Consider the following 144,179-nt stretch of genomic DNA (forward strand, 5'->3'; position numbering starts at 1 on the left):
CATGTCGGGGCTCTCCAGTCCAGGTCATGAATAGAAAAGCTATGCATCTCTTTCAGCTGTTTTGAGCATAGGAGTACTGTGCAGAATATTAACTAAACCTCCAATAGGGTGTGTGTGTGTCTGTTGTAGTCAGCCTGCACTGTAGTTGTGTGTGTGCGTACATGTGCATCACAGGAGTCAGCTCCCCAGGGCACTGCAGCCGGGAGAGTGAAAGGCCCTCTCACCATGACACATGCTGGAATAAAGAGAATTTAGCCTTCTCATTTCCATAGGGGTTATTGGCATGCGAATTTAACTGTCCCCCCCACCCAGAGATCCCAATGCCATTTATGTCCAGTTTTTGATTAGCCTGTCTGGAATAATGAGCCCCAGAGACTGGTGGAGGCTGAAAGCGTCTGACAAGTTGTGACAATTAAAAGGGAATCTCATTGTAGGGTTTATTGCCATCGAGTCATCGCATTGTCTGTCGGTTAGTGCACCGCACCGCTGGGGACTCTAAATAAAGGAGATCACAGGGCTGCCTGCCACAACTTTTTACCTGTAACACACCAACTTGTCTCTGTTAATGCAACTGCACACTTCAGGAGGTGATTAGTGCAACCTTGTTTGAATGTGTCATTCTGTTGTTTTCCAGGACACGCTGGAAATGTGCGCACAGGAGAGCGAGTTCAAGAGTATTTTATTCGCTGTGTGCTACTTCCATGCGGTCGTAGCAGAGAGGAGCAAGTTTGGTCCTCAAGGCTGGAACAGATCCTATCCCTTTAACGTCGGCGACCTCACCATTTCTATCAACGTCCTCTATAACTACCTGGAGGCCAATCCTAAAGTACGTGTGTTTCTTTTTCATTTTTATTCCTGTGCAAAGGATTACGAAGGCCACCGCTTATAATCTTAATTGAAAATCTAAACACATGTGACCCCAGGTAAACACCACAACATCCCCTCTGTCTCTAATTCCCAGGTGCCGTTTGATGACCTGCGCTACCTGTTCGGTGAGATCATGTATGGAGGTCACATCACAGACGACTGGGACCGCCGTCTGTGTCGCACCTACCTGGGAGAGTATATCAAGCCTGAGATGATGGAGGGAGAGCTGTGCCTCGCGCCCGGCTTCCCATTGCCTGGGAACATGGACTATAACAACTACCACCAGGTGAGGCATCAAGGTTAGATCATATGGGGCCATTAGACTACCTGAAACATTAAATTAACTCATTCCATGATATTAGGGCAATGATTACATAGTTACATTACAAGAAAATACTAAGATTCTCCCTCTGGAGGTGTTGTCTCTGGACCAGCAGGGGTCCCCAACCAACTTCTATGTGTCAAAATAAATGTAGATTTAATGCTGCTATAATTTAATCACTATGATTAAAAGATATTTCTTCCTCCATCACTGTTCCCAATATACAGTGTAGAGTTCTACAATTTATTACTAAATCAATCACAATAAAACTCCCATATGAGTCCCTGGGTCGTAACAGATTGTAGTTGAGTTATACAAATAGTTCTCAGAGGTGGAGATGCTCCGTGGGTGGAAAGAGTTTGCCAGTAACTCTCGCTGGCAAACCAGAAAGTTACATAGTTGGGATTATGAAGTCATCTAACAAGGAACACTGAGAGGTGTGGAGTCAAAATAAGTAGATCTAGATGTGTCATAACACAAAATGTTTATTAACGCCCACGAGACAAGAAGAGATCTTCACTGTCACTGTACAAGTATAATGAGCAAGTGTGGAGCAAGACTAGAGGATACCAAGCATGATGTATGCATGCAATTTTTGAATTAACAGTTATAGCTTTTACTAAGAAAATATTGATACAATTATAAATATCTAGAAACAGGAAATTCAAACTAGAGAGACAATAAACAATAATAAAATAATGTGACAATTGCTGAAGGGATTAAAATTTAAGTGAAATAATAAAATTAAAATAATGGACTATTATGCAAAAAAAAAAACGCTAGCATGCTAGCGTGCTCGCAGTCTTCTTTTTTTAAGGCTGTTCTGAAAAAAATGACCATAATACATTGAAATGATATTAAACTAAGATATAAAAATTCGTTATCCTAATTTTTAAATCCGTATAAATGGAGAAAATACTACATGCGTGGGTCTCCCTCACTGCTTGCAGGTGATTCGCAAGGCATTCTGGGTACCCCTAGGTTTGAGTGAGGGTGTGAAAAATCTTCTTTCAGAGGGCCTTCCTTGGCCTTTCCCCTACCCTTGAACGCGCAAAATGAAGCATGCTCGATCTTTTATGCATGACTAGATTGAGCCTGATTTTGCTTTAGAGCAGCTCACACACAATATGTGACAGCTGCCTGGCATTATCAGGTTACTGCCTCACCTCACCACCCCACCTTGCTTGTCGTGTGTTGTTATTTAACATTTAACACCAGCATTGATTGACAGGGTGAAATAAAAAATGAGGCAGGTTCTCGTGTCAACTGCGGCAGCGCTCTGTAAAGTCTCAAATATTATTTATCATCCTTAGAGATAAATAAATACGCTGGGCCGAGCATATTGGGGTTGTTTCATGATAGAAGCTTTAAAGCTTTATTATATTACAGCAGGAAACAACTTCACTGAAGTGCCTTGAGAAAAACTAACAACTGACAACATTTCTTTGAATAAAATTGGGTAAAAAACGTGTTCTCAGAGTCCAGATTTCAACCTTGACGTCCCCAGGGAGCCAGAGGGAGTGGCGAGTACGACTAGTATCTAATTTTCTCTCAGTCTGCTGCTCAGTTAGCACAACCTGACTGTCATAGTGGCTCCGGTGGGAGGGACGGGAGCGTTTTACATTTGGCTGTCACCATTCAACTAGGCTGGGGATGTGGGGGGGTTGAGCGGTTAAAGATTTGGCCAGAGAACAGGAGCTGTAAAGGCCTCTAGGTCCCAGAGCGTGTGTCAGGTCATCGCCTCCCTCAACCATCTGGAGCAAACTTCCAGTACATGGAGCAGAGAGGTGACATAGACATGAAGAAGAACCCGATGACTCAGCAGTTTGACTGCTCTTTAAACAAAATACAGGTATATGCAGTCAGCTAAAGTTAGCCTTCAAGTACAGGGGAGATCAAACATCTGATAACAAAGTCTTTCTGTGTTAAAGGTCAACATATTTTACATCAAAACTTTCATAAGGACATTCTGATTAGAAGGCTTTCTTTTTTTAATTTGGTTTAAGTGCTGCACAAAGAGCAGCCTGTCTGAACCCAGCTTCCACTTTCATCTGCTCTAAGTTAAAAGGATTGATATTCATTATGGACCAGCAGATGGAAAATGCCACATTTCCCTCCCCCCTGGTTCTGGTCATTAGCAGCGTGTCAATTGATCCCGAGTGTTTGAATTTCACCCAGAAATCTCTCATCATCTATATGGTTCCATTATCGGCCTTTGTCAGCGGTATTTTAGAAAAAACTAAACACCTGAGTGGGGAAAATCACTGGTACTTTTTAGTCACAATTGGAGTTTACAATCTTCATTATGTTCATTTAAAATAATATGCTAGTGATTTTGAAATGTTATACTGCTCAGGTCAAAAAAGGTAAAGAAAAAAAAAAGAAATTAAATTGTGCTGCCTTTTTAGACTTTAGTTTGTGCAAAATCTTATGTGAACCCATTGAATAAATGTGGGTTTCTAATGCTACAACATTTCTGTCATGGTTTCTTCTGTTCCAGTACATTGATGACACCCTACCTGCTGAGTCGCCCTACTTGTACGGCCTCCATCCCAACGCTGAGATCGGCTTCCTTACTCAAAGTTCAGAGAAGCTTTTCCGCACTGTGCTGGAGATGCAGCCCAGAGACGGAGGGGCTGGTGAGGGCTGCGGGATGACGCGTGAGGAGAAGGTAAACAGGATGATTTATAGAGTAAATCTGTAGTTGCAGTGTAAAGATTATTCGTGGACGAGCTGGTATTGATATTTTAACTCTTATATAGCATATATATATATATATATATATATATATATCTCATCGAAGCCTTCCCAGCAGCTTCCAGAGACTGGGAAGGCTTCCCAACAGACTGTGGGACCTGGCTGCTGGGATTTGAGGATGGATGTTGGCTAATAACATCTGGTTTACAGTCCAGTTAATCCCAGAGCTGTTGAGGTCAGGGCTCTGTGCAGGCCAATCAAGAACCTCCACCCTGGGAAAATCATTTAATTACAGCTCAGGTTTTGTGCACGCAGACATTATTATAAAGAAAGAGGAAGGATTATGTTTTTCCATATCTAGAAAAAATAATAATAATAATGACATTTGACTGATGCACACTGCACACTGTCCTTGAGACACCTTAAACACTCATTAAATGCATAATAGTTTGTAGCTCTACAAATAACTGGGCATTGTTAACATCACTAAAGCTAAAGTATTACCGAAGAAAATAAGTGAAGAGAGTACTAAAGGTACTTCCTGTCAATACTTTCCATAGTAATACTGACTCATTACTTTGAGCAGGTTTCTCACCTTTCTCACATGTTTACTGTAAGAATATAATTATACAGTATATGTTAACATTTCTGAGTTCAAACTCACATTCTGTTGTATTTAGTAGCTTTAACTGTTCATTTAATGGATCTTATTTTTCTTTACATTCTTGAGCCTGATTGTGAGCATGACTTTCAAGTGATCACTGATTTATCCACTCAAGTCATCATCTTCACTATGTGGACAGTTGAACAGATTTTAACCGTTTACAATTTCTTGGCTTTAAGTGTTAGAAATGGTCTTATTCCACTTTGTGTGGCCTGATCGTGTCAGTTAAATATCTAAGCAATATTCTTAAGTGAATATTAAACCCATTATTTCCTATTTCTCAAAGAGATCTTTCTATTCTTAACTCAATGGTTTCAATGAAGTAAGTCTGAGGCCCCAAAAAAGAAAAACTGCAATATTTCACATGAAGGCAAAGATGAGAAAAAAGTCCAATCCCGGAATCTATGTTTTTATCTTCTTTCCTCTTTCACTGATCATCTCACAACCATTCATCATGTGATGCATCAGTATTAACAATCTAATAATCTAAAAATGATCTCATTTGATAGAAATAATGAAGCAGACTTTTTCAAAGCAGGACTTTAACATCTAATAGAGTATTTGTAGATTATTGTGCTGCTGCTTAAAGATGAATACTACTTACTCCAATATTCAGTAAGAGATCTATTGTGTCTTTGGAGACGTTGGAACCCCACTTGAATATAAAACCTGCTTCTGTGGGTTTAAACAATGCTTTTTGTGCTGCATAAGTTTGTTATGACAAACCCACTTGCAGGCCAGTGTGGCTTTAGGAGGTATAATGATAGCATCTGAACTCAGCTTATGATTCTGACATGATATTCTTACTTTGAAAAGTCAAGCCCTCATACACAGGAGCCATCCTGAGCAGATATGTAAGCCACGGCCTTTCACCACCACGACTGTTTCACTAGCTGTGCGGAAAAAAGGCCAAATCTTCAATGTGTGATGACAACAGGTGACATTTGCTTTAGCTGCTGCACACGGAATTGAGAATAAATTGGGACCAACAGTTTGGGGCGTCTGACCGCACCCAGGGGGATTTTTACAGGGATGGTATTTTCCGGTGCATTTTCTGGTTCAGTGCCGCCCTGACACAAAGTTTAGTTCAGTGTAAAAGCTCAGACAAATATTCTGTCAGAGAGATTGTAGCCCTGCAAAACTCAATAGAGCGAGGATGACTTTTTTAAAACCATAAATAAGGGTCTAGCCTGTCTGACTGCTAGCTCTGTTAAATGTCCATTATGCATATTAGCAAAATGATTTATCATCACGCGGATCTATCTTAATAAGAACACATTTGCCTTTAAACTTTTGGATGATGAGGTGGTTCTGAAGTTTGATTTCTGAAAATATTATTATCCCAATAATTGCAAGTTGATCAGTGCAAAAACTGTGTCAATTACAGGTGATAAAGTTACATTTCCACATTGCATTATGCTCAGCCCTGGTTTGTGGCGTCCCCTTAGCTTAACATTTGAGTCATGGTGGTTATCATCTGTTTCTCTGTAAGATAAACACCCTGTGATGTGTGAAAAACCCAGATGGTCGTTCAACAACACTTGCAGCTGTTCTGAACACGCCACAGGCAAACATTTGTTGTTCAGATCAAAACCTTAGTATGTAGCAAACACACTTAAAACTTAAAATGCCTCTTTATAGGTCTCTTACCACCCTAACTTATTTTTGCCAACTTGGTTTTATTCTTATAATTCAATCCAGAAATTGGGACCCAAAATGACTATAAGATTGTTGATATGTGTTTTCTCACACTATGAATAACAAACCCAGTAACAGTGTTTGTCTTTGGAAACCATTTTCCACACCATCAGTTACCATGTAACTTTGACGTTGTCCTCTTTAAAATCGACATAATTATATTTTCTTTAAATCACAATCTCCAGCAGTTTTCCACATTTCATCTGCACTTTTTTCAAGCATTATCATTCCCTAGAAACTTTCTTTCCCATCAGTTGGATTTTGCTCAGTTTTTATATGTAACATAACAGCCTACATGTGGTGGAAATGCTACAAAGTTTCAAATGGATTTTCAGATCTTGCAGTTGACTTTTAAGACACTTCTCAATACTATGTATTTACGAGTGAGACTCTGAGTCCCATAGCATCCAATAGGTAGCTTAAGCTCCTCAGACAGGGGCTTTTACCTGTGCATGGCTGAAAACTAGAAGTGGCAGAGCCCTGGAGCAACGGAACAATCTGCCTGAGGAAATCAGGTCAACAGAATCAGTGACCTCTTTACATCTCTTCTCAAAATATAGAAACATTCAAACTTATTTTTATCAGAGCTTTTTTATTGTATGTTTTTGTTCAAAATGACTGTGATTATCAGCCAGACACATTTTAACAAAGGCTACAGTTATTGTTTAGCTTAAATCTGAGCTAAGTACAGTTCTCCAGTTAACATGTTTGCATATCAAGCAAAGGAGACACCCTGGAAACAGCATTTCCACCACATGCAGGCTGTTCTATCCGTTGTCCTGATGTCATCTTGTCTGTTAATTGTAAACACTAATGACACAAGGAAGGTTCAGATTATCCATGCAGGAGTTGAACACATGATGTAAAGCTGATGACTACAAACTGTGTGCTGCACAACACAGACAGACAGACAGAATATTTTGAAAATGAGTATATTCACTGAGGCCTGTCTAACTGGTGACTGCAGTTTATCAAAAGGCCTTCTAGTCTAGTATGGAATATTTTTCCCAGTGCATGTTTTGTGTATTCTATATACGTGTGTCCATTCCCTGATGTATTATGATGTGTGACCTTTCTGGCTCAGAAGCCTGGATACTCCTGTCTGAACAGATGACAGCCACGCAGAGCTTACCAATGAGGCCCACTCCCTATTCAGCGCGCTTAGCTGCTGCCAAACCCACATCAGATATTTGAACTGAAAAATCCATAGATATGATGACCTCATATCCTTTGTTCGGCACCTAATCCGTTGATTGATCACTAATGCTGGTTGCTTTCGGAAAATGTTGACATAGACGTTAGCTTTCATCACTTACCCACAAAAATATGATGTGAGCATTGATTTGCTGGAGGGATTAGACTGGTATTGAAAACAAAGAGCTGCCGTTGCAAAATATATCTTCATGAATATTTATGGGGCCGTCTATTTCAAACTGTAACAGTTTCTCAGGCTGTCAGCTTTGGTATCACTAGTTTGTCTGGCTCTGATAACCCCAATGTTTTCAATGGTCTTTTATTTCAAGCAGTATCCTCTTCTATTGCCTCTCCATTTTTATTTATTTTGTTAACAGATTAATCAACCAATACAATTTTACTATCAGTTATCTAATTGACACACTTGTTCATTCCATCACATATTATCAGGTGCGTACGGTGTTGGAGGAGATCATGGAGAGACTCCCGGAGGATTTCAACATGACCGAGCTGCTGGAGAAAGCCGAAGAGAGGACTCCCTACCAGGTGGTGGCGCTGCAGGAGTGTGAGCGCATGAACTTTCTTACGCAGGAGATCAGAGGCTCCCTCCATGAGCTCAACCTAGGACTGAAGGTAAGGTGACAGTGATAATAGCAGAGGAGATATCACTCACTGTTCTTATTGGCTTCATTCTTGGAATGTGTATTTTCAATTGCCCAGGGAATTGCAGTAAATTTCTGCAAGGATTTATATTGAGCTAAATTTCAGAGCTTTTAATTTGAAAAAATTTGAACTAAAGATTGTGTTAATGGCTTATCAGACTTTTGAAAAAAACAATATGCATTGTATGAAAAAATTACACAAGTTCAATATTTTTTTTCTCTTTTTTTATAAAAACGTTAAGTAATAAAATCTTCACTGCAGATAAACCAGGTAGGATTAACGTAGAATTTTCCAACTTTTTCGAACTTCTTACATTGCTTTTTATTCCCGAGGTCTGTTAAACTATTGACACAATCTTCAGACCAAATTTCACTACTTTCAAAATATAAACTCTGCAATTCTGTGTCAGTCCAATATGGGGAGTTTCTTTTTTTTACGGTGGCACTTATTATTATTTATTTATTTTCTCTGATTTCCCAGGGAATTATTCATCGTTCTTGATGAATAACATCTGGCATTTTAGGTGGAGTGATTTATATCTGCAGTTGAGTGCACCTTGCTAGAACTTAAGGGGAATATTGAGAGTGTTTCGCATGTGTTTGTGGACTCCAGGAACCTTGGGTGTCCACAGACCCCATCTTGAGAACCACTTGCTCTGCAGACATGGCGCTAAGAGCCAACTCCCTTTAGTGTAACTTCAAGTGAACTGTCCTTCAGATTGGCTTGGGTGTTGTTCGCCCCAACCCAGGCAGCCTTAGTATTCTTGCAGAAATTAACCTTTCTTCTGTTGTTTTGTCGGAAGCACGGCCTCTCAGAGATGTGACTTACAGGGAAGCACAAAGGAATGAGACATCTATGCTCTGTGTGTCAAGTCAGACTGTCTCCTGTGTTAACAACAAACAAAGAGAGAAAGATTAGGGGAGAAAAAAAGTGTAAAAGCGTTTGTCAGGAGTCGATCTCCTGGCACTACAAGCCTCAATAAATCGGCTGAGTGATTTAAAAGCCATGTAGACTATTGTACCAGCAAATGGAATGATATTCGTCTTTATAGTGGAATAAATAGGAACTATCAGACTGCTAGCTCTGGTGCGATGGTGTGGCTTCATAGTGTCACCGTATGTCGGTTGTGCTGTGCATTGAAAAGGTGAAAAGGCATTTGGTGAACACTAGATCTGTTTCAGTCTTATTCAGATATGGGTATCTAAACATCAGCCATACATCAGCTCCAGTATCAGTGGATGCAGGGTACCACTGTTTCCCAGCTGTACTGTCTCATTACTCTCATTGCATCTTCTATCAGCTATCTAAAAGCATCTTTCCCTATCTGGCATGGCATGCTTGTCTTCATATTTATGTATGCATCAGTAGTTTCTGACGGTATGTGACCATTCAGCATCTTATGCTGCTGGAAGGTGTCACCTCCAATGTTTAGCTTTGGAGGCAAACTGGAAGTGACTTGCTTAACTCCCGTTTTCCTTCCTGTAACGATAATTCACAAGGCGAAGAAGCAGCATATGTTCACCGAGAGCAGTCATCCTAATTAAAATAGATATTATCTAGATGATCAGAATGAGGAGGGAAGCAAAACTGTACAACACGTTTTTCTGAGGTCGAAAAGACAACCTGTACAGCAAACACAGGTCATTTATATTTCTAGGTCTTGTGATGTTCCTCTTCTACAGTGTGCACATCTTTGGTCTCTTGAGAAATATGTACCCATGACAGTGATTTGACATACACAGCAGTGCCACGGTTTGTAATTATTGATTTAGTAATTTCTATTGAAAGTGCGGCCAAATCCTTCCCAGGAGCTTCCCAGGAGCATATGTAGGTTGAGCTATTGTACAGACTTAACTGTCTGACCTTTCCAAGAAGAACCTCAGCCTTAAGATCTGCAAAACCAATTGACAGAAACAAATGTTAGATATTTAACCTAAAACAAGATTTTATCCAAAAATAATTGTATCTGTTCTTGGGCGACTGAAGCTTAAGACTCATAGTTGAGCAGATTATCCTAACGGCAGTTTGACTCTTGGCTCTTTTGTCAATATGTCAAAGTGTCCACGACCATGTTTCTCCCGCTGGTATACCAGCCGTGCAGTGTGTTGGTTTGTGGGAACAGAAGAAGATATCGTAGGTAATTAGCTGTGTTGCATCACTTTGATGTAAGACTCTTCTGTCAGAGTGTAAATCGTCTCACAAGAGGTTTTGCACTTTGTTATGAGACAAGAGTCAATGGCAGAAGGTAGTTCTCTTAAATAAACAATGTGAACTCTTCTTAGTTAGCAGACTATTTCTGCTTGCTTGTTCCACTAGAATTACCCCTGCAGGTTAATCCTGCCATGAGCTGGATTTAAATAGTTTCTTTGTCTGTGACCCCCACCCTTTAGGGAGAGCTAACCATGACCAGTGAAATGGAGAACCTTCAGAACGCCATCTTCCTGGACACGGTGCCTGACAACTGGACCAAGAGGGCGTATCCCTCAATGTCCAGCCTGGCCCTGTGGTTCACTGACCTGTTAGTCAGGATCAAGGAGCTTGAACACTGGTCCAATGACTTTGCCTTACCCGCTGTGGTGTGGCTAGCTGGCTTCTTCAACCCCCAGTCCTTCCTCACAGCCATCATGCAGGTTACGGCTCGCAGGTAGGGTTGGTTTTCACAGTGTCATCATACTTGTAGGTTGTGATGGAAACCACTTGGTGTGACACTGTCAAATCTCCATGACAGGAATGAGTGGCCTCTGGATCGGATGTGTCTGCAGTGTGACGTCACCAAGAAGCATCCTGACGACTTCACCTCCGCGCCTCGTGAAGGGGCATATGTACACGGGCTGTACATGGAGGGCGCACGCTGGGACACACAGGTACTCATCCATTCCTGATTGTAGTGAGTTACCTGTTTGTTTTGACATCCTGCCTCCAGGGAAGAGGTGTGAAAACAAAATCAAAAGCTGCACTCTTTTATTCACAAGCACCTTGTAGGGAAATCTTCCTGTACATATTTCTTTTGATGATGGATGGTCGACCAACATAGGTGAGCTAACCTCAAAATGAGTCTTGAAAACGAGTCAAGTAAAGTAGCTTGAATATTCCTCCCCTTAGGGGCTGCCACATCCCCTTTGTGGTTTAATTTTCTCCTTTGCATCCTGCTTACGGTCAGCTCTCAGAGCGCAGTGCATTACTCAGAATCCCAGGGCTCTATCTATCTACATACATACAGCTACTGTATATGCACCCAGCTTTCAAGGAGCATCCCTGTAGACTTCTTAATTAGCGTATGTGCAGAGTTTGCACTTGAACACTTAGAACACCCTTTAGAGGAGTGGTTCATTTTTTCTTCATTAAAGTTGGAGACATAGGCAAATAGACAAGCGGACAGACGAGCCTGGCAGCTTCTCCTCCTCCTCCTCCTCCTCCTCCTGCTCCTATCTTCCTTCTCTTAGCCCCAAGGCCAGTTCTGTGCCACTGGCGGGGAGTAGCCGAGTGTGAATAGTTAGCAAGAGTAAGCAGCACTCCATCTGGACACGGCTCTGTACAGAAGTAAAAGTCAAAGATTTATGATAAGCCTGCTCATCGGTAGTAATGACCCCATTCAGAATGGTTTAAGCCAACAAAGACAGCTAGATACTGTATAAGATAAACACCTTGTGTGTGTGGAATGGATTCCTACCTACTAGTTCCACAAACATCTGTCTGTATGTGGAACACATGTCTCGTGCACCTTCCATCATTCTTCTAATGGACTTCACTCTTGGCATGTGTTTTGTTAATGGCCCAGGGAAGTGCAGTGCAGAGTTCAGTGTGATTTGACTTGATATACGTTCAATATAACAAACATTTAATAAACTGCAGCAGTCAGTGGCGGGTGGGGGGGGGCAGCGTGTTTACAGTCAGTCTGTGGACAGAGTTCAACATGTCTTCTTCTAAGTCCTGTGATAAACTCCAGCAGCAACTTGTTCAAACAGCGTTTCATCACAACCAGATTATTCTGATAATTTTAGGTTTTTTATTTCACCATATCAGACTGAGACACAGATAAGACTTGGACGGGTACTAATCTCTGTCATGGCAACAACATTCACAGAATCACTTCTTGTTTGGAAATTTCTCTTTAAAGTAAAAGTAGAACATTTGTTTCATGTTTCATTGCTTTATGTTCAGCTGAATTCCAGAATAATGGAAAACTTGGGTATAAGATTTTTGCGATTATTTAACAGACCTCTGAAGTACCCGACATGGAATGTTTAAAAAAAATGAGTTCAGTTAATCAGAACTTATAAGAGCCACACACGTGAACGTTATTAAAGCAAATTCTTTTTCATTTTATGATAAACATTGACCATAAAATCTTTATTGCAGATAAATCGGGCAGGATGAACAAAGTTCCCTAACTTCACTCTGCACCATAGACTGAATAAATAAACAATAAAAAGTGACAGTGTATTTTAGGCCTGTTTGAGGAGGACTCACTAATAACAAGGAATAATTCTGAAGTAGCTCCGGAGCATTACAAGCAAACAGCCCATTTCAACAGACAGAAATGCACAGAGAAAGCTTGTGTGTTTATGGGATGGCCACCACTTAGTGATGACTCAATATGTAGTGAGTTATATAAATAGACATCTGACGCAGTAGCAGCAGTGTACATATCGTGTGATTAAACTAAATGTACAGTGAATCTCAATGAGCCCACATGGCCTGCTTGAATACACCCATTATTTGTATTTGCACACGCAGACATGAAGCTATTGGTGTTTAACGAGTCTTTAAAGTTTATAGTAATTGCAGATGCAATTAGGGCTCTGTCCTCCGAGCTTTTCCAAAGTCATCAGGATTTACATTCATTCCTGAAAGTCACTGTGCCTGCATGGAGGAACCTCTGTTTGTCAGGCACTAAGTGTAGAAGGATTAATTAATGAGACGGACCACTCTTTCTTCACTGTGTTTAGAGAGTGTGTATTAGACTTTCTCCTCTTTTCAAGGGTACCACCATATCGTGTACTGTGAAGTGAAAGTCTAGCTCTGCTTGTGCCAGCTGCGATAAGTCGAACATCAAGTCTTTTCTCCTACAAAGGAGCATTAGTCATTGTAGTTTCATGGCAAGGACAATGTGTGGATGAAGTTTTCAGTGAAGCTCAAACTAATTCATAACTTCCCTGTTCCCTTTCAGACCGGCATGATTGTGGATGCCCGACTGAAAGAGCTCACCCCGGCCATGCCAGTCATGTTCATCAGAGCCATCCTGGTGGACAAACAGGAGAGCAGGAACATCTACCAGTGCCCTGTCTACAAAACCCGTCAGAGGGGACCTACGTACGTGTGGACCTTCAACCTGAAGACCAAAGAGCCCCCCTCCAAGTGGACCTTAGCTGGAGTGGCCTTGCTCCTGCAGATCTAGCAGAGTTTTCTTTTTAAGTTGTTATAGTTATTACTTTTTTATATTGATATTTTTTTAAGTATTTGTTCTTTGTTTTGGTTAATGGTTTAAGTTTTTTCAATGGTGTAATGGTTCTCTGAAAACCAAATAAGAAATAAAAACAATATTTCTGAATACATTGTGTCATGCTTTGGTCTCATTCCACTACTGATGGAGCCAGCAGTCAGTCACAGTTGCTTGTTTGCTTGTACTTAAGGGCTGTAGAACAATGGAACAAAACAGTACAGGACATGGTTAGATCTTTATATTTTGCTTATTGTTTTATTCCTATAGTATATTTACTTTTACAGAGAAATAACTTATTAATAATAATTAGTATTTAGTTTCAGATCAAACATTTTTTAATTGAAATAAAGTAAAACAAAACAATATATTTTGGAAAAGTATTCACACTAACATGATGTAAAACATGTCATTAGATGGGACCGATGACAATGAACTTTTGTAATAAAAAATTACTAATGGAAATTAATAAAGTCAACATTTTAGGCCGATATTTATTTGTAATGGTTTCCAGTCTTATTTGTTACCATACAGGGGCTGAAAAAAGCCTGTACCCCTAATAGAACAACATTCAAATCCACAAGAATCACATTTATGGGGGGACATGCAAGAAATCGCATACAGTCATTGATATTTTTTTTAATCAAATCTCAAACATAATCTCTGAAGAAAACAACTTAAATTTTGAAAACCTTATATATGTCACTGTTAAAGAAAGTGAACATCCCTGATGGATATATAATGTGATTATTAAAGTGCATCTAATCTCCACAAATAGACACGTGGGGGATTGTCTCTCTTTGGCCAAATGTATTTCCCGTCTCATGTGCAAAGGCAGCAATTGTCTCCATCAACAGAAAGTGACACATCTCATGTCCAGAGTGGAACCTTAATAACAGCAGTGAGTGAGCATCACTCAAGTCCCTCAGAAAGTAGCAGCACAAGACCTTTGAGCCTCTGTCATTGTGTAGTTACATTGAATTCTTTTGCCATTTGAGGATTGCACTGTGTAAAAAGGCCTTTTAACAGCAGCTGTCGGAGCCATTTAAACTCGTCCATGACTGGTCTGCACTTTGAACTTTGAAGGGCTGTTCCTCAGTTATTAAAATACAAATGATCTGATGTGTTTGTGGAGAAACTGTAAACGCTCTGTATCTGTGAGTCATTTAGTGAGGAGGTGTTTTAAATCTGTAGCTAGTTGGGAACACTGAATAAATTTAACTAATGCGTGCTTTCACACACTCTCTGTAAAACTACCTACACTGTACATTGTCTAAGAATGAATCCATGTCTTAATTGATCATAAACTATATATATTTTATACGTGTCCTAGTATTTATACACTAATATTTTACCTTCTTCCAAGAAGTCTTCCAGAATAGCAATGTTTTATCTTGTCGAGCCAGATTGTGCATGTGGTTTATTTTCAAATACTCTACAATGTTTTCTGCTGTAGTGCCTATATGCAGTCGTTCCCCTATCTCCTGTTTCCAGTCTCCCAGTCCTGCCTCGTCTCTTCCAGGTCTTTAAACCAACTCTGTCCCCGTCTCTCTCCTCCTCTTCACTCCTTTCTTCTTCCCTCCTCCCCATTTGAGATTAAATGAACCCTCTCCAAAGCAGAAAGTGCAAAGCCTCATCAACAACGTTTACAGTTGAGGCACATGCACACATCACGCACACAACCCAGCTCTAAAATATCTTCCTTTCTTTCTTGTTCCCTTGCCGTCGCAGCCCAGGTTCCCCCACGTCTCCTTCTCCTGGTCATTGGTTCCTAACAATGCACTCAGAGACCGAGAGGCTAGAGGAGGAGGAGGAGGAGGAGGAGCAGATGAGGGAAAAGTAGGCCGGGGGACAGCAGTGACGCAGGATGAGACAATTTTGTAGAATTCCCAAATTACACCTTGGGGTGGCATTATGAAAATCGATTGTGTCTGTGCACACATACATGTAACTATGACTCAGCACAGGGGAATGATTTTGGCCTTGATGATGTGAAGTAATGAAATATTGCTTGTTTGTGTAACTAACCCTTTGCTCCGTCACGATTTATTCATTTCACGTATTTACACAGAGGTAAACAAAAGCAGCTTCTCATTTCCAGGTGACTGTCAAGATTGATGACATCACATCCGTCTGTTCGCTCCGTCAAATGCATCCTTTCCTCCCAGAGAAACTCCAAGTTTTAGATATTCTCTTTGAATTTTTTTTTTTTGGAATGCTGGTTTAATGCTGAGAACTAATCTCCGGGTCTTTTCAGACACTTTGAACTTACTACAACAAACAGACTGTAGCTCTAGCCCAATTCCTTACATTTATGTCCTAGTGTTTTTGGTTGTAAAGTCTGAAAGATGCACTCCACCTTACAGAGTCCTCTAGCAGTGGCTGACATATCATTACTTTCGCTCATCGGTTGGTACACCTCGGACCAAAGGGCGAACCCTGGAATTGATGCCACCGATGTGACGTGAGAAACCAGATGTGTGACGGCTCCTCACAGCAGTTTATGACGGAGCTTTGCAGACAACAGCAGCTTCAGAACCCTGGTCTCAAAAGGCCTGAAAGAGTGCGGTGGTATCTTGGTCATATTTGTAGGTGTGGTGAGTGTTCTTGCCGTGCTGCTGTGGAGAGAAAGCTGTAGTCTGAAAAGGGTGGAGGGTTCTGTGAAAGGGTTCATGCTCCGATTGAAAAAAAAACCTGCTAGTGTTGCCCGTCAGGCGGTTGCTAGGTTACAGGTCAGTGCAGAGAAGCTCCCGATGTGAATGCAATAGAGATGTCTCCGTGTGTATAATATATAAAACATGTCAGACGCCATAAGAGACAGAGTCTGATTACCCAGTAGCCATTTGGTGGAGGACAGACTGACCTGTCAGTTTTGTCTTCTTTTAAGTCGAGATGCTTGGTGCTAAGTGGTCTCTGCTGTCCTCCACCTCCCAGAAAGCAGTTGCCGGCCAAACGACGTGTCCGCCACCCATCCTAAACTTGACGATACATTTATTGTCCCACACCGGGAGAGGCGGTGGACTAGTGGCAGAAAGTTGGACTGTGGGCAGAAAACCCGACGGTGGTCTCTGGTTCGAATCCACAACAAAAACAACATACCTGGACGGACAACACCTGGATCTGTTCCACACTGTCAAAGTCCCTACCCCACCGTCTAAGTGCCCCTGAGCAAGGCACCTTGCTCCCCGGGGCGCCGTGCATGGCTGCCCACTGCTCTGTGTGTCCTCCTGTGTACACCAGATGGGTCATAGCAACAAAACAAATTTCACATCGTGTTCTCTCTGAAATCTGCTGTTGGAGACGACCGAAAGTTCAGTCGAGACACCTCCCAGGCAGACATTTTTAACAACAGGCGTGTGAAGCGCTGATAAATAGTGTAATGTGGTCTCATCCTGTAATTCTATCTCACCCATTGTACTCACTGCTCTGACCCATAAGACTTGGCTGTGGCAGAATGGACGGATAAGCTGCTCTACAATCCTGGTACAATGCGAGGGGCCCCCCGCTCTGTGCTGCCTCCGGCTCCACGTGTCCTCCCGCAGCCACTGCTATGCGGACCAACTGCGAGAGGAGCAGTTTTTGGCGAGGGCTGGAGACCGTGGTAATTAGCTTTGACAGAGCTGATGAGTCGCTAATTAAATGTTTATCTAAATCTGGCATCTGTCGTGAAACAAATGTCGGGTTAGCTGCCGACAATCTGTGGATTATCGCGAATAACTGGGGTTGGGTCCTGCACGCGGGGAGATAAGAGGGGAGAGGACGGTGATTTGGAGCAGCCAGGCAGAAACCAGTCGCAGCCACAGCAGCGACTGTGTGAATGCTCGGAGCTGGCTGTGACTCATAATGGAAACGATTATCTCAATCCACAGTAAAGCTGGCGCCAGTTTTTTTTTTGACGAGTCCTGCAGCAGTTATCTTTCCTGTCTGATTCTGACTTTTTTAATCTATACCATCCGATTGAAATCCTATAATCAAAGCACGTGTTTTATTTGATATTTGATGGGTTTAAGAGATCAGTTCAGGATCAGCAGGATGTGTGTATTTAGCAGATAGTTTAAATTGTTCTGCTTTTCAGACGGACCATAATTTATAGGGGAGAGGTCTTAAGAAAACTGTCATCAAGAGGGTCTGTGAGTTGTAAAAAAAAAAAGTAAAAAACACCATGAAATATACTTTTTGCAGATCTACGACAGTATGTAAGTGTTTGTCCATCTCCACCTGAATGTGAATGCTTTTGTCATCTGCCACAAATTGCTGCTTAAGCGGTATAACCTTTATTTAATCAGTTGATCTCAGGGACTGCAATCGATCAGACACACTACTACGTGCAAACAGCATCACAGACATCTCTTTAAAGGGCAACGTTTCAAGTTTATATCCATTCAAAGGCGTGACACCTGTATTTTAAATACAACTTGCCATTTAATTTGAAATAGTTGGTGCATGTTCACCTTCAGGATTACTATCCCTTGATTTTAACATTAAAAGGTGGGATACACTGCTGGATTGTGAGGAGACATTTACTAAAATAACATGTGTAATTGCTTCGGTGGAACGATTCATTTTACGCTCTTTAACATCAAGAGATCTTTATTTCAACATCTTTCTTCTTTTCTCTGAGAATAATTCGTTCATCTGGATATTGAGTGTCTAGAATTTTTGTGAAGATTCGAGTAAAATCCGGATCTAGTGAGTTAAATTGTGGTTTCATAAGGGGACTGAGGTTTCCAGTTATGTTTTGTAATGAAACACAGTGTCATATCTTAGCAGTCAAGCAGACAGTGGCCAATCGCCTCGTCAAGATCAAGAGAGTCATTTCCACCAGCGAGAGAGGGACATGTACCTGCACACGCCTGAGTTGCCTTCAGTGACCTTCATGCTCTCAGCTTGATCTTCAGGAGCTGCAGCGAGTGGTGCAGCAAGTGATTAGAGGGATGTATCAAAGCTGCCCGGCACTTCTTGTCTTGTTTATGTTGCTGATATTTATTGACCCTATACCCGGTACATGGTCAGTTTTACTGCCAGCCACCCTCGAGTGCAGCAGGTAGAAGAAGCGTAGGAGGAGAAAGTGGAAAGCGAAGGGAGTGACAAGCTTTTCACACCGTGGTTTGAAGAAATGATGCACTTGAACAAAATGCAGCTGTAACAGAACGCTGTAGTCTACCATCCGCTCAGCAGGGTGGATGTGTTCTTATGATCGCCTGCCAGGTATCCACAACCGTTTCAATTTCAAAGATGACAAAAATATGAATCTTTGCACCTAAATTCTTCCCATTTGAATATATTTTTTCCCTCTATGATTTCAGCTGTTTGTCTGTCTGTCTGTTGACAGGATTACGCCAAAACTACAGGATGGATTACCACAGGACCTGGTGGAAGGATGTGATGTGGGTCATTACATCTTGCTGCAGATCAGGATCAAGGGGCGGATCCACAAACTTTTATATTATAATTTTAAGATTATACATGATTTCAAGATTCCGTTGGTTATCAGAGAATAATTCCTGAATCTTGAGGTTCTGTTTAGGGGAGTGATATTTATGAGTGTGTTCCTTCCCACCCGGGTCACAAACTCTTTGAGGTTCTTCCCTCCGGCATCAGGACCAAAACCTCCCACCACAAGACCAGCTTCTTCCCGGCTGCAGCTGGCCTTATCAACAAGGCCCGGGACCCCCATCTGACTTGGACTCTTATCCCACCCCCACGCCTCAATTCTGTGTTACATTAACACACACAACAGTATATTGCATATTGCACATCCACATTCGCTCCTGTTTTGCATTTTACTTTTTATATCTTTTTATATCTTGTATATATTTTGCTTTATATATAGTTATTTCTTTCTTATGTGAAGTACTTATTGTGTTTTTATGTTTTATGTTCAATGTATACACCTTTTTTACCAAAGAAAATTCCAGGTAGGTGTAAACCTACTTGGCAATAAATCCTTTCCGATTGTGATTCTGATTCTGATTGGGTGAAGATCCAAACAAAGATCTGGATCCAATAAATGTAAAATGTGGTTTCATGAGGCAGAGGTATGGGCTCTATTGACAACTTAAAATTAAAAAGTCGAAATCCTGAATGTATATAGCTGCAGTCTCTATCTGTTTGTTTAAACTACATCCACTGACTGTCACTGCAAACCACTCGGAGTCTCAAAACTCCGACTGCAGAAGCAAGGGAGAGAAGGAGGAAGAAAAGAAAGAGCAAAGTGATCTTCTTAAACAATTAAATAACCTTCTGCCGGTGAACCGTGTTTGTATTATAAGTGGAAGCAATGGGTCATAACATAAAAAAAACGTGGCTGAAGAAACGTTCTGAGATGTGGAAAGACAATTTGAAAGCTGCTGATTATTTAATGTCAAAAACGTGTTCTTGGTCAGTTTCCCGTTCTTCACTTGAGTTGCAGGGCTCGTCCCGGGCTTCCACAACCATCTCGCCTCTCACGCTTCAGCTGCTCTCCCATCCATAGATGCTTTTTGATTGCAGTCTCATATTTTCATTTAAATGCTGATGGGCTGGAGGATCAGTGTAAATTGGAAACCTAAACTTATTCGGCTTTTTTTCTTCTTCTTTCTTTCTTTTTTTTTTTTCCTCTTGTGTGTTTGTGGAGGAGTGCAATTGCAGGCACTGTTGTTTGCTCTGTGAATTGTCGTTCACACCCGTGGACTTCCATGAATTTAAAGCAGGTCGGAAATTGCACTGACCAGCATTAAAGTCAGCCATATTAATTCAGATGCCAAATTGAAGTACAGCCCTGGCTAATGCCGGCTCCATACATGGTGATGAAACTGTCAGCTGAAGATTTGGGTCTGGCTGTCAGATAAGGTGTCAAAGCAGCAGAGCCCAAGATATCCCTTTAGTCCCTATGGATAAAGCTCTGTACATACTACGCTTCCCATCATGCAGCTTGATGGTTTAAACCCTCCTCTCTTGTTGAGGAAGCTATCAAAGAGCAGAACAAAGGTATTGCTGGGAGAACTAACACGTACATGAACGCTAGAATGTCCCTCAGTAGAATGCATACCTCTGCCAAGTCCCAAAAGTTCCCTTATGAAACCACATTTAATTTCACTAGATTTTTTAAAACTGCAACAGATTGCACTTACTTAATAAAAATATAAATATAAGTCTCCTGAACAAGACTGATCCATAAATTACTCTCGAAGAAATCAACAAAAATGTTCTCTATTCATGGATCCGCCACCTCATTCGCATCCATGGCAAAATGTAATGGCTCCTTCCCCGACCTACACCTCATCGTTCCACCAAGTTGGATGGTAATGTGTTTTTGCGTAATCCTGCTAACAATGAAAACATCCTTGGCGGAGATGGATCTTAATTAAAGGGCATTTGCATGAGCGTATCAGCAGATTAACAAAATGAAATATGACTGGACGTTACTAACTGACTGCTGAAGCAGCATGGCTGAAGCTCAGGCCAGTCAGCAGACAAATGCAGTGGCCTGTGTGAGCAACTGTGAAGCTGTGGAGCTGGTTACTAGAAAACGTGTTTTCTCTTCCTGGCAGGCCGTGTTGGTTTCTTATCACCATGAACAAAATGTTCCTTAAAATAAAAGACACACTACATGCTTAAATCTTTTGTCCAGTAAACTAGATTATGTTACTGTTGTTTGATGAAACACAATAATGCTGCAATCCAATTTATAAAAATGGAAAAAACTAACATTTATGGGTGACTCATAACCGCCGCCTAGTGTTTCAAACTGGCTTACAGCTATTGCAGTCACCCGTTGACAATGACTCTACGTCTACAATTGACATTTATAGAAAATGTTAATGCAAATCCAAGGTGTGCTGCCCCCCCACCCGCGGCCAGTTGAGAGTGGGAATCTGTAAGTCTGTGCTTATATTCAAATCCAGGCTGAAATGAAACCTCCTAATCATCACAATGTCTACCAGGAAACCTCGGAGATGAGAAGCTCTCTACTTCAAACCTAAACAAAAACTGTGTGTGCTGCTTCTGAGGTGGTTGCTTATGGCTAGCTAGAATAACTCAGCTATAGCTACTTGGTACGTTGTATGCATGTTTATATTATTTTTTCTATTATTTCGGGGAGAGGAATTTCAGCAAACACTAATGGGTGAAGTTACCCACTACCTTTTGTTCTCTGAGCTTTCTGGTTGTGTAAAGAAACACCAGTCTTCAGAGATACCGCTCGTTCGAGCTGTAAACCAAATAAAGCATCACTGCACTGTGACCAAACACATGATTGTTTGAAAAAATCCCATTTCTTGTCAAATCTATAAGAATTTGTCATTTTATGGGTTGTGCATTGTGGTGCATTTCAAACTGTCTTGGACATGGCAGGACCAATGTACATGTAGAGTCAACCAGTCTGGGATGTTTGGGATGTCTCCACGTTTCTATTTCTTAAAAGCAGCAAGAAACACACAACACAGTCATCTCTCAAGCCACGATTCTGAATGTTTAGAAAAATATGGATGGTTTATTTGACCCTACTTTGACAAGAGCTATAATCCATTTCCATGATTTTCAACTCCTCTGATGTCAATGGAACACAGTCTACATCCAAATATGAACAGTGGTATATCTGTTTTCAAGAACACATTCGTTCACTTTTTCGTTCTACAAACAGTTTCGCAAAGACACACACAGTAGAGTATTAATTTATCCTGTCAAATACTTGGTTAAGTGGATTTCTATTCTGATCGCACGAAACAGTGATGATTTATAGTTGTTTTTTAAAGAATCTATTGAAAACAGACAGTCTAATACAAGGTCCATCCAGCACAGACTTGTCCATTATACTGCTTCTAAAATAGCTTATTTACAATCTTCTACTGGAAGCAAAAGAAAACCCCGCCATTGCTTTAAAAACAAAACAAGCTAGCTGTCACTATTCAAACTCAGATAAACAAAATGAAAAACAAAACAGAACTTTTTTTTATTGATTGTGCTTTGTAACCCACAAAACCACTTCATCTCTAGAAATGGAATATCTGCCAGAGGCACCGAACAGAAGTGCTGATAACATCCATTTCAATTTCTCTCATTGAGATTCTCTAGAGCTATGAGTAGGACAGGGCGTACAAATGGTTCTTTTTTTTAAATTCATTTATTTATATATTTATAAAGTTATTACAGGCTCATCCTTGCTCATCACCTGTGGTGGCGTTGTGTTGCACAACAGAAATCCTGGCGGATTCAGTCTTTGTCTTTAACCATGCAAAGCCCTTTAAGATTTGCCAGAAAAGGTCACAAAATAGATTTGTTGGACTAAGGGGGTGTTGTGGGCTGAAACAGACATGATGAGTGTTTTCTCACTAAAACATGGACAGGATGAGGTTCTAACCTGTGGGTGAATAGAGTATTCAAGACAGTGGAATTAATAATAGGCAAGTTAGCTTGATAATACCACTCCTGACTATTCACAACCCTGTCTGGCTTCAGATCTCGCTGGGCCTGTGACTGCAGTGTACAGTGAAGATATTTTTTCCGGTCTCTCACAATAAGCTAGTTGATGTTCTTGGTCCTGGAATCTCTGACTTTGCAGGAACCTCAGTCAAAGAAAGTGAAATCGCCCTAATCCTACTCTAAAAGAACGCCAGTATATCCATGTACCCCAATCAGCCCCACCCCCTGGCACATAACAGTGCTTCTTCCTGTCCAGTTCAGCCAGTCCCTGGCTGCTGTTACACAGTCACCTCAGTCTTGCTGCCTGTGCGATAGTGCTGTGGCTGTTGTTGCTGCTGGTGATGCTGTGGGATGTAGTGGAGTTGTTCCACAGTGTGGGTCCGTCTGGAGGCAAACGCCTGCCTCTTAGTTGATGTCTGGTTCATAGCTAAAGTGTTGGAGTGCCCGGTGCTTCCTGCTCCCTGTGCCCCGCTACTGCCGCCACCACCATTGTTAGAGGCAATGGGATGGGAGTGCATTTTGGTCATCTTGTAACGATCCATTAGAGGAGTGGTGGGTATGAACACGTCTGTGTGTGATATGGCACGCGACATTGACATGTCGCTGCCGTGAAACCCACCGGAGACGCTGCTGACCATGCCGCGCTTCAGAGACATCATCAGCTTGTCCGGCGAGAGCAGAGGATCCTGGGAAAGGAGGCGATCTTGTGAGTACAGGCGATCTTGTGAATAGAGGCGGTCTTGAGAGTAGTGGCGGTCTTTTGAGTAGAGGTGATCCTGCGACAGGAGTCGGTCCTTAGAGTACATGCGGTCCTTGGTGTACAAGCGATCTTGGGAGGTGTGGCGGTCCTGTGGAAGCAGCCGCTCCTGGGATCGAAGGCGCTCAGCGGACAGGAGCTGTTCGTCAGAGAGGATCCTGCCTCCGTATGGGGACATACCATTAGAGGATATGCTGTATTCCTGTTCTGGGGCCCTCTGTGGAGACAGGACACGGTCCTGGGACATGGCCCTCTGGACGCGACGGGGACGCTGCCTTTGCTGAGACTGCTGCTGTGAAGACTGCGACTGGGAGGGGGCCTGGGAGATGGAGGACTGCGGGGGCTGGCTCTGGAGCTGCTGGTCCCGGTGCTGTTGGGCAAAAGATGAATGAGGGGAGTTTATTAACAGGCCGAGGGGTAAGAGGCTCGGCCACCCACCGCTGCAGAATAAAGCTTTCAGCTTCTAACTCATTTAAATCTGGAGGCTCAGAGATAGCACTAATGGTTTGCCTTATAGACGCATACAAACAGAAGAACACAACTTTGTTCAGACGCCTGCACACTTGACTGAGCACCTGTGTACCCACCTGGTCTTGAGTTATTTTGAGAACATGCAACGGAAGAGTGCTTCTTGCTGCGAGGTCGGGCAGGTGTCGCTTTCGAGTGTAGTATTCTTCGACGTCTTTATCTGCTGCAGAGGAGATGAGGATAAAAGAGCAGAGACGAGAGGTGAGGAGGAGCGAGGGCAAGAGAAAACATAGGCAGGTGTTACAATGCAAGGGGAGAAATCGGATTAAGTAGTTGGAACGATTGCAGATAATGCAAAGAACAGTGTTGGTAGACCCATCTGTGTTTCACCTTTTCAAGCTCATGGAGGGGTACAGAAAACAAAGAGGGACAGAGGATCACAGTCGGACCATATTACATGCTAGGCACATAGCATCAACACATCCAGGCCTCATCTGGGATTGAACAGGCAGCACTGGCTGTGGGGGCAAACTTCTTTAAAGGTCATGTGAAAGTCTACTGAAAACACTGCACAGATATGGAGGGAAGCACGCAAGCATGTCATACAGTACATACATGCCAGAGAGCGAATTATATCATTGCACAATTACGTCACATTGAGAATGGCGAGAGTATTAAATGTCCTTGAACGGATTATTTATCTTTATTTATGTGTAACTCCAACATGCACTCACAGCACATCAAAAAGACACGAGTACATTTCCAGAGATATTAGCGTGTAGGAGTGAATGTAGCATCGACTTCATGCCACACGACACAGACCCATGCATAAAGATTTGTGTTTGTGTACATAATCACAAACAGTGACGCACATTTACAAACACTCTCTGACATCTCGTCAAAGAAACACAATGCAGCATAAAACATCCAAATATGGAAAACATTTAGTTACAAGTTAACAAGATGCTTCTTCCTCAACAACTTCATGGGTGTCTAACCATCATACTAAGTCAGAGGTAAACACCAGTGTCTTTTATAAGGGGAACTATCCACCTTATTAAGAATTCGGAGGTGACTCTGAGTCTTTTTCAATAATGGCTACAGCAGTGTTCTCGCCACCCGTCAAGTTTGCACGCAGCCAATATCCTCTTCAGCGCGGGGCTGCGGCTGCTTTCTGCAAATCGATTAATTATAAGAGAGAATAAAAACAAGATGTTCCTTTCTCAAGCATAATAGTCTAAAAGATCTAGGCAGGCCATTGCAAACTCATCAACCATATTACCATAGAGTGAATGAACAACTCGTGAAGTATACTGTCCTGCACTGCGACGGGCTAAACGCTTTTCTTCAGTTTGATACCAATTTGCATTAATAAGCAGCAGCATTCTTCTCTTTTTATTATCCCGACAATGAAAATGCTGCTCTATCTTCCTCCCAGCACAATCCAACATGATCTATCAGTGTGCAGACACTAGTTGAGCAACAAAAAGGAAACTGCAGAGCCTTTTGGCTATTTGCTGCAACAAATAATATGCTTTGGAAGCAGAAAGAAAGTTGGGAGACTGAAGGACACCGCTTGAGGATATTTTTTCATTTGAACACTGTGTCTCTTCTGTACACTGCTATCTGTGACAACCAAATTCATTCGGGCTTTGTTTAACTGCCTATTAAAGATTACTATGCTAATTTCCACAAGCAGGCTTCAAATAAGTGGATGGTTTTTTGGGGGGGGCTTTTTGTTTCTTCCCACACAGAACAACTGAGGACCAGTAAAAGGACACTGCCTCCTGCCACCCTGTTTTGCCATTTAGTTTGAAATGGTGCCTGGAAGCTACGATTGGGAGCCAGTGTGGAGTGAGCCCTGACGGGGTGAGTTGTAGATCGTCATCCCTTACTTTGACTGCAAGCCAGCAGTGAAGTGGGGCAGTCATGATGAAATTACACAAGCCTTAAGGAATGTTTGCGTTCCACTTAGAGAATATCATGAGATGAGACCTCATTACGCAGCAGAAATCCAGCGTAGCACCGCTAAATCAATACCGAGCCGGGCCAGGCACAAGAAACCGCTTAATGTACTTATACGCTCCAAGAGAAATAGGGGCTGCAGCCTTAAAGTGGAGGCAAGGGAAGCATGGAATATCAATGACTCATAGTTTTTTTGAGGTGACTAGGCTGAAATCGTGAAAGATCAGAGTAAATGGTTGTTTTCTGATTCAAGGTCCCCTCCATCTACTGAGATGTTTACTCAAAGGGGAGCCCCACAAATCTCCAGGGAAAGTTGTAGGCATACTTTTTGCGACTATTGTTGATGTCCTTAGGGCTGCAGGCAAATCAGATTCACAGCTGTAACACTCGGGGGGGGGGGGGGGGGGGGCACTGAGCCCCACGTCAGGGGTCGGGAAAGCACACTCAATGCAGTACTTTTTTTTACCATGCAGGGCATCCGGGCACGGGGGCCTACTCTTGCATTAGTGCAGTGAACTTGGACCTACTGAGTTTCTTCAGGGACGAGAACCGGCTGAGGTCGGCTTTGACGGCCGCCTCGTAGGAGGGCGGCAGATGTGAGAGGCTCTGGAAGGAGCGTGAGAAAGACAGGTCGTAGGGCTCCGTCTGTGAGGTCAGGATGCCGCTCATCCGATTGTTCTCTGGAGACACATACATACATATAGACACAGAAAAAGGGGAAGAGGAAAAAAAAATGGGCAGGCTGGCTTCTCCTATGCCAACAACCTCCCCTCACCCCCACCCTCCCCTGTAAGGACGAGACCCTCATCGAAGACCACCTGCTGAGGTAGAAACGGACCGGCAGGCTGGAGTGCTAGGCCCCGCTCCCACCTGCTATCAACATCTGCCCTGAGAGGTCCTTCTCCTCTGACCTCTTGTGATCCGATCACGTACGTCATTTGTGATCAGAAAGACCGAATGATGATGTTTTAACTCAGTGTGAGTATAGAGATGTGTCTGATGCACTCAGACATGCACTAAGAGCTGACCTCTTGTGACCGGATCACTCAGGACAGACGTTAAAACCAGATCGGATCGGGGTCTGAGTTATACAAACATTTCCTGGAGGCGAGGCAGATCTGTCACTGGACTAAAGTGAGAATTCGTTGATGGATTCATAAAGACAGGGTTTATTGTGCGAGTCGATTCTGCCGAGCAGTGAGAAATCTAAATAATTTACTGTTGTTGCCGGGGCTGTAGCCGCTGAGGACACAGAGAACATGCACTCTCTAATGTCTCTGGGAATTTGAGGTCTGCATAGCCCTCAGTACAAAATGTACATAGAATTCATGAGACATGATCAGTTAGATCTTTTCACTCACCCCTCTCTTGGTCTTAATGAAACATAATAAAAACATAGAGTTCCATTACACAGAGTATTAGGGCCTTTTAAATGGAAACAATATCAGAGATGTTTCTAACATTACGAGGAAAAAAATGTAATCTATGTACTTAATAATACACCCCTGGACCGACCCTGCTGGGAAATAGAATTCCATTCATTTCACAGGAAGATTAAATTTACAGAAAATGCTAAGCTAAACATTAATTATAAGAAATGATTTAAGCCTATTTACCAGTCAATACTGTTTTGCTACAGCCCTGGTTGTTGGCTTTGTACAGCGTCTCAGATTAGAATCACAAACACTCGCTATAATTTGCCTTCTCACACATTTGTTTCTTTGCCAGAGCTGCAACTCAACTTCTGGGTTGAGCGTATCTGCCTTTGAGAAATGGTTTTATGTCTCACACTCCAACCTGCCGGTGGCACTGACGGGAGATTGCTGTCGGTCACATCAGGCACATTGGTGCGTGTTTGGTGTGGGACGGACATGACAGGTGACGTGGTGGTTTGACGAGAGGAAACAGCGGTCCACGGGAGAAAAAGGACGAGACACAAAACGAGCGAGACAACACACCAAACAACAGACGTGTGCTGGAGAGTGACCCTGACAGTGCTGTGATGTGATCTGGGACGTGGCGGCAAGCAAAGTGTGGACTGGCTGTCGTTGAGGCGACATGATGTGAAGCCAGGAAGACACATGAGGTGGTGACTGGACCAAAGCCCACTTTTAGTCTCGCTCTACTCTTTCTCTTTATCTGTCCTTCTCACACGCACGTACACAAACATCCGCAGTCGGTACCATTCACCACCGTCTTCCTCGCTCCGTCAATCTTATCTGTCCAACCATGCTGCCACCCACTTCCCCTCGCTCCTTAATTCTTGCTCGTCCATTCAGTATTCCTCTCTCTTTCGTTTTCTTTGTTGCTCCTAGGCTCTATCTTGCTTTCTCCCCATGTGCTGAGTCTGTCACGCAGTGCAGAGCAGCGGGCATGGGTGCGGCTCCAGACCAGACGGACTGATAAAAATAGGGCTTTAGTAACTGCTGGAGGATGGGGAGTGGGAAGGGAACGACGGGAAGAGAAACAGATAAGAGAATCTGAAAGGACGGAAAGAATAGTGAAATACAGGAAGGAGAGGATAAAGAGGGGTGAGAAGAGAAAGGAGCCTGGAGAGAATGGGACGGAGAGGTGTCGGCGGGGGGTCCTGGGAGCGGCAGGGAGGGCGTTCAGAGCCTGTGAACGATCTGTAAGTGGACTGTCTGCCACACTGCATCAATAAGGGGAGAATCGACCCACACTGCGACATGCTGTTAGCTATCTCAATAGCAAACACATTTGACCGCTTCATCACAACGGACAGTACAACCACACAGACCTGGCTCAAATAGTCTTTGCATGTCTTGGTGTTAAAGAGTTTTAAAAGCGTCAAACTGCTGATGTTCTCCAATTGTTTAAAGCTGTGTCAATTTCCTGCATTTGGTCCGAAAGTCTGAACTTAATAAAAAAGAAAATGTATACACTGCAAACAAAGCAGACCATGATTCATTTGGACTGAGACCAGTGGGTTAGGGTTAGGGTTAGGGTATTTAGGTCTGTTTGAGTGACATTCGTTGACCTGCAGTCCCCAGCTGTTTAAGGAGGTTACTGAGCTTTTTTCTAACTTGTTACTCCATTTCTGAAGGTTTGTGTCTATGGTGGAAATCAGTGGTTGGGCCTCAATGCCTCAAACACAATACAATTTTAAGAATTGAGAGATGGATTTTAGTCCTTTTGTTGTTGACAATAACAAAAATTGTGAATAGCACTTTTTATTCCAACTATCAGCATGTGCCCCTATACATTAATAAACACTTAGATTGACTTTCTAAGATTGTGGGACTACTTTCTTTTGTGTGTAAAATGTTCAAACAAATCGAACATTCAGCAAGAATTCTGAGCAAAAGCTACTTAAATCAGGTCTGAAAACACAGCAACTCAAGTCGAAGGAAGGAATACATCAACGCAGGAGTTAGTTTGTGGTGCAAGTGAACACAAACATGTGCTCATGGATGAGGCAATACACAAAATCAAACATATGTATGTATGACTTACCACGTCTCAATGATCGGTGAGCTACCAAACCCAAAGTGAAAAACACAATATTTAAGAAACATGTCGATGGTGAGAAAAACAAGACCTACACAGACCCACTCCATATTTAGCAATCATTTGTACAGGAAATCCCACTCAACAAATAATTCAAATCAAATCAGCTTTTACTTCCAGTTGCATATGATGTACACTTGTTTGTGTGATTGTGCATTTTCTACAAGCTGTATTCTTTCTGGTTGTTTCAAGTGGCTTACAGAAATGTGAAGCCTTTCAGGGGGGCAATGATCAAAGTGTCTTTGTTAGATGTGTTGTTGATATGGATTTTTCATGTTTTCCATAGATCTAGAAGGCTTTTGTGTTTGTGCGTGTTTGTGTGTGAGCGTGTGTGTGTGTGTGCGAAAGGAGCCACATGGTCCAATAAATGTCCATAGAGAAGGAACCATTCTGGCTAAAGATTTCAAGCATTGCCCCATGAATGCCTGAGAGCTCACACAATTTTTTTTTTTTTCCATTTGTGGTTCATACAAACAGAATATAAATCAAATGGTGAGATCAGAGTGATTCAAGAAATACTGTGTAACACAGTGAATATTTCAGCTGGTGCCCTCCTTTCTTTCCTTTCATCTCGGCCTCTCCTTTCTCCAGCATCCACCTCGAATAACTAATCAATTCCAACTACTCCTCACATCTGCCAGTGTGTGAACCCAGGTCGGCCTCTGCCCCCTCGACAGAACTGCTCTTACCAAAGAGCTGAATGACGTCAGAGAAAAAAACAACAACTGTGACTTCTTGGGATAACAGCAGAACGCCGCAGGTTTCAAATGCCCTGTCAACCGTGACCTGAACATAACATTAGATTGACCCTCAGTCTTTTGCATTCTCTTCATAAGAAAAATGACAGTGGGATATTACATCCTATAATTAGATCTTTCACAACGAAAAAAGCCACATTTTTGAGAATGGCATTGGCAGTGTGGCGAATTGAAAAGAGGAGCATGTCGAGGGGGTTTCACACTTAAATGTCAAACTCTGCAAGTGTTTTGGCTCCCTATCAGTTTTAATCCCCGTCCATATTAAGTGACCACTCTCGTACACTGGCCGTGCACGTACTGGGAATTGTCACAGATCGCTCGAATAATAGCTTGTCTCCTACGCGTGTGAACAGTTGCGTCATTGTAAAATGCAGAATTTAACAGCACAACGGGGTCAGTACCGCTTGTGATTGATTATTCATGTTGAATTCTACACTGGTAGTCGAGGCTAATGCATCATCTTCCTAAAAGGGGTCATGTAAAAGAAGCCTGACCAATCAGCTAAGGCCATGTCGTGGCTGAAAGGCCCAATCACAAAGCGCTTTTGAGTGTCGACGTTAGCGTCCAGCAGTGTTTCCCAGTTTCAGCGTCTCTGAAACTCTGGATTTGATTGGACACCAGACGTATCCATTGCAGAGAGTTTTCAACTATCAATGTGTTGATGTCGTGTTGATGCCTGAACTGAGCTGTGGATATATCTGAATGTTCCCCTCTCCCACTGCCTTGTCTTACCATTCTTAGGTGTACGTGTAGGGCTACCTAGAGCCACATGGTTATAGTTGTGCTGATGGGTACCTGCAATGACAAAAGCAATCAAACATATGTTCAGTGTCTATGAGAAATGCTCTGAACCGACTCAGATACAGACTGTTACAGTGTGAGGCTGACAATTAAAGGGATAATTCACTCAAACGCTGTTGAGGTCTTTTGGTGGCATTTTTTGATAGATGCTTTTCATATAATTGACTGTAGAAAAGTTTAAATCGACTTACAACGCCTAAACACATTTACTGGATGCCACATCACCATTCTTCAATTGCTGGTAAACTTGTTTGGTGGGTGAAATATCCCTTTAATTTCCTCAAATGAAGGGAATGGACATTAATATAGATTAGAGAGATGATGAAGTGAATCTACAGCAAATGGAGTCCGTTGTAATTTCTATGATACCCTGCAAAACAGGTTTATATCAAACAGATTCCAGTATGCCACAGTCTAAACATTATGGATAAAAAACAAGTTAAAAGAAACAGGGATAATGCACAATATTTGTCACAACCTCTCCTGGAGCACAGAGACGATCATTATCTGTGGAACATGAAATTATGCATTACATATTACACGTAGTTTGTCCAAAACTAGAAAACCCTAAGCGCAGAGAGTAAAAGAGTAAATGAAGGAAACATCTTCACCATTCTCACGGTATATATATATATGTGGTGTTTAGTGAGAAAATGCTGCAAATGAATCGAACACAAACAAACTGAGAAACTTCTCCCTCTGTTTTTACTTCAAATAGGCAGTATACAGAATTATGCTGCAAAGACAGGGCCTACGAGAAACATCATACCGAACCAAAATGGCACTCAGCTCAGTATATACACCTCCACGAGGCCCAACAGTCTCCTTATGAAATCCAAATTTCAATTTGATTCCAATTAAACACCTTATCTCACAACGTAGCAGAAGGGGGAAAAAGATTCATGGATCTGCAGAAAAATGTCATGAGTGCTCCCTTGGGTCAGGCCCCACCTCCCCCCCCCCCCCCCCCCCCCATGCATGATGTATATGTTGGCAAAGCAGCAAAGTGCTTTTTATCTGCTCCTGCTTTACCCATTTAAAAGTTTTAAAGTGCAGTCTTATGAGTTATGACGCCACAGCAAAATTCCTATAACACACAAACACACATCCACACACACACTAGTCATCTGTCTTTGGTCCTTGCCGTCCTTTCCTTTGCACGAGGCCGCTCTAATCAGCAGAAACAGTCCCGTGTTGCCATCTGGGAGAGCAGAGCCATTTTCATTTTTTCAACTCCGAGAATAAACAACAGTTGCACCCAATCATCTGTCCACCCTGGAGTGCCGGAGTGTCTGACAGTGATGCGGTGGCACGGTGCTCGACTGGGCACCGCGCGCTGCAGGTTGTTTAGTTGAAAGATGGGACCTTTGCTGAGCCCATTGTACTGAGAATGTTGATGAATGACAGCTATTCTCAGCAGTGTGCAGGAGCGTGTGTGTGTGTGTGTGTGTGTGTGCGAGCGTGAGGACTTGTATGTTTGTTTATGATGAGGAGGCAGCGATAGATGGAGACCCCGTTGCAGAGCGTGGCTGTCGCGACACGTTCATTCGCTGTCTGCTGCTGTGCCTGTTTAAAAATGCATTAGAGCCAACTGCTGAAACATCCATTTACATCTGTCACAGAAGTGAGGGAGGAGAGGGCGGCCCGATGCGCTCACATCGTGCTTTTCAATATTTGCTCGAGCTATGGAGATAAATGGGACGTGTTCCTTCACCGAGTTCCTCTCTTTTCATATCAGTGCTTAACAGCGACTCACAGAGGAGTTGAATCGAGGAGGGAAAACCACCGACACCTGAGACCGAATTTCCAGAATATATTTTATTACCAGTAGTGGGATATGAATTCATGTACCGAGTGTTTCTCGGTGGAGAAGCATGAGCAGTTTAAATGAAGTTAACAGATCACTCAGGTTCAGGAGCAGGGCCACACCTCTAATCACCTGTCGACTGTAACCGGTCAATCCACCGCGCTCTCAGAATCTTCTGCCCACCCTTTCCCTTCCCGAGAAACAGAAGAAGATGATAAAGGAAAAGAAAGAAACAAAGGAAAGAAGTCCAACCCTCATCACTTTATCCTCTTTCCCTCATCTCTACTCTCATCCGTTCATCCTCCTTCCCTTATACCCTCATTCCTTCCTTCTCCTCTCCTCATCCCTGCCCTTCATCAATTCATCCTCTTCTCCTCAAACCTACCTTCATCCCTTAATCTTCTTCCCCCCATCCTTCCCCTCATCCCAACCCATTCATCTCTTCATCCTCCTTCTCTCATCCCTACCCCCATCCATTCATTATTGTTTCTTAACCCCAACCCACATCCTCATCCATTGAGCTCGATGCATATCTCTTGAATGTCTCGTTGTAGGTGCTGTCTGGAGACACATCTTCAGCTCAACCCCTTTTCTCAATTTCTATTAATTTATCCTCAACATACAATATATCAATTTGCATTCAACCCTTTAAATAACTATTGTTGATCCTTGCTGGTGAACCCATCGTCAGGAAGAAAAAGCATTACACATTGTTGTTAACACAACGTAACACAAAAGAGGTGTCAAAGGAATAACACATAATAATGCTTTCAGCAAAAGATACTCCTGTGTGCTGTAAACTTATTTGTATTTCCCTTTTCAGATAAAACTAAATTGTCTTCAAGGTAATTCTGTAAATTGTTATTCATTGGGAAGGTCACTTCTTATTTAACCAGCCATGCCTGTATTTCCCAAATAGCACTGCTACCCCAGATTAATAGTCCATGAAAATGTAAAAACTCTCGGTCCACTTTTTGAAAGCGCTGCTCATTTTCGTAACACAATTAAAACCTGTTGCTCCTGTAAAATGAAAAGGGCAGCGTTCCGACTGAAAAGTGGCTTTAAAGTACTTTCTGTAGCAACCTGCAGGTTTGACTATAATTTCTGCTACAGTCCATGAATACTTAATGCTGAACATCGCAGTTCACTCAGCAGTCCTAATGCATCCACTTGGTCCACTCTTACGTCTCGTAAGTTGAAAGACATGAGCACGAAATACCAACAACTTTCCACATCCATCAGCACTTCAGCTGCACAGCGGAGCGACAAAAAAAAGCAACTTCGAAAATATTAAGCTCTTGAAATAACATTCGCCAAACGAAATATTTATGTTTAAGTTCATTCATTTCCTAACCCCTTCCCCTACAAAAAACCATACACTGCACACCACTGAATTACTACACAACACAATATGAGGTCAATCAGTAGGTGATTATATTTACCCGCAACGTCATTTTCCGCAAATGGAAGCCTGACAGTCCTATTAGAGGAAGGTCAGATCAATGCCAAAGTATCAATATGTGTGCGGTTTTAAGTATTTACGACTGACTGCCCCCTGGATCAATACTTAAAAACCATTCTGATCACATACTGGTCAAAAGTAGTTTGTTTCTCCGCTGCTGTCGGGTGCACGAGTAGATGTATGATAACGTTGTAAATTATAAACCATCTGACACAAGCATGTCTTATGTGTGAACATGAATGCGATTATTCATGGAGAATGTTTCAGACATCACTATAAGCCTCTCCCCTGCAACAGAAAATAATCTGTATAGAGATGTACTACTGCTACTCATTCCTGCCCAGAGCTGCTAAAACACGTGAATTGAGTTGCCTACACAACACAAAAACAATTAGGTTGTTTTTCGAAAAGTAAACGTTTTGCAGATTTGTCCCATTTTGCTGATCAAAACATAATGTCATTCAGCATTCATTTTCATTTTTTTCATTTTTTTTATTTTCTACCATCATGGTGCAATTAAAAAAGCATTTTCAGTCCAAATATCCATGTCATCAGTCCAGCGACCAAAAAATCACAATATTTAGATTTTAAAATGTGACATGCTGCTGGAAAGCAAATGATAAAGTCCATGAAGCTTAAATTCTGAAAGATAAACCGAGGTTATTCGAAGCAGATTTCAGCATTGAACACAAATGTTGCCCTTGAAAGTACAGTTAAAAAACACTGGCACGGACCAAGACCAATCCATTTTCTAAGAATTTTCCTCACAGTGTGGTCTGGTAATTTCCAGCTCAGCCTGTTGGGTCCGGGGAGACGGGGGCCGAGCTGAACGGTCCACTGTGAAGACTTTTAGCTCATTAAGAGCCTGGACAGCCATCTTTAGTGATCCCTCCGTAATCTGGGGACCAATTAAACACGTTCAAGGAAGAGCCCCAGCACAACCGGCAGCCCCAGCCCTCTCCCATACGCAAGTGCTGCTTATCGGCTCGGAACACCCTGCTGCACCGTCGCCCTCCTCTTTGAGCTGGCAGTGCAAAATAACCTCCGCTCGCCATGTTCCCCTAGAAAACTATTTGTCAATGATGAAGGGAGCTTACAGTGGTGGATGAGGACCCCCCCCCCCCCCCCCACACACACACACACACTTGCCACCCCCAACCCAGGACACTGCTGTCCTGTAGTTATTGACTTCATCTCATATTAGAATAGATGCAAAGCCAGTGCTGCAGTCTAATCGTATAGATTGTTGATTACTTGTGATTGACATGCTCTCCAGATTGCCGGGTTAAACAGGGTCCCCATCGGAATTGCTAAAAGGGTGTTTTTCCGTCGGTAGGTTGATGACGCAGCTGCGTGTTTGGAAGATGGTGTCAGTCTGATTTAGCGGCGGAATCGACTATATATCCATGATCAGTGGGCTGCGGAGGCAGGTAATAGACACGGCCGCCCTCACCTCCGCGAGAAGATTACTCACATTAAATTTTCCCTTTCGCTTAGAACGGACCTCCGGAGAATAACTCCTTGGTTGCGTTTGCATAATAGCATCCAGATGGAAAACAAGTGACTCAGTAATCTGACATTTGGTGTGGCATTTTGTTTCACTCCACACTTCCAAACATCACATCCACATATAGCACACACAGGGGAGGCAGGGGAGTGCACGCTGAGCCGACCACAGACCACCTTGGACCCCACACCAACGTTAAATGAGCATTTGCAGTCACATGCCGTGCGGTATCGTGTGTCGCATCGATTCCTGAGAATTTGCATTCTGTCCAACAACTGTACGGCCACGCCAGGATATCCACTCAGCTGTGTGTGTGTGTGTGTGTGTGTGTGTGTGTGTGTGTGTGTGTGTGTGTGTGTGCGTCTGTTTGGCCACAATCTCCTGTATTTCCTTGGATCATGCTCAGAGAAATGAGTTGGAGGGAGCTCTGCCAAACACTCATCTGTGCGAGTGAATGAGAGGGCAGGAAAAGAGCTTTCAAACAAACAAGGTCATCAGCGTATTCGCCTCAACATCCGCCCGTCCTCCAGAGGTGAGCCTCCATCTGACCCCAGCCCCACGCCAGCTCAGACGCTCTGGGCCACATATGAGCAGCGTGCACGGGCAGGGGGAAAAAATGTGTTCCCCCCAAACCTGAACTACCATCTTGGTTGTTTAACCCTCCTCTCTGACACAGCTCTAAACTCTTGGAAATAATTCCCCACCGGCTGCAGGCATACTGGACCTTTGTCGCCATAGTTACAATAGACATGAAGTTTATTGTTGGTGGCGAACAGGACCTTTGTGATCATTGTAACAATTATTAATAACAGTAATAACACTAATTATCAACCTTACTTCTATAGTGCCTTTCAAAACCAGGTGCTGCGCAAAAGTAAATATAAGTGCAACGAAGGGCAAATTATGTAAAAGCAAGATGATACTCAGCAATACAATAAAACTTAACAGATATAACAAAAACAAAGTCTTAAACATAAAACATAAAACAACCATCTATACAAATGCCAGTCTATAAGCTTATGGAATGGTCAAGGTTTGGTTGGATGTAGGCATGAAATCTATTTGCTTTTGGTTAGGGTTGAGATTGTTATCTGGATTTAAGTAGTTATTTACTTATTATGTTTACAGTAATAATCATGTCGTTCAGTTGAGGAACAGTCATGGATAAAACAAACAGTTGCTGTTGGAATTTAAAGGGTAATAAACAGTGGCCTGACCTGTCTCAGTCTTGCCTTTTGTCAACCCATCCCATCCCCTTTAACTTCCTCCTTTGGGGTCATAATTACAGTGGCTGCTTGAGGTTATACTTAAATAAAAAGTAACGATGGGTCATAGCTGCTTGCACAGATAACAGATGGGTTCCTTTTTATTCCGGACAGGTTCTCCCTCTCCTAACCTGTATCTCAAGGAATTATATAGTCAGTTATGCAGCGTATGAGTTATGTTCAGTGCCAGTGCATCAAGTAGTCTCTGCTTATGTAGCAAGATGAAAACTAAGACTGAAGAGGTTGTGAAAGCGGGAGTGGAAAGTCAAACGTGTGAAAGACACTGGGCTTCATGTTCTGTCACAGAACCATAACTCAAACAGGATCTTTTCCAAAGCTCAACCAGACTTTAATCAAACCTTATTTACCATAACCACAATGTTTTACTAACCAAAGCCATAATATTATTGCCAAGTGCAGATATTTTGGAACAAGAGAATTTTAAGAACACATGTTATACGTAATAAAATTACTTTACTGTATAATGATGAGTTATGACAAAATTTCCACCATGTTCATAAATGCTATTATTTACATTTATTACTATTAGTTACAGAATAGCTTTGCAAACCGTTCAGCCTCTGAAACCTAAATATGTGCCATAGACTTTCCACCCCTATCTTCCTGAGAGTTGGTCAAAGCGTACAAAGGATATTTGAAATGTTTTATCTTTTGTGAGAATTATGAGTGAAATACGCTATTTCTATTTGCTTTTCAATTTTGTTTGATTTCTGGAAATCATCTTGTGATCCCAGGTTCAGTGTTCTGCGACACCCGGGGGGGGGCCTGACCCCTACTTTGGGAAGCACAGAGCTACAGTGATGAAGATCAGTGTTATTAAACACAGCACACGATGCAGACCACCCCCATCAACAAAACACAAAATGAGGCAATATCTTTTGGAAGAGGCTCTTAAACCTCTCACTTTACCTTCCGTTACCAAAGGCCAGAGCATGATTGACACACACTAGTTTGTATGACATATCATCTGACATCATCTCAAGGCAAAATTGGTCAATTTCCCAACCTCAGCCCAATTTTTTAAATCTAAGAGTAGGTTTTGGGAAAAGGGGTTTTATGCTATAAGACGCCTCTAAGCATACCTACACTTATTTTTCCATTCTCTCAAATTTTAGGCAGGATGCTAAAATGGAGCATCCTATTCAGACTTTTAAAAAGCTGAAATCCTGCAGCAGATTATGCCTCATGCACCAAATGTGAAAAAGCCTCTGAAAGCAAGAAACCTTTTCTGAAAGTGCAAACTGTGAGTATATGGTAGAAATCGTGGGGGACACAGACAGCCTACAAAACACGGAGTATAAAGACAGACGGGCACAAGCTAATGGAAACCCTTAAGGCCTGGTATCTCAGTAACAACACAGAGGAGGGGGAGGAGGGCCGCAGACAGTAATACAGTGGATACAGGATAACCGAGTCTGAAAGCAGATAAGAGAAGTGGAAGTCTGAAAGGGGGGGAGATGGAGGGGCACTGGGGGGAGAAAAAAGGAACAAAACAACACCATGGTCCAGTGATCACATGCTATCCTTTCTCCCCTCCACCCGCCGATCTCCACACTGCCCCCCCCCCCCCGATCTATTAGAGACTCGTCCTCAGCTCTGTGTTCCGCTCTCCTCACGACATCCCTCTCTAAAACCAACAGCCCCGCTCTCCCATTAGCTCTGCCAAGTGGAGCTACTAGAGCTGTGAATGGGCCTGAGGTGGAGGTGGCGGTGGGGGGGCCACAGAGTGCACCGTGCATGTGTTTGTTTGCACGTGTGTGTGTGTGACAGCTATGAATGCGGGTGTCTCTGGTTCTGAGGACAACCCGGTGGTACAAACACGTCCCTGCCCTCCTCTCATGGTAAAAGTAAGCGGAAGGAAAAGGAAGCCACCCCGGGTTTGACATTTAAAAACTGACAAAGAGTGTTCACATTTAATCGCTAAATGTTAACTGCCATAATAGCCCCACTTCACTCGGTTAGCAGGGGACAAAGCTTCAGGGCCCTGGACAGAAGTAGCTCCCACCTCCTCATTGATTTCAATGGTAGAGCAGGAGGATTAAATGTGACCCAATTCAGCACTAGTGATAATGCTTAAGTTGTATTTATAGCACTTCTAGCTCTGCTAATTATAACTTCTATATGCTCACGCTGCGACTTAAAACATAACATGGATTCACCCCCGAAAACGACTTAAAGGACCACATTTTATTTAAGGTTTTCTTTACCCTAGAGTGAGCCTTTTATATATAAATGCTTTATAGTTACATCTGGAGCGGGTCCTGTCTACGGAGGCCGCCATGTTTTTTACTGTAGTCCAAACTGGATAAAATAAGAATCTTCTGAGCTGACAACTGAAGGCTTTCATTCATGTTTGGAAGGGGACGGTGAGGTTAGGGGTATTCAGCTGCAACATGCAACTTCACCACTGGATGTCACTAAATTCTACACACTGAACCTTGAATTACTTTCTGACAATAAGATTAACGAATAAGGAAACGCCCTGTCCCGCATTGTTAAAAAAGTAAAAAGATTCATGGATCCCACCTCTTATCCAAATCCACCCCAAACACAGGACACATTTGAAGGAGCCTTCAAATTGGAACAGTCTAATCGTGTGGCTGTGAGGCAAATTCATCCTGCGAAGGATGCGGTGCCCCAAATTGAGACACAGCTCCGGTGTCTAACTGTGGCAATACTAATAAAGCAAAATCTAATTGAAAAATTTGCTTTGGGAACACATTTGACAAGCAATATGTGTTAGCCTAACGGAGGCAAAACAAATGTTTGAATGCTTGGTATAAATGAATAATAAAACCAAAGCTCCATACTTGCAAACATAAATTAGTTTAAGTTTGAATATGCTGTGAAAATAGAAAAGAAACTACTCAGAGTTAACACCAGGCAACATGCAACTGAAAGACAAAAAAGAATCATGTGCATCAACATCAACATTTTGTCTGGTCCCTCAAAAATCACAGCTTAAAGGCATCATGGGGTTTGTACTGGGCTAACTTTGAATTGATACTCGTTGATACTTTTTTGTTTTTATAGAAAAATGATGAAAACCGAATGTGAGATCTGTGTTTATTTCAGCACGATTCTTCTCAGGGTCCTCAGGTCAAATTTATCCCTGGGAGAGGATGGCGTGTATTTCCATCAGCCACTGTGTCACCATCGATACCACAACATTTTTAAAACCTAAATGCAGTTGCTTTGTGCCTTTTCCACTACTGTGATAGATACATCGACATAAATATTTTACCCTCTGTCCACGCGAACTTAGTTTTACAAAAACAACTACAAACGCTCAAACAAGGAGGACGGGCCAATAGGTGGCGATAAAGTCAACAATCCATCAAATATCAGAGAGAGAAAACAACCCTGTGGTCCAAGTGGAGGCAGGGTCCTGTGAGTGCTGCTAATGTGGTGCAGTGATGCTAGATTCAAACGCAACTTTGTTAGTAGACCGGACCACATTTTCATCTACTGCTATTGTGTGAACATTAAGCCAAAGTTGTAACCAAAAGGCAATACTTCTCCGGGTAGGAGCCATTAATCCATTGCAGGGGAGGAGGACACTTAATTAAATGAGCACCAGTCAAATCAAAGTGGTGGTCTTTAGGTCGATACTGAAATATTGGTGCTTCTGATCCCAAACGTTTCTGTTCTAAGATCGATTCTCATATTCCAAGATCAATATCTAATCTCAGTAATTCGAGGTATATTTCAACAGGGACACAGTGGAAAGTAACCACATTATAAACGTGATGTAGTATAAATAATACCTGTTAATCGGGACTACTTCCTTCCGCCTGTGATTTATGAACTACAGCACTAACAATGTGTAAGCTACTGAACAGTGTTGACATTGATGATGGCCGACCGCGGACGCAGTCATGTGTGGATCTCTTTCAGGTCTTCAAACAGCGACAGCGTTCCATGTGATGTGCGTGGGAGAGCTGCGATGTGCTGTGGCAACAGCACCAACCTCAGTAAGCAGCTGAGATTTAATCACAATTCAGAACGTGACGAGGTTATGCAGCGGCGGGCTGAAGAGACGGAGAAGAAAATGTGTTGCTGGGGCGAGATAGACTTCAGTCGCTGAGTCCCTCCGCAGTGGCAGGCGTTCCACATACACAGAGCTGTGATTTGAAATGGTTATAGCCTATTTCTCTTTTTCTGAGCACATCAAACTGCTGCACAAACTATTGGTTAAAACAATACCCGCCTGGGTTTTCTGAAGGATTGGAAATCAGGAAATCAGGAATCAGTGGTATCTCGCATTACTAAATCAAAGTCAGATTTTCCCTTTCTCCAGTGGATTAGAAACTTCACACGCCATCTGCTTCATAGGCTTCACGAGTAATTAGCAAAGTTTGATTCTGCTGCAGCTATACATACACACACTTTTCCACCAAACAGAGCGTAAAGACACTTTTTTAATTTCCTGTGTTTGAAGGCAGAAAATGTGCATTAACGCAGGTGCTTGGCAACGCACCCACGGCACATGATTACCAGTTCATTTAAAGTTTTGTGTTTCTGAGGAAATCCGCAAGTCCAATTTTCACTCTCTGTTATCTGGCTCTTCCAGCACCACTCCACTATATTCACCAGTGAGCAGCTAATATTCTCTCTTTGCCATGCTGCGGCTGACAGGGAAAGGGTCTGTAGAGCTGAGGGAAACTGCGCGGCTGGTGATAATCCTCTGCAGGTGAAGCACTAGGTGCAGGAAACGTGTCAGCAGTTTGTGGTGGGAAACACTATCAACAAGCCCCGAGAGAAAAACCCCACTAGAGCATTATCTGCTGAGGCCTTAAACTGTATCAGATAATTGTTGTACAAGGTTGTGGGATATGTTGGGGAGGGTATTTCTAATAAGGGTACAAACTTTAATATGTCGGTGAAACCAAGCACAGATTCACATTAAATACATTTGTAAGAGAGCAAGGAGAATCTATAGATAAATAGATAGATAGACTGATGGATAAAGGGATCTCGGTATTTCTACCTGCGGCTAGTGCAAGTGAAACAACATTAGGAGAACAACTGGGAAGTCGGGCTGGGCTGGGCTTGGACTTCAAATCAATATCACGATTATATCAAACTTTTACCTTGATAACGTAGTGTTCTTAGTTACTGTTATGACCGCCTTAAACTATAGTGTAGCGCTCGATTGTTGAGCTTTTCAGTTATCCTATATCTTTATTTTAACAATCCATGCTCTTGCTCTTTGTTGGTTTCACAAGAGAAAAAAGGTTTCTGCACCAGGCGTATAGTTCAAAACTATTGGTGTTTGAGGTGTAAAATGCAATAAAGCCATCAGAGTGCCATCTTCCATTCCCTTTAAATTCCAACCACACTCGCACTTTGACAGATTGCAATTAAAGGCGGGATTTGCCAGGCCGTAAGATATCAATGTTCCTAATACGCCCGACCACAGCTCATTTCAAGATCAACACACCTGTAGCTGCTCTGATGGGCACAACTGCGTACTTCTGAAACTAACCGGCACACTATTGTTGCACTTGGCGCCGCATTGCTCCAAGTGTCTGCAAATAAGTGAGAACAAATTAACATGTTTCGGATGAAACTAGCAACGGCACGAAAAAAAAAAGACTCATTACGCATTTATAGATAACCGCCTTTATGAGAATCAGTGGAGCAGCACATTACAAAAGTTCCTGTGTTCTTTCAAGTGCAATAAAATCCCAGTCCAGACACTTTCTCTCCCCACTGTCAGTAAGTATCACTCTTTATCTCATAACTCACAATCACCCCCATGACACCAAAGGCCAAGTAGTTACTTGACATGTCCCTGCTTCTCCAGCTTTACAAATGTCCCATTATAGTCACAGCAGGGCGGAGGAAGGCCAGGAGGTGGAGATGAACCTCATATCCAGTTCATTTTGAATTGTGATAGACGGTGAACCCACCCTGGACTAGTGTGACCCTGTGTGTTAAAAGGCAATAAGAGATCCATTTTATTGAAGGAGTGCTTCATGAGGTTCCTACGGAGCTCGTCTGATCTCACTCGCTCGAAAGCCGAGGTGACTCATGGGGGTTAGGGGTAATAATCTTTCCTGAAAATCAAACAGTGTAACAGCATGGCATTTTCATCTGATGTCACATAATAGGAACATTACTCAACAGCCATTTCTCCAAAAGCCATTTTTCAACAGTTGATTGACATACCGACCGGCTCCATTTGCGGGCTGTTGAAAAGCAGACTTCCTCTGAGAGGAGGCGGAGGGCGAGGGCGAGGAAGAGGTAGAGGAGGAAGAGGAGGGTCCGTATATCGTAAGCAAGGATAAGCACAGATTTATCTGATGTCTTCTTAAAATAAAAGAAGTAACATCATCAAAACTGCCTTTATCCGTGCCTTTATAGACCAGCCCTCCTCTCCACTGAGACGGACAGAGTCGAAGACCACGCACACCATAGGGGTTAGGACATTCAGTTCAGTAAAGTGGACGACACAAAGCAACAGCTTCAGGGAAACAGTTCAAAACATACATTTCAAAGGGGAAAGGAATTAGAACACAGGAGTGGAATGGGACCATCTGGGTTTTAAGGCACAACACAATGAAAAGAAAACGCAATGTGGGCCAGCTGCAACAAACATCAAGAGGGATAGAATATTCTTGTTTAGCGACTATGCCCTAGTTTGGTTATTTGTTTTTTTTTACCATTAATTAGTCCCAAACTCTTCTCATAGAAATGGCATTTTAGCTGAAAACAAAAAGAGTGCAATATAAATGTCCTCTTTACAATGTTTCCTTGTCGGCAAGCCCACACGAACACACCATTGATTAAAACAGAACCAGGGGTGTAACAGTATGTGTACTCTCCACAATTGTCGGGGTACAGGATGTATTGTTCAGTTAACTGCAGAATTTGCGTCTAACTTTTATATTTATTTCACACTGTTGGCGCTGTAAGGGTCTGAAATTGAGGCAAGGCACTGGAGAGCCAGCGCAAATGTTGCAACCAAGTTCTTTACATAGAAACCAGTCCAAAAAGTTATTCTAGGCAACTAGTAATGAGCGTCTTAAAATTGTTTATGTTAGTGTTAACACAAGCGAGAATTTTTTTTTTCCAAATTGAATAATTGTACTGTTACACCCCTAAAACCAGCACACACACACAAACCAGGCTGTACATTTATCCAGCATACAGACAGGAAGGACAATTGTCAAGGGGGAAATACAGGGGTTAGGTTTACAGATAGACAGAGGTCAACAAGAAGGCACTGCACTACACTTAACACGGCAGGTATAAGCTGCCTCTAAACACGACAAATCTTACTTCAGATCAGCACTGTTATAATCATTCACGGGCTCATAATACAGACATGTACAATTGGTTAGAGGCAGCTTTGACCGGTGAACAAAGACAAACCATCCCTACCATGGTGACTCTGGGAGCGGACCGGCCAATGATTTTCTCCTAGAAAACACAACCAAGTATTTATTTGTTAAAATGTGCCCAATACAATAACAATGAAATACAATCTGTACATCTTTGGTGCTGAAAAGGTTTTTATGCTCTTGTGTTTGACAGCAGCTTTAGACAACAAAGCGGTACAACAGCATCACATCTTATGAAAAACATCATTCAACATGTCTCCAGTTCCCTTGTGTTACAGCGGCAGGTATGTGGACACATGTAGGGTAGGAGGATGCTGGAAATGAGACCAATTCCAGTGCTCGTATATCGATTGTGTTATATTTTATCTTCCCATCTACTGGCTGATGCCTACATGACTCAAAGCATCAAGTAACCTCTCTTTGTCTTTGTCCCCTCGTGCACACGCAGTCACAGACACACACACACGCCCTCGCACATAAAATGCCACCAAGTGTGGCAGAAGACAGAGGAGTTGGAATTTGAAGATGAAGAGAGGAGGACAGGAGGAGAGGATAATGAGAAGAGGGGAGGAGGTGTAAAAAGTCCCTGTTGTTCCCCGCACCCTGACACCACAGGGCTCCAGCCATGCAGCACTTTGATCCATCACTATTGATTTAACATCAGCTCCTCATTGCTGCTGCCTCCCACACAGCAACACACAGCTACAGGGACGCATTCCCCCAGTTGTGGGTCGGAGCGATATATGCACTGGTTTTGACCTGAAACACACTGACCAAATAAACCTATACAGTTTGGAGTGCATTAATAACAAGAGGTGGGCGTGTTGCTGTTGCTGTTGCTGTAGAAACACTGGTGAGCATGAATTGCAGATTCTTTTTCTTCCACACAGGCGATCTGATAAAGCCAGGAGGTTCACATGAAATCCCCTGTGACAGAAATATGCACACAGCCAATCTTAGAAATGAAATGCTAAAGTACACATAACATGAGCACCAACAGAGCGAGGGAACACATTATGGATTAACATAGTGTAGTGTATTCTCTCCCGCTGTTGTGCATACTAATAATCAAAACAAGACTTCAAAGGATTAATAAAAGCACTAAAATAGGGTTGACGATAAGAGAATAGACGATACACAACTTATATATATACAAATATAAATAAGTGCAAAACTCAACTACTTTAATTTAACACTAAATAACACTGTCAGTGCTTGATAGAGTAAAGTATTCCGGCTCCAACAATCGTACACAGAGCGTGTGTAGCCAGGTGCTTCATTGAGTTTGTCGAGTTCCTCTCTTTAACCGTGATTATTTTCAGACATTTGGAGAACGTCCCGGTGTCGGAATCATTTCACGTGAAATAAAGCCACACTTTAGACCATTTTAGGCAATTTGTCGACTTAAGTTTGAGGTAGCTTCTATGTAACGTGCTTCCAAAGCCAAGTAGAGAGTGTGTCCCCACCAGGGCTATGTGTAATGGTAACATGACACGTGTGGTTATGCTTTGTTCCCTGTAAGCAACTATATCCGTTCAAAGCTAAAGGCACCGAAATCTGGGTTGTGATTTGATCGGTGTCTGTACCAAACCCTGGTAGCAGCTGAAAAGTTGAATTCATAAGAAAGAGAATGCACTCTCACTGTATTCAGCTCAATAAGGGTTTTGTTTACAGTTTTCTGGTATCGTTGCTTATGTAAGCTAAAGTCAGATGGATACTATTGTGATATTATTGTGATTTCTTTTCAGACATGACCTGTGGGTAAAAAACTGAGAATTGGCTACGGACTTTAAAGTTTGTCTTTCACACATGCACAACACAGCGAAGTCCTCTTTGTTATTCAGGCGTTTAGTTGTTCTTTTCATTAGTGCATCTGTCGGTTGTTAGAAGCGTCATCAACCCCCCCACTGTGTCGCAGTGAATCCAGTGGGAGATCTCCTGCTGTGTTCACACATCGACTTCTCCTGGATTTCTACGGGCTTTATACTAGGAGGCCATGTGGAACGCAGAAACTGCGAACGTCTCACTCGGACAATCGCGTTGACACATGCACTTCCTCTGGAGAAAATACGGAGGAGCTGCAGAGTTAAGTACATGTCTGAGATCAGATTTAATGAGTCAGTTTGCTGACCTATCAGCGCTTCTGTGACACATGCATCCACAATGAGCCTTTAATTGCCACGTGTGGCCTCAGGGGCCGCTCTTCAGCAAAATATATATAGACACACTATAAAGTAGTTACATAGAGCATATAGCCTAAGTTCCATTCTATTTAAATTGATTTGCTTCCAGCAAGTTTTGTGTGTATTTTTAATCATTATTAATTGTTATTTTTCAAACATTGTGTTGTGTATTTCATGCGCGGCTTTAGTTTCTCATTTTACCTCTTTGTATATCTCTAATGCTCAGCCAGAAAAAAAAGAAAATAACACACACCAGCTTAGAACTGCCTGTAGGTGACATAAATAATGCATATTCATATTAGTGAGGAGCATAATGAGCCTGATTAAAGCAAACATGTATCAGAAGTGTCTTCTGAAGAAGGAAACGCAATGATTAAAAAGAAAAAATAGCAACGGTTGTGTCCTTTGATTTTATCATAAACTCACAGACCTCAAATTAAATTTCAGTTTGACCAATTGAGCTTTCATACACTGGTATTGATCAGGGGCTTTTGATAACAGGCCCTCAGATTTATGATGGTTGTTTTGACCTCATATGAAATACGAACTCAGTGCACCCTGGACGAAACGGGGACAGACAGCTGACATTAACCTCTCCCTGCTATGTTAAGTACTGCAGATTCCTGCTCGATGACCTTGAATGTTATTCCGATAAAATCAATGGCTTGATAAATCCATCGGACATGTAATGGGACGCTGCCGCATTGATGACTGTGGAGTGTTTCCTCCGGCGGATGCACTCCTTCAAATCCTGCATCCTTTGTGTGGTCCTTGCCTCACGCCCGGTGAAGGAGGTGTAATGAGGGAGACATATTCATGTGGTGTACGGTGTGTTGGACCCAGCGAAGCCAAGTGAAAATATGTAGCTGCTTTGATCCGTCTGTATTTTCTTTGGTTTGGTTGATGTAATTCCTCTGTTTGCGACCCTGCTATTTGAGCTGCAAAATGATCCTTTTTTGTGTTATTTCCCCACATCATTTTATCCAGTGTTCCTGCACAGAAGTAAAATGTGACAAGAAAAATTGATCCACGAGCATTAGTTACAGTCCTCATGACTCAGCATTACGCGGCGTGTTCATGATGTGTGTTGTGTTTTCGTCAACAGAAGCCTGCATGCCGCGAGAACATTCAGCGCTTCCCCCCCTCAGCACTGCACAAGTAAACAATCGACTCTTTTCACAGCGTTGTCATGTAGAACAGTCAGTTATTCTGACACCCCAATTTTCTCGTGATGCCGCGAGAGGAGATAAATCAAAATATCTGAAACTGACTTGTCAGTGCAGGAAAGAAATGTATGAAAACAAGACTTTTAAAGCCGGGATACAAATGGCATAAGTGTAGTTGGCAGCTCAGCAGTAAACAGCCTTGGTTATACTCCTAATTGGAACAGAGCCGTGCTTTTACAGTCAACTGCTGCAACTACATGGAGTCAGCTGTGCTCCTGACTTTCCGGGCGCAGCACCACCGAGGGGAAAGACATCTGCAGAGGATTCGGTGCACTGAGGAGACCTCCCTCCCAGAGCAAATCGGCTTCCCAGTCCGTACCCACCCGCAGCATTTTACAATGTTTGCTCAGATTGTCAGCCCAAAGGAAACTCGCTCTGCAAGGGCTCCGGACACCCTCACCCCAGCTGGCCCTGACATATCAGCAGCGCTATCTCCTGAAATCAATGAACGTGTCATGTTTTCACAATATACACGGAGCCAAGGCAAGAGGATGTTCAAGAAACATATTCAGCCAGAAAAACTCAGTAAACCCTTTTGTAAGAAGCCATTTGGTCTTGTTCTATATATATATATATATATATATATATTGAGCAGCACATATTTTACAAAATACTGGGAGATTAACCCACTTTTACTAAAGCTCCATTCATCATTCATAGATGTAACTTTCATTGATAATAATGAGCATTTCAAAGATGTTGAGGCGATGTAATTGTAATACTGACTCTAGAGGCTGCTGACATCCTTTGATCTATGTTTCAATATAGTTAAATGTTTTTTTATGACTGGATCTTTGCATACTCTTGGTCTCCATACAGCCACACTATGTAGCGTTTATACTTTTTTTTTAACAATGTTGAAGCACGCAGTTCATGAGCCTCGGAACAGAAACCACATGCAAAAGGATTTATCATTTATTCATTAGCGAAAATTGTATATTGTGGTGTGCAAGTTCTGAGATTTAAGCGTAGCATGCGAAGCGGGTGTTAGTATGCTTCACTGTTCTACTCGCTCTCAGCTCAAATATCAGAGAAGCAGGAAGCCTGGACTGATGTAATTATGACTTCAAGGACACTTCCACCTTACTGCTTGGGAATTATTTTCTGATTTTTGGATGTCGATTCTTTAAAGCTGGGGTTGGTAATCCTGGAAAAAGCTAGCAAGGACAGGGTAAACTTTGAAATATGCAACCAATATATCCAACCCCCTCCCAACGATTAAAGATATGACCCCAAAACACATGAACCTGCACTGACTGGCAACTAAATTAGCCCATTTTCTGTGACTAACTCAAACGTATGTCTATCGTCACTCGTGCACAGTGAGAGCAAGGGCAGGTCAGTTAGTGTCATGAAATGATTGGTTGTGTTTATTACAGTCCTTCAAGGGTAAGAGTCTTTTTTTCTTTTACTTTATGTATTGATTTCAACAAATGAGATAAAAAGTGTTTCAGACGTGGTAATCATGTTGATTTCTGTGATCTAGGAACATCACTTAGAAGAGGTCAAAGATTATCTCTACTAATTATGTCCAAAATGGATGATTCGGCTCCGTTCAACACAAACTCAAGAGGTGGTGTCCTTGGTGTGGCAAGGTAACAGAAATGCAACACTTTAATTAAATAGAATCCCCTGTTTTTAGTTAAATCCTCTGTTTGAATGTTATCTGGAATCTTGTCTGGTGCTGCTGTGGAACAAGCAGTTAGATAATCAAGATTTAAACAAACCTCGAGGTTAGTCAAACTCATTCAGAGCAGAAACTCATGACAAATGGTTAAATTCCCAATTAATGAACAGTTCACTCTAGACTATATTCACATATATAGTGTACTTAACTTATAATGATGTAGATAATCGTTCTTATTTACAACCTCAGTTTGTTTCTTCTCTCACAACATTAGTCTCAGCAGTCTTAGCTTTCTACACTTCCCTCCATCTGTTAGTCGCTTGTAAGGTTACTGCCAACACCCATCCAGTGTGGAACAGTGAAGAAGTAACCGACTGTCTACGGTAACTTAAAGATGGAACTTCTGACAAAAAAGACAGTTACACAGGCTGCTGAAGCTACATACTATCATGTGCTGTATGACTGTGTATTTGATCCAGCATCTCCCACTGTGTTGTTCATACAGGCCTTCATGGAGAGGACCCTTTCAGTGTGTGTAGGACTTCAGTTTTGTTATAAGATTCACACAAAAAAACATCCAAGCCTATTCTTAAGTATCTAATTTGGCCTTAGAATATAGAATTCAAAGGTTAGATTTTTTTTTTTTATGTGCATTTCTGCCTCATCTGCCACCCTGGATTATGATCTCTATAAATCAACACCTCACTGAGAGAACACGCTCTCACTTTCTTGCTTCGCTAATCATGGTTCATTAGCATATTAGCAAATTGGCACAAAGGAGTGAATCTTTCTGTACCTGTGGCAAAACACTGGGTGCAATATTATGTAGCGTGCTGAATGTGCGATTTGTTTCACAACCCTCACCCGAAGCACACACAAATACAAACACACACGCACACACATCACAGCTCCCCTGCTGCGTGTGTTGGATTGCGATCAGTCCCTGAGAAAGTTGCTTACATAACGACGCTGCCAGCACCAGCCCACGTCGGCCTCCATATTAGATGATAGCATCTTAAATGGCTTTTTGACAATGTTGCATCTCACTCGCAGTTCATGAAGACAAGGCTACGTGTGAGTGTGTGTGTGTGTGTGAGAGCGAGGGTGTGTGTGTGACTGCTGCTTTGCCTGTAAGTGGTGTAAAATAAGATGGTGTGTAATGAAAAGGAACAAAAAGGCACGATGTCGGCGGGATTGTTTCACAGGGAAAGCTGTTCATCCAAATTTAAGAGCAAATCGTAATTCTGATCCATTTGTTTAGCAGCGTATGCGATTGTTTAAGACGTTCTCAGGGGCAAGAAAAAAAATGCCGTTAAATATTTATGCTTAACTGGCTCAGGGGTTGAGATGTAAAAGCATGAAAGCCGATCGTGACGCGATTAACAAAAGCAGAGCACAAAGTTGCGAGAGTTTACCAGTGTTCTTGCAGGGGCCAGAGGAAAAAAAAACACTTTCTTCATTAACTCTCCATCTCATACAGCAATCCCCCAAGCTCAGATAGAGCAGGGTGAGCGAGCAAGGGAAAGATTAAGAGAGGGAGAGTGAGAGCAAAGATTCGATAAAGATGGGGGGAGTCTTATTTCTGCGCTTCACACACTGCTGGATGATCAAAGCAGAAAATGCTGTTTTAATTCCAAGAATCATATCTCATCTCCTGTCCACAAGCTCATTATAGAGAATTATGCTGCAGGACAGAGAAGAAGAGAAGAAGAGGAGAAGAAGAAGACAGGAAAAAGGCCTCTGAAATCCAGCTTGTCTGCTGCACTGTACATGTACAGCTAACTTTTCATGACCTGTTAGGGATGTTGCAAAGGGACAAACCAGACCTTTGCCTCAACCCTGAGGCATCTCAGTGAAGCAGCCCCAGTGGTGGGGGCATGAATAAAATATAATTTGACACGGACATTGTCTGGTCGGTTACTTACAGCAGAAGTAATCTGTTTTCGTCACTACATTACTTTTGAATTATCAGCCGGGGTCCTTCCTCTAAAGCCACCACACCCATATGTGCCTATGTATTTAAGATACACAGGAGCACACAACAACCTATTTAACACACAAATTTAAAATGTATTGAGTCCTTTCATATCGGCAGTTGTGGGATTCTCTTTTCCGTGGATGAGTCATATTCAATGCCACAAATGCGCGTGGAAACTGAGAGGCTCTCTCCCCTTGCTGTCTTGCATCTTGCATGACACCAGGAAGAAATTGCTGTTGCACGTTGTTTCCCAACATGTAAAAATCAATAGGTACACAAACCTTTATGGCCTGCGTACGAGCCAACGCCGAGAGGTTCAATGCCCGTCCAAACCCAGCAGGTGCCATGTCAGCATACAGACTAAATAAAGACGGAATGATCGTGTTCACCTGGATGTCACGTTTCCATCACTGCTGAGTGAATGTCAATGTATCAATTCCCATTGCAGACCAAAGCCAGATGTGGAGGGTGTTAGTGCTTTTTTTTGTCCAGTGGAAAAGGGGCTAGAAACTCTAGATTTACAGAGCCCATGGGTGGATGTATTCACTTTACTGATGACCAACAGATAATGTAACCTGCCACCACTACATGCAGTACTCCAGAGGCTGTTTACAGTAAAGCTGCAGTGTTCACACACCCTTTAGCTCTTCTCCTAACAATGTAATGCAAATGTAGCAATGAGTTATAACACTGCATGTTTTATGTTATAATGTGAAACTGATCATTTTTTTTCTTTTCCCAGGATGACAGCAATACACTTCTGTAATTTAATGAGCAATGTCCAATTGCTTTTAAATTCTTGGTTTGTTAACTGGAAACAGAAACAGAAGAATGAGAGCTAGCAGCCGGCATCTGAATGTGAACAGACTTTACGAAAATGTATGAATAAATGAAAAGGTTATACATGATTAAAAAAACGCTGTCTTTTGGATGTGTCTTTAATATTTATTACTGGCCAACATGATGCAGAAAGGAAAAAAACAAGAATAAATGAATTCATAACTGCAATGATTAAATACCAAGGAAATGTCTTCACATGAGCTAATAGCACTCATTCTGAATTTAATGGATTAGTCTGTGCGGAGCCCCCAGGTGACCGAGGCCACAGCTTCAGCAGGGGACGTCTGCTCGGTACCAAAAATCACAATAAAACCAATCCCCTAAAGTAGATGAATGGCCACAGGAAGACACCTGATGTCGGGTTGCACAGCAGCAACGAGCAATGGGGCGTGAATGTCCTGAAAATGACCCCCCCCCAGTTCTGACAGCGCCAGTATTTTTCCCGGCGAGCGAGCAGCACACACAGATACCTGCACACAGTGCGCACGTCCGTCTGTCCATACGTCACTTCCACAACTCCCCATTCAACAGCACAATCAGGCTCACCAGGGGCTCCAGTCTCCAGTCATTACAGCCGGTTAATTCTCAACTCATTAACAATGGAGCCATAACAATGGCGCGCACAAAAGAAGGTGTGGGTGGACTGCCTTCACGCAGGAGAGAGGGAAAAAAGAAATGCTGGGTGCTTCATAATCAACTGTCAGTCATTTGGGTAGATAAAGGCTTCTTTAAGTCTGTATAGGGGACAGAAGCCCACAGTTGCAATTTAATTACCATTTTGCTGGAGTTTTACAAAAGAAGCATAAGTATGCAGTGTCATGACTACGGAGGATTGGCTTCATGAATAGAAATGTGTTCCTACAAAAGACAGAGAGAGCTGAGTTCCAGCCCTGACATAGTCATTGGAAGCTACGGTTTTTCCCCGTCTTCTCTGACCTCCCGGTTAAATAGGGAAGAGAAGACAAAAGAAGTAGATGTATATTATCCTCCTCTCTACTGGGATAAGACATTGGGGACTTTTCATGCCCTATATGATTTTTTTCTACAATTTCCACTTGGTTTAGCTTTTGGCCTTTTTTTCAATTACAATGAATTAAAAAGGAGATTTATTTTACCAAAGGATTTCCTGCCTCAGCAGCAGCAGTGCCGCAAAGCCTGGAGCACAACAGCCGACAACACTTGACAAGGTGTGCTCAATTCGCTTCAGGCAAGAGGTGTGAGTGAGACAAATCTGAATATTGATTGAGGCCATTTAATCCACCTCGGCGCCTATTGATATGTCAATCATCCTGCCCCATCTAGTAAAGCGCATCAGTCTCACGAGCGGAACAGGGGCCCAAGGACACCTCTCTTTTCTGTCATGTTTTAATTGCTGTTGGCACTGCACGCCGTGACTCATGGTAATGAGTTAATGTAGTCATCGAGATTTACTGAGCAGCCACAGGCTACAGACTTCCTGCCGAGAATAGTGCCCCATAGAGTATGGCTCTATTAACATTTCAGCAAAGTGCCACTAGTCACATCGGCTGCCCTGATCACAGCAATTGTGATTAATTTGGTTGCCTGCCACATCAGACTGGAGGAAGCTAGGTGAGTTGGGGGAACTTGGGAAGAGGTTTATGGCACTATATGTGGGCAGTGGAATATTTCATCATGATTGCATCTCGAGGGGAAATAAATCCTTTTCTCTTTGTGCAATTTCCTCTACTTTCAATTCACACAAGCTACGCTATATGCCTAAGTACTCACTACCCTTGGACGTCGTGTTTTGATTGTTTTATAGCTTAGAATTAAAGGAGATTAGACTACAAGGTTGTCAAGATTTTGAGTGATATGTCTCAAAAACGATTGAATGGATTGATGTGACTCTGTTGTGACAACTTTCAAGACAAGCAACAATTAAAAGCAGGGAGATGCCTGCCCTTCAGATTGTCTCTCTAGACCTATTGTGCCTCTTACCACCATATTTTTGTTGACCAATCATCGAGAGATACCTTCCAAGTAATATTGCCTACTAATTTGGTGAGGATTGTCCGGAGAAGATCCAAAGATTCTGATTCTCGGACTGATAGTTTACTGGTCAAAGCTTCATGTTAATCCCAAGGGCACTCTTAAAAAACACCCCCATGCCATGTTGATGACAATTTGTCAGTAGAGACTTTGAGGTCAGCTGGAAGAAGCTCTTCCTGGTGATGAGGTCAAAACTAATGAACATGAATGTTGTCGAGCTGTTGAATACATTTTTATATTCACTGTACTTTCTGCAAAAACGTGTCTATTTCAAAAGAAGCAGGTAATGAAATTTAGCACTTTGGGTGCCACCGTTTGCATGTTTTCTTGAATTAAAATTTCCTGAAATTGGTCAAGGAGGACAGTTCTAACAGCGCACTGTAAAGAATACAATCTGCACACACTCACTGGGGAACACTTCTTCATAGAAGCCTTAAAGGGGACATATTATGAAAATTCCACTTTTGTAGTGCTTCTTCGTGTTAATTTGAGTATCTGGCATGTCTACCATCCCAAAAACTCTGGAAAAAACCACTCCCGTGATTTGTTGTGGTTCCTCTATTTCAGAAACGATACGCTAGAGTGCATCGAATGGGATTACGACCGAAATAAACGTCATAGTCACACCATGCCCATGTAGGGAGTCTCGCTACATGGCCTTGGACGAGCGAGCTAGCACTAGCCGGGGAGCTGGGCTAGGGGAGCTTGCTGCTGCTACCCGTCAGACATTTAAGTGGCCGCATAAACAAGGGACCCACGGATCACCTCTAAACGTTGACTCAACAGTGTGGAAGGATGCTGCTGCTGCGCCAGCTCAAGCTCCCACTGCTCCCACTGCGGGGCTGCGCTGGGGGGCTGGGGCTCTCGCAGCCAGGCTCACCGGGGGTGAGGGGGGCGGGGCACTCAAAACAGGTCAATCTGCGGAGGGCTGTTTTAGACAGGGTAAAAAGGTGCTGTTTTAAATGATCCTTATGATATTTTGACCAAAATCTGTAGAGACATTTCATTAAGACCCCAAGGAACCCTATCAACTGTGGTAAAATGGGCATAATATGTCCCCTTTAACACATCAGTATTATTTTTAGGCCTTTGATTTAGTAATTTTTCACTTATAATCCAAATTTGATTTTGAAAGGGTAACTGTCCCTTAAACTATGAAGAGAGGACAGAAGGCCTGGAGGCTCCATAGCTGTATGTGCTTGATTAGAAAGTGTCATGTGAATTAAGTAATCTCATTTTGATTTATACTGTGTGGGACCAGAAATGATTGCCCTAGGCCTTCCTGAAGGGAAATCTCACTGGGTTTAGCGTTTTGTCGAGGGTTTAATCTACCTGAGCAGATCAGAGACTTCAGTGAGTCAAACAGCACAGATGGCAAAGTGATGGGATGGCTGATGAAAAGGTAGAGAGAAAAATTCTGAAATGAAACTGACAGGTGTAATAGCGGAATGTAAATTGCTCTGATATTCATATTCACGTCAATATTTCGATTTTACAAAGTGATTTTAGACTTTCAAGGATGATTTGCAGTTACGGTAACGCTGCCTCCGATCTGGCAGTTAAACTAGCAGGCGAACAACTGTTCAGAGATTGGATTTCTCCCAGATTAATGTTGAAAGACAGACCTGTGTACACGCATCATTTCAGATAAGATATCAGGTAACTGGATAAAGCGTCTGTTGAGTTAAAGAGCAACCCTCTGAGTACCCCTATTCTGACCTTTCCCTTCCAAGTAGTGCATTCAAGGAACATAAAAAGCACAACGGGCCCCATTCTAGAGCCAGTATTTGGTGTGTCTATTCTGGGCTACCATAGAAACATGGTGGTGCAAAATGGCAGACTCCATGGAAAAGGACCTGGACTTGAAGATAGATATAATGGGCTCATTCTTAACTGACAAAAACATAATTATTCTTCATTTCTACACTGTTGGAAACTATTAATATTATATTAAGTGACTGTTGATTTATAACCTTCACTGAAACAAAAACAAAATGAACATAGAGGAAAAACGATACACTTCATTTCCAGAGATGCAATGCGCAGTTAATTCCAAAATGATGAGTTTCGCATTTGTCAGATGTACAAATATATAAATGATACTTTTTTGACATTTTGACATTTACTCCTGTATATTTTTGGAACCTGTTGAGAAGAACAACATGCTGCATATTGAGGAGGTGCTTGGGAGAACGGAGCAGCAAGAGGCCAGTCTGCAGATTGCAAGGTGATGGGACTGCCGACTCCTGTGATTGGAGAGGGAACGTTCCCCATTGTGCGAAATTACATCTGCGCTGCCAAACTGTTTCAAAGTATTCCAGACTTGCAAAGAGAACCCGGGGAATCTCTCTTGCTCCCCTTTCATAATGCAAACCGCCAATAGCCGAGGAGGCCTCCTTGTTGCTTTTGTTCTTTCGTTTGCAAAACCCATCAAACTCTCTGACAAACAGTTATTGGGGGGTGTGCAAACGAAGCTTCTCTTTCTTCTTCTACCATCACTCTGTCACTAGAACAAAATGAAAGATGATTGAAGTGGAACAAATGACTGTTAGTACTATTTTAACTGCGTATAAACTTGTGAAGCATTGTAATTATGCACCGGCGCCAGGCATGTGATGTTTACCCGGGGAAACGGCTACAGAAATGTGCAACACGTACGTGTCACCATGATGAAATACAATGGGTCTTCATGGGTCTGTTTAAATATTACATTCTGCAGCTCCGTAGTCAACGCGCTCCCTCTGCCTTTCACAAAGTGTCATATTTCATGTTGGCATGCGTTTCAGTCAAATGAGAGCCAGTCAGGTTGATAGATCGAGGGTCTGTAGAGATGATGCATTTCCCCTGTGATTGCTTTCATAGCCATTACTCACAGCAAAGGGTGATTAGTAGCACGGCAGCTGACACCTCGGCCTGCGCCCGTGTGACGCAGCCGTCTCTTAGGAGGGTCCGGTTACCACTGCCACAACACTGATCTTTGATTGCAAGGCTCAATCAATAGGCCAAAATAATGGATTGCGTGCATTCCTATCAATCAACCTGCCAGGAGGGAGGAAGTCATGAAGGACAGACAGTAGCCGTGCTATTTGTGAGAAAGCCGGCGTGACTTTTAGAAAAATCACTCAGATTCTGTCTGTTGGAAGTCATTGTGTTACCTGTCAGTGGTATTTTGGGAGGAATGTGTCTGTGCTGTCCTTCAGCAGTCACTGCCTGTAATGAGGGAGAGGGCAGCGCTGACAAAATGTGAGCTTGACCCTTTAACTGAGGGAACATCCACTGACACCAGCCGTTTGCAGGCACTGATCTAGGCCATGAGGGCCGTCACTCACACAGTTAGTCCAACCCACTCCTGAGCTACAGTGTAATGGTAATTCATGATTTCTGATCAAGGCTGTTAAACCCATAATGTTGCCACACATGGTGTCATGGTGTCAGGAGTTCAGCCCGGCTTGCTAGTTGCAGCCATTGTACATCCTAATTATAATAATTAGAGCTTCATTGACTGGTAGTGCAACAGGTAATTCAGCAGATGAGAGTGAGATGACTTTTAAAGACAATGCCCTTTGACTATGTCAATGTCGTTCTCAGAAAAAAAGAAACGCAAGATAGACAGAAATTTAAAGTTAAAGGTTGTTACTTTTGTTCTGTGAGCCTGTGTCTCTGGGTGCTGAGTTATCACTCCACTGCCATCACTCTGTTAATAAAGTAATTTATAAAGACTGACATGTTTCTCACGCTCTAAACCATCCCATCTGCCGTAGACAATATGAGCGAGTCATTGATAAAGGATAATGGGCTTACACTGCCAGTGTGTTTAATATGTTCACCAACTAGTCACTGACTACATCTGTCTGCTGTTTGGTGCTGAGCAGGTAGTGTACAGTGGGTTTTAGGGTTTTCTTTGGCACTGGGGCTGACAACAGCTAAGCGATGAACTTATGAAGCCAAGGGGATCAGCAGATTTGGGTGGTAATTCTCTGTAGGCTCATCACTAGAAGGGACTCAATTCACTTGGTCACAATGTTTTTTGCATTGTTATGTAAGAATATGTTATTAGATGAATATAGATTTGAACTGATTTAGTTTTTTTTCTAAATGCGTGAAGCTTATATGAGTGCACAATTCTCTCAGCTTTAAAAAGCTGGTCATAAATGTGACATTTGTGCCCGGTCACCGACTTTCTAATCTGAATAGGGCAGTTAAGGTGAGTTTTAGTGTTACACAATATAGTGCAGCTAAATGCAGTTTCTTTAACTTAACTTTGATCACCTTGATTTCTTAGAATCAATGACAACTGATCAGGTTAACAATTAAAAAGCTTCACAATTGACTTGTGACTTCATAAGTCTAGTTTATCAAGAGCGTCAATTAAAAACAGCATAATACAAATTTCAACTATAATTTCTTTCTAAATCATAATTGTAGACTGGACGGTAGACATGATTGTATTATTTTGTATAAATACTGTAAATGTGCTGAAGCTAATTTGTCCGATTCAAATACAACAAATTAGAAGAGATCAACGTTGCTCTCAAAGAGTGAGTTGCTGAATAGAACATTTACATAAGAGCCTTTTCAAAAACTAATTTGAGATGTAAAAACGCCTGTTAAACTGAGAAGATTCACAGGGATCACAAAATGACAAGTACTGATATATAAATCCAATCAGAGATGGAAGCCTGGGGTTACTGCATTGGATGATGTCATGATCCAGCTTGGCCACAAGGCCTCCTGCAATAGTTCGTGCCCGTCGTTGGTCCCATCGCCCTGGTGTCTCAACCAAAACCACCAATTTAGATATAAGGTATTTCACATAATGCTTAATGTGCATTTATCACTAGTCTATTGTTTCTCAACAGTACACACTGTGGACTTGGAGATGATCTTTTCAGACCTTTAATTATAAGACAGAAATTAGAACATCAGCACAACCATAAAGTTATGACTAAAAGGCTAATGAGCAAGCTAAAAGGCTTGAAGTCAATGAACTGCAAGCACAGAAGATATCAGCCTTTGGAAACACTTCCCATTTTTTACTATATTTCCCCGGGGGCTTTGTGGCAGCTGCATGGCTGATTCCTCCTGGTTTAATTTATTATATTCATGCTACTCCAGATTGCTGTGTCTGCCAGTTAGACCACCATGGTCAAGAGAGAGCCTGAGGAGGGAAGAGTGGGAAGTCATATGGGGTTTGGAGCGGAATCTGGTCCAGAAGACAGAACTGGACAATATCTTTTCCCTGTGCTACTCCGGTGAGTATGAGTGCTCACAACTAATTATCGAGATAATTCAATCTAACTTCCAGCGAGCAAATATTGACTCACCCTCTTATAAGCATTTAATATGTTGATTCTGGGTGATGAAAGGACCAGACACTAATTACTAGAGATTACTGGGTAATATTTGAGGTGATTAATAATGTAAAAGTAAAACTTTTTGCCTGTATCATTTCCTCAACCCTCCTCCTGGCACAAAAAGAAAGCGTCTGAGTTATTGTTTGCGACGTGGAGCTACAGGGTGAGATCGGCTGCCATGTGACTCTCCTCAACCAGGGAGTGAAGACAGGCACATCGTTTATTACCCGTCCCTATGAGGGCTGCAAAAGAGTTCCCGGGCTGTTTAGACGGAACCTGATGCAGTATTTATGGCATTGGTGAGGCTGGCACAGACAATGCTCCGAGAAGACGGATCGATGCCAAATCAGGGGAATAGAGGCAGTTTAGTGAAGGGAGCACAAATGAAGTAAATCTTCTTTATGTGGTTTAGAATGGACAAAAACTTCACATGGTAGGCCACAGAATGCAGTCGGCACTGTTTACTATTAGAAGAAGTCGTCTACAGCGACCCTGAACAGACATGAGAGAGAGGAAGCTTCCTTGCATCCAAATCAAAGTCCACTTGTTTATGGACGGCCCAGTTTTTCGCAGTGTCACAACATCTTACATCACTGTCGTGGTGCTGCCGTCTTCGCGCGTGGCTTGGCCGCTATCAGCTGACTATCATAATTAAAAGACTGAGCAAGCAAACATGGGCTCGGGCGGCAGAGTGTGGTAGCATGGATAGAGGAGCAGTTTTTACACTAACACCTCGAGTGCTTTGCTGTCAGCCGTTGCGCTTCATTGCCCACATCCGCAGGAGTCGACTCTCTCTGCAGGGTCCTTTTGTGATTTTCCACCATCAACTCCCTCACAGAAAACACTGCCTGGAAATTGCATCGATATAAGATGGGCACAGTATTTTTTTTTCCTTCAGGTTTCTATCCAAATGGAGTTATTACATTTAATATAGCATTTAAATTTGATGATTTGACTCTAAATACTTATGTAGACTCCAAAGTAGAACTCGAGTTGGCGTAAGCAGATCTGGAGACAGACTGCTGAGAATCATCAGCAGAATAAATACAAATACATCCATCTCGTAAGTGTTCTTTCAGAAGATCCACCCCAGAATTCATATACAAGCATTGCTAACGTAATAACACAATTGAGGAATCCAGACCATTTTATATGCATTAGGAGAATGTCCCATACTTTTCACATTGGATGTTTTGTCTTTGCTTCAGCCTTTCATTTCGCCACCAATCTCTCATCTGCACTCCCAATTAATTCTTAACTCCACTCTTTCTGTTAGCAACGGAATAGTCGACTGCCAATTATCCTTTATGCCCTTGTTATCCGTAAAACCTGCACTATCCACTCACATTGACACAATTTACAGTCTTGGACACAAGCACGTAGTTGATTGGCTGGAGACATTTGTGACTTAATCAGAGCAAGCAATTTTGTTTATTTCCCATTTACAGCACTTAGTAACAGCAGGATTTTCTCAGGAAACAAGCAGAGTGAACAGGTTGTGGATTATTTAGTGATATTCATTGAATTTGACTAAGAAGTGCGCTGACTTCAAGTGCCCTAAAGTGAGCCCTATGGTGTCTCAACACATTTAAACATCGCATTTAACAGGTCTGTTGTTGGGAGTGGATGTCATGCTGAAGCCATTGTGCAGCAAAATATTTTTTTTTAAATCAAATGGGAAAAGGTGTTACAAAACATGAACTAAGTTGGACCTACAGCTGTTGCTTCATATAACAATATATAATATATACTATTATCATAAGCAACTGATGCCATCTGTTCCTTTACGACATGGAAAACATGGGAAAACCCATTTTTCTTATGAATTCACATTCCATTCAGAAACTAGCACTGATTCCCACGACACTTCCAGTGTATGTTATTTAAACCCTTGCTGATTCATAGTTTGTCCTGTAGCAGTATTGTTTTTAGCATTATTACACTGTCTGGTAACTGTTGGCTTCTTCTTTTGGCTAATGTTATGACCAATATCAAAACTCACTTGATGTTTGTGTCAGCCTTGCACATATTACTCAGGGACTCAAATCACAGAATATGGCATGACCCTGAGCTCTAGTTTTGAAGAGCTTTTGGATTTTCTGTTGGGCACTTTTAATATTGCACGTTGTTCTTGTGTTTGGATTTGGATTGTATTGTTTTTTTATTCCGAGTTTGTCTGTGTGTCTTTAGCTCTATTTCCTGTCTTTGTCCTGTTTCCCACCTGTGTGATTATCTGACCCTAGTATTTTTTACCCGTGTTCAATCATCCCTGCCTCCCTTGTGTATATAAGTCTCTGTGCTTCCTTTTGTCTTTATCTGTTGGCTTCCAGCTCTTTTGGTTTTCCTAGTGTTTCTCCGTATTCAGATTTTTTTGACCTGGCCTTCTGCAAAAGCCTTGTTTGGATTAAATTACCTTATTGTTTTCTTTTCTAAACTTGTCTTTTGCATTTGGTTCCAACTTCATACCACACCATGACAGTTAAAATGGAGCTAAGAGCTTAGGTTCATGACAGAGTATATGAATTACTGTGTGGTTATGGGTAAAGGGGTGGAAATTGCCCAAGGTGGTAACATACCTGACTATGAGAAGGATTTTATTTTTAGTGCCAGTCCACATATGTTGAACAAAATAAATTAAAACACCTTCATCAATCAGTGGTACCAAACTGGTACCTTGCAAAACACCAATGTAGGGGTTGCTGTCCCTGCACGGACATAATCTTTAGTAACAGTTTTATAAAAAGAGTGAAAACAACAAGCATAAATACCAGATACAGATTTCTTATCAAATGACTCTCAGCTATAGGGTAGTATGTCATATAACTCCATGGACACACTAGCCATGCCATTGTTTTCCCAGTCAGCTTCTGAAACATCTTGCCTTGCCTCTACTTCTGTCGGCATTCATTGGGGATTTGTAGTGTGAACAAAACAAAACAGACCAGCCAGTAGACACCATCTCCAAAGGATGAAAGACTGAGAGACTGAGAGCATTGACACACTGAGTTTCTTCTGTTTTATTTCAGCATATGGATGTTTCAATTCTGCCATACGTGCCCGAGGGGAATTCTCCCTTGAGCTAGCTCTTCCTCTTTCTTCTTTGTGCTCCTCCTCAGGGATCACTGGCCCCCTCCACCACCGCTCCCGTCATCCCGGGCATGCTGGCTGGGAGCCTTTTCCTTACTGCGTCCTCCCCTGGCTTCTGTCACCAACCGCTGTCTGAGTGTCTCAGCTGAGTCCCTATCTCCCCGTGGCTCCCTGCTAGCTCCGCGGTGCACTGTGCCAAATGTGAGGTAATTAAGACACACGAGTCTCCGCCACACGGTTGGGAAGAGGATTGAAAAGCTCATATCTGTCAGAAGCGGCAGCATGCAGCTCATTTGCCTGTTTTCAAATGTGCTTCAAGGACTGTGCCAATTACTGTGTGCATATACTATAGGCAGCAAGTGACTCGCATGGCAAAAATCCATAGGGATAGTTTTTGAGGCTTTTGCATCTTGACGATGTTCATGGATTTGACACCGAACTATCCTTGGACTACATACTGGCTTATAGATATGTACCTTGTGTTGAACATCTGATACAACCCTGTCATGATATTTCACTTGTAATAAAATTCACATAACAACCAGTAGTGAATTTGACCTTTTATTAAATCTCAGCCAGTAAGTTTCCCACTTCTGATAAGATTATGGTTTAACAGCAGGTACATAACGGCTCCATAAAAAGTCTGTGAAAGCTGTAATGAAATTTAAAAAATGAAATTTCCATTTAAATGCCTCATGCATCCCACAGACACCTCTAGCAGAGAATGGATGGGGTGGGTCACTCTGATTTATGTGCCTGCTAAACCTTTAATAGAATTTCATAAACCTTGGTGTTAGTGGATTTAATGTCACATGATGAACTAAATGTGATTTCAGAGTGTTTCCCTGCCTTGAATACAGATGAGAGGGGAAGTTTGCTTTTTTTATTCTAGAATTTACATTGATATTTACATCATTAAATATACTCTCCAACACTGTAAGTTGCTTTTGTAGTATTCAAAATAAAATAAATCCTGCATACTTTTCTATTGACAGATTGGCTGTGTTTTTTATATACTTCACTCTGAGGCAGCCTTTCATTTCCATTCATTTATTTGATGTATGAAAAAGATTAAAGCAGGCTTTTGAAATTTTATTGAGGTGTGCAATATATTTCTATGAACACCGAATGTAACGCTATTATTTCATACTAAAGGAATATGAATGGAAAGAAATAACTATCGCAACTATGGTTTTTCATTCCAATCCCTATAAAAATGTAAAATCCTGCATGGAATTAATTTCAAGTCTGCACCCTAGTATCTAAATATGGTAACGCAACGGGCAAAATGTAATACAGACTTGCGGTTCACTGTGCAAGTTAGGTTCAAGAGCATGGTCTGAAAATAAACGGCAAACAAAGCATTTGGTTTCTTATAATTGATACCCAGTCGTTGCCTATGACTGTTGCCATTTGTTAAATGTAAATTATTTGGGCCATGCAAAACCACTGGCATGGGTGTACTTATAACAAATAGAGAATTACCTCACATAAATACTAGTTACATCATGTAAAGACCTCTTCCGGTTGATTCATAATGAAGCAGTGTGAGTCACTCCCCCTCCTGTGTTTTCACACCGATATCATATTCCCTCCATGCCTCACTCTGTGGGGGGTTAACAGGCTGGCTCGATATGTGAGAACACCTCGCTCCATCCGATACACTCCCTTCCCCAATCCGTAATGGCCCCGGGGGAAACTTCATTATTTATCGCTATTGAAGGGGCCTGTCAATTATAATACCTCAGCACCCCTTGTCTATAACCCCACAGTCGGGGCCAGTAGATTGAATATCTGTAGCATCTATCAGCGATAATTCAAGCACCACAGCATGTTCAAAGTTCTCAGAACCTGCATCTAAACAATGTGGAGGCAATTTGCCGATATGGTCAGGGATTGCCGAGAACGCTGTGGTGTAATGTGCAGCAGGGGAATGGAGTCCGTGACAGCTCAGAGATGTAGACATGGTTGCACTTTATTCCTCCAACCAACAGCTCATGGAGTATAGCTTTATCAGCCCATCAGAGCTCCTCTTGGCATGCTAAAGCTTTCCCATCCAATGGTTTTTCAAACTGGAGCCTAATCCTAAATTTGACAGGGTGCTGATCCCTAGGAGACTGTGGAATATTATATTCATAATTATGTTTTAATTGGTCTATAACCACCTCAAACTAAGAACCCTTGCATTTTCATTAGCTTAGCTTTACCCCTTCATATCTACATAGGTAAAGGGGCCTCTTCACACCCTGTTGCAGCTCAGTGTTTTTACACTGGCCCAGCTTGGACAAACCAATCCCATTCGACTGTGACGCTCAGTCATTTATGTTTATGGTTTTCTATTTCCTGTTTTATTTTGTAGCCCCGCTGTCACTGTCTTGTTTCAGCTTCTCACTTCCTGTCGTTAATTGTCTTCTCAATCCTCATGTGTTTCACCTGGTGTAATTGCCCCGGCTTTCCTGCTTTGTATTTAAGCCTCTGTTTCCCTTTGTCTGGTGTCGGGTTGTACTAGTTGTTTTCTCCCCACGTCGTGAGAAATGGTTTGTTTGTTCCAGCGATTTCGACCAGCTTCTCCTGCTTCCTCGTTCCTTGTTCTCAGTGCGCCTTGTCGCCAGTGTTACTTTTGTTAGTGTTCTTGTTTTGTTTTTGTCTTGTTAAAGACGTTTTTGTATATTAAATCCCCTTTTGTTATAACCTCTGCATCTTGGGTCCATCTCCTCCTTCAAACCGTAACAGAACAACCCGACCAAACTATGGACCCAGCAGAGGTTAGTTTTTTTAGTTTTCTTTTCTCAAACCCTTTTGAGGGAACCCGCCTGGCTTTTGGTGGACCCCGCAGCCTTCAACAGAGGTCTGCAGTTGGTGGCGGAGGTCGGAGCAGTAACCCCGCATCTTTAAGGCCAGCTCGCAGGCGCCACCCTCCAGCCCCATCCGTAGTCCTGTACGCTGGAAGCGACAGGGTTTTTTGGGGACCCCGCAACCTCAAGGGGTTTCCTCTGGCTGATTGCGGACGTGAGAGAGGGGGGATCCACAGCCGAAGCAGGGACCAGCATGCTCACAGGGACCAGCCACCTACAGTCCCGACTGGGTCGCAGTCTCCAGCTCCACGCCAGAGGCTCCCAGCTGATGTCTCTCGTTCACCGACGTCAGTGGTCCTCGCAGCGGCGTCTGCTGCAGCACCGGCTCCAGTCCCAGCTCCACGCCGGAGGCTTCCAGCTGATGTCTCTCGTTCTCCGACGTCAGTGGTCCTCACAGCGGCGTCTACTCCAGCACCTGCTCCGGTCCCAGCTCCACGCCGGAGGCTTCCAGCTGATGTCTCTCGTTCTCTGACGTCAGTGGTCCTCACAGCGGCGTCTGCTCCAGCATCGGCTCCAGTCCCTGCTCCGCGCCGGAGGTTCTCGGTGGACGTCCTCTGTTTTTCGGCGTCGGAGATCCTCGCGGTGCCAGCTCCGCACCCTGCTCCCGTGCCTGGTCCGCGCCGGAGGCTCTCGGCTGACTTCCTCTGTGTTTCGGCGTCGGAGATCCTCGCGGTGCCAGCTCCGCACCCTGCTCCCGTGCCTGCTCCGCGCCGGAGGCTCTCGGCTGACGTCCTCTGTGTTTCGGCGTCGGAGATCCTCGCGGTGCCAGCTCCGCACCCAGCTCCTGTGCCTGCTCCGCGCCGGAGGCTCTCTGCTGACGTCCTCTGTGTTTCGGCGTCGGAGATCCTCGCGGTGCCAGCTCTGCACCCAGCTTCGGTCCCTGCTCCTGTGCCTGCTCCGCGCCGGAGGCTCTCGGCTGACGTCCTCTGTGTTTCGGCGTCGGAGATCCTCGCTGTGCCGGCTCCGCACACAGCACCTGTGCCTGCTCCGCGCCGGAGGCTCTCGGCAGACGTCCCCTGTGTTTCGGCGTCGGAGATCCTCCCGGTGCTAGCTCCAGTTCTTGCCCCACGTCCAGGGTTGAGGTCGGAGCTCTTGCCCTCTACCCCTGACTGGTCTTCGGTCCACCTGCCCGTGGAGCCCCCGTGCTGGGCTCTGGACCGCCCTCCTGAGCCTCAGAACTCTGTCCCGGAGCGGCCAAGGCGCCGCCCTCCTGGGGAGCTCCCGTGTTTGGCTCCTGACCGGCCTCCAGGTCGTCCAGCGGAGCCTCAGAACTCTGTCCCGGAGCGGCCAAGGCACCGCCCTCCTGAGGAGCTCCCGTGTTTGGCTCCTGACCGGCCTCCAGGTCGTCCAGCGGAGCCCTTGAACTCTGTCCCGGAGCAGCCAAGGCGCCGCCCTCCTGAGGAGCTCCCGTGTTTGGCTCCTGACCGTCGTCCAGCGGAGCCCTTGAACTCTGTCCCTGAGCGGCCACGGCACCGCCCCCAAGAGCCTCAGAACTCTGCTCTTGTGCGGCCACGGCGCCGTCCTCCCGAGCCTCTGCGCTCAGCCCCGAAGCGGCCACGGAGCCGTCGGGTTGAGACTATGTACTTTGTCCCGGGCCGTCCTCCTGAGGAGCCCCCGTGTTGCGTTCCTGTCCGGCCTCGGGGCCGTCCACCTGAGACATTATGCCAGGTTCCGAAGCGGCCACGGAGCCGTCGGTCCGAGAACCTGGGCACGTCCCGGAGTCCCTCCTCCGGTTCCCCCCTCCTCCCTCCCGATTCGGTGCTCGTTATGGACCATCTGGGATCCGGTCCTTGAGGGGGGGGTACTGTGACGCTCAGTCATTTATGTTTATGGTTTTCTATTTCCTGTTTTATTTTGTAGCCCCGCTGTCACTGTCTTGTTTCAGCTTCTCACTTCCTGTCGTTAATTGTCTTCTCAATCCTCATGTGTTTCACCTGGTGTAATTGCCCCGGCTTTCCTGCTTTGTATTTAAGCCTCTGTTTCCCTTTGTCTGGTGTCGGGTTGTACTAGTTGTTTTCTCCCCACGTCGTGAGAAATGGTTTGTTTGTTCCAGCGATTTCGACCAGCTTCTCCTGCTTCCTCGTTCCTTGTTCTCAGTGCGCCTTGTCGCCAGTGTTACTTTTGTTAGTGTTCTTGTTTTGTTTTTGTCTTGTTAAAGACGTTTTTGTATATTAAATCCCCTTTTGTTATAACCTCTGCATCTTGGGTCCATCTCCTCCTTCAAACCGTAACATAGACGTTACATTTCCATTTTAGTGATAAATTAAAGGCCACCGTAAGTTGCCATTCTCAAGGGTAATGAGTTGCTCATGGCCTCCTTCTCATCCAGCATTAATGCTGCTTTTATACAATATTTTTAGTACAAACAAATACACCTTAAAAGCATTACTCAATCCTCAACCACCTCCAGACACTACAGCTGATACATCTTGGCTCTGAACCACTTAAGGACATCCACTCTCCCCCAGTTGAGGACACAACACTGTCCATGATCAACCCTTTCTCTGACGGCAGCATATAAGCAACACAAACATTTACCGATCCTTCTTCGCTCTGTCCCTCTCCACTCCTATGGTCAATAGCTTATCACCTCTTTCCCTTGGTCCTCTAGTTGAGTAGAAAGCATAAAAAAAACATGGAACAGCCCTACTACATGTGCTTCTCCCTCTCCTGAGGCCAATTGCACATCATTTCTCCCGTTTACCCCTCTCACTGAGAACAAGGTATCAGAGAGTTTGACTGGCAGCCCTGCTATTATATGCGCTTGACCCTATTTCCACCAACTTCCTCCTTACCATATCTTCAACTATTGCTCCAGCAATCACACGTGTTAAATGCTTCACTAATTTAAGGAAGACTCACTTGACCCGGCCCAGGTCAAGAACTATTATCTAATTACCTCCAATCTTAACTAAGGCAATTGAAAGAGCTGCTGCAAAATCCCTCTTACTGAATGGCCTCCTTAATTCAAATTAGAGTGGCTGTAAGAGGGCCCACTCCATTGAAACAGCTCTGTTATCTATGATAGAAGCCCAAAGGGCAGCTAGAACTGCAGCTCAGTCTTCGTTTCTTATCTTGCGGACCGATCAGCAGCATTTGATACATGAAGCAATCGCATACTGCTCACTATTCTCTCCAAATATAGACACCCACATTTGGGGATTCTTTCAATGTGTAATGGAATTGACAAACATGTTTGTCCCGTCCCCTCCTCACAGGGGTGCCACAAGGCTCCTGCTGGGGGCCCTTCTCTTTGCAATATGCACAACCTACTTTGTGTGAAATAATATACTTGCATTGGTTTCTCTTATCAATCCTACACAGATCACATACAACAATAACTGTGATTATCACCAGATCACCCCAGTTGTGCCACTTTCCACGATACAACATAAGAAAAAATCAGGCCTTACCCAACGTTTGGAAAAGGCCATGGTTTTCTGTCACCTCCACTACTACAATTCTATTGCCCTGGCAAGCCTCGCTCCAAGCTGTGAAATACTCAGATAGTCCAGAATGAAGCCCTGCGTCTTCTCTTCACCTAGCACCCATCCACTTGAACTTTATCTTATGCTCCTCCTTGGTCACCTCACTCGATGTGGCATTGCTTCTCGAATGCTACCAGGGTAGGTGGGTCCCTCTCTATTTCTCTCTTGGAGACTCACCTCATCCAAGAGCAACTAACGCCCTCTCACCTCTAACAGCCTAACATGCCGAGCTTGAAAGTGTTTTATTAAACAGACTCAGCACTTTGTACTCACTTCAAGGTCTCTAGCTGTACTGAAGTTTTAGTGCTGTCCATCAGTTGTAAGTCGCTCTGGATAAAAGGAGCTGCCAAATGAGAATGTAATGTGCTGTGTGGATGATGGAATTTTCATCTTGTTCCTCCACTTATTTTTGCAGGTTTGCCTCTTAATTTCTCGCCTCTGTGTTTAAGACATGGTAAAAATGTAAATTTTAAGGTTTTGTCGATCCATCTCTCCTAACTTTAACCCTAACCCTAATTCACTGAGAGCTACAGGCAAAGGATGTCTCATACTGATTTGTTATCAGTGGATGCAAAACTAGTGAATTGATTAGGTTCTTAGGCCTACTGTAAATTCATAATGATTACTGATTATCACAACAGGAGACATTTATCTGCCTGTAATATGATCAGGGCTGCTAAACTGGGCTGCTAGCCTGATGGCATTTGCTGGGGGGTATACATGTGTTTCCATTTATTATGTGAATGTGTGAAAATATTACTCACATTGCAGACACAAAAGTTTGTTCAAATTGAGACATGATGGGGACCTATCTCCCATTAGGGAGATAGGTGGGCTTTGGCTAGGACTCTGGTTTGAAATTATGGTAACTGTTGGTAGAGCCAAATAAAACATTTAAAATGTGAATGTCATCCCTGAAGAGACGAAAACCGACATCAAAATCAAACTGTCTGCATCAACAGACTAAATAAACCCTAATCATTCAGGCAGAATCCATGAAAAAATAGGAGAGAATGACATAGCAAATTAACACCAAACTCAAAACACACGCGCTCCCTGTTGCCTTTTCAATTTTTCATGTGCTGGAAATAGATTTGGAGATGGATCCCAACCCAGAGCTGATCATTTTTAATTTGATCCCTCCCATGCATCATTATTTGCACAATGCAACTGCAGTCATAGCTTGTGTGCTCGGAATGGAGAGTCTACATTCAAATTCTGCACACAATACAAAAATGTCCCCACCTCGCATACAACAAAAGGCAATCAGTCCATTTGTTTTCCCACACAATGACCTGTGGATAATAGTAATACGGGGCTAGAGGTGGATGGAGAGAAAAAGCGGCCGATTTATCTGCCTTTCCCAGTCTTTGCCTCTTAGTTATGAATAATAGATTACAGATGAGAGCTGGAGTTTGCCTTGCAGGGAGCTGGGTATAAAGCGGCTTGAGGTCAACACGGCACTGCCAGGATCTGTTTTTACCCGGGCCTATCCTAAGCACTTGAAGAAGTATCCTCACAACACCCTGAGCATGACTATTTATAACAACTGCTTTATCACTCAAAGCAACCCTGTGAAGGACACGACAGTCAAAACACAATGTCGTGCTTTTCAATATGATGAACTGCTTGAGACAGCTCTCCCTTGTCCTTCCCCTGCTAAATATCTGTTAACCCAGTGCAGTGCTCTGCTGTCGTGCACACAACACATGTTACCCCCTCCGGTTTCAGGCTTGGCCACCTTGAGTGACAATGGCTGATTACCAGGTTAGAGTTTTATGGAGGAAACAAACATCCAAACGACTACCATTGTGTAATTTAATAAATGTAATCTGGGCTGAGAGGCAAATTAAACAGGGAAGCTTGAAAAGAGAGAGCTGTTTGATTCAGAGGCTCAACACTGTCCTTTTAGCAGTGGATTAACAGCTTTCAGATCGGCGCCATGTCTTTTAATGAGAGAGGGTGTTCACTGCTCTCGTTTGGACATAATAAAAAAAAATCAATCTAAACTAAACATCGTGTTCAGTTCCCAATGTGTAAGCTGTGACGGAAAATAATACAAAAGGTCTCAAATGTAGACAAGCTTATAATTCAAAGACTGGGACCAAAGTCAAAATACAATTGAACTACCAACCTCTGTTCATCTGCTAACCCAGGAGGCAGAAAGAGTCCACAGGGATGATATATTTGGGGCAAAGTTCATTTTATTTCCCGGGAGGGCATGGCATTTTAAGTCATTTTATCTTGGATGGACTTGCAGAGGAGGGGTGAAGTCGGTGAGGTAAGGGGCCAAGAAGGTGAGGATTTAAAGTTGTTAAATGGTCTTTTTCATCAGGGAACCGCTCCCTGGGGAAGAGCCGGAGGACAGAAGAACTGGATTTCCAGACTCAATTCTGAACTTTAAAGGACAATAAATATTCCTCATAAAAAAAGAAGGTAACATTACACTTCTTTAATTTAACTCTGAAGAAAAGACTAGCTAAACAACAAGAGGGAAGGTTTATTCACTTTCATTATGCATGTAAAAAACTCTTGAGCTAGCTAAATAAACCTAAGCTTCAGAAGCAATCTGCAGATGGGATGTTTCAGCACATGGTGGATTCCACATTCATCAGGCACCCAGACTCCACTTGAGTTTATTTGTGTACAGGACCCCGTTGACCAAAAGATGATGAATAACAAATCTAAAGAAGGGAAAATCCGCATGAAGAAGTCCTTGTCTCAACTGATGCATACAAATATCTGCACTTACTTTAATGAGCTGCGATAAAAGTTGCCCTGCTGTGTGGTGGGCAGCATCTTGATTAATGCTTCCCGTTAAGCATACACTCCCGTGCCCGAGCAAACATCTCAGCAGCCTTGCCAGCCCATTGTCCCCGGCTACCTGCCTGCAAGGACTCTGTCTCTTCTCCTGCCATTTTGAACTGCCAAACTGCGACTCTCCAAATCCCTCTTCCTGTTTAGCTCGCTCACTTTCCACCGCTCAGATATTCCGTTTACTCCACATTTTCTTGCATATTCCCCGCTCCCGTTTGTCTCAGAGATAAAGCCTTCGTCCCCTTCCCTGCAGGTGCTGGAGGGAAGGGGACAAATAGCCAGACAAATAGCTCCACTTGTTTCAAAGTGGCCACAACAGAAGGACAATGATAAGAGAGCTGTCTCCCCACTGTCATTTCCTCTCTCGGCCCCCACATCTCACATCACTGTAATTGACTGCAGTGTATCGGGAAGTGCTATTGTTCCTCGGGATACCGGAGAGTCTTGTCAGGAATTGTAGGTTGCCTTGTCATTCACTGACCTCAGCGTATTTTTCCGGTGGTATTTTGGAAAAGGCTACGATGTGTGTGACGCATGTGTTAATGTCTCAACACCCAGGGATAGTCGTTAATTCAGTCCTTGGCTGGAGGACACTCGAGCCTGTGAGTTGTGTAAATGAGGGAGAAGAAAAACTGCAGCTCGGTCTCTTGTTTGGGTGAAAGGCTCGGCGAGTCAGTCTTTACAACGCAGCTTCTCCTCCGCTCCTCGCTGGTTCTGCTGCAGCTCAAAGTGAATGATAAAACAGCAATGTCACACTCTCTTACTTTACCTTCCAACAGCCACTTAACCCCTAACTGAGCAGGGCTTTACCACGAAAATAAGATCTTCTCTACTTTTTACAGGAGCACAATGCCTCACCTCGGTCTGGATATCTTGGAATCTGCTGCATATTCAGAAGGAGAGGCTCCAGAGACGGGTCAAGTGATAGAGGTTTCTGATCATCTCTCCATATTGAAATTTGTCTTGATCCCTGTCCCTGTACTGAGTGCTCTGGTCCTGGCCCTGCTCTCTCCTGGACCTTATTAACACTTTCTTAATGGTTATTCTGCAAGAGTGCTTAGCCAGCAGGTCACCCGTGCCAGCTCCCCAGAACCTGACCATCAATTTGTATGAGCAGGTACACTGTGCCTGCTGTCAATCAAAATCGGCCACCGAGTAAAACGAGAGCAGCTCGGCTGGATTCTCAGTCCCTAAAAGTGATTTGGGGCCACAGATTGCTCCCTGAAGTGGGACCTGCTTTCAAAGTGTTTAAAGAGGACGTTTTGTCACTGAAAGAAGAAATATATCTTTGGTAGGAGAGAAACCAGTCATGTAGAGGGTATATTTTTATGGGACACATTTCGAGGGGACTCTTAGGGTTAGAGTTAGGGCTAATGCCTAAGATGGTGGTCATGTGACCCAAGGAGGCCAGATTCTGCCTTGACTATTTTTAGTAAGAGTAGTGGAGAAGCAAACAACACAGCTGTTGTAACATATTTAGTGACTATTTTTCACAGCAAAAATAAATTATGTAAAGTTTGTAGAGAAAGATTAATTTATAAATTTGTTTTACAAAGGAATGAATTGTTTTCAGAAAATCCAAAATAGCAAATTCATGGATGTTCCTGCAATATTAATTATTTTTATTTGAATTTTGAAAGCCACATCTTTTTTACTCATAAGATTTTGGTTTGAATGGATGAATCCAGGTTATAGATAGATAGATACTTTATTGATCCTAGGGGAAATTATGTCAGACTTAAACATGCTGCCATTCCCCTGCAGTGGAGTTTAGGCTCCTACCATGAAATAGCTCCAGGAGATTCTTAATAACCTGAATATATGTTCACATTAAAAGGCTTTTTGAGATATAATAAATACTGAGGAGAATGAATATAGACATATTGATGAAGTCTATCGTATCTAATAGCTTATTGGCACAGTATCATTACGGCACGGTGCAGAGTGTCAGGTTCAGAGCAGGGCAGCAGTTTGAAGATATACCCGAGGCCACTGATGGCACATCTGTCCATCCACGTTTGAGGAGTATATTTATTTATTATGAATTATATATGGCTGAATCCAGAATGACCTTAGAAGTGATTATATTCGATTTAAATGCAGCAGTAAGAACAAAGTAGATTTAGCATAGAAGCATTTGCACAGTTTCCATAATTCCTTCTTTGAAATGACCCTTGAAGCTGCCTGTCAAGTCTCTGTTGTTCTACAAGATGACTTAAGGGATAATGGTTTTATTTCAGTGTAGAAAAGCTTTGGATGTCACAATAATAGAGTGAAAAACACATATACTCATTTAGAGCCTGGAAAGTTGACTCTAGGTTGAAGTGAGTAAGAATTACACTATTTGATTTGCTGGAACAATGTGAGTCTTTTGCATCAGAGATCTCATTCACCATCCTCGGCTCGGTGATGCGTCACAGCTGTTCGTAGCCACTGTATGAATCAGCTCCCGTCTGCGCCTGATTCTCCCCGCGTACCTGAAACAACACCGAAGGTTTTCGCGGGCGGATGTTTTCGTCGTCTGCCTCATCAGCCTGGAGTGTTGATTACATGGGCTGCAAATGATGATGCTGCTGCCTGTGGGCTTGTTGTTCCGCGGCCTCTGATTCACTGGGAGAAACGGGGGATGACTGTCTCGCAGAAATGAAGAAGTGAAACACAGACGGGAGCTTTTTTAAACCCTGTCATCTAGTTCTTCACAACAGGTGAACGAAAAGGCCAAATAAGAGGCAAACAGCTGCTAGTGTGTCGGAGCAGAACCAAATGATTGGCATTCGCATTGTTTGCTTTTATTCCCCCCCCCAAGTCCTTTCCCTTGATAGTCTCCACGGCCTCTTCCTACTGCAATGTTGTGCGCTACAACTCGCCACGTCAACACAACACCAATTAGTGGCTCTTGCTCTCGTTAATGTGCTGAAATTTGCACTGTAAATAAAAGTTGTGTGATAACATCCCCCACTAATTCCGATGCTTCATAAAAACAATAATTGTCTGCCATGAAAACCAATTTGACTTGGTGCACGGGGCCGAATTATAAATTGGGCTTAGCAAGGTAATGAAGTATAGCACACGCTAAGTCAAGGATGGAGGCTTTGTCTGAAGTAATCACTTCTCCGGATGCTGCGGCTTGGCTGCGTTTTATATCAACAAGACTGACATATGGAAAAATAATTAAAATGGACGCATTCAACCAATAACAGCTGCCGAGCGGCATTTTGAATACACTATCGTATTTGCGTGCTGGCTGTCAATCCACTCCCCCGACTGAGGCCGAGAATTGGTGTTGGGGTTGTAATCCAGTAACATCAGTGGCAGCGGGTCTCAATCTGCACGCTCCTCTTGAACTCCCAGCGCAGGGAAATATGTCCGACAACGTGACAGTGATTTACAGTGGGGGAGTTGGAGCCTGTGACAGTGAGCGAATGGAAAAGTACACTGCAGTTCTTCTGTGACAAGAACAATTAATATAAGGATGCGATTGGGCCTCGGGCTGCGTCGGGCCAGAAGCGATGATGCGGTGTGGCGCTGCGTCCCCACTGCCAGCAAACAAGGCAGCTCCAGCTCCCTCTTATCTATCTTATGAGATTACGTTTCCCGGAGAACTTTTATACAATTACTGGCGACTCCCAAGCTTCAAACTGAGTTCTGCAGTTTTTACACCCAAGGCAGTGTAACAGTGCGGTACCCATCTGACAGCGGCACACACACACACACACACACAAAATCAGCGAGCATCCTCATTAGTTTGGCTCAGTTTGACAGAAGCCTCAACCTCGCTGCCTCCTAATTTTGGACAAGAGGACAAAAGAATACACAGGAGCAAAGGAATGTGTGAGGCGGCCGCATCGATCTGGACAGATGGCCGAGGGGACGGGAGCAAGGTAAGCAGCTGTGCATGCTAAATAAAGTTCAGCGTTAGTAAAAGATTGTCACCCTGAGAAAACACAAGGCCAGAGATAAGAAAAAAAGAAAATGGAGGAATACGTAGCAGTATTTCTGGTGTTCACCACTGTTTGGTTACATTTTGAGCAAAGGGAGATGGTGCAGGGAGCAGATGGACACACCCTCCCTCACACTACACCTGACTCCATTCTGTTGCACAGGGATTCAGAGGGAATCATGGAAGTGAGAAAAGCAAATGGTCTGTGAACTGCTGTGAATTATAAAGACATGGGGGTGTTGATTGCTTTTGCAAGAAGCACGTGTGGAATTCATGCCTTCATAACAGATGTTTCATCTGAACTGTACTTATATCATATTTATTTGGTTCCATATTTAACACAACTAATTGCTTCCATCACGTGTAAAATGCCCAAATAACAAATGTAGCTCTTTGTGAGTTATTCACTGTTTTGACATTTGATAAATCACACCTGCCCACATGTGAATGTAATGTGATGTCGTGTTCCTGAAATTAATGTTTCCAACTGTGCCTCACAAGGGTAGATGGGGTCGTCCACTAATCAGAATGTCGGTGGTTCGATTACAGCCCCCCCGTCCTACTTGCCGCAGTGTCCTTGAGCAAGATACCGAATCTGGCTGCTGTCCCGGCAGTGTACGGGTGATATGTTATGGAGAAAGTGCTGCACATAGTTTGATTGTGTGTGTGAATTGCAAAACTGTGCTATAACTGGTCATCAAGACTAGAAAAAGCTGTCTATTAAAAACCTATATAAGCACAGACATTATACACAAAGTTTTATATCTAACACGTGAAAGATAAAGTGTGACAATCTCATAAACCACTGTGTATTTCAGATGAATTCAATTCACATTCGCTTTTTACCAGAGGGGGATTTTAAGTTTAAGTAACATCAAAAACAAACTATTATCGGCCGCAGCTGCAAAGAAAAGGAATCGATTGAACGTCTTCCTGTATCCTCAAGATGCAACCACGAAAAGGCAGAATTCAATGCAATCAAATAGTTTTTTTAATGAAGGGTGTGACCAAAACCTTTCCCTCAACTAGAAAATTGTGTGTCTCTAACACTGCGACAATGCCGCAGTGTGTGGATGTTTCTTTGCAGCTGACAGAACTCAAACAAAAGGACCTACAGATGATAAGTATTCAATTGTTTCTCAGCAAGAAAGCAAAAATGTGTTCCTGAAGATTGTCTACATATGTATTTAATTAGCAAAAAATGTCCTGAAAGCAAGACTGAGTGAAATCATTCACTGTTAAGTTCGCTGTGGAGATGACGTGACAATTTCAGAAATGACTGATCTCATTATTCATCCAAAAATAATTGAAATATAGTTTTTGTCTTTGCTGATTAGTGACAACTAATTGCAATGAATGCTGCATTGTGGGATAATTTTGATCCACCACACCAGGTGTATAATCTCAGTAGATATTAAGACAGCACAACACATGAGCGGACTGTATTTAAATGGACATCATTTTTTATATATTGTGCTTTTTCTGATCAAAGCTCTTTACAGAACAAGTCTCATTCAGCCATTCACACACACACACACACACACACACACACACACACACGCACACACACACACACACACACACACACACACACACACACACACACACACACACACACACACTATAAAGAGTGACTAATTACTAATAAATTAAAGTCTTTGGGTGTTTGGGTGAACTTCACACTCATGGACATGGATCAGCTTTTGACAGTGACGGAGACTTCCTGCCACATTCCGAGCCGTAGGCGTGACTTGGGAAAAGGTTATTTTGGATTTATCAGTAAAATAAAGGTGACGATATTAATCCTAGCAGCTCGCTGTGTGCTGCTGGTTCTCTCACCTTCTCACTATATTTTAAAAACTGATCCGATGACAAAAACTGCCTCAACGCTGTCTATATCTTGTGCTCTATAAAAAAACATTGAATTTCTTAAAGCCGCTTCACAATAAAAGCCTATATTTGTTCCACTTTAGTTCGACAACAACACATATTCAAAACCTGGTAAGAGTGTGCGTGCATAGCTTGGAATTGGGACACAGCTAAAAAAAAATTTTGTGTAGCTCAGAGATGGTGACAACAAGTTCACGGCCCCATTGCTTAAAGTCGCTAAAAGGCATTTTATGAAATGTAGGACACTGCCAACTGCAATAGAGTCACACAGGGTGAGCGGAGGGGAAGGCTGTGCAGCAAAAAGGTAAATGTTGCCAAAGTAACTCAGAGTGAATTTGGATTTCAGCGTCCCCCCCCCCCCCCCCCCAGTGCTCGTGGCTGATCTTGTTAAGAATCCAGCACACGACTTGTTATTGTATCCAACCGTACAGATGTGAAGCATCCAGCTGCTCTGACGCACAGCAACAGCCCCTGACCTCACCTGTCCTCCCCAAGGGCTGCGCTGCAACACACACACACACACACACACACACACACACACACACAGCTTGCCATATAATTAACAAAACACACTCTCAATCTGTATAATTAAGCACCTTAACAGACGCATATTCTAGCCAGAGGACTCCACCATGAGTCCCAAACCTTGTTCTGTCAGTGCGGCGTAGAACGTACAGTATGTACTGAAAGAGCTCACCAGAGACACAGCAAAGAAGACAACATCTGTTTTCAGATTCATGTGGAAACTGAATTTTTTCCCACTGGCTGACCAGTGAAAATGTATTTGCATCTGTTTTTCTTTTTTTTTCTACGCATCGTTGTTACTCTCAGCCAGAGCAAACCAAGCTGTGCAAACCTCTTCAAAAATGTAATGAGGCCCGGTATGATTTAAATTCAACTGGACTGTTTACTGGCTGGTAACCTTAACACGCTTCCTCCTCCTCCTCCTCCTCCTCATCGCTGCAGCTTCACGGCAGCCCACGTGTTCCCCGCTCGGGAGGCTCAAATCCACCTATGGGTTTTTTGGCCGGGGGTCAAGAGACAGATTTTAGTGATTTACTGACAATTTCCAAATCATTAAAAAAGGGTGAAGATTAACGACTATGTGTTTTCAGGGAACCCTGCGCACATTGTAGGAAGAAGCGATTTATATCCTTCAATCAGTCAAGGAGAGAAGCATTATATTATGCAGCTGAGTCTGTTCTGCTTTTGTGCGTATGAAGAGTGCTCTTAACAGACGATGAGAGCACGGGGGAGGCTTGGTTAAACTGTTCATTTCCCTCTACCGCCCTGAAGTGATATATGCTAAAGATTACACCGACCAGCAGCAATATCCTAACCAAACTTCAGACCAGTGTTTCATTGATTTTGGGATTCAAACCACAGTAATACCTGCCTCTGGGCACAAGGCAGCTGAGCGGATCCACTGGATAGAAGAATACTGTTAAACAACTGAGGCTCTTGCACATGCTTCACATTTCTTTTCTTTTTTTTTTGAGAGAGAGAGAGAGAGAGATTTCAGCATCAGTGGACCTTTCCAAAAATCTCCATCTGTCCTTCTTAATTTTTTTGGGGGGGGGCAGCAGAGGAATCAAAGGCTACCGGCTGCAAGAAAAACACAGATTTGACTGCACAGATGCTAAACCACTGCTGTTGTGACAAAATATATGGCCTTAGTTGCCGGAGTGCTGTTATTGTGATATTTGTACAGAGGGAATTTGTTTAAATGAACCTGGATTCATAAAAACCTCATAATTTTTCTCTCATTAGTCATCTTGTGCACATCTACAGTGGGTTTTTTTTTTCTGGCTGCATATGAATACCACTGTGACACGCACCTCCTCTGGGGATGAAAACAAACAAAGCGAGGAGGAAAAACAGAAAATTTCATCTAAACATAAGTGCAATGGTTCCTCATTAGAAAGGAGAGGGAAGAGAAGCTGCCAGGCCCCTGCAGCTTCACGCACTTGGAAACAAACACGTGATACAAGATCAGTTACCTCCATGCATGTCTGCCAAGCAAACACATAAATCTGAACAGGTATATTTTAAAGGTCATCAGACGCTGTAATTGAGATAATGATCTGAATCAGCAGGTTTTGATCCAAAGATGAGGAGTGGAAAGAACATCGTGTTCGCTGCAGTGGAGCGTGAACTATATTTATATCTTGTTGTTTTTTTTACTGAAAGATGAAGACACGACGAACCAGCGCAGGCATTCTCGCTGTGTCACAAACGCATTCAATTAAACATTCGAAAGCGGCATCAGGTAAAAGAGCTCACCTCCCGACCGCCTCGAGGTGACACACACACACACACCGGGTTTGATTTGTGGAGCCAAAATGGATGGAATAAATCACAAGAGCTGAGCCAACATGGCTGCATACTAATCAGTGCATTACCCATGGGGATACTCTGGCCCTGACTAATGGCTGCGTTGCTTTGTGTGTGTGTGTGTTTGTGTGTGCGTGTGTGTGTGTGTGTGTGTGTGTGTGTGTGTGTGTGTGTGTGTGTGTGTGTGTGTGTGTGTGTGTGTGTGTGTGTGTGTGTGTGTGTGGTGGATGTGTTCGGTGTCACCTACTCCACGCTGCACGTCAGCAGGAGTTCAGGTGAATTGTTTAGGACGGAAATTGAATCTGGAAACTTTTCACCTCCGTCTGTGTCTTGCTCATCACCAGCGTTGCGAGTGGAACGTAACGTAATGGTGGCGGCCTGCTTTCATCGCGTGTATCGAGCACAGACACGAGGAGTTCATTCAATCTCCTGTGTGAATAGAAGAGAAGAAAGGAACGAGAGAAAAATACACTTTACCTTTCTGATGGCCCCGACCTAATGTCACGAAGCCAGAGGAGATGAAGTTGTGAAGGTCAGCGCCCCCGGTGCTCCTGATGCTCTCCTTTCCATAGTGGAGACCTGGTCACACACAAACACACACACAAACACACAAACACACACACACACACAGAGGCAGGCATGCGGGACCACCACACAGGGACATGTAGAACATACGTACATGTGGAAGCACATGGGGATACATGCACACAGGTACACAGCACACAGATACAAACATGAAGCAGACATACACAGACAGCGTTAGTTTATCCTCTTTACAAAGCATCAATAGCATTAGCAAGACAGCTGATATATTGGTTTCCAGTATGGCGTTGTGGAACCTCTGGAAAAAGACCAGAGCAGGAAAATGTATTCATCTGACTGGTTGGTTTTATAAGATATGCAGCAGATGTTAAAGGGTCACAAGGAGATATGTCTACTACTTTCTAAACAGTCTCTGCATGAGAAAATGCAGATTTTGTAGATGAGCCTTCTGGTTTCCATTTCGCGTTTGACCAATCACATTTCAGCAGGCTTTGGTTGGCCGCAGGTGAACCGACCGTGTGGGGAGCAAAAGAGAAACACATCAACCCAAAAAAGGCTATCGGCTTTTTAATTTATCAGCATTCATAAACCTCTCTCTGAGGTTCCCGCATTTTTTTTTTTCCTGTTAAAAGGATTTTTGGGAGCTTTACCTCGCTCTAGTCGAAGATTGAGGACAGAGGATGTCCCACCTTGTTAGAAACCCAATGGGGCATATCGTGATTTGTGAACATGGGCTATAGATTATCCAAAATGCTGTCTGGAAAAGCTAAAAAATTCACTCTTGTCTGTGTTTTATGAGACCTGTTTGACTGTGCCTCTCTCTCACCCTCTGTTCCTGTATTCCCTCATACACATGAGCATTCAGGCTGTGTGCCCATCTCCCTGTTTTCTCCTCCCTCTCGTCTCTTTTCAGAGCTGGACTGTCGGCCTTCCTCCCTCTCTTGGCTGCCGATGCCTCATTGCAGTTGTTTTGGATCTCAATCTTTGTCCTCCCAGAGTTCCAGCCTCCTCCTTGTCGCCCCGTGCTTCTACAATTCTACCATTTTACCTCTTCGTTTCAAAACTCCCAGACATGTGGATGTTGGTTTTTAGGTTCGCCTCTAGTATGTTTTTTAGTCTGTCCTCTGTCCAAGTCCTCATGGTGGGATCCTGTCTTTTAGCAGCATCTGGAAGTGGCTCGATGTCCTCACAGATTATTGTCTTCCCTTTGAAGTTGTTTTGTTAGGGAGGAGTTACTCCTTGTCCTTTTCCTCCTTGGGGATTCAATTCTGTACAGATTCTCCCCTGAACCACATTTTTGATTCATGAAATTGGACTTTATAAATAAAATTGGACTTGACTAACATCATTAATGGGTAAACTAGATTTCAGAGAATATGAGTGATGTGCTCATTGCATTTTCCAAGAAATCAAGGTGACATCTTTAAATGTGTATTGTCCAAACGCTCCTAACAAGCATCAAACTGCAGCAGCAGAAGCTGAGATTTCTACTCTTTTATTCCATATTCTCCCTCGTCAAAGTCTAGTCCCTACATTAATCACAATGTAATCTCTATAAAACATTCTGTATGTGAATTTGCTGAATCAGTAGACCAGGGACATGTTCCTGGGGCTGAAAGCCTTCTGGATATCATGTCTAGTTTTACCAATCACGTTTAATCAGGCTTTGATTGCCCACAGGTAAACCGTGTGTGTGGGGAGCAAATCAACCAAAATACATTTCTTATCAACTTTTTAATTTATCTTCATTCGTAAGCAGATTAGCCAAAATGTTGTCTGGACCTAAAACACCTACTAAAAGATTCACTGTTTGTTTTGCTTGGAGATATGTTCGACTTGTTATAAAAGAAACACATTGTTCTTTAAAGGATTCCGTCTCTGTCTACACTGGAAGCCCGAAAGTATTGTCTTTTTCCCCCTGAGGCTAATTCATAGTAAGACCATAGCCGGTGGACTCGGGGACAGTTTAACTTTACATGTATAATACTGCTCAGCCTGCGGACAGTGTTGTATAATGTCTTCTGTGTCACTATAGAAGCGCTTTCAAGTCTTTGATGATGTCTCTGATGATGTGAAAGTGACGACAGGGTGGGTTCAAGATGTGGCCAAGTTGCATTATGGGATCTGTTTGACAGATAAAACCACAATATGCTGCAAGTCTAAAGAAATCTATTATTTATTATTATGAGATGATAATTATTGTTCCCTAATTTATCCGTGTAAAAAAGATTTATCTTAAAAAAAACTATATTGCACCTTGAAATATCTAAACCCATCAGAATAACCAATCTAAAACCTGACTGGATGACAATCAAGACTCTAAATGGACAGGATGTCTTTCTGTGGGTTGAACCCTGAAAGTGAGGGTGCCACCCATCAAGACTCGAGACCCAGAGCGGTGTGTCGAGGGAAAGCTTCGGCTCCGTCCTGTTGTCCTCACGAACAGTGGAGCAGCGGCACTGAGACGGCCGGTCACACTTGTTTTAGCTCAGAAAATGAGGCACGGCTCTTTTCTACTTCAAACGCGCAGCTGTGGTCACCAGCTCCCCAATTCTCTGCGCTATAAGTCTCACAAGCCACCAGGAGGGTTGAATAATAAAAATGATGCATGGAAACACACAGCATGGGAAACTGATTACTTTGGTGTGAGCCGGAATTGCGGCAATGGGGCAAAACGACTGCCCAGTCAGAGCTGGGTCTGTAATTTCCAGTACTGGCTCGGTGCAAGTGACAGAAACCTCCGTCTGCCACACTGTCTGTGTGTGTTTGAACATATCGGCCTCTGCTGCTCTCTCTTAAATCTGTTTCTCAAAAGTCTTTCAACTTGATGAAGGTGTGATGACGAACAACCAATTGCTATTTTCAATATCGTCAGATCTGAAATTATATCCAATAAATGTAATGCATACACCACAGTAACTTCTATGTGTTTTTTACATGTTCCTTACTGTCAGCTTTCTGGAAGCCACTGCAGCTCGATGTGCTCACACGTCATATTCATTTTAGCTTTTTTTTTATTTTATGGCAGGGGATGTGGGGCGGGGGGGGGGGGGGGGGGGTTCCTCTTGTCCTTTTCCTCCTTGAGGATTTAATTCTGTACAGATTGTCCCTTGAGTCAAATTTGTGACCGTGATATTGGGCTTTATAAATACAATTTGACTTGACTAACAATCGTTCATGGGTATTAAAAAAAAAATGCCCCTTGAATTTCCCCAAAGCTCAAGGTGACATGTTCAAATGTCTTGTTTTGTCCAAAAGCTACAAAAAAAACCTTCAAACTATTGCAGCAGAACCAGAGATATCTTCTTTTTTTAATTAAACATGAACTCCTGTTAAAATGCTGCGCCTGTGCACAGTGTAATCTATATGTATAATCAGAGTATGTGAGTTTGCAGAATCTTTACGTGAGGGACAAGATTTTTGTGATGGATTCTGTCTGGTTTCTATTTCTAGTTTAGTGCATTTATGTGCAAACAGCTCTAAATAGAGATTACCAAAATGTCGTACCTAGTTTTAAACTACGTCCTCTATTTCGCACATTGACTAAACTCGGCCTAGCCATATAGAGAGGAGAGGACTAGTGGCAGAAACTTGGACTATGGGCAGGAAAGGTCTCTGGTTCTTCTCTGGTTCGACTCCACGGAGAAACAACAAAAAGACGAACTTGGATTGATCTGTCCAAAAATCCAAGAGGATTCTCCCTGCCCTGTCTAGTGCCCCTGAGCAAGGCACCTTACTCACCCAACATTTGCTCCCCGGGCGCCGTACATGGTCGCTCACTGCTCTGTGTGTCCTGCACCAGATGGGTTAAAAGCAGAAGTTAAATTTCCCTACAATTGCATGAGTGTGCCTGTTCATGTCTGTGCATGTGTTTGGGATAAATAAATGTATCTTAATCTTAATACTTAATAGTAGATATGGTTAACAGTAGATAAACCAAAGCATCAAATAATTCTCCTCTTAGTCGACCAATCAGCTGAAATGAATGGAGTTCACCTTGGAATGACAGTGGATCCCAACATCAAAGCAAAGGGATCACGTTCACTGGACCCCTGCTTGAGATTAGAAAACCCTATTTGGGATTGTTTTCCCCCCATCATGTTCTCGATGGCCCCACTTGTGTCTTCTCTCTTCTCCATGGTGTCAAATAGAAAAAACCTCCCTGCGGTGTCGTTTCCCTCAGGCGCACATGGAGGGGGAAACCGGAGGAAATGGGAACCACGCAGGCAACATGATGGTGTGATCTCAAGAAAACAAAAAGCAATATGTCTCCACCACCAACATACCGATGCACTCTGAACTCAATCACACGTCTCCCTGCGCTGCTTTTCAAGGCTGCGGATGGAGTATCCGCCGAGGCTATTCTCCCGTTCCATCAATTCCGTGAGTGTCATGCATGGGAGCCATTGTTGTGTGCCTTTGTCACCTTTGTCATTGGTAGGCCCCCCCACAACCCACTGCGACAACCCTTGAATCTGAAAAGACCCTTCAAAAGCAATCCCTCCCTCCTCTTTCCTCCCGCTCCCATTCCTAACTCATTAAGGTGAGGTAGCATGAAGAGCCTGCAGGGGGAAGGCTACGCATTATGAATTTATCGTCCTCGATACAAAGGAATTCGTGACTCTCACCCCAACAGTGTGCAATGGAAATGAATGGGCAGTGGAGCAGGCAGGTGCTGAGGATTCATATGGTAATGCTTCTTAAATCAGACTTCTTCACCGGACACCTACACCTCTGAATTACCTCTGAGCAGAATAATGTGAATAATAAGATAATCATATCTTACACCAGGCTGGATGTGATGCTGTGTGGCTGGCACCGGGGAGGCTTTTTGACTCCAAGGTCGATTGCACTTTAACATGGCCTGCCAGAGGTAATTTACATGGTGTACTGATTTTATAGCATTATCAGATGCTGATGTGCTGGAGTGGACGTGGAGCTGTGTACTTCATCCCGATAAAGCCATTCAGCTGAGGCTTGGCACCGTGAAGCATCTTTATCTTCCTCTGGTGCTCTCTCAGTCTGAGATACACGTCGAGCCTCTTGAGAAAAAAAAGATTTTTAACTGCCATGTTGGCAAATACATGTCCCCTCCCTATTAACCCTGCCCCTGCTCATGAAATTAATGGTGCAGTGCAGCATCTTGATCAACACTGGACCATTCGTAACTGGTACTGCAACTGGAAAGAGATGCTGATGGATCCCTACCTTCACACCTGAAACCTCCTCACACATACACACATACACACGTGCTCTCAGGGGAATAAAGGTCCGGCTGCATAATGAGGGGAAATAATGAGATCTAGGGCAGGAGACAATTAGGTGGGGTCTCTCAGATGCTGAGCTTTAACACAGGAGCACTCAAGAGGAAGCTTCTATTAAACATGTTGATGCAGTCAGCATAGAAATGTTGTTTTTAACATGTGGGTGATGATTATCTGGCCAACAGGGAGCCAGACAGGTCACAGTGGAGATGTTATGGTGCACACTTTAAGGATTAATTAGAGGCAGGTTGCATGCAGAAAGGTGAGGTGTGTGTGTGTGTGTGTGTGTGTTTGTTTGTGTGTGTGTGTTGTGCTAGTTGCAAGCAGGCTCTCTGAATATGATTATAACAGTGTCTATTAGAGAATAACTAATCTACCTACTAACTAACTAACAAGCATCTGTCTGTATGTGAAACAAATATCTCGTCAACTTCATACCTGGCATGTGATTGTGTATGTTCCAGGGAAGTGCAGTTTTGACTTTGGTATAATTTGAACATGTGATATGTTCAATTTTAATAAAACTTGAATAAATGGGCGACCAGCACTCTGTAGCAGTCACTGTGGGCGGAGTTGAAGATGTCAAACAACAACTGGTAATCTCTGACCAATTACATCTCACCCACCAGATCGTTTGGATTAATTTAATTTCACAATATTGGGTCTGACGCAGACATTCGCAGGCGTGCTTAGTCTCCATTATGGCAACAACATTAATAGAATCACTTCCTCTTCAGCAAGGTGTGCCACGCCTTTTGAGGTGGGATGAACACACTCTGCACTCTAGACTTTATAAAAAGCTCTGCACACAACATCCAGCTCACAAACAATTAATAAATAACAGTTTATTGTAGAAGTGTTTAAGGAGACAAACTAATGACGACGAATAATTCTGAAGTAACACCGGAGCATCAACACAGGACAAGGGAACAGAACATTTCAAACAGGCAGGTTAAAACCTGCACTGCACTGGTTAAATCAATGTTTTGTTATCAGGACAAAACTTGCTGTTTGAAGAACTCTCTCAGACAACAAACTGCGCACACACACGCATTTAAAAATATCCGAAGGTCATGTCAAAGCCGCTAAATAGCTCAAAATGTTATTCTATCATCACGACCTCTAATTGTCCACAGCAGCTGACCTTTCAGCTTGGGAGGCTGCTCATCTCTGACTGACTCATAAGTGACCGCTCAAACGCTGCGTAGATCTCAAACATGTACTGCTCCCCAAATCCAGAAGCTTTTCAGCTTCCACATGAGCAAACTCTCCGACACAGTCATTTCTCTTATGCTGCTTATTCTGATTCCTCTGGTGCAGTGAATGCAGCCCCATAACTCATCATCTTTTTTTTTGCCAAAATACTTTATGGGAGAAGCTGCATTTCCTTTGGTTTCTGTTGAGTAAACGGAGACAGAGGAAAGAGCTGCTATCCTCTGCACTACCCGGGAACTATATTTCATCATTCTGTGCACTAAGAAAATGTCAGAGAGGAAGCCAAGCAACGCTTTTTCAAAAAAAAAAAAAAAAAGAGGCAAATCTTAGCCCGTGGTGTGCAATAAAAAATCAACTTCATCTGAGAAGAGCTGTGGGCGAAACTGCATTACTCAGGGAAACGCTTATTGTTTACTTTAACCAACGGCAAACTCCTTTAAAGGTACCTACTCCTCTTTCAAGGTCTGCTCCTTGTTGTGGCTATGGGGCGCTCTGTTTACACCCCAGCCTAAAAGAAGATCCAAGTCCCACAACAATGCAGAGTGGAATCTGAATAAAAATAGCAGCAGCGCTTGCTCTGGTATCATATTATGCTGTCTGTACTGTTTTTGCTTCAGGCCCCCGCTATATATTTTTTTAAAGGAGTATATTCTTTTAAAATGCAGGGAAGTTTTGCAGTGCGCCAAGGATTCCATGTCACCACTCTAGGCCCGCATTGTGAGAGAAAAACACATCAGCATGTATTTTTAGAATTGAGCCTAAACAAAGCTGTGAGGATGAAAAAAGATAGTTCAGCGAGGAAGTGATTACTGCTGAGAGCGACAGGGCGTCATTACATGTTGAGGATCAAAGCAGAGATGGATGTTAGTCCCACTCTTGACATAAGTTGATAGGATCCTCTCGGGCCCTTTAGCCACTTGCTTTATGAGGTCCCTCCACCTGATTTGAAAGCGTCTCAGAATTAAAAAAAAACAACTCTGGAAGTGAAGTGCCATTTTGAGCGGCAACGGCTCCAGCCGAGGAGCATCTCCTTAAGAGGCCTGCCTACTCGCTCTGTGCCAAATGCCCATTTAGGCGCACATGAATATGCATTTTTCTGTGAGAGCGAGTGGGCTCGCTCTCCGCAGCATCGCAGAAGCTCCCAATTTATATGCAGACATTAACCACGCTTTTGCCCGGCCTGTCACTGCCTTTCATGTCCTACTCCGGCAGGACTGCTATGGTCCCCAATCAGGGGGATGGTGGGTGGGTGGAGGAGCGGCGGGGCTGATGTGCTCTCTTTGCAGCAGTTGTGTGCAAACAGGCAAAATGGTCGCAGTCATGCGGAGGGACAGAGACAGACCGTGACTGAGTTTTGTGTAGGTCTTTATATATATACTATATATATATATATATGAATGCAGGGTTGAACTGAAGGCATCCCGCCACAAGCAACTGCGTATCAGCCGCGCCCCCTGCATGGCTGCCCGGTGACCATCTTCAACAGACGGATGCAGCGAACGAGGAAAAAACACTGAGGTACAAGAAAATCCTCCCAGCAATTTGATAGATGTGGAAGTGGCAGAAAGAGGCCAGGTTTACATGACTTATAAGACTGTATCAACACAAACTAAGCTGATAGTATGCACATTCTTTTTTTAATTATTTACGGTGCAGAAGGATTTTTCCAGAGCTGCAGCTCAAATCAACCGTAAGAACCACACGTGTCAGGTGCTGGGATGTTTGGCTTTCGGAAGCTGTCAGCAGAGGTTCATAAAAGCCCCATTCCACCTGCTGTAAGGGCCTGTAAACCCTCTACTGCTCGCACCTGCCCTGAGGCAGCCGGAGGTCTTCTTGACCCTCCCATTTATAGATATTTAAATATTTACATGTTGCCCTATCTTACGACACGGTTCTGATGAATCAAAACAGGTGGCGGTTTATTTGCGCATGAACATCCGTCCTTCCATTATCTTTACTGCGTATCCTTTGAGGGTTGCAGTGGGAGCTCATTCCAGCTGACACTAGGCCGACACATGGACAAGTTGCCAGCGTATAACAGGGCGGACATGTTGGGAATTCATACACGATCGTGGGGAGAAGATACAAAATCCACATTGGAAGACTCCGGCCGAACCGGGATTCAAACCATCTGCACCACCACAAAGGGTCACATGTGCCACACTACCAGAGAAGACTCAAAAATATCCTAACTTTTTAAATAGAGAGGAATCCTGTGCATTGATTTCAATATTAATATTATCAATGGATCCAAAAAATGATGTTCAAACATATCTCTTACTTAAAATGTGCATTTGAAAATGCTGGGTAGCTACACTGTTACTGATACAATTCTCTCTGATGAAGATGTCTTTCTATGTATTAATAAAGGCCAATGTTTTTTTGTATCAGCTGATACTGACACCAGCTCAGTTTCTGGTGTGAAGTGGAACCTGATTAGTTTGATTGGGCCTTAATACTTAATACTTAGGGCAGAGTAAAGGGAGACCAGGTCCACCAATCGGGTGTAAAAGGCTGGTTTCACTTTCTAGTGCCATCATACAGAGACTACACATTCTCGGTCCTTATAGAAAATACTAATTGTATAACCTGGAAGATTCAGCGTTACCATTTATAATAAAAATAATCAGAATGAAATAGTTTGGAAATAAGAAATAGGCTAAAATAATATGTGGACATGTAATACTGTATTTCCTATCTGTGAAGAACACGTTCCAACACTCAATGACTTAAGATATATAACCTGTTTCCAGCTTTGTGACAATGCCTACGTAGCTTTGGAAAATGACAAAATTAATTTACTTTATTTACTTAATTCACTTCAATTGCACTTCAAATCATACACAGAGATATGTGGTTCGCACAATTTCTTCAACAGAAACTTGATTTTCCTCGATGTCTTTCTACACATATGGTACAATGTTGCCCTAAGGTAGCAGAAAATCTAAGTGGGAGTTAACAATAGAATACATATTTGTTAAACACTGGTAGAAAAAACAATACTTTGGTGCTTGAATGGCGGAAAAATCACCACCTACATGTCCACACATCGATATATTCTTGTACAAAGCGACTACACGTCGTTCTGTCTTGCCCTCCACCTCTGCGCCTCCTCTGTGTTTGTTCATATCTCATTATTCTCCATCTGCGTCCCTCTCCCCGAGTGTCTTTGGCGCTGTACATCTGATAACACCTGCTTTGCCTGAGAACCTGCTGGTGCTGCCCAGCTTTCTCTCAAACCCCCTGTTTTTGCCTACGCAGTTTTTTTTTTGTTGCCATATTACAGATTTATGTTCCCTGTCTGTTCCTTGAATTGTGTGGTTAAATCACACCGTGTGCACTGCGTCTGATTCACCCGGTGACTGACTGAGAGGTCATCACTTCCAGCCTGTCAGAGACTGCGGGGCCAGGCTACCTTGCCAGCCTGTAATTATCTCCACCAGCAGCCCCCTCCTCCTTATTTTTTCTCTGTCACTCTCGTCCTCGAGCTCTCTTGCTCAAATCAAATGATTACTGGATGTTAACATTGCTGCTGAAAGAGTGAACACAGTGGGTGCTCCTTGGAGGGGAATGCGTAGACCCGTGGATGCGTGTGAGGCCCCAGCTTGTCTGAGTGTTCAGTGGAGACAGAGACGAGCTCTTACCGTGGCTGGATTTGGAGGCGTGAACCGGGGTGTAGTGGTTCTTGGATGAGGTTCTGACTGGTGTGTTGTCTTTTGGCGAGCCGTTCATCGCTGCAAAGTTCTCACAGTCGTATTGTGATATAGGGATGGGCCCCTGCTGCCTCAGGATGTCTGCAAGGGCCCTGGAAACAAACAGTCACATGAAGGAAAACAAGGATGACTTAAGGGAAAAAAATTTAAATGTTTAATTTCTGTCTCGGTGCAGCTGAACTGACTCAAAAACACAATGATGACACGTCTGTTTTCTTCACACCGAATGGCGGCTAATTGTTTATGCAGCGCTGTGCTATTATGGGTTAATCAGAGCTGCTCTGTTTCTTCTTTTTTATTTCTCCATTTAACTGCTGGGAACTTGAGTAACGTTCATTTGCTAGGAGAAACAACATTGGATTTGTGAGTGTCTCGTCTAATTGGGTTGAATTTGAATGTTTTTCAGACAGCACCAGGTGCATATGGAAGGATGGAGCCCTCGGGGGGGGGGGGGGGGGAGTGGAAGAGTGGAAGAGAGGGAGAAGCAATCATGATGAAAGAAAGTTCAAAAAGTATTTGTTTGCTTTAGAAATCGCTTCAGCAAAAAAAGGGAAATCAAATTACTTTCGCGGCGCCGCAGCACCTCAAAGCTTTTGCACGACAAATGTATCACCGACATAACCTTTGCTTTTAAATTAATATTTCTGCCTCACCCCTCCTCTTCCTGCTCCTTATTGAATGTGCAGTGGCGCATGCATGTCACATGACCTTGATACTGCCCCAACGTTAACACAATCCATTATTCACAGTCTTAAGATTGCTCAAGTGTTGAATAATGCATCCCATAAAAAAGAAACTATTCAATCTTAAGGAAATAACGTGTGTCAGCATTTGTTCACTGACGGGGGAACAGTCTCCAACATGTGGTCCACTCATGTATGATAGCTCTCACATGGCGGCCACAGCAGGAGGAGGCCGGAGCCCGCTGAGGGGGTGGGTCGTGATCACCTGCCGTGGTGTCCCCATCTCTGCTGAGCAGTCCTATCAAAACCCTGTACCTGGACACACCAGACGGCCATGTGCTGATGTGCAGAGGGTGGGCTTCTAGGGGAGGGCTGGGGGGGGGGGGATTGTGAGTCAGGTTGTGAGGTTTCTGGGGTTTGACAGCTGGCTGTTATAACTCGTGGGCCTCATGAGCTAAATATCTGGGTTTTTGTTAAGATCAAAGATTACAAGTCCCAGTTTCAACAGGTTTTATCTGTAATATGAACTAATACACATCTTATTTCAAAGGTTGAGCACTGTCCTTGTTCACTCATACATAAGCACACTTATTCACCAGCCTATACCATATTCACTGTAGCTAATTTAACTACAGAATCTAATACATTGTAATGTGAAAGGTGCTCATAAGCTTGGCTCTAGATAACAATCTGTTAATTCATGCGAACACGTTGCCAGTCTCATTTTAACTTCATTATTGTGATAGAGAGAAAAACACACCCTGACCTCAACATTAAATATGAATACATTCAGTTCTGGGATGGTACATTGAACACTGCTGAATGTGATACGACTTGAGGACTGGTTATGACCTTTGACCCCCGTCTACAGAGGGCAACACATTTAAATCTGTATTATTGTACGTCGAATACATCCAATGGTTAAAAAGATGAGCTCTTACTAATTGTTTCTTTTCATGTTTTATAGGAGAATAATATTTTAAAGAATCTTCTGAAAGCATATCAGTCAACATGGGTTAACAAGTCAGCGTGACGTATAACTAAGTGTTTTTTTGAACAGTCCTCTTACCTGTGTATATTCATTTCCTGAGGCGGCTCTGTAGCTTTGTCATAAGCAACTTTGACCGACACTCCCAACACTATGATGAAGGCTATGATCCCACAGGTGATGTACACCGCCGTGTTGGTCTGATCCATGCTGGGATCATACGTCTCGCCGGTCGGGATGGGGGAAGGTTTGGCCGTCTGCACCCACACGGGCGTGTGGTAGTTCGTGCAGGCTTGCTGGTCCAGCCGGTCCTTCTTGTACTCGCAGCAGAAGCGCAGGTAGCAGGTCCCGCAGCAGTAGCGGTGGTTCGTGTTGTTGCACTCGAACATCTTGTCATACTGCCCGCTCACGTCGTAGTAGCTCAGGCAAGTGTCGTGGTTGCTGGCGGGCGCTGGCGGCGGCGTCTTAAGCGTCGGGGCGACCGTGGGAACCTTCTTGGGCGACGGCTTGTTCTTTTTGCCGCCTGTAGCTGCGCCCAACACGCTCAGCGGGTCCAGGTACATCAGCAGCAACAGAAGGTGCCTTATCCCCATGGTAGTGCGAAGAACTCTGGACTACAAGTCTCGTGTTGTTGGCAAAGACGCTCAAACTGTTGTTGAACGCGCAACGGTTCAGTCTTGTGTAAGTTTCTCCAGCGGGTCTTCCCCTGCTCGCTCCTGTGCAGCCGTCATGCTGAATGCAACTCTGTGGGCACTGGTGCTGTCAAGGGCATTGTCTCTGCTGTTCTTAGGCTGAGCACAAACTAAACCCGGTGCGAGGCAGCGGGCAGCGGCGGCAGGAGAGCGCCATGTCCTGGCGATGAGGAGCGGGAGGCGGCTGGCGGATGCCCGGGCTTTGCGCGCTCTTCCCCGGCTGAGCGTGTCGGGGAGGCAGCGGTTCGTCGCTGTCCAAGGTGCTGAATCCTGGAGCTCTCCCCCGCCGTCCAGTTGTGCTCGAGTCAAAGTCCCGCTGGGAAAATAAATAACAGCCTCATTAGGTATTATCATCACGTCAGAGGCGCGTCATTAATAATTAGCAGGCTCCTACACGCCCCAAGAACTTGACGGATTCTCGTCTTTGAAATGAAACTCATTCTCGCAGTGGATCAACTTGGGAACACCGCACACACACAGCTCATTTATATTATCTTCCTGTAAATCGCTGTGCGTCAATGTGCAAGGATGTACGACATTTTCATTAGTGTTTTCAAATAAAGCTGAAATTCAGTTTAAAGCATGTTATTGTTATAATTATTACTATTCTTATTATTTTTCTTGATATAATTAGAAGGTGGTAAAACCTGCCTACCTCTGTCAGGGTACCCGCTGGGGAGCTGCTCTCTGTCTGGATCTCCGAAAGTGAGCAGAATATCAGAGCTCTGAACTCCTCTCTCTCTCTCTCTCTCTCTCTCTCTCTCTCTCTCTCTCTCTCTCTCTCTCTCTCTCTCTCTCTCTCTCTCTCTCTCTCTCTCTCTCGCGCGCGCTCTCTCTCCCCCTCTCTCTCCACTTCTTCTCTCCTCCTTCTCCGCTCTCTCCCTCCCTCTGTCCCTTGCATCACTTCAGCGCTGGCATCAGGACTCAGAAGCCAACTATCGGCAAAATGCCCCCACATCATCCCCATTGCACGCACACCCTAAAACTCGCCTTCCTAAAGCAACAGAGAGCGAGCGAGCCTGTGGTTGACACTTGTGAATGAAATGGCTGATGGCTGAATGTCTCCTCGAGCCACCTCCATTAAAGTGCGCGTCGCTGCAAGGGCACGTTTATTTGCATTCACAGTTCCTCAACCTTTTGTAAGGCGGTGCTGTTATCATTTTGCAGCTACACGCCTGTAAACAAGCATCGTTTTAAGGGTGACACAGTAATTAGCTGTGCTCTCTCCCAGTTAATGCACTCATTATTTCAGATAAAGTTCATTCACTCTGCTCTGTAGCCAACCACGACACCTGGGGGATTAAGGAGGACTGATAGGGCTAAATTACCAGTAAAGTGTGTTTTAACTCTTCTGCACTGAAGTAAACCAAAGCTGTTGGGCACACTCCTGCCAACAGGCAGATTTTTATATATTTTACTTTTTCTGCTGTAAGCACTTAAACCCATGGTCATCAATAAAAACTATCCAAATAGAGACTTATTTATTAATGCACCTTTAAATAACAAGATACAGAGCTCGGTTATAATGAAAATACATATACTACACATATTGCACTCAGCACTTTCTGATCACAAGCAACCGAAGGGGTCTTGACATCAGCAGCTACAGCAGGGTGTGGACGCTGCAGGGTGAGAGCAGAACCTTAAATCGCAGTTAACCCCCTCGGTTGGAGGATCGGAGAATACAGCACATTCTTCAGTGCTTCTCGAAGCAGGAGGCAGAAGGCTGTAATGATGTGGGCCAAAAGAGCACAAGTACAGATCAGAGAAGAGAGAGAGTGTCATAAGACCCTGGATTGATAGCCTGAAGGAAAGGAATCTACCAGATGAGTTCTGGAGGATTTGAGTCTTTTTCCCTAGCCTTTTTATACACAGTAAACATATGATTGCAGGTTTTTGCTGCAGCCATTTAGTTAAATGGTAGATGGTCTGTATTTATATCGTGCTTATAGCGCTTTAAAGTACAGTTCTGCCATTCACGCACATATTCATACAGTGTGTCTATGTGCAGCACTTTCTCTATCACACACTATGTCCGCTCAGTATCTGGCCCAAGGACACTTTGGCAAGCAGAATGCAGAAGCCTGGGATCGAATCTATGACCTTTCGGGTTAGTGGACGGCCCGCTCCACCAGCCACCCAGAACTAACCAACAACTCTGACAAATCCATACAACAATCGATGGAAGTTAGTGCTGTAGGTTCTGTATCATAATTATCAAAATGCAGAAAATGTTGATTGAAATTGGCAACAAGGCTGTTCATATCTCTTAAAAGCTTCACTAATAAATGTTTTCATACAAAAATCCTGATTTAATTCCTTTGTGTGAAATGAGAGGTTATTCACTGAGGTGTGTTTAACCATAGCTCTGTGTTCTGTTTTCCAGGCCACAACTCCCCTGTTTTATTTTTCACTTGCATGTTCAGTCAAAAAGCTCTGAACAACACAAATACAGCACAAATAGCTGCTGGACATACAGTGTACACCAAGACAAATGCTGAAAGGGGAGCAGATGCTGGACCAGAAATAGAACCATGAAAAGGCTGCTCTGCTTTTGGTTGAAGTGTAAACGGGGAGATCACCATAAAAATGTAATTATATACGTTGAATGTTGTGTTCACAGCTTATTTTGCCGCCTTCTGGAGCCCTTGAAACCCGTTTTGAACTCGCTTCTTTATAGCAGACTCAGCCCTGGCTCTTTAAAAAGGTCTTGTGAGTTGAAATCTTAACAGGCGCACACCACATGATCATGAGAGAACAATTATGTTTTATGGCTCAATGAAAGATTTGAGGCAGATTGCACTCGCTCCCTCACAACATTTACAGCCATTGTTTCCGTCACAACTAGGGGATCGTCTGTTGTGCCGTGTGCGCCTGCTTTGCAATGTCAATACAAACCTTTTGCATCAAAGCAAGTGTGCAGCATTCAAAGAGAAATGCCTGCACGCAGCAGGTCAGGAGATGTGGATGCACTAATTAAAGCTGCTCTGTGCCAACTGTCCAAGACGACCTGCCCTATTTTGTATTGTAAATGAAAAGAAGATTCAACATTGTTGAAAATCAGCATGGCCAAACACAATCAGAGCCGGAGCTCATCCAGCTCACCATCCTCAGTGTGGACATCGTGGTTGAACCGTGGCTGAGGAAACTGAAGAGGACATGTTTGAGGAAACGAAGAAGAGGAAAAAGAGAAAGAATGAAACTGAACAAGAGTGCGTATAAGAGCATATTTCACTCATTGATGAGAGCTAAAAGAGGCAAAAGGATATTAGACAGATGCTGACCTGATGTTATTATTATTGGACAAGTAAGTCCTACCGTTTGCTTGCTTGCTATGTCTTGTGCAGGATGTGCAAGTTTCTTCCAACATCAGCTTGTCAAAAAATACACGCGCATACAGCTGTGCGCACAGGAGACCCGGGCCGCAAGTTGTATTTAAGGCATGTGAATTACACATTACACCTGTAAGGGGAAGCCGGAGTGTAGCCAGAGCGAATCTCACGCTTTAAACCATTTCAACAACCTAGAGTAGTCACCCAGTCTTAGCCAATCAGGATGGAGCATTATGATTGTTTTACCTGTGCGTGTTCCTTTAAAAAGAGGACATGGATTTTCCATATTTTACTTAATTTCAGGAAATCAAGTTGAATTACCTGAACCAACAATTAATGTAATTTACCTAACATAAAGACTGACATTATGTTTTTAGTCCTATACAAACAAAGGTTGAATTAAAAACACATGCGTGAGCCACACTGTTGCCTTTGGTGACATGTTTATTTCATCAACCTTGAAGACTAATTTGTATAGAATTTAGATAATTTAAATAAATGGATATTTGGACTAAAAGGTAAAATCATAATTAGTTTGTTTTTCATTGGATTTACTGACAAAAAGATAAATTCTGAATAACACCAACCGTATCATTTAATTAAAAGGTTTTTCATCACTATACTCATTTGCAATAAAATAACAGAGTCGACATATTCAGACAGATCTCAAACCTAAGTGCATCTTTTGCATATAAGCCGAGAGCAGAGGACTTTTTCCTCACTGTGGCATTTTCACTGCTGTCATCCTTCTGTCGCCAACCCTGCCTTGCTTCCCCTCCGGAGGAATCTCTGAAAGAAGGTGGAATGCCAGAAAAAAAAAGAAAAGGATTTCAAAAGCCCTCTGACAGGAACAGTAAGGGGAAAAATGCTTTGCATAAGCATCTTTTTTTCACTATCACTGATAGCGTGACTGGCAGCAGGTTAGGGGACCAAGAGATCCTAATTTAAAGTCCAAGCCCCTCCTAAGAAACGTACAGAAGCTGCTGAATAAATTCTATATGTTCAGCCCGTCAGACTGAAGATAGTCTGACTCATGAGATGGAGTCGTCCTTCAGCAAAGTACAATGAAAAGACTTCTGGGTCAAAAGCACTTTGCTATTTGTTTAACATCTGCCACACGTCACGTTAATCCACTCAGTATGGGATTTGGACACTGAGTGGCAGAGGAGGAAAAGAGCATGTGATCATATTTGTGTCTGAATCTCAAACCAACGACGCTGCTGATTGGGAGGCTGAGAAGCAGTTGCTTGGTAACGGCGTTTTATGATGCCATCCATACTTGTTGTGATGAAAAATTTAAACTCCCTACTACTGAACTATTCTCTGGGACTTGAGAATGAGATAGAGACGTGCTCTGGGACACACAGCATGGAGCAGGGCAGCGAGCCGAGCTGGATATGACGGAGCGAAAACATGCAAACACGAAGCAGGGACGCAGACCTCACACCTTCCGTCGTGATTCATGATTCATGTGTCTGTATCTCCAAATACAGAAAGGGCTCAAAGCAGCTTCATAAGCAGCCAAAACCGCGGGAGGAAAGTGAGGTTTTAGCCTGACTCTTCTTCATCTGTGTGCTGCAGTTTGTGACCCACTGGGATGATGTTCCATTAATGTTTCAGATCCATTTCTGTTCCTGCAGTAAACATGATTGAAGATGCATGCTGCATGAGCCTGCATTTGGTGTCATTACATCATCCCATTTTTTTTTCTTAAGGGTGTACCATCACTGGTAGCATTATTGTATGATTCCCTTTGGATTTTTGTTTGGATTCTTTTTATGGTTGTGTTAAATTTTATTCTATACTCGAGGCAACACTTTATTTTTACCCCTATCTTGTTTATTGCAGTGAGAAAAGAGCTTTAGAATGAGTCTGACTTGGAACCCCCCTTTTCCCTCATGTGTTTAACCACATATAGAGTGCAAGGAAGAAAAGTAAAAAAAGAGGACATCCCACCTTATCAATTCATTAAACTTCAAAGACCTCAATACCATACAGCAGACAGCAATATAAACTAATACATCCAAGTCAAAGGGCTTTGCCACCCCCATATGCACCCGCTCCTCCTATAGGAGCCTGAAGTGCTCAGAGTGTTCAGCAGCACAATCTCTGCAGGTGCAAATCCATCCCTGTAGGGCTCGGTTCTACCCTTAGGGGCCACATCACGACGGTCAGAGCAAAGGAGCTGGAATTCAGTACGTAAAGGTTGGGAACAGGCCCGGAGAATAGAGATGGCCTTTGGCTGAAGCTGTTTGGAGTTGAGACTCGCCTGTAAGCTTGCTGAGGGTTAAGGACAGAGGATGCCACACCCTGTTAAAGCCCTATGAGATGAATTGTAATTTGTGAATATGGGCTATACAAATAAAATTTGATTGATTGATTGATAAGCCTACCAGCCCATGTTAGGATCTATATGACTCACCGCCAAAACATCCCAAAAGGCTAATCCACAGGTTGTCAGGTTCTCTGTTTGTAATTTATTGCAAAATAAACATAATAAGAAAATGAAATACAGAGGTCCACTTCTAAACTTAAACTCTTCTCCTACACACCAGAACCTAATTGCTCTTTATGCAATCAATTACTTAAATGCACTACAAAAGGAAGTTGTGATTAACAGTAGCAACTTAAAACATTTAGAAAACAATTCAAAATAATAATCATAATAATAATAATAAGGACAATAAATCATCTTTATTAATGCAGCCTGTTTAAAAAGTTACAAAGTAATTTACATGAATAAATAAGGATTAGGACATTTCAGGACTAAGGCAAAATACACTCAGGCAATAAAAATTATTCAGAAAACAAGATTGAATAAACCACCCAAGGCTTAAAACGGGACCTAAGAGGAATAAAAGAAACAAAAGGAAGAAAGCCCCCAACAATAAGAACAATTAATAATAACACAGATAAGAAATGTTGGCAATCAAACATTTTGCTAGAATTTATAAAAGGCTCCTCTTAAATGATATGTTTTAAGTTGATCAGTCTTCAGGAGGCGGCGTTTCACTGAGCGGATCACACCTTTTGCATTAGGCTTCGTCTGGCCACGCCCCACAGGAGGAGCGGGGTCAACCACCGAGATCAATCCAACGTTTTTCCTCACTTCTGAAGTGTTGCCACAAAAACAAACACACCCACAAAGTGAAACAGCTCAGCCTGTGAAAGAAGAAACTGCACATCTAGTCCGTCACAGATAAACTTATCAGCAGCCTCACTTCAGTCTATGCATTCAGGGGATTTGCTGCTGCAGTCTTACATGGTTCTGCTTTGACCACAAGCTTATTCTGACAGTTCGCTGACTTTGTGACTCTTGCCGGGAGTTCAGCAGCCGGACTCAGACCTGACGGGCCCTGACAGCAGGTTGTGTATCGGATCAGGTTCACTGTGCTTTGGTGCAGAAAGTTTTGGGCTTGGGTCGGATTACAGTACTTTCTCATTTAACGTAACAAGACAACTCTCTCTCTCTCTCTCTCTCTCTCTCTCTCTCTCTCTCTCTGCTATTATCTGCTTCAATGCGAGTCATGTGCTGCAGGTAGGAGGAGGCTATCAGAGGATGCCTGAGCTTGTGTAACTCATGAACATTAATCAATTATGAAGGACATGGTTATACAAAGCGGTAATAACGTTTTAATTAGCGGTTGGTATTGCAAATGCCGATAATTTTTACTATGAAAAGACATTGACCGTTTTTGAAGGCAAAAAACTAAGTTATTTATTTCATCATTGTAAAATAAGTACATACCTGACACAGAACCATGGCTTAAAAGATATATAAAGACTAAACAAAAAAGATAGGGAGACTCAACCGCGGTAAACAATGGAAATGTTTTTTTAATGACTCATCAAATATCTGTACTTCTACTTGAGTGAAGAATTTGTGTATTTTTGTGTGTTGGTGGCCTGGGTGCTGCTGAGGCGTCTCCCTCCTCTCTCTTTTTCTGCTGCAGTTCAGAGTTGTATTTCTCAAGGTTTTTTATTATGTGTTTAAAAAAGTTTGCGGTGTTGTCACAATAGTGAACAGCCTTCCTACTCACATCCGAGTTGGCGACATTTTCATTTACAGCTGTGAAATAGCTCGAAACGGAGCTCCTATTTGGTTCAGCCAGCACTGCATGTCGGGTGAAGCTGCTCACACAAACACACACAAGCACACACAGTAGTGGAGAGGAGGAGACAGCAGGTTTACCCTTGTGCATCACAAGATTATGCGTTTATATTTTTTTAAGTATTTATTTTATTACTTTATTGGACAGGGACAGCTCATATTAATAACATTTCTGAAAATATGCCAGAGTTAGCCACAAAGGCAAATTTCCATCTGCTGTCCCTGGGCAGGCAATAAAAGCGCATACATTAAGAATAAAAACATTGAAGTACAGACAAATATAAAAGCAGTGCAAACTATACAGCTAGGGACTGCCTTACATAAAAGCAAGAGCAACAGCTCTTAGAATACAAAAGGACAAATATGACAACAAATAGCAAGACATCAGAATATCAATATATATGTTTGTCTCTCTTTATATATGTATCTATAAAGATATATACAGTAGATAGATAGATATATTGTGTAAAGGCCTAGGGAGGTTTAGCAGATACATTGACAAAGGAGCAGCTCCCAACCTGAGCATGAGTTTGACATATAAGACAACAGATAACACAAATACAAAACCTTTTTAGTGTTCACAATTTAGACTTATAACAAACCAGAATCTTAATGTGAGACGTGTCGAGAAGGAATGGTAGTTGGCTCAGTTTCTTGTGTGGTAATGTATTCCGTTCTGGGCTCTGACAGAAGAAACAGACACCACTTTGTCCTCTAGGTGTAAGACAATCATCTCTAAATGTTGCTAGTAGTTTGGCTTGTTTTTAACGTTATTTAGTTACGGAGTGGTGGAGGAGCCATTTTGTTTAATACCTTGAAGCCAGACACAATCTACTGAATTTGATCACGTTTTCCAAGCTCAGTGAATTGTGTCTTTTTAGTATATTGCAGTGATGGTTTTTCTTGTGGTTTCTTGTCTAGAGTTTATATTGTTAAGGGATTCTACTGGCTTCACTGTAGTTTTATCGATGTGTCTCCAACTTGTCAGACAGTCTGTGTGGGTTTAGACTGCTCTTTTCCTTTAAGCGCAGATAAAGAGGAGAGAAATTGAACCCAATCCCTTTGTATTGATTCTTTTGGCACAAGAATCGACCCTCACAAGCAGTACAGGGTATTGGTAGTATCGATGTTACCATCCACCCCCATCTAGTCTTAAATCATCAAAAGTGTCCGCGAGCCCCGACATTTATATTCGACTTGAAACGAGCTCATTTACACATCTGAAGACAGTTCACCATTGTCTTCAATTGAATTGGATTTGGTTATAACACTGTTTACCCCTGAAACTCCAAAAGTGTTTTGTGGACTCAAACACTTCACCCGCCCCTCCATCGGCACAGTGGTGGCTAGATAATTACTGAATTTCCTGTTTGGGTGAACTTTCCCATCAATCACATAGCCTTACACTTGACTTGTTCATATGTACATACAACAAATGCTTTATTGAGGATTCATTCAGGCTTGTTATCATCATAACCAAGTAAATATGTCAAGATTTATTCTTATGGCATCAATAAAGTATTTTTAACATCTCCTCAGCGTGATCATTTTACAAGTGATATGATTGGCTGGCGTACCTGTCCATCACTAACTGACCTGCTGGCCCGAGCTCTCACCGTACATGACCTGAGTCGTCAAACATAGACACGGTGAGCGGGTCATATAAAGGTCGCATTCTATCAGTTGTCAGTCAGTGCGTGTTCATGTTCCGGGGGTGCAGCTTTGAGGAGGAGGGGGGGGGGGTTGTATCAGCTGCAAGGGCTGACTTGTCTTGCTAGCTCTTCCAGGAATACCAACCCTATCTTCTGACCTAAAAGAAGCACAGTTGATAGCAATCAATATTTTTAAATCCTGTCTCTGTGAATTATTACATTTATGTTTAAGGTGTTTGGAGATAGAAGGGCAAAAATAATGTAAAAACTTCATCTGATCAATTCATTAAATGTTACATCACTATTCCAATCATATCTGTGGTCACATAATGAGACACGGTTACAATGTTTGGTTTTAGGGCATTCTGTGCACTGCAGGTCAAATAAGGTTTATCAAGTTTTAATATTTAACATTGGAGACTAGATTGAGCTCTCTAGCATGTGGTTAGGTTGTGTTTTCATAGTTCTGAACTTTGTCTGCCCACAATTCTCACATCTGCCTCCCTTTGGCAAAGTCTAATACAGCAATAAACCATAATAAAGCACTAAATCCATCAAAGGGATGAACGCAAAAGAGATCTTATAGTGATTGTAAAGTAATATAATCGACTTTTTATAAATGCTACTGGGAGGGCTTTAAATGTCACCTCATTCTGTTCCCCTCTGTTCTATTCTTTTCTATCCTATGTTGCATTATACTCAGGCACGTCGAAGAGTTGTTTATCATTAGGTGGAAAAGTAAGATTCAAGGCCCCGAAAACAATCTGTTTAAAAGCCTCTGCATTTCTGTGTTGTCACAACAGCAAACGCTTCACAGTGAGCAGCTGAGCAGAATAAAGGCTTTTTAACGGATTTTGTGAGTGCCTTGGATTGCTCTTTTTTCGCATGTAATTTCAAGCCTGCAATTATGACTAGCCATGCAGAATAAAGGCTTTAGATACGTTTTTTTGGAGTGCCTTGGATTTCTCCTTTTCCCCACATGACCACCAAAAGACCATTTTAACTCAGCCTGAACTCCTTCATCATTAGAGGCTGAGAAATATCTTAAGCCTCTTATTTGTCTATGAAATGACCCCAGATCAGCGGCATGCCGGCATTACCTTAATGTGGGCGAAACAGAGGAGAGGTAGGCTGGAGACTACCAGCTTTTCATCTGACAACACTTTGCTGTTGCATCGCTGACAAAGCAGTGAAGCGCAGCCCCGTCTGAACGGGCCACCATTGTTCTTGACTCCTCTTGCTCTCTCTCTAGGGGCCGATCCTTTATACATGCCATGTTCTTCTGCCATTACCATGACCCAATTCCCTTTCAAAACTGTGTTTCCCAAATTGCAGAAAGAGCCGGGACCGGTAAAAGAGCTCTTAAGAGAAACTGTCCCCTTGAGTTTAACTATGCGTGATGCTTAGCTCGACTCCACAAAGTGCTTTGTCAAGAATTTCTAATAACGCTCCCTTTTTCTGCCCACAGGGCTACAAAGTCGACCCATAGGCTTGGAGCTGGTGAGGTGTCGAGCCGAGAAGAGAATTAGAACACAGACAGATTCTCTGACATGGAAACAGAGCAACTACCAAAAGGAACAGGACCAGGAGGTGTTATTCATGTCATGAAACACTGCTTTAGTTTTCAACCTACCTGCGAACTCACAACCTGGGTCAAAATCACCACTAGATCATTTTGATAGTTGTTTTTTTTCATGTCGAATTGGTACAGTCATTTACGAGTGGTGCTGACATCTGTCAAGGCACAAACATTCATAAAATCACTTTCTCTGTTGCAATTTTTTTTTTTGAAAAGTTGTGAGCTTTGGTCTGTAGATTGTGGCGGTTGCTCAACAGATCTGATGTAATGTCTGAGGAAAAAAAACAGTTCAGTAAATCCTTGAAACATATATACTTGAGCAACACATGTGAACAGCAAATTCTGTTTATTTTATGAAAAACATTGACTATAAAATCTTCATTACTAACCAGGTAGGATGAATATGAAGTTTTTAAACTTCACTCTTCATCATAGACCCTTTATAAAAAGCTCTGCACGCAATGTCCAGCACACAAACAATATAAAGTGACAGTATAGTGTAGAACTGTTTGAGGAGGACTCACTAATGACAGGGAATAATCCTGAAGTAGCTGCAGAGCATCAGCACAGGCCGAACAAACTGTCCCTTCCAAAACAGGCAGATTTAGAAGCAACCATTGCAATAGTCAAATTAATTAATGAATAATTCATTTCCTGCGTGGTGTGCTCATCACAGTTGTGAGCGCTGAAGCATTTTAACCCCGTCCTGTATTTCTATCAGCTATTAGCCATTTGCTAGCTGCCTCCCCAGAATGAAAAAGAGTGTCAGGTCTGGAATAATGGCACTTGCCAGCATGCTGTCATCACTTCCGTGTCTCGTTAATCTAAAATCCTGTCCCCGCTGCTGTCCCTGGCACCACCGCACACTTTAATGTCTTACTAATTTACAGCCAGACTTACAACTGAATGAGCCCATTTGATGTTCAGTGTTGGCTTTTGATCAGGGCCATATATTCACACAGCTCCGTGGTTAGGGTTATAAATGATGATTAGTGTAGTGCCGCTTTGTCGAATATAAGTAAAGGGAGCGGATGGTATAGAGAGTACGCCTGGGGAGCCGAATACTCATATAACAAGTGGAAGCTTTTTGATCATCTACAGATGATTATGATGTGCGGAATTTGACGTCACGGGATATTCTGCTACAAAGGTAAAATGACAGTGTTTGTAGCTTCATGGTTGTGACTTGATTCTTTGATTTTTATTTAGGTTAACTTAAGAAACACATTTTCTGATAGGTGTGGTAACCTTTTAATCACACACAAAAAAACTTTGTTGCCAGAGGCTAAGAAATATAATTTTGGGGGGAATATATGACACAAGTCATATCGCAAAATATATAAACAATAAATAAATATTTTATGAGTCAACAATAATTACATAAAGCACACAGTGAATATGAAACCACCTGAAAAAAACTGATGTGAACAGACTGGGTTTACCTCAGTGAGAAAAGGTCAGCCTTTCTCCATCCATCGATGTGCCAATTATGACTGGCTAGACAGACGTCCAATGAAAACAGATGTGTAACAGATGTAAGGTCCATCTTCACGGAAATCATCACAATAAGCATGTGTAAACACAGATGTAGGATTTTACATCACAGATTATTATATAACCGCACTTTCACTAAATTATGAAATTGTCGTATATTATGATTGTTTATTGGCAGGTGGCAACCAACATCAAGGTGCATCACTGCCATCTACTGTGCCCTATTGTTAATCTTCTTAGTCTAAAACTTCTTCTTGCTCCAAAATCGGTTGCGTCTCAGCATTTCTTTAAAGCCACCCCCTGTTTAATGCAGGGATACCTAGGTGGGGCCAGGGGGGCACTGGTCCCAGTTGAAATCCTATTGGCCCTGAAGTACCACTATTCTGTTAGTTGTCTTTTAAACAAATCTAGTGATATATGATATGACTATTTTTAACTTAGTACACAATGAGCTTGAATAAGAAAAAAACAGCTGAATAAATTCAATAATGTGTGGCTTTGCTCAAAGCTACAGAGCTAACAGTAAACAGGGAAAAACTTAAAAGTGCACGTTTCTTAATCAGGAATCGTGAATGATATAATTGGCCCCTCAGTGTAAATTGTGAACCCTTTAAGGCCCCAGATCTGCCATCAGTTATATGAACTCCCTCCAGAGCGTTTGAGCATTGCATGGCACAGTGTAGCATTCAGAAGTTAATTAACCAGATGTATCCCACAGGAGTTTGTGAATACCACGATTTACATTGACCGTAATGTGCCCAGAGACATAAAACCAAAGTTGCTGCATGTTTGCTGGACACACAGACACACACACGTCTTCTAACACTGATCAACTCTACAAGGTAATTCAAGGTATGGTGTGCTACCACCGAGTGGCCAATAAAGTCAATTAATGTAGCCCCAAAGCTTTTACATTTATTGTGACCTGGTGGTTCTGTGGTGCTGGAAAGGTAGAACACTTGAAGAGTACAATACAGGTCTTTGCAGGGTTTGGAAAGAATGGTTGAGGTGAATGGGTGAATTGACCATTCAGAGTTGAGTTTAGTAGAGCCTGACCTCAATCTGATTGGTTAAGACCTTTATTTTTTCTCTATGTTGGAAACCAGTCAAAGCCGGCCTCCTCTGAATGATTGGCAGCATTTCACTGACCCAGACACAGCAGTACATTACACATTGAAATGTACCATGGAGGCAGTGGCATAGGGGCACTGTTTCACTCACTATACCTGCTTAAGAATATAAATATGATAATGGAATGTTTTTTTATAACAAGAAAAATGGAAAAGTTCAGTAAATGTGGGAATAATAAATGTTGTTTTCTGAATGTATTCATGTCGAGGCCCGGCTTCCTTTGGCCTCAGACAGAAACCAGTGCAGAATGCTCCTGCGGTACTTAAATATATTCTGATAACTTTAAGTCAACATTTTATTGGTTAGAGTACAGCATTTATTCAATAAATGCACTGATATTACAACACAAAGACCTCTTTTTTAAACTATTATCAATAGAGTTCTCAAAGTATTGTAGCTCCCACATGGAGGAATCAGCACGTAACGCACAATTTGAAACAGATTATTCATATTAGTGGTCAGGCCTTCCCCAACTCCTCTCACGAGTCCCAGTCTTTTTTGAGACCATCACTGGGGAAAACAGGACACATTTTGTAATTCCATCCTATCAAAGCTTCAAAACTGGGGACACATCACAAATGTGTCCGTGAAATGTATGTTTAGTTATTTTGGAGTTTCTGAGAGGGGAATCCTGGTATTTTTCAACCTGGACCTTGAGTATTATAAATGTGCGTGTGTTACTGAAAAGTACTTACAAAAACTTTTGGAATCAGTTCAGTCTCTTTCAGTAGCTGTGACTACATTGTGATCTTATGGGGCAACAACAACAGTAACCGGAACTTCCCACTAGAGGTACGTTTTTTCACCAGTAAAAGGTTCAAATTGTTCTCCTGGGTCTGTGGCAAGAGTTTGGCCACATCACACGTCTCATCTCAACAAGAAGTCACACTCTCCACCCTCACAAGACTTGACGCTCTGTAAACTGGGGTGTTCCTGTTGGTACTGTGATCCCGTGCCGACAGAGGAAGAATACCTCTTATCAACAGGGCCTCAGATTACATTGTCAACACTGTTGGAGGCAGTCTACTGGATGTAATTCCAAACATGTTTGTAAGTACCCTTTATTTTCATTTTTCATGATTTCATTTTATATATTTACCCACTTTAATAAACATTGGACCCAATACTGCAATTCCCCTTAAGTACCAATGTCCTGAGCAGTGTACTGTATGCAGGGGAATTCAAACACCATGTAAAACCACAAACTGAGGTGACATTTGTCGATTCAGCTCCGGCTGAGTTGCTGAGAACTTAAATTTCCCCCCTCACTCCCGAGGACACACTTAAACCAGACTTAAACATTTATGTGTGATTATTTATACATTTTGTGGTCTCACATGCATTTCCAAAGTACAACACAGTGCATTCCTCAGCTCCCCGCACCGGCCTGCTTTGGTGCTTTAACAGTTAGTCGTGCAGCCATCAGCTGCCACAGCGAACGCAATGGGAAATCACCTGGCAGGACACGCGCTGCATAAAGTTATGGGAAACGCAGTGAGCCCCCGCAAATCATGTCAATGCCTCCCAGAGGATGACTTCCCAGATGCCTCTGTTTTCCTCTTCACTGATGCATTACGGCATGTGGGCGTGTGCATGTATGTGAGTGCGCATATCATCGCTCTAGTAGGGATGTGCAAAAGTGGGTCACAGCTGCCAATAGAAGACCATTTTTCTCGAAGCAGGGGCTTTCCTTGAGCAGAGAGGAGGAATGAGATGAGAACATCAACCTTGTCCTCCTCCTGCCCTCATCCAGCCATGCGTCTTACCTCATGGTCTTTCCCATGGAAGTGAGAGGAACACAGAGGCAATACTTGAGCATAAATATCCCAAATAGGCTGTCATACTCATGTACGCCCTTCCCAACGATTTATACAGGCCTTTCAACTTTGCCTCCATTTCTCTTTGATATCTGCTCGGTCTCACGAACCTGAGCAAAGCTTGTTTCGCAGGTCGGCCTTATCTTTGTTGTTGAGTAGAATCCATTTTAGAGTCTTGCATTTTCTATCTCTGCATAGACTGTCTGCCCTGAGAATATTTTCAGAATATTTCTTTGCTTAGTCTGTTTTTCTTCAAACACACTCCTTCCTAATAAAAACTACAAGGTTTATTCTGTGAAGCAGTAATTGACTGTCTACAATGAAGATTAGAGTGGAAAACTAAATATTCTAACAAGCAGTTTTACCTCAATTTTTCTTATTGGATTTGTTTTCTTCTTTTATTACACAACAAGCATCCCAATGAAATGCAAGTTAAAGAGCCCTCCTTTCTGTTAACTCCCCCCCCCCCCCCCCCCCCATCCCCCAGCTACGAGATTACATAATTAAACAGCCTCAGTGAGATGCAGACTTGTGAGGTCAGCGTCCACAAAAATTGAGAACGCACCTCACGCATGATTTATCCAGACACATGCACAGAGTGACAGTCACCATTATCAAAGCTGTTTTTCCAGCTCATTACCCAGAATTCCTTCAAACCCCTGTTTCTCTCCAGAGAGATGTTTTCATGTGCTTTGGTGTATCTCTCAAGCTGCATAATTTTTTTTTTTTTTAAAACAGCACATAACTTTAGCAACGTTGTGGACATTGATAATTGAACAAAGGGGAAACAAACAGTGGCGGATGCTGAAAGCGGAGAAAGCCTTACTGTGTTATGGTTTGTAGGATACTAATGAGCGCTTCAGGCATTTCTGCACCATCCATATGTTCAGGACCATATTCACATGATGTGAACTGCCTCAGCTACTAGGTTTCCCATCAACTGTTGCTGTCTCTCCGCTCTGGGGATTGAAAGCTGCCTGAAGGCTGCAGGTAAACAAAGCCATTCCATCTCTCTTCTTTTATATGCGCCACAATTATTATTTTAACCCCCAGCTTGTCACTGAAAATCTGAACCAGAGTTTCTGTGACAAGACATGAGGGTGTATACATATATTGTCATGTTCCTATTTATTATTTGAATATAGAAAGCATTTAACAGATCTATTAATTACAAACTACAAAAAACAACGTTTTATTTTGTGTTCTGTATCATGTTCTAGAAAAAATTCCAAAATTGAACAAAGAACTAGGGCCCACAATCCCATAATGCAAAGTGGGGCACTTTATTGGGGCAAAAATGACATGAGTATAATTGATTACATATGGGGCTTTGAATTAGTGAATAACTATCACCACTGATAGAGAATTCCCTCAATTGATTAAAATTTAAACTACAGTTTTCTAACTACGTAATGTCACCGTTCTATCACTGGCGGCAGACAACAGCCAATGTGGTACAAATAAGATATTTTCTAATTAGATGGTGACTTTGACGATCCCTTGACTGCCTTCCATTTACAAGGTTCAAGGTTAGTTCATTATAGTGTCTGGATGCTCGTTTGTTAAATTACACTCAACTTTAAAGACCGTGAAAAGGAAATTCAGAGATTTGCCAGCCTAGAGTTTGCTAGCTGGCCGCTCATTGTTCATGCATATGGATGCGGGAAATTGCAGAGCAGATTTCTTCACTCACATTTCCTGAGAATGATACAATGAAAAGGCGGTGACATCACAACCTATACAGTTAGGTCCATAAATATTTGGACATTGACAAAATTTCTATCATTTTGGCTCTGTACACCACCACATTGGATTTGAAATGAAACAATCAAGATGTGCGTTAAGTGCAGACTTTCAGCTTTAATTTGAGGATATTTACATCCAAATCAGGTGAACGGTGTAGGAATTACAACACATTTTATATGTGGCCCTCCCTTTTTAAGGGACCAAAGGTAATTGGACAAACTAACATAATCATAAATGTAATTGTCACTTTTAATATTTGGTTGCAAATCCTTTGCAGTCAATCACAGCCTGAAGTCTGGAACCCATAGACATTTGGCTTAATATGAGCAGATAATATTTCCCGAAACACTTTAGAATTCATCCTACTGCTTTTGTCAGCAGTCACATCATCAATAAATACAACGGAACCAGTTCCATTGGCAGCCATACATGCCCACGCCATAACACTACCTCTACCATGCTTCACTGATGAGATGGTATGCTTTGGATCCTGAGCAGTTACTTCCCTTCTCCATACTCTTCTTATCCCATCATTCTGGTACAAGTTGATTTTTCGCTCATCTGTATCTGGATGTTGTTCCAGAACTGTACAGGCTCTTTTAGATGTTTTTTGGCAAACTCTAATCTGGTCTTTCTGTTTTTGAGGCTCACCAATGGTTTACATCTTGTGGTGAACCCTCTGTATTTACTCTGGTGAAGTCTTCTCTTGATTGTTGACTTTGACACAGAAACGCATACCTCCTGGAGAGTGTTCTTGATCTGGCCAACTGTTGTGAAGGGGTTTTTCTTCACCAGGGAAATAATTATTCTGTCATCCACCACAGATGTTTTCCGTGGTCTTCTGGGTCTTTTGCTGTTGCTGAGCTCACCAGTGCGTTCTTTCTTTTTAAGAATGTACCAAACAGTTGAATTTGGCCACACCTAAAGTTTTTGCTATCTCTCCGATAGATTTGTTTTGATTTTTCAGCCTAATGATGGCTTGCTTCATTGAAAGTGACAGCTCTTTGGACTTCATAATTAGAGTTGACAGCAACAGATTCCAAACACAAATACTTCACTTGAAATGAACTCTAGACCTTTTATCTGCTCCTTGTCAATGAAATAACTAGGGAATAACACACACCTGGCCATGGAACAGCTGAGCAGCCAATTGTCCACATATGAAATGTGTTGTAATTCCTACACCGTTCACCTGATTTGGATGTAAATACCCTCAAATTAAAGCTGAAAGTCTGCACTTAAAGCACATCTTGAGTGTTTCATTTAAAATCCATTATGGTGGTGTACAGAGCCAAAAGGATGACAATTTTGTCAATGTCCAAATATTTATGGACCTAACTGTATATCCTCCACTGCACTGACCATGTCACACAGTTTTACAAACTATCTTCAATGACAACACGAAAATTGACAGATTTTCCTGCCACGATGATTGTGAGATAATTTTGCCCTCCGTCCGATCAGTAATTCCAAAATTCCCATACGATGATTGAAACATTTAGTGACACTATTACGGGTAATTATAATAACTATATTAAAATACAGATTCTTTGTTCTATGACTGTACTCCCCTTCAGTGGACATATTAAGAAAAGACTAAAGACTCTGTTGAGTGTCCTCAACATATCATTTTATCCTACTTATGTCGATATTATTCTACCTTTTTTCTTGTATTTCCCATTGAGTCTTCTTTTATTTTACAGCACTTAGCTCAACTGTAGTCGTTTTAAAATGTGTTAAAAAATGACGATGAACGAGGTCAATTTTAATTTTGTCACTTTGGTAAACCCAGTTTATTTAGCTCACCATGTTTTTTCATGTGACTAGATTTGAAGATTTGTGCTTGAACAAAGACCTGTAGTTAGCCTTGTACATTTTTTGCCAGTTTATAGCATCTGATGATTTTGGTCCGACTGTAACACGCGCTTATATGTAACATTTGAAACTCTTATTTTAGCCTGTAAGGGAGTTGATGGCGACTCGAAGAGAAACTCATATAACGGCAGAGAGAGACAAAGTGAAAGAGGGGAAAGAGATGGAGATAGAGATGGAGAGGGATCAAAGGTTGTACCCATGAGGGATGCTGGGAAACGACCTCTTCTGCCTCGATGGCCATGCTCACATCAAACCAGGCCACAGCTGTGCTGAGCTGGCTTTGTGTCACCGGGAATGTGCATAGTATGTATGCATGGGTCTTTATATGTTTTGTGTATGGTGCATGTTTGTTTTCTATGTTTGTGTGTGTGTGTGTGTGTGTGTGTGTGTGTGTGTTTGGCTTGCTGATACCTCAGTGAATGATGACTTCACATTGACCTTTTATTATGAGTCCATGTAAAGTCGGCCTCAGCTTGCTGACACTGCCTCTTCTGGGGAAACAATGGAGTGACAGGTGATTGTGCATCTGATCTCTATGTTAACATATAAATAAATATTCCTTCAAAACACTACAACACTACACTCATGTATTCTAAAAAAAAAAATTGAAATTACAATATATATGTATAATAAACCAAATTCCAAGAATGAATCACAATCGGTTGTTAACCAGGACTGTGGCTCCACATGACATCACCATCACATCTGTATCCAGGACATTTTGGCGTCATTTTTGACAATACGAGAAAACTGAGATACATTTTCAGTCTATATAAATATGGTCACTGGGCCAAGTATCAATTAAGAAACAAAAGGTCAATCCACCTGTTTTATGGACCATTTAGAAAGAAACCATTGTCATGTCAGACATTCTGCCCTAGTAGTAAAAGCACAGGTCTTACTAACAACATTAAAGTCAGGCTTTTTCCTATAACATTATGAAAAATAAATCGAACACAGGAACAAAGCATTTCATTCTTCAAAGATATTCTGAAAGTTGTCTACCCCTCTGGAGAGAAGAGATGCCTTACTGACTCTAACACAAGACAATATTCTCTTTTATATTTCAGGCATAGAAGAAGAATTGCCTGTCAATTAACTACCTTCCAACCAGAGGAGGTTATGTTTTCACCCTTATCCATTTGTTTGTTAGCAATATCACAGAAAAAGAACTTGACAGATTATCAACAAACGTGGTGGTAATGACTCAGTAAAGAACACATTAAATCATTAACATTGTGAGATCTGGAGTTTTGGGACACTTTTACTGATTTCTGCAAGAATAATTAATTGGGTATTAGTTAAAAAACACAGGCCTATTTAGGGGAACTAGTACAATTCCAGTTAAAACAGATATTCTTCTTGAATGATGTGAGTACATGTGTAACCGGAGTGTTGCAACTTAAATGTTGCTGGGCTAGCTGTTTTCAAGTCAGGCTATAGCAAGTCCACTTCCCAGCCTTTCAGATTCTGAATCTAACTTCATATTCACTGCAGAAATAAACAAGGGGGGAAATCTGTCAAGAATTAAGTCTGACACACTTGAACTCCGGAGGATGTCCGCAAAATGGGGTCTTTACTCACATGAGCAACACGGCAGGAGATCTCCACTCTGACGCGTTCACAACAACAAAGTAATCTCTGGAGCGTTCAGGTGAGGGGTGGTGCCGGAATGTAGGCATAACATATTTATAACACTGCACAAATCATGTTTGTTTTGTTTACAGCACATCAACACCGGCATCTGCCCTCATCAACAAAAGCTCTCGTGACACCTTCGTCTGTGTCTTCTACATGTATGGCACCTCTTATTCATCTCCTGAGATACTTGTATTCTTTTAGTTTTTTCATTTTTGTCAAGTGCTAGAAATGTCATCAACTCACCCCCTCCCTCGCGGTGAATCCCCCGGAGGATCTTCTAACATTATTTCTCACATTATTCAGACATTAACCAAAGTTCTTACCATAGGGGACTGACTGGAGAAACTCTGGAGAAAGTCTGGAGCCTTTCACTCTGACATTAGCTTTTTCACACAAAACCTCTAAAAGTAATCTCAGGGGATCATCCGGAGTTCAGTGCATGAAAGCAGTTTAAGAGGAATGAGATTAAGATATGAGCTGTTTCTAAATACACTAACTCTGTCAGCTGACCATAGGGGCCACTGTGTGTTTGAAATGGGCGTCCAGCTGAGCAAAGATTTGGCAGCTGAACACTATGTTACATTGGTTATGAGGGGATGAGACAATTGAACACCATGTACAGTCATTCTAAGTCTTGTTTTATTAACGTTATTTTGTATGGTTGTATCCACTTAAAAATGTAGAGTTTTACTTCAGGACATGGTGCTATATACTTTCACAGATACACTAAGTCATCTGCAGCTATGCAAGGCGCTCACCTGCTCTCGGGCGCAACTTGGCGTTCAGTGTCTTGGCCGAAGACACTTTGGCGTGTGGGCAGGAGGAGCCAGGGATTGAACCACGAACTGTGGGATTATGAGACAACCCGCTCTGCCACCTGAGCCATGGAGAAGAAAGAAGACAAACTGTAATTACAGCCATGCTGATAGGAATTTGTATGCAGTTAAACAGACCTGTTGGTGTGCAACTACTCAATATTGCATCAGATGGTTCATGTGGATAATACAAAGCGATGAAATATTAACAGTTGCTCACACACGCGAGGACGTACATGAAAGTGTGAGCAGACATTAGAATAAAGCTCCAAGTGTTTGCAGCCCAGCACGTCCCTGGAACAAGAGCAACGGTGCATTCTGATTCAAGCCCTGGTCGAACATTGAACCCGGGGATCCTTGGGGAGGAGATCCTTCGTGCAGCAAAGGGGCCTTTTTTTTTTCGGATCACAGCTACTTAACACAATAAAAGGACTTTTTTCCTACTCTGCTGCCTTTTCAAAACTGAAGGACACAGAAATGGCACACTCATCCCAAATACCGCCCAGCTCATCAGAAATAGCCCTGAGACAAGTAGATGTTGGAACATAGAATACTTTTCTTACCAGAATAAAGAAAAATGTGCATACGGCCATCTCAGCATTCTTCCAGGCCCTGCTTAGGGATCAATGTCATTGGTATGTATGGGCTGCTGTAGCCCCCACCCCCGCCCTTCCCTCTCCGTAAGCCTCCAGGCATCATCTTCAGCACTTTTCTGTATGGGATCAACAGAAAGAACAGAGCATCTCCATGTTTTTTTAATGATTGTAATTCTGCATGGGAGATGAGGGTGATGATAAAGATATTCCATTCTCAGGCCATCAGTGGCTTTATCTTACCTCATCCTTATTTCATCCTATCTTAGCTCAGATTAATGTTGTTTGTCAAAGTAATCAGAGGGTTTGGTTTGGGTGTATTCATGTGATGGATACGGCTGTTACACTTAATAGAGTGGAGGACACCTTCAGCAGAGTCCTTGTCCTCAAATTAACTGTATCTTCCTTCCAAAATTATCCTGCTAAAAGCTCTGATGCAGGATGTTTTTTTAGTGCAATTTCCTCGGTGCAACACAGAAAATTGCCAAGGGTCTCTTGGCTTCACACACGCAGATGAATGAACCTAACTGGAAAACAATTTTTTTTGCAAAAAGGGATGTGTCTCTATCCCTGAATTCCTTTTGGCAGATATATTTTCTTCCGCACTTTTGCAGGGTGAAACATCTTTGGACAGCGTGATGTCTTTAAATTTAAATATGGAGCTCACGGGGTTTGGGTTCAGAGGGAGATGTCTTTTCATCCAAAGAAAATTATGCATGATTTATGATGTAGAATATATCAAAAGAAGCACCTTGAGCGACATAATTAGAAAACAGGTGAATTTTTTGTAAGAGTCATACTGCAATTTAAGGATGGCCATACAAGGTATGTGTGTGTGTGTGTGTGTTTTTGTGTGTGTATGTGTGTGTGTGTGTGTGTGGGTGGGTGTATCCAGGTATTTCTAATTTTGTGAGAACCCCATAATGTAAGTCATTGTAATCTCCTCTGATGTCATTCATTTATATCATTTTGAATTCAATTGTTTCTTAACATCAGGAAGAATATATAAGATAAATGGTCAACTTTTATAACTGATTGAAACGTGGAGTTATTCCCAGTGTCCCGTCATAAAGCGAGAAAAATGTTAATCTATTTATTTCTAGTGTAAATCTAGAAATTAGTACATAAAGCATTAAGTACTCAAAAGGCGTTTCTGGCAAGAATGAGTGTTATAATATGGGAAATATATTTAAGTGTGTATTTACTGTGCGCGTGTGTGTGTGTGAGTATGTGTGTGTCTTTGTGTGTGTGTGTATGTTGCTAAACATGTATTTTACAATGAATAAAATAACTATAAGTGCTATGGAAATGCAAAAAGCCTTTCCACATCAAGTCTGTATTTTGATATGAGATTCTTTCAACCTGTCTTCTCATAATAATGGTAGGGTACGAAAACCTTGGACACAAGGCATCTCTTTTTTCTATTTGTTACAAGAAATTGTCAATACAAGCCGGAATGGATCGGGCTTCGAAGGTGTTTTTATTGAACATGTAGCTGCTAAAAGGCTAAAAATTTATTTTTCTCAGGTATTGGTAGAGTCAAATACCAAGTTAAAGGAAGATTGAATATTGGATTCCCATTTGCTAGAAGCACAACTCCAAATAAATGCAGCTGTTTTCTCCTGGGAGGCAGCGTTTACCTCCGAGCCTCAACCATAACATACATTAGGCTTTCGGGTAATGCAAGAGCACAGCGACAGTTTCCTCTATCTCTCACACAATATGTATACTGTATACCATATATACATACATAGAACTTAAGTCAGGACATCTTAGGAAAATAAAACTCATCTTACACAAGCATATAAACCACAGTAATGTCATAAGGCCATGATACATCAATAATCTATACATTGAGAAAATCAGTTCTCATAAAGTGATTATTACAGGTAACATTGAATAGTAAAATGTGATTATTCTGTGTATAGGTTACATTATAGTTATTATATTGTCACTAGTGCAGTGGCAGTTGTACACATGCCTGTACGGAATGGGCCTGGATCTGTTTATCAAACGTTCTCTGAACCTGGACTCCGTCTGCAGAACCCTGAGCCTGAATCAGTATTTTCACATCAGTGCTTTACTTAATACTTACACTGGATTTATGCAGATGGGACTGCAAATGAAAATTAGTCTGAAAGGCTAAATTATACATTTATATCAACTAATGCGCTCGTATTAATTAATGTGCACTGTCCCTCTTAAAAAACATGCCCCAACTGATTTATGCAGCTAAAACAAAAAATTGTGGTAAAACATTGTTTATCTGCATTGGTGTGGGGCAAATAAATCAACTCAAATCATATACAGGCCGTTACAATAGATTAAGACTTCTTCTCAGAAAACATGGCTGCTAAAACTAAACATAGGAAAATTTATATTAGTTGACAAATTGTCTATAAAGTTAAGTTACCATAACGGCTACAGTAATATAATAGCCATGGGGCAGATGAAGCAACATTTCGAAAATCAGAAGTGACTACTACTTACAGAAGCAATTTCCCCTCGTTGATAGCCATGATATATCATTCTGGGAAAGGACATTTCCAGTGTACAAAGCTTACAGAGCTCTCTCTAAAATTCTCGTTGCTGGACCGAGGCAGCCATCTTTGTGTTGAATCCATTGTTTGCGCCGATGTGACCCAGTCCCTACAGCAAGGGTGCACTGTTTTGGCCTGGCTGTATTTAAAATACATTTATACTGACTGTGTCATGTGTCCGAATAGCACCTAATTGCCAACAGCAACACACCTTGCCAAGTTTGCGATAGATCGGATCCAAGGAAAGGCAAATTAAGTACACCTAGCTAAGAAGGACTTATCTTTACCTAACATGTCTGACCTGAAAATCATTACAATGCATGCGCGATGAGCAAAACTTTGATCTGTATCTTATAAAGAGCTGATTCTCAGGGATGCTAACATGACCTTTAATCTAATTTAATTTTAGCTAACGCCACTGTCACTCAAGACTCGGCTTGAGTATGGTTGGTCTCTACAAAGACTGACTTAGCAGTTAGGACTGGGCTTAGTAAAAACCATTTAATGCAGTTGGGCTCAGAAGTTCTGCCTCGTCCCTCTAGAGCCACCGGAGCTGTGTAGGGTTGCCCACTTTTCCTCAGATGCTGGCACATTGCACTGGGTTTGCTCAGAGGGCCAGTCTAACATGACTGATCTCACACTCGAGATGGGATGCAATCTGTTTTCTCCCGGGGCTCTTTGTCTAATACTGCTAATTAGAGAAATTGAGAAAAGGGTCAATCCTCTCTGTGTGTTCTCTGTACACACTCCTCCCCTCTCTCTCTCTCTCTCCCTTTCTCGATCTCTCTACCAATTACTGGATTAGACGGGACACTACCAGGAGTCACTTAGAAACCCGGGCGAACATGCGCTGTCACTACCAATATAAGACTAATGGTGACTGTAACACAGCCTCGAAGAGCCCTGTGGTTTGGGACTAAAGTCTGCCATTAGCTGATTACTGCAGTTAATGTAAAACAGCAGGCAAATAAAGGTATTTATTCTTTCTTCAGATTTACTAGAACTGAAATACTGCCACAATAAACACAGAGACACAGACTGTACTCACTGTTTGAATGGCGGGGGGGGGGGGGGGGGTAAACCTGATTCTGCTCAGTGACTGACTTTTATTACAATTTCTTGGAAGTGCGGTAAAACCCGATGGTCCATAAGGTATTGCATACATAGGAGATATAATTTGGCTCTGCTTCCATGCTTTTCTCACTGTTTGCTTGCCACACATAATTTGTCCGACTTTTTCAGAATGGGAATCTCAATCATAAGGGTGTTTCTCAGCCAACAACAAGCTGCCAAAACTCACCATCTGTTACTACTTTGGGGCAGCGGTAGTGGGGAAGTGAATAAGAGCAGTTCCAGCAAGCTTTTCTTGAATGACGTCAGCAAATGTTACTCCTGCTGCGACTTATCAATCACTTTGCCTTGAAACCTCAACGTAAACATAAAAGTCGAGACTTTGGTTCAATATGTAGGATTTGGTGGCATCTAGGGGTTAGTTTGCAGAGTTCCAACTACGGTGGCCCTGAGAGCTCAACGAACAGCAACTTAAGAAAACACATGCAAGTTAAGAAAACACATGCAAGTTGACAAAACACAAGCAAAGTAAGAAAACATCTTCATCAAGTTCACAACACAACACAACACATTACAGAAACGCGCAGCAAATAGACAAACGCGCTGCAAATAGACAAACGCGCTGCAAATAGAGAAGAAACAACAACGGAAGTGTTTCCAGAGGACAGCTAAAAGTGATGGACACTGCTGCCACAGCAGACACAAAAACGACCAATACACCATACAAATTCGGTTCCACACAGGGGTCGGCCACCCGCAGCTCTGGAGCCGAATGCGGCTCTTCAGCCCCTCTGTTTGTGTGTGTGTGTGTGTGTGTGTGTGTGTGTGTGTGTGTGTGCGAGCGCATCGGCCCCTTGGCTCCGACCCCGCCCACTCGCTCTTTTGATACTAAAGGTTTTGTACCCCTGCACACTATGGACAATACATTGCCTCACAAACAGGGGCTTGCTTGTTAGCGCTGCTTATTCAGTTTAACAGGAGAAGACGGCATGTCTCTAGATCGGACCATCTTCCGTGATCAGATCTCACTGTGGGTCTCTCCGAGCAAGTGGGCGGGGTCAGAGCGCCGGGACACACACGCACGCACGTAAACACACACACACACACACACACACACACACACACTCGCCCGCTCCTGGTATTTCATGATGGCCTGATACGATGATGATTTAAAAAATTAAAATGACGTTCACTCACTTTCATCGTTACGTTAACGTTAATAATATGAAAACTGATCCGTTAAGTTCAGCGTTTGCGAAAAATATGCACAACACTGTACTGTACAGCCACTGCAGAGGGCTGAAGAGCGGCATTCGGCTCCAGAGCCGCGGGTGGCAGACCCCTGTCTGGAACCGAATTTGTATGGTGTATTGGTCGGTTTTGTGTCTGCTGTGGCAGCAGTGTCCATCACTTTTAGCTGTCCTCTGGAAACACTTCCATTGTCTTTTCTTCTCTATTTGCAGCGCGTTTCTCTATTTGCAGCACGTTTCTGTAATGTGTTGTGAATTTGATGAAGATCTTTTCTTACTTTGCTTGTGTTTTGTCAACTTGCATGTGTTTTCTTAACTTGCATGTGTTTTCTTAACTTGCTGTTCGTTGAGCTCTCAGGGCCACCGTATCCAACAGATGAATAGCCCCCTGCCACTTCTTCCTCTTTCAAATGTGAAGGATTGTGGAGGGAAACCTCAGGCCATATCCCTGGCCTCATCACCATTGTCATTATCAAAGTCATCCCTGCCATCTGACGTCAGATGCCTCACCAGTTCCAGTCATCACAATAGAGAGGTTAGAATGGTGATATACTATTTCAAGAATTTGGTATGGCCATCAAAAGGGTGTAATGAAAATAAAAGTTAATAGGGATATTGTTCCCCACCTTATGTTGAGGTAAATCATTGTTGGCCTTCAGGTAACATTTGAAAAAGCCCTCCGTAGAAGGCTACTGTAGAAACATGGCGGCGTAACATTGTGGACTAAATGAGACAAGAATTTGATATAAAGGGCACATTCACAATAAGGAAAACACAATGAATCTTAGTTTCAAGTGACTGTAAACTAATGAAAAACATAATAATGAAATGATATTACATTTCTGCTACTAGGTTCCCCCCTAGGTCCTACACACTGTACATCCAAGCTTTGCACCCTCTCTGTCCGGATGTTGTGCAACACCAACAGGTAACAGATTGTCAGGGGAAGAAATCCCCGTCGCACAAGGTGTGATAGATGCAGAAGTGTGGAATGCGAGCTGCAGCGTGACCCCACTGTAGAATCAATCAGGAAGAGAGAGGGAGATGCTGCATGATCTAATTATGTCTGCATCTGCTGTTTAGATAAAAGATGGTTAATCCTCAACCTTGTAGAGTGTCAAGCGCCGAGATGATAGCAGCATTTCCCTCGGCGGCGATTGGAACTATTGGGAGACAAGATAGGACAGAAGTGAGCTCAGAGAAACAGATTTTCCCCGGTGGCTGCAACTGTGGTTATGCAAATTGGACACTCAGGGGTAAAGGCATGATGACTCACACGTGGGACAACTCTCACAAAGATGTCTCTCAGCTCAGCACTTCAGTGGAGAGATGTGTTGATTTTCGGGGCTCATAGCTTTTTATTGTGTTTTCCTTCTGATTTTGCGAGACAACAAACCTCGGAATTTCCCACAGATCCTACAAAATGCGCCCTCAACTGTTGCTTAAATCCCAGAAAATCAAGCTTCTTTTGAAGAGGAAAGGCCTACCCCCCCCCCCCCCCCTCCTGCTTGTAAGCCAGCCAGCAAGTTGACAGTGTTTAATTGATTAAAGTATGAATGCCTTCCAAGGCTCAGCTCCACAAAGAGATGCAGTGCACAGACAGCGTATGGATGGCAGGCACAGGCAGAGAGCCCGAAATCTCTAAAATGACACACGAGTGCAAAAGAATATGATGTTGATTATAAAATGATGTGCATGCCTACTCCAGTAAGTCTCATCGACTACAGCTTTCATACGGCACTCCTATCCGCAAAAGCACATCTATATTCCCACCGTGCGTGTGTGCCATTTGTGTGTCTTACTAACAACCTTCTTTGCATGAAACTTTTCCATTTGTCTGCTTTCATGTGATCTGCCAACACTGTTGTGTTTATTTGTGCGCCATGTTGCCAGAAGAGGCTTGTTAGCTGGGATTGTTTGTTGTCCTTAGAGGCCCAGTTTTGTTTTGGGGTTTCTCCACAGCTCATCAGCGGCCAAGTGACTTTGTCATAATTGACCTCAATTATGCATGGCTTTGTTGGCCAGTGAAGGGTCGTTGACATCAAGGGTTGATTTTGTCGCTCAAATGCATTGTCTACAAAAAACACTAACTCCCAATCGGATGTTTCGTGTTTATTGTTTTACAGACAAGGGCTCGTTGGACTCTGATTAACAGAAAAATATCAAAGAGAAAATTATTGCTGAATACTCACATAGGAATTATATGCTTTTCAAATCTAGATTGGAATGGGATCTGAACTCTGATCATTACATTAACACATTGTTGTTTTGAAGCCATTCTTGGATAGCTGGGGATTTACCCTTGGGCTTATTATCTCACAGAAAATACTGATCATCTCCCAACTTGGGGGTTGTTTGCACACTGCATCAGGTTTTCTGCCAGGATTGTTCTGCATTGCCATAGAAAAGCTTCCTTGCAGCATGAAGTTGACAAAACCATGCTTCACCATGTGAATGGTAAATGGTTTTGTAATAATCAGGAATAGAGAGGGTTAGATAATTCTCGTGTCTACTGTTAAAGATGTTCTGAAATGTCAGTAGGGTTAACACATGAATAAAACGGTCTCATCTTCGGATTGATTTCAACTTGTATCACTTATGCGACCTGTTTTGACTTGTTGCTAGCTCAAAGCTTTATTTTGTACATTTTTACATTCACCCATTTACACACACATTCATACAGTGCATCTATCAGCAGCACTTTGTTGTTCTATGGGGGGCAATTCTGGGTTCAGCGTCTTGCCCAAGGACACTTCGGCATGTAGATGGGAAGACTGGGGATCGAACTGCCGACCTTCATGTTAGAGGACGACCACGCTACACCTCAGCCACAACCGCCCTGTGCACTGAACATGGTTCTTAGCCTGATGGTCAAAAAGCTAAATTTCTATCTTACCAGACCATAGAAATGTCTTCATGCTGATATCGGACACTTCTACAAATCTTCTACAAAGCTAGATGGCTTAAAGCCATCTAGCTTTTTTAATTAACATTTAATTGGCTTAGAAAATAAGAGCTTTCCCACCAGCCTCATTGGTACATGTGTGCTAAAGAAAGAATATCTGCTCATCATGGTAAATAGTAAATGGACTAGAGTTATTAAGCTCTTTTACAGTCTTATCAACCACTCAAAGAGCTTTGCATTGATGCACGCATTCGCACAGTGCTTTAATAGGCAACACCTTTACTGTCACACCACTCATACAGTGTTGACAAATTTAGGGGTTCAGCCTGTTGCCCATCTTGACCCACACTTTGGAATGCAGACTTGAGGAGTCGGGGCTCTTACCAATGACTTTCATGTGGGTGGAGAAACAGATTCACGATCCTCTTTACGTCATGAGGCATCAGCATGTTTGTATTGTCATTGTGAGCAACTTAGCAAGCAGACATTAGCATTTTGCCCTTAGGACCACTGTCTCTAAGCAGAGTCTCACAGAACTACTGACATGTCTGGAGGTGCATAGCCACTCTGCACATCTCCATAGATGTTTTCGATTATTCAAGCCAATTAGCCTGCTACAGTGAATTAATATGAGGTCATCAAATTTTACTAACCAACTAGAGTAACAAAGATGTAACATGTTGACAATAAAAGGTGCAACCCACTCTTCAGATGAGGTCTAAACAAGCTATCAAGGGAAAACCACTGTGTAGTTGAAGGCCTTAAGTGCTGCAACTGGTGAAGCACCCAACTGCTTTTTCATCTCACAATCTCACCAGTCTGAAGCTCTGAGGGCTGGAACCCTTTCATACTTGTCACAGTCCTCTTGTTGCCGCCCTTCGCTAGTCTTACACAAGATTTACAGCGGTGCCTCGCTCTTTTCATTTCTCAGTAATTGATTCAACTGGACTCCTAAGGGATGTTCAGCGAGTTGGAAATGATCTTGCATCCATTCTCTGACTTGCCCATAAGATCCCTTTTCTTTATATTTCATTGTCAGGGTTTTGCCTCAATGCAGACTCTATTGAGACAAAACAGAGTTGAACTCCCTTTAACTAATTATGGAACTTTTAAAACAAACTGGCTAAACTAAGGGGTGATGTTGGGATTCGGGATATTTCCATGTGTTCCTGGACCGCGCTGAGTATATTCTACTCCTATTCCCCACAGTGTGTGCTGCTGGCTGGACGGGGACTTCGGTTCCCTCTCCTTCCGCCAATTCTCCAGTGCAGCCGAGCTCCATTCCCTAATCAACCAATTTCACCTGTCCCTGTATTTAAACACAAGCTCAATCATCACTTTCTTGCCAAAGTCTTGATTATCGAGTGGTACTTTAGCTTCAACCTCTCTTTGCTCTTCACTCAGACTCTGAAAGATTCACTCTAGCTGCTTTCAGACATGCAATTAACTCCTAATAATCCTTGAGAGGGGCTTTATGCCTTTTACTGAAGTTCCTCTGGCCAGCCCCCTAATAACCACTTCAGCCAATGTCCACATGAGCAAATGCGCGACCAAGCCGGAGATCCTCCACAGGATTTGCAGAAAGCCAGTCGATGTGTTGATGACATTTCAAATACAGGTCTGATAGACGCAAATGAAAAAAACGAAAAGAAAACAGTCAGTATGAAAAAGCAGTGCCCCACACACCGAAGACACCAAAAAAGATGTCCAGAGAGCTTCATGGTGATAAGGTCTGATGCCATGTGCTGGAAACGACAACCCATGACCTTTGCAGCGGAGATGATATGTCACGTCCTGCCTCCTGCACGCTGCGCCACCTCTCACCACGAAGCTTTGGAGATTTCTGTGTTGTTGTGAACCCGTCTGAGCAAAGATTCTGCTGCTGAGTTGCTCCTGTGTGAAAGGCAAACTTTTGGCATTCATATCTGAAAACGGCTTTTGATTCCCATACACTTAGACCTGCATTATTAGTTTATTTTATTGTTTTTTAATTGGTCAGCACCTTTTCCCTTATAAGACCTAATATTAACAGATTACTTAGTTGTGTTCAAAGTGGTGTGAATACTTTCACTTATTTCACAAGTTATATTTTATTTACATCAATAATTGACTTTGATCACTGTGTGACAAATTAGCTTATTGTTGACATTAAAGCAGGGGTGGACTGGCCATCTGGCATACCGGGCATCGTCCCGGTGGGCCGTTGACCCAATGTGGGCCGGTCTGGTCCGCTCTGTTTTTTTGTTTTTTTGTTTTTGTTTTTTTCTCTTCTTCCTCTCTAAATTCCCTCCAATTGGGCCGGCCAATTGGCTACAGAGGGTTAGCAGTGTGTTGCCAGCATCGACACATATTATTGGTCTATTGTTTGTCATTGTCAATCATCATGGGCTGACAGGCTCAGAGAGCCCTGACAGTGCTGTCAATCACAACACAAACCAGGGTGGGGCGGGACCTCATGGCATTGGCGGGGGGAGTCGCGGGACGGGCTGCTGCTGAGACAGAAACTTAAAATGGATAATAAGAGTAAAAAGCGCCCGGGTGGCGCTGAGAGGCATTGGAAAAAAAAGCTGAAGTCTGTGGAGGTGGAGGCTGCTACATGTGCCAAACTGACGGAGCTGTTTGGTGCCGGGTTCACCAGCCCAGCAGCAGCAGGTGCGCCGGGAGACGAGCGAGGAGGACTCGACAATGATGAGCGAGTGGAGGCAGACATGGTAAGTAACGTTGGCCTGGGGCTGGCTAGGCTACCTTTTTGAGACATGTCCAAAACAAAGTAGAAAACGTTTTTGATTTTGTTTTAATACGCCGAATTGTGATATTATGGGTTATTATTGTTCAGATGATTTAGCTAAGCTAGCTAAGAGCTGCTAACGTCGTTTACTGTTGCCATAGCTGAGCTGTAAATAGAGATGCAGAATCAAGCTGTATTGAAAACAGAATACAAGTAAACCTATAGGGAATAATTAGTTTAATTTGAAATATTTGCCATTGAATTTATTGTAATCTTTCAATTCATTTATTGTTTACTGAGGTGATAACTATTTAATAGGTATAATTTGTGTGTAAATGTTCCACTGATAAGGTGAGAAATATTTATTATTATTGTTATTATCACACAAGTTTTATTGTGCTTATGTGTTGATCCTTAATGGTGTGATCATGTACACTAAATGATCAATTATTCTCCATTACAGGTTGTTGTGATATATTTGAGGAGTCGTTCTCCCTGTGTTTTATATGTGGACATTTGGGACCACTGTTAGGATTTGGTAAGTTTATCATGTATTTTTTAATGTATAAATTCATACTTCATAATTATAATAATTTTCAAAAGGTTTTAAAAGAAACACACATCCAAAAAGTTCTCAACTCTAGGTGCAGGACAGAGGAAAACATTTTCTTTATTTTTCAGACATTATAATGTATCCATGTCCTTCTCAGGTCGACCACTTGACATGTGAGAGCCTGAGGAGTTGTTTTCCAGACACAGGTAGAGCTGGCAGGGGCGTCACCCTGGGCCTGCCCTTTTGGGCTGGGCTTCAGCTGCAGATCTAAAGGCTGCTTCCAGGGGAATGGGGCCCTCAGCCTTTGTTTTTCTTTGCTTCTGCACCTTACAACATACATCACACCTTATTTTCACACATCCAAACACTGTTAACACCACTGACGCGTAACATATTTTACACATCCCACTACGTATTTAGAGCTATCTTGATTTGGGGTTAAATAAATTTACTTTTGGCTTGAGAGGTTTGTGTGTGGCCTCCCTTCTTGTTGCCATCTTTGAGATAGGTGGTAACAGTAGTATGCATGAGAGAAGACGCCGCGAGATTTGTGGACTTCTATGTGGTGTCCGCTGATAATGTAGTGGGCTGGTCTGGACAGACAATGCCAGGGCTGAATTTTTGTCCCAGTCCACCCCTGCATTAAAGGGTCCTTCTATGTTGACCAATGTCAAAAAAGCCACATCAAATCACATCAGGCCCAGTGTTGTAGAACAAATAAAACATGGAATTATCCAACATGAGTGAATAGATCTGAACGTGTCTCTGCTGGGAATCTCTCCAAGGCCCATCTTGGACTAAACCCCACACACGACCAGTGGATAGCCAGGCAGACTATAGGAAAATCAGGATTGGATGTGACATGCAAAACAATTGCTTCTCTCTCATGACGGGCTAACTGCAGGGGTGACTGTTGGAAAAATGCCATTGCGGAGAATCTTTAGAGGGAGAACCAAACAGTGGTTAATAAAGAATGTGGATAATTAGTTTCATCTGCTACATGTGCCAGTTGTTATTCATATAATTCCTGACACGTTTGATTAACAGATGCAAATTCCCTATAATCCATATGTACTGGTGCCAGCCCGTTTGTGATTTCCTGCTGCCAGTTTAACTCCTGGTTCACAATTTGAATCATAACAGCGGAACTCATTTTTCAGAAGAAATCGTGGAGGAGTCCCCCCCCCCCCGTCAAAGCTGTTGTATGATTTTTCATACTGGTTAGGTTGCTGCCGTACAGTATATTCTGTCACCAATTAAAGTGCCCAGTTGATAATGAATAACCAGTGTTTACGCTGATTCAAAGGCACACATTCATCCACTGTGTGTTTATACCTCATTTATTTTCATTCTCCCCTCTTTCTCCTCAGTTTGAGCCTTCAAAGTTTATGATGCATGGCTGAGAGATTTTCTATTAGTCCACACGCTTGTAGATTTATCCCCCTCAGGTTGGAGCAGAGGCGGCTTGTGTTTGTGGACGGGGTGGAGGAGAAAAGCTTCTCCCTGTTTTTACAGGGTGCGAGGATAGTGCACTCTGACCAGCACTAAACCCATCATTCATAATGCAATTTGAAATTTTACTTAAGGTTTACAATAAGCCAACCAGAACTATTAAACATTATATAAATGTTGTGTATAGCAAAAGTGAATTAGGTCTTAGCAAAGGCCCCGGTTAACGGGAGAACAAAAATTCACTGTTTTTGTGAAATTTGCCCCTTCTTAACACCCTCAGATAAAGTTTAAGTGGCATAGTTTGTCTGAACTAGTTGAGATAAACTCTTATTTTTATTTCATGTTAATTCAGTATATGTACTGTGCAGGAAATCTTGTAGGGTGAAGGAATGAATTTGTAGTATTTGGAGTATTTATTCTCACCAACGAATGCATCAGGGGGACCAGGCTGATGAGCTGTACGGAAAGTCACCAAGTTAAATGTTGTATTGTCGTCACCAAATCTGAGCTGGTAATGCAGAGTAGAATAATCTCCCCACATTACAACACACACCAATAGTCTTCATGAAGAGCTACTTAATTTGATAAATGTGTTAATACCATGGCAATAAAATGCTTAACCGTTGTTCTCAGGGACACATATAATCTAAATCTGACTTTAATCACTGTACTGTCATCCTGGGTTAGACAGGCCCACATATGAGATAATGCATACTAAGTGAAAAATAATACATATTCAAAGTACACCCTAAAATCATAGAAATTCCTTATAGCTACAAGTCATTTGTATAAAATCTGCTGCATTTAAGATTAAGATACATTTATTAGTCCCAAACACATGCACAGACATGCAAAGGCACACTCATGCAATGGAAGGGAAATTTAATCTCTGCTTTTAACCCATCTGGTGCAGGACACACAGAGCAGTGAGCAGCCATGTACGGCGCACGGGGAGCAGATGTTAGGGGAGTAAGGTGCCTTGCTCAGGGGCACTAGACAGGGTAGGGAGAATCCTCTTGGATTTTTGGACAAATCAATCCAGGTTCGTCTTTTTGTTGTTTCTCCGTGGCGTCGAACCAGAGACGAACCAGAGACCTTTTCTGCCCATAGTCCAAGTTTCTTCCACCAGCCCACCGCCTCGATGTTCCCGATAAGTTCACATTTTTGGAAATCACCACCTGTGTATGCAATATCTCACAGCTGTTAATGCATATCAGAGCCAGAACCAAGCCATGAGGTCAAAGGAGCGGCCTGCAGAGCTCCGACTGGTCCCCGGGAGGAACATAGGGAGTGTGGGACTAACAGGACGCTTCCAAGAGCTGGCTGCTGGGCCACACTGAGCCAGCAGGTGAGAGGGGCCTTGGGCTTAATCTAACTAATTACATGCTTTCGGGATTAATCTAAATTAAACACATATATCAAAGTTAATTAGTGCACCTAATAATAAACGGACAAATGTAGACATGAGGTATGCGGCGCTGCAAATCCATCATCCTTTGCAACGTCTGCATAAACCGTGTGAGCCATTCCTGTTGGTGAGAGTTGGTCAATACAAGATCAGCTGCGGAATTCTCACCTGACAGCTTTCTAGGGGAAAATGAAAGGGCCACGTAGGAGTGAGGGTACGTGAGGATCAGACATACCACACAAAGTGATCCTCCCTCTGTTCAGGGACACTATGGAGTGACATTAATCAGCAGTCATATTTGAACTATAATTCATTCATAAAAATTAGCATGTTATGTATGTATGTATGTTGAATCAGTCATGTGGCAGCGGTGTGGTGTATAGAAACCTGCAGATGCAGCTCAGAGGCTTCAGTTAACGTTCACATCAAACACCCGCCTCGCGAAAAAAAAAAGTGATCTCAGTGACTTCCACTGTGGCATGATTGTTCCTGCCAGACGGGTTGGTTTAAATATTTCTGAAACTGCTGATCTCCTGGGATTTCCACACACACGCAACAGTCTCTAGAGTTTTTCCTCAGAAAGGTTTGAAAAACAAAAATCTCCCAGTGAGCAGCAGGAGAGAATAGTCAGAGTGGTTGGAGCTGATGAAAGGCAACAGGAGTGCAGATAACCGCTTTTTATTACTGTGGTGAGCTGGAAAATATCTCACAATTCACAACACGCCTTGAGGTGGAGGGACCACAGCAGCAGAACGCGATCAATTGTCATTTAAATGTTTGAATGAATCCAGGGCTTATCTGAGTATTGCTGCTGACCATGTTCATCCCTTTATGGCCACAATTTACCATCTTCTAATGGTTACTTCCAGCATGATAATGCTTCCAGTGCCGGCCAGAAGGGATTCTTTTCTACTGATTCTATTACGAGCTTGATTTGTACCTGGTCTACACTGATATCAAGATCCAGGAAATAGCCACATGCACACATTCTGAGAATGTTAAAATCCCTCACCTTCTCCCACCTAGTAAAAGACGATACTTACTATGTTTACTAGTCTGGACCTCCCACCTTCTGGTAGTTGGTGCATAAATAAAAATGAACAAATAAAAAATATTTAGCCCTGTTTTAGCAGCAGTGGCTCTTCAATTCAATAAATGCATTGGTATATGTGATTTTAAAAGCAGCATGAATGTATTTAATGGAAACACACTGGTAAAATGAGTTTACAGCTCAAAAACACACCTTTAAGTGTGCAGTATCACGTTAAGTTGAACTAAAATGGGGCTATACATCTTCAAAGTTATCTTTATTGATGTCACCACAGAATTTTAAACAAAAACAATGAAATGATGGACAAGAGTCACAAGGATTTGTCTGTCTCTTTCTCTCCACCTCAGCCTCCCTCCGCCTGAACAATAATTAAAAATTACGTGTGAAGCGTGATAGCCCTGCTCTTAATCATCGGCACTTCAGCTAACTTGAAAGTTGGTCACGCTCTTCCATACTTTTCCAACACTCCTCCGTGTGAGTGTCTGGTGGCATCTCAAATTGCCCGGCGATCGAATGTAAAAAGGGGTAAACACTCCAGAGTTTGAAGAAATACGTGTCATCAATTTCAGAGTGATATTACGCACATGAAGTTCCCCTGCACACATGAAAATGGTCCACGGATAAATACAGTTCCAATTCAATGATACACTAAAGACAGCGAGTCGTCTCCCCTCTTTCCTGCGAGCGGGGTCGACTCAGTGGAGCAGATGAGAGCTGGTGGTTGGAAGCGGAGTTAGATTCCACTCAGAGGAAGGTAGCCCTGGAGATTTAGGGGCAAGAATTTGCTGCACGCATCGTTTGCTCCTTTAATTTAAGGATCCTAACAGGAAGAGTGCTGCTGTATGGCTGAGTGGTTCCATCCCTCATTATAAAATGGCGGCTTGTCTCAGTCCATAGGTTCGGTCCTATTACTTCCACTGTTGCAGACACAGGTTATTATAAAGCTCTGCAACTTATTCACAACAGGGCTGTTGTCGGAGAGGGGGCCTCTAGTTTCGGGGATTTGAAAAAGTTCAACAAAGAGAGTGACACACAGCTTCTTTGTATGTGTCCGCCTATACGTGTGTGTGTGTGTGTGTGAAGAAGTGGGCTGCCTGGTCGGTAGCCTGGCGGTGTTCAAGCCTGTGCGTGGGATGTGTATGTACAGCGCGAGGTACCACTCTGCCACATAAACCATCAGAAACTGTCACCCTACAAATGGCTCATTCCATCATCCTAAATCATTGATGCTTTTCCTCTCAGTCCTTCCACTCTCTGCACATAACTTATAAAAAAATATCTCCTCCTGCTCCCACCCCCTGACTTCCAATTGTAGTGAAACTGCTATATTTTATCATACGTTACGGGTTCGCCTCACTCGCCCCCATGCCTGATTCCTCTTGCTTTTCAATCACTTTGCTCTGGGATCCCATCCAAGCCGTGGCTGCAGCCAGAGGGAGATAATGCAGCCAGATAATGCATCCAGACAGTCTATTACTCTGATGGCCGGCACAATGATGCGTGAGATGATGCTGTGAGATTTCGGCCTCTTGTAGCTCTCCATTTGTATTGTGGGCTCACAACCATGGCGGCAGCAGTGCGAGGAGGTAAAGAAAGGGTGAGTGCTCCCAAACAAAACAAAAAGGGATGATACCTGTGTTTGGTTCCTTTTCAAGGCTCTCTGCCTTTCAACTGTTTGTTACGGCTTGTTTTCATCAGCCTGTGGCTGCGGTGATGAGACCAGCAACCCGGCAGCCCCGCTTCTGTCCAGCTCACGGACCATCCAGATACCAGCATTTTTTTTCTTCTTGCTCTCCCACTCCATGGTGTGTCCCTGGACCTCTTTGTCCGCTGTCATTTAAAAAAAAACACATTCACGTTCCAAGAGGAGAGACCGAGCAGCAGTAAAGTGGCAGCAGTGAGAAGAGTGTGGATCTGAATTAGACAATTCTGCACCCCAGCGTTAATTAACACTGAGTGCCAGTGTTCAGTCCAAGGGCAGGAAACAGAGTGCCCTTCTTCAGAAAGGTTATTGCTCACTATCTTATAATGACTATAAATCTTTTTTTCACATTATAACTGGACATTTTTACTGGTAGAATAATATACTTTTTGTTATTACTTGATTTTTCTGTATGCGGAACACACCTCTCACAAACCATTCATCTCATCTGCTTCACATTCGGCATTTGCATTCTCAATCACACAGGGAAGTGCAGTGTGCAATTTAAAAACTTGACGGGTTCAATATTAATAACATTAATACTTAAGGTTAATAACAGGTTGCTTTGTTGCTGCGAGCGGAGTTACAGAGGTTTTTTTTGTTAATTGTTAACTTGGGTCTGAAAATTGTGTGAATTACTCAGTATATTGTTGGTCTGTCTGAGGAGGGCTCACAGATTACAAAGGAATACTTTTGAAACAGCAAACAGCCCATTAGAAACTACTATGTTTAGAACGGGCCCTGCACTAGTATCACAAAACCTGTGTTTCTTGTTAAAACAAACATTTCCCGTCTAATCATTGTTGGGAGATTGTGGCCTACATCAATTCGGGGGAAAAAAATCTTATGCTTGGGATTAGACCCATTGAAAACCCATCCATCCATTACCGTGTCACAGTTCCTGTGAAATAATGAGTGGGTTTGGTGGTATAACAAGATAAAGTTGTAATAGGAAAAGTTTCTAGAATAATTTAGTAGTTTAATATAATACCTTGAGTCTGACAAATTTACCCTTTGTGTCTTTCTACAACTCTATACGTGACTATATTCCTTTAATCATTCTTCTAAATGAGAGCTTGTGGTTTGTAGCATGAAGATCCTACCATTCTTTGTGCTGCTTGATTGGTTGATTGTTTCTCCAGTCATGAACGGGCACAACACAAGACCAGACCTATTTCAGTCTCTAATCAAACTGAGAATGTGGGCAGTCGATGACTCACAGGTCAGGAACCAGGCTCACAATTGATTAGAATTTAAACAACAACATTTCTAATATTAATATTATATTTCTTATATTACAAATTTTATTTAATGAAGTGTACAAATTACCCAATACTCCCTATATGGTCCCTATGTGACTGAATGTTCAGTGAGCATTATTATAACCTATATAGAGTCCCACAATGCATCATGAAACGCAGTTCACAAGCAATGGTCACTAACCATATCATCATGCATTGAATGAAAGAAATTTGGCAGCCAGATAAGAAGGGGGAGAAAATTGTAACCTGTCGTGCAAAAGGAAATATAGATCTTTTTACCCTTTAGAAATAAAAGGGCTCACTCAAACATCAAAGCAAATTAACACATATAAGAATCAAATATAAACCCATAAAGAAATTCAGGTATAATAAAAAATGTAAAAATCCTTCTTACAGTTATGAAAATAAAACGCAATTAAGCTTAAGTATAAACACTTAAATAGAATAAGACAGATGAAATAGGAGAGTAACAGATACAGTGTAAGAAATAATTTGAATCCTCAGATGTGACTGAATAAAAGACAACAGCAAAAACAAAGCGTTGATTTAAAAGAACTTAAAGTTGAAGCACACACAAAATATTTAGTTTTAATACCTTTGAGAAAATACACTCAGGATATATTAAATGCACTTATTGTATTTAATTGTTGAGTTAATGTAGAATTTAAATTGTGCAACAGCAATGAGGTAATTGACAAGAGAACATGAGCTTCATAATTCTTTTTGCTGATGAGCTCACCATATATTCTACTCTCCATTAGAATCATTGTACAACAGTATTTAATTATTAAGGATAACTGATTTATAAAATATTGGAATTGAATGTCATTATTCCACTTATTCAGAGGGACATTTGTTATGTTTCCTGGACTTGTTATCTTATCAAATGCCACCAGCAACCTGAGCCTGAAGAAAACTCACGTTTCCTCTAATAAACGGAGACTAGAGCCACTCCGGCCTCTTTAAAATCTGACGTCTATTCTCTGTTCAAAGCCGACTCTTGTCATTTGACTTCACCGATGCCACTTTTAACCTTGCTGTTCCTGTCGTTAAGAATTAAGGGCAAGCGGCATGTGTAGGGTGGTCTGAGGAGGGAAACAGAGAAAGAACAAACACGTGCAGCGGACTTGGAGGGAGACATCGGCCCTGACAGGTGGTAATGCAAACAGACAAACATGGCATGGGATCGTGCATTGTTTTCCCAACCTAGTTTAGATGTTACTTTGCCTACTTCCACACACACAGGGTTCAGGTTACGGTCAAGGCTGCTGGTGTTCTGTGGATGCTATGGTCATATGGAAAAAGCCACAGTTTCATCTTAACTTAGTTAGAAAAAGGATGTGGACAATGGACCACTTCTATCTCATAAACATTACGCTCCCACACAACTAAACTCCATTCTCAATTACATGTTCATACGGATTTCTCTTTTCTCCTAGATTACCTTTGTTTTTCAACACATCACCAATATATTTCTTATCAACCTATCTTTGTTTGTAATTATCTTTCTTGGTGTCCTGCAAAGCACTCGGACATACGCGGGACGTTTATTAATGTAGCTCTCAATCAGCTGTATTTGTTTTCTGTGAATATATTTGGATTTAGAGGAGAACTGCTGTTGACATGCCCTTGGCCGATGTGCTAAGGTTTGCCTTCTGATTGATGATCGCCAACCAAACTGGATTTGTCTTTCCAACTCATTTTGATTAACGGATTAATTTGGAATGAAAATGGATGCAGTATGCCACATTCTGTTCCAATACACACTAAATGGCCCATAAGGGTTTATCTAAAGCTATCCTATCAATTCTATCTACATGGATTGAGTTTAATTTTTTTAGGTGGAAATAAAAGCTTTTCGTCTCTGAAGCCCCAGTGCAATATTTCAACGGTTAACCAGCTGAGGTGCACACGTTTTGTATGTTCTTATCAGAATGTAATCGTGTATGGAATTTAGTTATGTGGAAATAGTGGACATTTTCAAGAGACAATGGATAATACATTGTCATCCATTGTTTTTTTATTGTAAATATCAATGGAAAGATAAGATGAGACCATGTTAAGTCTGTAAGATCTATCTCTGCAGATGTGGAAATGTCAGGTCAATTTAATTTACACTACTGCACTTCACATTCTAATCCTACGGAGCTGAAGGTTATCTGCTGCTCCCGGTGAGATTTAGTGAATCACTCAAGATAATCGAGAGCAAAAATAATTTTTATTCCAACTTTTCCAACTTGATGCTACATGAATCTTAGTGGTATTATTGTAGTTCTCTGTTCATGAGTTGCAGAGCTGCAGAGATGATCCACACAGAATCCCTGCTCGAAAAACGTCTGTCCATTTAGCGTAATGAACAAACATTTACCATATGACAACCAAAGTAGACAAACTGAGAGAAGTGCAAAGAAACATCAGGAGGCACAAGTGAAGAAATAAACCCCAAACCAAAATCTAGACCGTGATTCTAAATTGACTTGCACTTCTAGACCTGTTATACAGTCACTTATCGTTATAACATCGAAAAATAGCTAACCATGACATTTAGTAGGTTATATCTGAGTGTTTATAGCTGTTTATAGCTCGGTGTGGGCGAACAATATGGGTCAGGTACCAGAACCATTTGGTGCCTAATTCTCCTTGTTAGATACGCTCTGTCAAACCTTCTTGTGCATATACTGATTACTGACGGTATTTTGGAAGCACGCATAACTTTAGTCCAAATTGCATCCCAGTCTTATCCTTGTCCCTCTTCAGATATGTCCCTCACCCAAGATTGCATTCCAGTTGTGGGCACATATTTCTCAGAATTTTATAAAATAAGACAACATCCGTCTGAGAGTGCTCTGTATCCAGCTTAAAATAGGATGTTCTTTTAAATCCGACCCCCAGGGAACTCTGTAGGCTTTACAAGCTGATCTTATTCTGAAATAGAAGTAAAAGGGAATGTTTGTCAGACCTGACATATTTTTGAATGACAGTCATTTTTGTCCGCCAATTATGTTCTGATCCACCTGTTTTTTTTCCTGCATTTTTATTAACAAGCCAACATTGCCCTGCATCTGACCCTCTTTCTTTACTTTTTCCTCCCTTCTATATTCAATCCTTTTCTTCCTTTGTTTCACTGTAACAAAAGCCTTCAATAAAATAATGATGTTTATAGCATTCCGGAGAAAAGGCAGTGGCTAACATATATGGAAAGGTGTATCAAAGTATTTATAGCAACTTTTCTTTATTGCTGTAACAAGTAAATTTCCCCATTGTGTGGATAAATAAAGAAATCTAATCTAATCTAAAAACAGAGCTGAATGAGGGGAGCAGTGATGACAAGTGTAACGACGGAGGTATTTCCAATAAAAGTAGTATATTTGAATCTGCAAATTAAATATCCAAGAAGGTAGTTGTTATCATAATCCACGATCAGCTGCCACTATGATCCCGATCCTCACTTCTTTCTTTATTTTATTATCTCTCTATCTTCACTCTTCCTTCCTTATTTCCCTTCTAATTTGCTTTATTGCTTTCTTACTTGGTTTCTATGTGCAAAACTCCTCCATAAGTTCTGTTGCTGGGTGGACTATTGCTGCATATGACCGTCCCAAAGTAGAAGTAGTAATTATTTTTGACTAAATGAGTCCACTTGTGACTGGGTCAAACTTGTTGTGGCTCTCTAAATTGGGACCTTTTGACTTTGGATTGAAACCTTATCACCACTTCTCCTTAGTCAAGCGAGGATGACTTGGGTCACACTGCTGATGTCAGCACTCTGCCCCTGTAAGTGTTTCAGGCATTCATGCAGTCCCCAACTAATTGATATGTGTTAGAGAGCGGGATATGCTGATGTGCCAAAGTCATTAGCTGAAATGTGAGGAATAATCATTTTGTTTCAGGGCCATAGGCCAAAGTGAGAAGGAGAGGCCTCATTTTAATTCCCCCGGCCAACGGAGCCACAAAGTGGAGTGAGCCCGCCTGGACCAGATCCAGAAGCTGCTCGTTGAAGTCAAGCTCCTCTTAGTTTATCGGAGAGAGGCATCTATATCCTCCAGGCTGATTCCAATAGGTACACAGATCATTAAGCAGGGTCTCAGGAGTGACTTCAAATGAATGTACAATCAGCCTGATAAAATGAAAAACACGTTGCTATCTGCCACTCTGCTTTTTAAAGTTTCCCTTTGCAAACCACATTTAGATCGGCATGATTATGCATGATGTTCTCTCATCAGATAGTTATTAATTTACGTCCAGGAGTCTTATGCACGGCATGAATTTATATTTGTGTTTCAACGCATTTTTCGCCTTGTGAACTTCATTGTCTCGACACTTTGCAAGTGTTTGCAGATGATTTGTTTTCGTGATGACTCATTTATCCGGAGGGGAAGTGACTGGATGTACAGTAGGATACAATACCTGCGACTGTGGAAACTGTGGATTACCATAATCAGCTGCTACAATACATGACTGTGTGACACAACAGGGCTTAAATCACGTGCACCCTGATGATTACATTACAGCAATTTAGTGTGACCTTTTCCACTTGCACAATTTGTCTCGTATGAAAAAGGCTTTAAGCCCCGTGAAAAATTGCCTTTGTGCCGCATCTTTTCATGCTGCCTAAACCAGAGAAAATTGGGTCACAGGAAAACTATGAATGAAGCGCAGCGCGGGAGCTGATTCGGTTGCCAAGGAGTCCCAGTGACGTGACGCTGCCGAGATAAAAGCCAGCAGGCAGAAGGGGAAAGAGGTTCTACATGGAGGTAAGGGAGCCTTCGAAAGTGCAATCCAAGGTTCATAACTGTAGACCATAAGGGACCGAGCCCTCATCTAGATGTCAGTGTGACGCATCCGGCTCTGATGTCTCCTTTCTGTGTAAAGGCCTGAGGGTGAGAGCACTCCAGGCTGTTTATTCTGCCTCAGCTCCAATCTGACCCACAGAAACGAATTATTAACTATTTAGCATATTTTTATATATTAATTTAATATTTTTATTAAAGTAATTAAGTAATTTCTGGCTTCGATTGTGCCAGAGTTAACTTACAGAGTCATTTCACTTCCTGTGCATTGTCTCCGCACCAAATCCCCTTCAAGTGCCCATCATGCCTAGTGCACACAGTGGACTGTACATGGCAGCTTCATTTGATTTTAAACTGAATGCCAATATCACAAGCAGAGCTTGCTGTGCTTACCATGTACGCAAGGTTTATAATGAAATGGGTATTATAAGCCTCTTACCTATACAGGCCCTTTACAAGACTGGACCACAATGTTACAGAATAATCACTGCTCTATTATTGGTACTTATCAGTCCATACAGAGTTGGAACCTTTTGCCTGCAGATGTACGTTTCCCAATGGTAAAATTCCAGTTTGAAAATGTTCACAGGGCAATTGTATCAGTGTTCCTACAGCACAGAGTCCCCTGAATAAACTCACAATATCCGAGGTTTATTTTTCTCTCTGCCGTGCATGGTGGATGATTCTAAATATCAGTGGCGCTCTGTGATGTTTACACATAAGCAAGCAGAGCTGTAGAACACCTTCACACCTCCACCCTCGAACAAAGCTCAGTCTCAGTGTGTGATTCAGCGGTTTGCTACACCGACCACACTGAAATGTACCATGTTCCTGAGCTGAAAGGATTTCTCCTGCATCTTGCTGCACTGTACACCTGCCTGCATTCCTTCCTGGCTGATAAGAGATCCAAACGATTACACTGACAGACGATGTTGAGAAAAAGTGTTCTAAATATTTCCGATTACACACTTTGAGAATCTCAATCAGACATCTAAACCACTGTGCTAGTGCATGTGATGTCAAGAAGAAAATTTAGACAAAGAATCCTCCCGACTATTGGTCATGATTTCCGGAGATCACGTAATAGTCCAAGAAAGAAAACTTTTCAGACGCACGTCATCGAAGCAAACGAGCATCACTTTATGGAATCCTTAGCAGCGTGGCTGAGAAAAATTCTTGGAAGCAGGCAATGGTTTGACAAATGAATAAAATGGAGCAGAGCATTGACAGCATAATCGTAGAGGCCTCAGTGTCTGGTATCACTTGAGATGATGATACTCAGGATCCTCTCCAGACACTGATGGGAGACCAGTCACAGCAGCTGATGGTAAGTACAACGGCCGACGAGAAGGATATTCTCTTTGTCTAGGACTTGTGCTGGGCTGTGTTTTGACAGACTCCGTTCGGAAACAACAAGAACAGATCAATACATCAATTCTTGGACCCAAACAGCAGCTGCAGGACATGTGCAACTCCCTGAGAGATAAATCAAACATTTAAAGGGTTTGTTGCTTGTGTCAAACTAAATTCTGGTCAATGTGAATGTGCTTTCCTTGAGCTGACACCTAAACCCATTGTTTGAAGACTCTTGGACTCGGTGCCAGAACTAAGGGTGATGGGAAACACTCCCTGTCAGGCTCGGGCTCACGGGGTCAATGGAATGCCATTTCTTATTTACAATGTTGTGATTGTACACTACAAGCCTTGACATTGTAGCAAACCCAAAAATGCATTTGCCCATTGTGTTGCATTCTCGTATTGGGATTTGAAGTGTTTTCATATCAGAGGCAAACCTTGGTTTTGGCAGAATGCCAACCTGTCAGCCTTTCAGCAGGCATATGGCCCGGTCCACTGTTCTTCTTGTTTGTGCATGGACTTGGCCATGCCTTACCTTTTGTTGGTGGGAGGACTTTGTTAAGGGAGTCATGTTTTTGAAGTGTGGCTACAGGCTACTGCAGTTGTTCATTCCAACTTTTAATTAGATGTAAAAAAAAACTTGAGATCTACCATGTCATTTTCAACGGGTTCCTCGAGGGTCCTCAGCTGTGAACACAGCATTTCCATATAGTTTTCTGGTATAAGTCAAGCATAGCAAATAATATTGTACATGACAAAAATGGCTAACTGGGATAGCCCTGAGTAAAGTACATACCTTTCCCTGGACAGTTTTCTTATGAAATTCCATTTAAATTCCCTCAATCCCAAAGTTTTTATTTTGATCTGCACAAAGTCATACGAATCAGTTTCCTATTCTTTTAGAAAATCAAGGAAAATGTTGAAAAACACCCCTTTATCACAATAATTTAAAATTACAATTTAAAGGCAAATTCATGAATTCATATCACATCCTTTTTTCCATTATCCGTCCAAGGATTTTTGCATAATCTTGCTAACAATCAAACAAACAAAGAAACAAATGGATAGGGGTCCAACATAACCTAACACGACAGGAGTCACTTACCAGTTACCCACCCATCTATCCTCAGCAGCTCCTTCCTGGACGTTAACGCTGACTGAACTGTGTGACCGTGACACAATCGGTCTACAAATGCAACCGACGAAGGATGCAGGCCCTGAGTTGAAACACAGCTCTCATTTGATGTTTCACTGATCTGTCAGAAAAACATTCCACAATGGGTTGTGGGTTGAGATCTTGTAACTGGATGGGCTGAAGCATATGATCCATATTATTTTCATACTCATCAAGCCCTTCAGCTTCCTCATATGCCCTGAGTTGCTGTCACACCTCCTCAATCTTGGTGTATCCAACTCTAACATCCCTCTCTGTGTGATGGTCGATGGGGAATTTTTTCTGAGAGTCTGAACACGTATTGGATTGACATTCTCAGTCAGCTGATGAGGAGTTGCTCTTCGGTTTTAACCTATACATCACGCTAATGCATGAGCACCATGGTCATCCAATGTAGGGGGGAGTGGGGTAATGTGGGACATTTTCTACATTTGCTCCCCTCCAGGCGAGCTAAAATGATATATCAGTCAAATTTACACATTTCCTATTAATTCAGGATGTTTTCCAGGAATGGAAATGATCAGAATGTCTTCAGGACAAAGGGCAGTGAAAATATGATTGTTTTAAAAAAAGTGGTCTTGTGTCCCACTTTACCCCAGCTAAGGGGTAAAGTGGTCCACTTACTTTTTCCACTTTAAAACTACCATAACAACGCATGTTGTAATAGTTAAAATCCCGACAGCTAGATTGACAACCACTAATATCGGAGTAGTAACAGAATCATGGGGATTGGTCAATTAAGCACATTTATGATTATTATGATTCATGTGATCTCTTGCACACCCTAGCTTACCTGCACATTGTTTCTCTGTCCAATTGGCAGGGACAGGGATATTGATTTTCTCTGCGTATTCAAATGCCAGTTCACGGCACTTAACTAGAGCAAGGCCATGGAACTGGTCAGCTAGTTGTTTCAAGTGTTTGGCAAGCTCCTCCTCCATCTCATCTGTAAATATTCTCTTTACCTCAGCTACTGCACCCCAGGCTACTGATTTTACTTTCCCTTTCTCTTTTTTCTTTATGAATCTTTTGAGGGTTGTCTTGTCAATATTTCTATCCCTTCCAGCTTTTCTTAAGGACTTCTTTCCTTGCATGACCTCAGTGGCTGCACTCTCCATCTCTGCGAGGGGTGTTTGGCCCCAGGTTGTCTTCCTGGTGTATAGTTTCTTGGCATGATGGCTTTTCTACAATGTTTATGACATTAAAAATAAAACATATATAATGTAATATAACACTAAAATATGTTTAAGACTAAACTTAACTTGTGCTTCATGGTGGGGTAAAGTGAGACACTGTCTCACTTTACCCCACAGCATTTGTCTTACTTTACCCCACAGCCACCGTTTTGGAAAAACAACATCTTTTAGCAATTCAGGCTAATCTTCAGCTAGCATCAATCACATGGTTTTATATGTTGGAAGTTCACCAACATGTATGATATAATTTTTTCTACCTGAATCAATTTGTTCTGACAAAACAGTTGATTAATTTCAAAGCAAGAAAATTTACTTTTACATGCAAAAAAACACATTTTTGTGAAAAAACATACTTACCACAGCACCTGCACCAACTTATCCTTCATGGCAAGGGGGGAATGGGAGGGGCTTTTAAACATAATAGTCACATGACCACAATTGTGTTCCGTTGCCTAGATACAGTGGGTGTTTCACATCACCCGATGTCCCACATTACCCCGCTCTCCCCTACTAACTCTTTTTACTGAGGTTTTTCCCATACCTCTAAATGCATAATGTCCCTTCAGTCACAGTTTTTACTGAAACACAGGTGAGTTTAGAGATGGTTCCCCGAAAAAAAATGAAAATTGACCCATTATCCACTCAGCACTATGCCGATGGAGGGTTGGGTGAAGTGTCCACAAAACACTTTTGAAATTTAAGGGGTAAACAGCATCGCAGCCAAATCCAATTCAACTGAAATAACTCGGTACCGATTCTTCAAATGTAAAAACAACTGAAAAAATATATATAACACCTCCATACTGCTCCGTCATTCAGATTTGACTCGAAACTATGCCATTTACACCTTCTTGGGTGAGAGCCTGCAAACATGAACATGGCTCCTGCTGAGAAAAAGTCTTAGCTCACGACCCACTGAAAAGCTTTTTCTGGAGCAATCGATTGCATTTCAGTCCTTTCACGGATCAGTGCCACAGATACAATTACAACTAAATACTAGAGATGTTCCATTACATAGGGGGACTAGAGTATTGGATGTCCACATCGCAGCAACCAGAATGTAAGTCCATTCTGAAAGGTGTCAATTTTTTCAGTGCTCAAAGTGAAACAGAGTAAGCCTACACACAGAGACACTGTTAAACTGCGGCATTTCATCAGTAATCCTCCTCCCAGTTTAATTAAATCTGTAGTTATGGTTGGAGAGACCGAACACAGCTCACCCACAGAGGCGGTGGACAGCAGATTGTGGGTGGGCTGAGGGTGTGAAACATTCGCTGGTGGAGTCCTCTTTGAATGGCCTTGATATCACTTAGCAGAGATAGTCTGCAGTGGCTTGATAACTGGATGAATCCCTTTAATCTATTTTCATGTTCCCCTGATCCTCTCACTGCTGTTACCAGTTTTCTGCCAACCAACGATACACATAGACATACACACACACACACACACACACACACACATACACACGCACATGCACGCTTCCTGTTTCATTCAACTGTAAGTGACAAGGCTGGGTGTAATTCTGGGATTGCCTTGTTGCTGACCTGGGGTGAAGCCATTGGAAAGGATCAGTGATCAATTTCCTTTACTACATGTTGTCTTTTTTCCACTACTTGAAAATAAAAAGCAGTATCGCTGAAAACACACAGTTGGTTGTGGATCTGCAAGAACTGAATTTGTTGTTACCGACATCTTTACTCTACATCTGAACATCCCTCTAAAGCCGCGCTTGGACATGCACTGAGGCCTGCGTAGTCACAGATCACCAAGTATTTTCTGCCAGCCCCCTTGTAAAAACTCTGGAGAGCCATGGAGCCCATGTGACAATACAGCAGGATAATGTCCGGAGGAATCACTGCGAGCAAGCGGGCATGTTGCTGACATTTCTAACACAATAGGACTGTAAAACTTAAAAAGACAACAATACAAATATCTCCATTTGAAAAACAGAGGAACCATATACGAAGGCCACCGACAGAGATGTCAACTTGTTAAGACAACGAGACTGGAGGAGTTTTGGTGATAAGGGCCCACACCAGTGACGATAGGCTAAACAAAAACATTTGATCTCCACAGTGGAATGAATACGTTATCTCTGGCCTCCTGCGTGCTGCGTCACCCCCAGTTGAACGCTTGTAAACAATCTGACAGTAGAATACCCAGCTCTGTTGTTCTTATGTGAAAGGCAAACTCCAGTCAAAGTCCGGACCCCATCATGATGACATTTTCTGGAATCCGTGTCTGAAAACTGCTACTTTAACAATTTGTAAATAAAATTTGGATTTGGGTTTTAAATCAATGGTGGGAAACCTTTGACTAGACATTTGACGTGACCCACAAGATCGTTCATGAATACCAAAAGTAACTAAGAAAGAAAAAAAAAATAGAATGAAGAATGAAGTGGCAGTGTAACTTGTCTTTCAGTGCGTCCCTTTCCCACTGTATGCCTGTCAGTTCAGACTTTCAATTTCCTCAGTGTCAAGTTGGATCCAAGGGAGGAGCTACCTTCTTTGTAATAAATTAATGGCTCTACCAAAGGTGAGGAATTGTTTGCGCAAGATGTTTTGACTAAAACCAGAGGGAAGCTGTTCCA

General features: G+C 42.5%; 2 protein-coding genes across 3 annotated transcripts in view; one reads left to right on the forward strand and one right to left on the reverse strand.

Moving 5' to 3' along the window:
- LOC128427319 (dynein axonemal heavy chain 9-like) overlaps positions 1-13,503 on the forward strand; it is a 117,959-nt gene extending 104,456 nt beyond the window's left edge. The window contains exons 72-78 of the mRNA XM_053414405.1: positions 635-826; positions 962-1,153; positions 3,690-3,860; positions 7,893-8,075; positions 10,496-10,749; positions 10,834-10,969; positions 13,276-13,503. Of these exons, the coding sequence (XP_053270380.1) occupies positions 635-826; positions 962-1,153; positions 3,690-3,860; positions 7,893-8,075; positions 10,496-10,749; positions 10,834-10,969; positions 13,276-13,503 (1,356 nt within the window). The remainder of the gene's footprint in view (positions 1-634; positions 827-961; positions 1,154-3,689; positions 3,861-7,892; positions 8,076-10,495; positions 10,750-10,833; positions 10,970-13,275) is intronic.
- Positions 13,504-22,032: 8,529 nt separating this feature from the next.
- Positions 22,033-93,263, reverse strand: LOC128426859 (protein shisa-6). Of its 2 annotated transcripts, XM_053413909.1 has the most exons (9): positions 92,752-93,263; positions 90,931-91,091; positions 80,742-80,843; positions 44,676-44,714; positions 31,156-31,218; positions 29,612-29,632; positions 26,665-26,817; positions 24,292-24,395; positions 22,033-24,074 (listed from the first exon to the last, which is right to left on the reverse strand). In XM_053413909.1, exons 1-9 carry the CDS (start codon positions 93,261-93,263, stop codon positions 23,226-23,228), a joined length of 2,004 nt encoding a protein of 667 aa, XP_053269884.1. In that variant the 3' UTR covers positions 22,033-23,225. The 2 variants fall into 2 exon arrangements, 1 of the variants encoding a protein (XP_053269884.1); XR_008333291.1 differs by lacking the exons at positions 22,033-24,074; positions 26,665-26,817; positions 29,612-29,632; ... (1 more) ...; positions 90,931-91,091; positions 92,752-93,263 and adding an exon at positions 72,036-72,347 and having other exon boundaries at positions 24,299-24,395.
- Positions 93,264-144,179: the final 50,916 nt, after the last annotated feature.

The sequence above is a fragment of the Pleuronectes platessa genome, chromosome 21 (genome assembly GCF_947347685.1).
Source record: "Pleuronectes platessa chromosome 21, fPlePla1.1, whole genome shotgun sequence".
NCBI lineage: Eukaryota > Metazoa > Chordata > Actinopteri > Pleuronectiformes > Pleuronectidae > Pleuronectes > Pleuronectes platessa.

Excerpts from the sequence above, each read along its gene's own strand:
- LOC128426859 (XM_053413909.1), bottom strand. The coding sequence starts at position 93,263 with ATGGGGATAAGGCACCTTCTGTTGCTGCTGATGTACCTGGACCCGCTG. Across the intron at positions 80,844-90,930 it reads CGCCTCCAAATCCAGCCACG|GTCTCCACTATGGAAAGGAG; the intron begins GTAAGAGCTCGT and ends GTGTGTGACCAG. Across the intron at positions 29,633-31,155 it reads TACACGTACACCTAAGAATG|CTCACCGATCATTGAGACGT; the intron begins GTAAGACAAGGC and ends TGGGTTTGGTAG.